The following is a 121,896-nucleotide window of genomic DNA, read 5'->3' as shown; positions in this document are numbered from 1 at the left end:
CACATGACGACAAGTCAGGAATGCCACGAAGTACACATTCTTGGCCGCTGATCACGAATGTGATGATTCGGGGCAGAGGCGTCAGGTGTCCTCAGGAACTGCTGCAACCTGTTACCACATGTTCCCATTAATGGCACGTGCTGCTGGAGAATTATCAGGAACCATTACACACGGTCAAGAATAGTGTTCCGCGTTGTTGCGCATTATTGCGCGTAACAGCGTATCGTTAAGTTCTGTCACGTTGTAAACGAGGTGAATTGTCTCCACACACACACCCATATTCATCCAACCGAATTCAGATCGCTCCAGTTTTTCAGAAGAACTTTGTGACTGCATGCGTAGTTGGGCTCTGTGCCATGGAGTGGCGCAGAGAGGAGGAGGAGGACAGAGCCAGATGTGTGGCTTCATGTGGCTGTCGTCTTGCGCATTTTCCCAAACATCAGGCACATGCAGCAGGTGGAAATTTTAGCCGACTTGGTGTCAGCAATCAAACTGAATGCGGTGCAGCAGGGTTTAATTGTGTGCACGCTTCTTCCTCCACCGAATTGGAGGAGGTGCAGAGATGTCTGGCTGCACGTGAGTCTCCTCTCGCTCCTCTGGTTCCTCTGGCTCAGACTCATTCTCCCACTCATCGGTTACAACAGCAGGTGGAATACCTGCAGGAGCGTCCTGAGGAGCTTCAGCAGGAACCGTGGAACAACACTTGGAGCCGAGTTTAATTATGCGCATGTGACAGAAAACTGATCCGTCGTGGCGCGCAGTGAAATGTGACGCCGCATTACAAGTCGTGTCAAAACTTGACAGTTTCCGTGTCACTTTGTAATAACGCGTGACAGTTTGGGCTCCAAAAACCATCACAGGAACCACTACGAATGTTGTCACTTCTATTAAGGATCGTTATTCATCAAAATGGATCAACACGCTCAGTTGCGACCTCCACGACGTGAGACGAAATGAGGGTGGTGTGTGACATTTGTGGAAGATTTTTTGACAGGCAACAACATGCTCCACGAATATCAAGAATATCACGCACCAACACGCACTATTAAGAAACCTATTCAGATGAGTTAAGTCACATTAAGAATGTCAGGAATGTGTCACGAATGACAGAAAAATGACATTCGGAATGCGTCTTGGTTATATGTAAATGCACCTTAACCCTCTGGGGTCCGAGGGCATTTTTTGGACAGTTCATTCGCCTGGCATAAATGTCTTTTTTATTGCTGTTAACAGCTCTCCCTGCATCCCACAATCAAGTTTTATGTGTCTTTTTTCAGGACAACCTGTACTTTCAGAATATATATGCTATAGTTGTGTTTTATAAGTGTAATAAAGTTTTACAATCAAAAATAAGAAAGGAAAAGCTAAAGAGGAAATAATTTTCCACACACATTTATTCAAAACACACAGTAAACTATAATAACTGTTTTGACACTTTATAAAGGTCATTTGGGCTCTTGTGTGAAAGACTATACAACAAAAAGGTTCAAACAATAAACACAAATGCACATTTTGAACAATATATACAAAATGGTCCATGCGTTTTGTTTGTCTTCATCTCAAAGCAATTTCTGTCTGCTATTACACAAAGGTCACATCACAAACTACTACTTCTACTGTGTTTTGGAGTTTTCTGTCCTGCTCTGAAAGCAGCGTTGACACTTTGGCCCATTTACACTGTGAGGAGCGGCCCCTCCCCCTCGCTCCATTGATATGGTAAACAGTTCTTTACGCCGGAGCGAGAGAGCTCGCCATAGGCTTATTCAATAACATTCACAGGTAATGAGGAGTGGAGCATCTGTAAAACTCACACACTATGTGTTTGAGCAAGTGAAATTGTCATTAGAGGCTCTCCGTCTGCTCTGTCTGCTCACTTTTACTGATCACTGTGCATAATGGCGCAGGGCGCATTGGAGCCAGCAGCCAGGGGGCTATTCAAACGGACCAACTAGGAACACATCAGTGCTAAAAACGATCTTTGGTTTATCACGTGAGGTAAATCTGCCCTACGATTGGATTTTGGAAAACCATGTGACAGTGAACCAATTCCGATTGGACACTCACATTGCGCACGTCATCACACAGCTTCTATGAGGAGTACAAAGATGGCCAACAGCTGGCTTGAAAGTCCGCAGAGGTAACTTTTCAGCAAAAAAAAAGTAAGTTTCTATCTCATATCATTAAAAAGTTATTTATAATTTAGTAAAGCTTGGTCTCAGCAGTCGTATACAACGGCGTCGGCCCCAGAGGGTTAATGCGCTAATGTACTACCTTGATCTTGGCCTTGATCAGTCTCTCTCAGTTCCTTCCTGTATTTTGGGTGCAGTGTCCATCAGTCCAGTCATTCCATCTTTTCCTACAAAACGTTGCAAATTGCTGACATAACACCTGTATTGTGTAATTTCACAGTATTCTGCTACATTATAACGCATGTGTAACAGCATTAAAAAGTGCTGTGAAGCCCTTGTGAATTGCCTATTCATTGTCCCTTTGTTTTTGTATTTTCGTTGTTACGTGGTCGATGGGCACAGTTCCACTAATCTGCTAAACACTAATTATCGAAGTTAATGTTTTCATGTGCGGATTAGCTTTTCAGATAACTGAAAACCATCAGCTTCCAATAAATTTAGGTCTGATAATTTTTAGACCACGAACATATTTTTAGGGGCATCGTGAATAAAGTTTTAACAGTTAAAAGCATTGTGAAGTCTAAAATTAAAGATTTTAGTGCAAGCCTGTTACATCTTTTGCAGCAGAGAGACAGTTATGAGAGGTACAGCTCCACCCCCTACAGGCAGAGGAGCGCTGACCACTGGAGAGAAAGGCGGGGGGATTTCTCTTCACACCATTCAGACTTGCCGGCATATCACCCAAGTCATGCACAGGCGTACAGTTTTGACGTATGGTTAAAATGTTAAGCAAACAAATTCCGGACAAGATATTTAAATTAATGTCATGTCTGCCATTTTATAAAGTGAAAATATCAGCTATATGTTTTAGTTTTAAATGAATGCACTCATTTTTTAAGTTTTAGTATTTAGACACATGCCGGGTAAATTAGTTTCCTGACATGAGATGGTTTGCTGCACACAACTTACTGAAACATGTGGTGGATTTTACAAATAAATCTCTATTTGTAGACCCTTTTTTAAATTTGTAAAGAAAAAGGCAATTTGAAAGCTGAAAATTCTGTTTAAGTGGATTCAGCACTTTTAGCAATTGTGTGGCAGTTGGTATTCATACTGCTATGAGTAGATGGAAGTGCTGAAGGCATCTATGCTGAGGACATTGACCGTTCATGTGAATTATTTGTCTCTATTATCTCCAAGTCGTATGATAAACATTGCCCACCATATCAAATATTCCACACAAGCGTAATACTGAATTGGCGCCTGTCTTGTTACGAGTCTACAATGAATCATTCAATTTGGGCAAACTTCCACCAATATTTTATCAGGCAATGATTTTTTGATACACAAAAAAGAAAAAGATCCCAAAGGTTTATCGCCATATAGACCCATTAGTCTTCTCAATGTAGATATAAACGTTTTAGCAAAAATAATGGCTAGAAGAGTGGAAAAAGTAATGTCAACAGTCATACAGGAGACTCAAAATAGTTTCATAAAAATAGACTGTTATCTCATAATTTAAGACATCTTTTTAATGTAATTTATGCATGTGACTCTGGGCCACATTCAGAGGTAATTATTTCCCTGGACGAGGAGAAGGCCTTTGACAGGGTGGAGTGGACTTAGCTCTTCTCCACCCTGTCAAAGTTTGGCTTTGGCAGTGAATTTATTTCTAGGCTCAAGTTACTCTATGCTTCACCAGTTGCCTCCATACAAAATAACAGCTGTAGGTCAGCATTCTTTCCCCTTTCTAGATCAACTTGACAGGGTTGCCCACTGTCCCATTGTGTTTGCAATAGCAATGGAACTAGGCCTGAAACAATTAGTCGGGTAACTTGAATAATTCGATTACAAAAAATATTTGAGGCAAATTCTGTGCCTCGAAGCTTCATTTTATATTGTAGCACATATGCCAGGCCTGTGTGTGGTGCTGTAACATCCCCTGAAAATAAACAGAAGAAGACTAGAGCATGCATAAGCCATGTAAGCGCTAATCAAATTAGCACAATTCCTACAGCTTTCCAACGCGATACGCAGACTGATATAAAGCCTTTTAGGAGAAAAACGGTCCACGCTGATCATCATTTAAAGTGAAGCAGAGTGTTTGTTTTTTAAAAAACACCATTTCGTCCGCTGCCTGCTCTCCGCTCTACATGGGGATGGCTATTCGCCCAGCGGCCGGCTGCTGCCTATCTCTGCCCGGTGTGAGCGACTCAGCACTCCCCTCACAGCTCTGTCACCGGCCACACTGACAGTCTCTGAAAGAAGTCCACTCTTACTTCCGTGTTTTGCTCAGACTCACACTGAGTGTTTTGCTTTTTAATTCTCGCTTTTTTGGGCAACACACAACATTTCACAAACACAGTAACTCAAATAATAATAATAATTAAAAAAAAACTGACTGCGAAGCTTGCATGTTCAACCTCCAGCTGAAATGCATTAGCTGAATCACAGAGAAAGCGGGATAAAATATCACGCAGGGACCCAGTTCACCAACCTTAAAAAAAAAAATGGTTAAATTTTACAAGTTGGGGAAAACAAAAACAGAAAGCCACATCCCATCCCCCACTGACTCCAGCAGGTGATTTCACTGATGAACTGAAATCACCTGCTGGAGTCAATGGTTGCAAAGAAAACCTGCACCCTCTCGGCCCTTTCTGGAATAGTTTGGACACCACTGGGTTAGGACAAACAACAGAGAGGTGACATCAGATCAGAAGGTGATTAATGACACATTGTCATTTTACTCCAAACTATCCACATCAGAATCTACAGTAAATTTAAAGGGTTTGCACGATTTCTTTGACTCTATTACTATACCTTTGCTATCCCTGGAACTTAGACAAACTCTTGAAGCTCCCATCACAAAAGAGGAAATTCAGTTGGCAATATCATCTATGCAATCAGGAAAATCTCCTGGCCCTGACGGGTTTTCTGCTGAATTTTTTCAAAAAATGTTCGGATGACCTTGTCCCTTTTCTTTGCCAAGTTTTCAAATAGGCTCTTGACTCCGGTGCACTTCTCCCATCGTGTTACCAGGCCTGTATCTCCGTGTTGCTTAAAAAAGATAAGGATCCAGCTGATTGTGCTTCTTACAGGCCTATATCATGATCATATCCGAAGAAGGCACTGACGGCGGAGGAGGGCGATGACATCAAGAAGTCTCTGGACTTTTTGTCTGAGGAGATTTCTGTTGTAAAAATGCAGCAGAAATCCATTATGGACCTGGTGGAGGAGGTAAAGGCTCTCCGGATCCAGAACGCCGAGAAGGACCGGCGTCTGGTGCACCTGGAGAACCGTGCCATGGAGTTACAACAATACACCAGGATGAATGATGTCATTATCACCGGGCTCCCTATCAAACCCCGGTCATATGCACGGGCGGTGACTGACAACAGTGGGGGGGAGCCCAGTGAGCAGGATGTCAGCTCTGTGGTAAGGGCTATCCGGTCCCTGTACGACCGCAGCAGAAGCTTGGTTCGCATTGCCGGTAGTAAGTCAAACCTGTTTCCAGTGCATGTTGGCCTCCGCCAGGGCTGCCCTTTGTCGCCGGTTCTGTTCATTACCTTTATGGACAGAATTTCTAGGCGCAGCCATGGTATAGAGGGGGTCTGGTTTGGGAACCACAGAATCTCATCTCTGCTGTTTGTGGATGATGTGGTCCTGTTGGCTTCGTCAAACCAGAACCTTCAGTGTGCACTGGGGCGGTTTGCAGCTGAGTGTGAAGTGTCCGGGATGAAGATCAGCACCTCCAAATCCGAGGCCATGGTTCTTGACCGGAAAAAGGTGCCTTGCTCTCTTCAGGTCAGTGGGGTGTCCTTGCCTCAGGTGGAGGAGTTTAAGTATCTCAGGTCTTGTTCACGAGTGAGGGACGGATGGAGCGTGAGATCGATAGACGGATCGGTGCAGCATCAGCAGTGATGCGGTCTCTGTATCGGACCGTCGTGGTGAAGAGATAGCTGAGCAGGGGGGCAAAGCTCTTGATTTACCGATCGATCTACGTTCTGACCCTCATCTATGGTCATGAGATTTGGCTCATGACCGAAAGAACAAGATCGCGGGTACAAGTGGCCGAGATGAGTTTCCTCCGCAGGGTGGCTGGGCGCTCCCTTAGAGATAGGGTGACGAGCTCTGTCACTTGGGAAGAGCTTGGAGTCGAGCCGCTGCTCCTCCACGTCGAAAGGAGCCAGCTGAGGTGGCTCTGGCATCTTTTCCGGATGCCCCCTGGACACCTCACTGGAGAGGTGTTCTGGGCACGTCCCATTGGGAGGAGGCCCTGGGGAAGACCCAGATCACGCTGGAGGGACTATGTCTCTCAGCTGGCTTGGGAATGCCTCGGGGTTCCCCCGGAGGAGCTGGGGGAGGTGTGTGTGGATCGGGAGGTCTGGGCGGCTTTGCTTGAGCTGCTGCCCCCGTGACCCGACCTAGGATAAGCGGAAGAAAATGGATGGATAGATGTGCCACCTTAATCAATAGTATATTCACCAATGATATTGAAAACAATACAGTGAGTGGATTATTAATCAGTGACATCAGTGACCACTTACCAGTTTTCATTGTTTATAATACAAACCACTGGAGGAATCAGCCAAAGGAAAAACTAAAATACAGGCGAGAGCAGACAGAGGAAAAGATGAATACACTGAAGTATGATTTACGGGTGCAAAACTGGGAAGAGGTAATGTTGATAGAGCATATGGAGCTTTTTAAAAAATATTTACATCACTATATGAAAAAAATTGCCCAATAAAACAATAAGGTAGAAAACAAAAATTCAAAGATCGACCATGGTTGACGAAAGGATTACAAAATGCATGTAAAAAGAAAAATACACTTAAAGAAATACACATAAAATACACATAAAGAATTCATAAAACTAAGGACTAAGGAGGCAGAAAATAGATAAAAGAAATTGAAGAAACCAAGGAACCGCTGAACGTCTTTGCGGCATTTAGGAACTGGCCACTCACGAACTGTGGCCACCTTAGTCAGATCCATCTGAATTTGTCCTTCAGAAATCACAAAACCTAAAAAAGATACCGTGGAGCTGTGGAATTCACATTTTTCTGCTTTAACATATACATTATTGCGTAATAGGGTTTGGAGGACGGAACGTACTTGTTGAATGTGGGTCTTCAGATCAGGGGAGTAGATCGGTGTATCATGAAGGTAAACAAAAGTGCATTTGTTAAGGAATTCACGCAACACATCATTTACTAGATTTTGGAAAACAGCTGGAGCATTAGTCAGACCAAACGGCATTACCAGATATTCGTAATGACTGGTGGGAGTATTGAAAGCAGTTTTCCATTCATCACCAGCGCGAATGTGAACCAGATGATAGGCGTTCCATAAATCCAATTTGGTAAAAATCTTTGCTCCCTCCAACAGTTCAAAAGCGGATGAAATAAGGGGCAAAGATACCATTTCTTTATCGTGACATCGTTAAGGCCTCGATAATCTATGCAGGGACGGAGTGATTTATCTTTCTTCTCTACGCAGAAAAACCCCGCCCCGGCAGACGAGGAAGGAAGGGCGAATTAGACCGGCCGCGAGTGATTCTTGGATATATGTGTTCATGGCCTCGCGCTCAGGCGCAGATAGAGAAAACAACTTCCCCCTTGGAGGGGTGGCCCCTGGAAGCAGATCTATGGCACAATCATACTCGCGGTGTGGTGAGAGTGACTTGGCTTTAACTTTACAGAACACGTCGGCAAGATCATGGTTACATGCAGGAACTCCTTCTAGATCTGAACTATCTACACCAGAGGTGCTGACAGGCTGAGTTAGGCAGGCATTATTACAAGCTAGACCCCAGGACTCTATCTTCCTGTGAGACCAGTCTAAACGGGGTTTGTGGCATTGTAACCACGGGTCCCCCAGGATTACCGGGTGAGTCATTTTGTCAAAAATGTGGAAACTGATGTTTTCAGAATGGTTATTGGGAATGGTCATACCAACTGATTGCGTTTGGAACCTGATTTGACCTAATGGACTACCATCCACTGCATGCACAACCAGAGGACATGGCAGCTGATACAATTTAAGATGGAGGGACCTGGCAAGATATGATAACATTAAATTAAAATCAGCACCAGAATCAACTGGGCAGACTTGAGTGGATGAATCAGATTTTACCTCAGCGTTTATCACATTCTGTGAAGAGGGAATAATAGAACTTTGACTCACCCACACTACCATTTTTGGCCGCACCGGGGCACCCCTGACCGGACAATGAAGAAGAATATGACCAGGTTGTCCACAATAGATACGGGGTCCCTCCACACAGCGGCGCTCCTTCTCTTGGTTGGTGAGGTGGGCCCGCCCCACCTGCATGGGCTCCTCGGCAGAAGTGGAGGGGAGGGCGCCCGGATGACCGGAAGTAGGCGGCCGGTCGAAGGAAGGAATGTGATGAGGACGTCTTGGAGTGCCGCGGGATTCCAATCGCTCTTCGAGGCCAGAATGCGGAAGTCAATTGCGTAGTCGGCCGCGTGGCGATTGCCTTGCCTCAGCCTCATCAGCTCGCGTGCCGCTTCACGCCCCGGAGAAGAGTGCTGAAAGACCTGCTGGAGAGATTTGGTGAATGCTGCCAGGGAGGAGCAAGAAGGCAAATCTCGGCTCCATTCAGCCATGGCCCATGCTGCCGCCCGACCGGTCAGGTGAGTGATGACGAATGCTATCTTCGACTGCTCGTTTGGAAACATTGGCGCCATCAGTTCAAAATGTAGTTCACATTGGGTTATGAATGGTTTGACGTCTCCAGACTCACCAGAAAATCGTTCAGGTCGCGAGAGTTGGTTGAAGACCTCAGGAACAGATATGGGAACCAGTGGGGCAGCTAATGACCCCGGAATTGGTGTGACGGTGGGAGTCATACTGGTTTTAGCCTGATGTTTAACAGCAATTAGGAGTTGCTCCATCTGAGCGCTCACAGAGTCCATAAATGTGTCTTGCCGCTTTGCCAGCTCTCTGAGTCCGGTGTTCAGAGCGGCCAGCTGGTCCTCTTGTTGTGCTAATTGCTGACTATGGTGGCGTACCACCCACTGGAAGGGATCAGCATCCGCTGCATCCATGGTTGGCCAGATCGTTCTATCAGGCTAGATAGGCAGGATGGGCTGGACGCAAATGCACAATGCTGGAACACAGCTTAGTGGAGATGAAACGTTTACTGGGTTAACAAGCTGGGGTCGGTACACAGAAAGGCAATCCAAACAGAGCAACAGGATCAGAAACATCAAGCAAAAAAGCGTGGTCACAGTACACAGGCAGGAAGTCAAAAACTGATGAGGCAACAAAACAAGGCTAGAGAACAGGAACAGGGCTGGAAGCGAAGGCACAAGGTGCAACAATCTGGCGAAGGACAGAGACAAACTGTGAGGCTTATAAAGCACCCAGGTGATTAACAGCAAACTCAGAACAGGTGTGTGGAGAAAATCCCAGAACCGGGGTGTGGCCAGACAGAGAGAGACACCCACCAAAGAACCAGGAGAGAAAGGCAAGAAACAACAAAACAGAGAAAACCCAAGCAGAAAGATAGAGCAGAGACAGAACAAGAGATAGATGGAGCAACAACAACCACCCATAAAACCAAGAACCTGACACAATTGGTACAGAATGCTGCTGCCAGACCTTTGACACAAAGTAGAAGGTTTGACCTACATTACACCCATTCTGGCTACCTTCATTGGTTACCAGTTTCTGCCAGATCGGATTTTAAAGTCTTATTGTTGATTTATAAAATTGTTCATGGACTGGCACCTTCCTACCTGGCGGACTTGGTTAAGCCCTACATACCTGCACGGCCCTTGCGTTCGCAGGGAGCAGGGCTTCTGTGTGTTCCGAGGGTGCACAAGAAGTCTGTGGTGTATAGAGCCTTCTCCTACCGTGGTCCGACTCTTTGGAACGATCTACCTGCAGTTATTAGGCAGTCTGACACAGTGGAGACTTTTAAATCGAGACTGAAGACCCACTTTTTTAGACTGTCTTATCATTAATGTAATTTGTTTTTATGTTTGCTTTGTAATTTCTTTTTATTCTACTGTGTTTTATCTTTTTATTGTGCTTTTCTTGATTTTAATTTTGATTTTAAATTACTTTGTGTTGTTATGAATTGTTTGAAGCGCCTTGGGGCGACTTTGTCGTGAGTTGGCGCTATATAAATTAATACATTGAAATTGATTAAATTGAAGGACATCTCAGCCACGGAGCAATGGGATAAACAAGGTGTTTAGCCCAGTGTCCCACATCTGATGCTAGTTAGCTGTTTATCAGTGAAGTATCCCTTTAATTGTTTAACATATTGAAACTAACAAATTATTTCATGAAATCATCACAGTGACATCAGAGGAAAGAGATGTGGATATTTGTGGTTTATAATGTTGGAATCTGGGTTTTTGTTAAGAGCAACACCAACCATTGTACTTTGATTTCAATGACCAGACAAAGGTGTTCCACAGCATGTCATGCCCAATTCTGTGGAAGATCCTGAGCAGAACAGGCTGTCTGCAGAAATTCATCAAAATCCTGAGGTTATTCCACAGTGACATCTCTGCCACAGCTCTGGTAAATGGCACAAAAACTGAAGCCTTCAGTGTTCAATCAGGGGTAAAGTGGGGCTGCAGCATATCACCCCTACGCTCTCAGTGCCATTGGCACTGTGCATAGATTGGAGGGAAAGCTCTTCAAACAGAATGGATGGAAAGCTCTTCAACCTAAGACAGCTGCGAGCCAAGAAGAAAATCATCACCATTTTGCTCTTTGTTCCTGGACTGCCTGCCCACTGCAGCAGTGTGGCATCTTTTATGGAAGAAGGTCTCCAGAAAATCATTGGTCTTCACATCAACCTGAAAAAAAAAAAACAAAGATCCAGTATGAGCATCAACCCAACATGGCAAATTCAAAGTGTCCTGCTGTGAAATTGCACAAGACAGCTCCTGGAAAACATGACTCACTTTCCACTGTTATGATGGAGACAATAGCTGTGACCAACTGTGTGGACTTCCGCAGATGGCTTTCAGAACGTTTTGGAACTGAAACCTGACACTTTTCAGATGTGCGCCGGTGTATAATTCTGCCACCATTCTGCATGATTCCGGTTATGTGGGACGGGGCTATTAGGTTCGATTTTTGTTATTGCTTCCGGGCTTGTGTGCTGTGTATCATTGTTTGTCTAGTTGTGTTTTGTAAATTTGAGTTCATTGATTAATTTTGAACGCTTTTTTGGTTTTTGTCATCATGGATATGTGTATATGTAGGTATGTATGCATGTATGTGTCTGTATGTATTTATGAAATTGTGTTTATTATGTGTGCATGCATGTATATAGGTGTGTATACATTTCCTATTTTTATCGTATAAGGGCTGGGTATTTATAGGATTTGCTTCTGCCCTCACCTTTTCAGTCACACGGGTGTGTTGTTAAGTTTTTTATGAGTTTTTGTTATTGTTGATTTGTGTGCTGAATAAATTCATTCATAACCAAAATGATCTTAAAAAGAATTCAGAAATGGAAAAAGTAAAAAAAAAAACCTGATAACACCACACAAAAAACTTTGATTCAAGTGCATGAACATAGTCCTGACATTTCAGCACATATTGTTGAGCTTATGACAAGTAACATCTCACAGGACTTGACCTTGAAAATTTTTCCAAGGTAAAAATTTGTGGAATCGGAAACTCATGTTGGCGGAGGTTTGCACAGACATGACACAAAACTAAAGTCATTTCAAATGGCAACTTTCTGGCTTTAAGAAACACTATAAGAAATCTGGAAAAAAAAAATTGTGGCAGTCAGTAACGGTTACTTTTTTAGACCAAGCAGAGGGGAAAAAAATATGGACTCACTCAATTCTGAAAAATTATGGAATCATGAAAAACAAAAGAACGCTCCAACACATCACTAGTATTTTGTTGCACCACCTCTGGCTTTTATAACAGCTTGCAGTCTCTGAGGCAGGGGTAGGCAACCTGTTCCAGAAAGAGCCATGAGGGTGCAGGTTTTCTTTGCAGCCACTGACTCCACCAGGTGATTTTACTGATTAATATCACTTTGAGCAGATGGAATCAGTTAATCAGTGAAATCACCTGGTGGAGTCAGTGGCTGCAAAGAAAACCTGCACCCTCATGGCTCTTTCTGGAACAGGTTGCCTACCCCTGCTCTGAGGCATGGACTTAATGAGTGACAAACAGTACTCTTCATCAATCTGGCTCCAACTTTCTCTGATTGCTGTTGCCAGATCAGCTTTGCAGGTTGGAGCCTTGTCATGGACCATTTTCTTCAACTTCCACCAAAGATTTTCAATTGGATTAAGATCCGGACTATTTGCAGGCCATGACATTGACCCTATGTGTCTTTTTGCAAGGAATGTTTTCACAGTTTTTGCTCTATGGCAAGATGCATTGTCATCTTGAAAAATGATTTCATCATCCCCAAACATCCTTTCAATTGATGGGGTAAGAAAAGTGTCCAAAATATCAATGTAAACTTGTGCATTTATTGATGTAATGACAGCCATCTCCCCAGTGCCTTTACCTGACATGCAGCCCCATATCATCAATGACTGTGGAAATTTACATGTTCTCTTCAGGCAGTCATTTTCATAAATCTCATTGGAACGGCACCAAACAAAAGTTCCAGCATCATCACCTTGCCCAATGCAGATTCAAGATTCATCATTGAATATGACTTTCATCCAGTCATCCACAGTCCATGGTTGCTTTTCCTTAGCCCATTGTAACCTTGTTTTTTTCTGTTTAGTTGTTAATGATGGCTTTTGTTTAGCTTTTCTGTATGTAAATCCCATTTCCTTTAGGCGGTTTCTTACAGTTCGGTCACAGACGACTCCAGTTTCCTCCCATTCGTTCCTCATTTGTTTTGTTGTGCATTTTCGATTTTTGAGACATATTGCTTTAAGTTTTCTTTCTTGACACTTTGATGTCTTCCTTGGTGTACCAGTATGTTTGCCTTTAACAACCTTCCCACGTTGTTTGTATTTGGTCCAGAGTTTAGACACAGCTGACTGTGAACAACCAACATCTTTTGCAACATTGCGTGATGATTTACCCTCTTTTAAGAGTTTGATAATCCTCTCCTTTTGTTTCAATTGACATCTCTCGTGTTGGAGCCATGATTCATGTCAGTCCACTTGGTGCAACAGCTCTCCAAGGTGTGATCACTCCTTTTTAGATGCAGACTAACGAGCAGATCTGATTTGATGCAGATGTTAGTTTTGGGGATGAAAATTTACAGGGTGATTCCATAATTAATTCCTCAGAATTGAGTGAGTCCATATTTTTTTCCCTCTGCTTGGTCTAAAAAGTAACCATTACTGACTGCCCCAATTTTTTTTTCCTGATTTCTTATAGTGTTTCTTAAAGCCAGAAATTTGCCATTTGAAATGACTTTAGTTTTGTGTCATGTCTGTGATCTGCTTTTTTTCTACAAAATTAAACAACTGAATGAACATCCTCCGAGGCCGGTGATTCCATAATTTTTGCCAGGGGTTGTATAATAAGACAAAAGTTAGAGGAGTCATGTGGGTCTCCTAGTTAAAAACAAACTTTTGCCTCAACATGTCCAGGATCTGTTTAAAATGAGGGAATCCAGCTATAATTTGAGAGGAACATTAGTATTTGATACATTAGACATGAACTACTGTAAAAAGTCATTGTGGTTCCACTAAAAAAGGTGTAAATATTTGGAATAACTGTTGTAATAGCATTAAATTATCTGGTACTTTAGTTGGCTTAAAAGACTTTAGAAAAACAATACAATTACTTGTTACTAATTGGAGGGGTGGAACTACCGAAATGGCGAAGTTAGGTTAACTGAGTTTTACTGTTTTTTTTGTGCATTGTGCACTATTGTTTGTTCTGTTGTGTTGAGGTATTTTAGTTCACTGATTAATCTATATTGTCCGTGCTTGTTCGTTCTTTTTTGGTATTTGTTGTTATGAGTGTATATATATTCATATATGTATTGTAGTAAATGGTAAAAGGGGTGGGTGTTTATAAGCTTTTGCCTCTGCCTACACCCTTTTGGCCGCAGACAACTGGGAAATTGTTTACGAGTTTTTTGTTTTACGAGAGTGTTTATTAAGTGTGTGTGTGCAGAATAAATTCATTCATTCAACCGTGAGTTTGAACAACCCCAAATGAACAAAGCAGAGACCAGTGGTGGGCACAGCTAACCAAAACGTTAGCTTCGATAACAGCTAATCAGCTAACTGGATTGTTATCTTTTATAAAGCTAAACTGATAAATCACCCAAAAATTTATCGGAAGCTACAGCTAACCGATAACTTTAAGTAAACTACTAACAAGTTGATTTTGAGTCTTAATACCATGATCGCTTCAATGAGTCAGCACTTCAGTCTTTGTGTGACTTGGCCACTGCTGGAAGCTCCTGTTTACTACATATTTTGCAGCAGTGAAGCAGTTGAGAGGAGCTAAGTTCAACCGCATGCACGCCATCATTCCTTCGCAGTAAGGCAGATGTCTTGGAAAATAAAGCATTTTTGTCTTGTGTTTTGATTTAAAATGATCAAATTAATCCGGATGGAATAACTCCATTAATGTCAATTCTGTCATTTGTACAAAGTTAATAAAATATAACACATATCTTGTAATTTTATAAGGGAGAGAAAGAGAGAGTTGAAGCGTCCTGATCACCCCAAGCTTGTGTTCAAGGGGGCTGCTCTTTTGGCTCAAACCACCCCCTTGAACACAAGCTCAGGGTGATCAGGACGCTTCAACACAGAGCCCTACAGGTGCCCACAACTGCAGAGGGAAGGGCTAAAGTACAACAACTTTTCCGGAAAGCCCTCACAGTATGTGGGTACCCACGATGGTCCCTGGACAAAGTGCAGAAGTCCCAGAGAACAAAGAGACCAGATAGACAGGAGACAGAGACAAGAAGAAGAGGAGTGTCTCTCCCTTATTTAGCAGGAGTAGGGGAAAAACTACAGAGGATCTTCAGACAGCACAAAATCCCAGTTTACTTTAAACCTGTTAACACGTGGAGACAGAAATTAGTTCACCCTAAGGACAGGATCCCTAGTTACAAACAGAGCAATGTAGTGTATTCTATCAGATGTCAGGAAAACTGTAACGAACACTACATAGGTGAGACTAAGCAACCTTTACGCAAAAGGCTATACCAGCACCGCAGAGAGGGCGCCAGTAGACCTCAGTCTGCAGTTCAACTCCACCTTAAAGACACTAACCACACGTTTGAGGACAAGGAAGTTAAAATATTAGCCAGAGAGAGGAAATGGTTTGAGAGAGGGGTCAAGGAGGCATTCTTTGTGAAATGTTTGAAACCCAGCCTTAACCAGGGAGGGGGTCTGAGACACGCTTTATCCCCTGTTTACAATGGGGTACTCAGGTCAAAGCAGTTTCAGTCTTTTGTTCATGGTAATGAGTCATTCACGTCATCAGCAGAGTCGTCAAGGGAGCCATCAGGAGAGGGACAGCTGCCCTGTCATTAAGAGGGTGCTAACTAGAGCACAATAGGTGCTAATTAGAGCTATTGTTTAGTCACCAGCCTATAGCAGTCTGCCTCTCGGTAGGAGGGGTCTGGTTAGGTTTTAAACTCCAGCTTTTGTGACTTCTTGATTATTCTTCTCTACAAGAGTCAAGACAGAAGTCAGACCACCAGAGCAAGAATTTTAGCTGAGGAAGCTTCTGCGATTTGAAGCGAAATGTCCTCGCGTCAAGCAACCCAGTCCAGTCGAAGATTCAAGCTTCTTTACCATGCCATAGGTATTAAAGGCACTGCGCCGCGGTGGTTTGAATCATATTTATCTAATAGATTACAATTTGTTCATGTAAATGGGGAATCTTCTTCACAGACTAAGGTTAATTATGGAGTTCCACAAGGTTCTGTGCTATGACCAATTTTATTCACTGTATACATGCTTCCCTTAGGCAGTATTATTAGACAGCATTGCTTAAATTTTCATTGTTACGCAGATGATACCCAGCTTTATCTATCCATGAAGCCAGAGGACACACACCAATTAGCTAAACTGCAGGATTGTCTTACAGACATAAGACATGGATAACCTCTAATTTCCTGCTTTTAAACTCAGATAAAACTGAAGTTATTGTACTTGGCCCCACAAATCTTAGAAACATGGTGTCTAACCAGATCCTTACTCTGGATGGCATTACCCTGACCTCTAGTAATACTGTGAGAAATTTTGGAGTCATTTTTGATCAGGATATGTCATTCAATGCGCATATTAAACAAATATGTAGGACTGCTTTTTTGCATTTGCGCAATATCTCTAAAATTAGAAAGGTCTTGTCTCAGAGTGATGCTGAAAAACAAATTCATGCATTTATTTCCTCTAGGCTGGACTGTTGTAATTCATTATAATCAGGTTGTCCTAAAAGTTCCCTGAAAAGCCTTCAGTTAATTCAAAATGCTGCAGCTAGAGTACTGACAGGGACTAGAAGGAGAGAGCATTTCTCAGCCATATTGGCCTCTCTTCATTGGCTTCCTGTTAATTCTAGAATAGAATTTAAAATTCTTCTTCTTACTTATAAGGTTTTGAATAATCAGGTCCCATCTTATCTTAGGGACCTCATAGTACCATATCACCCCAATAGAGCGCTTCGCTCTCAGACTGCAGGCTTACTTGTAGTTCCTAGGGTTTGTAAGAGTAGAATGGGAGGTAGAGCCTTCAGCTTTCAGGCTCCTCTCCTCTGGAACCAGCTCCCAATTCAGATCAGGGAGACAGACACCCTCTCTACTTTTAAGATTAGGCTTAAAACTTTCCTTTTTGCTAAAGCTTATAGTTAGAGTTGGATCAGGTGACCCTGAACCATCCCTTAGTTATGCTGCTATAGACTTACACTGCTGGGGGGTTCCCATGATGCACTGAGTGTTTCTTTCTCTTTTTGCTCTGTATGCACCACTCTGCATTCAATCATTAGTGATTGATCTCTGCTCTCTTCCACAGCATGTCTTTTTCCTGGTTCTCTCCCTCAGCCCCAACCAGTCCCAGCAGAAGACTGCCCCTCACTGAGCCTGGTTCTGCTGGAGGTTTCTTCCTGTTAAAAGGGAGTTTTTCTTTCCCACTGTCGCCAAGTGGTTGCTCACAGGGGGTCGTTTTGACCGTTGGGGTTTTTCCGTAATTATTGTATGGCTTTGCCTTACAATATAAAGCGCCTTGGGGCAACTGTTTGTTGTGATTTGGCGCTATATAAATAAAATTGATTTGATTTGACCAGTCTGACGTGAGCTCGGCTGGACTCAGGTAATCATTTGTTTTCATTATTTGGACTTAGGTATTTTCTGTTTGAGGATAGGGTCGTTTTGTTTTGTTGTTTTTTATTTCCCTGCTTCCCTAACCCCAACCTCACATTGCTCTGAGACCGTTTTGTCTTTTGGGTTGTGGGGTGGTGCAGGTTGGTCACGCTGAGCGTTTCTCAGAAGACCTCTGCACCTAGGGGGGGTTGTCAGGGGTGTTTTTTTGGGTTTGGTTTGGGCCCGGTTCCTCTCCAGCCCCGGTGGGCCTTTGACCGTTCGTCATTGGTGTTACCGGGGTGTTGTGCAGCGGGAACATACCTCAGTCGGAGTGGTGGGCCGATCTGTTGCCGTTCGCCATTTCGGTAGTTCCACCCCTCCAATTAGGCTGGTGGTATGGTCGGGTTGGGGCACCGGATGTCTTTCCAGTTTTCCGCTGCGCTTCGGGGATGGGACCGGGTTAGTTTTTCCTGTTTCCTTCCCCAGCTTAGTAGTTTTGTGCCGTTCGCCAAAATAGGGCTAACGATAGGCTCTGGGAGTGATCTGTGGTCTTTCGGGGTGCTGGGGGGGGGGGGGTAACAGGGTTTGCCAGTTGTTTTATTTTGCCCCCGGGGTGTTTTAATGAAGTCCGCCGGGGGTTGGATTTTTGTGTTATGTTTCCTTCCAGGTTCCACCTCCAGGGTCGATGGGACAGTCCTCTGGGGGGGGAATTGATTGTGGGGCCGATCAACCAAGTGTGGCCGGGTCTGGGGTTCCTGGGTTGTGGGGAGGGTACCTCCTGGGGTTGATGGTACGGTCCTCTGGGGGGCGCTGTTCCTCCGTGTAAACCTGGGGACCTCTGTAGGATTCCGGTTTTGGTTGGTTGTTCTCTCCTGGAACTGGCGGTAAAGGTCTTCTGGGGGGGGGGGGGGGGGGGGGGGCTCTGCATATCGTTCTGGGGGGGGGTTGTTTTTTATTTTTCTTTGTGAATTTATGTTTGTATTGTGTTGTTGGGGCTGTGTTGGGTTATTGCATTTGGGAGTTTTTCTTTTCTTCCCGGGGTTGGATGGGACGGTCCCCTGGGGAGGGTTTGGGTGGGTTTTGTGTTTTTCTTCTATGTTGGGTTGTATATGGGACTTGTTTGGGGTTTTTGTTGATGCCAGCCGGCCTTCCTGCCGCGGTGCCCTGTCCTGCCGTCTGCTTTCTGTCATGGACACCAGAGGGAGGTGTTGTTCTCGGGCCTGGTCTGTTCGGTTGCCGGGGGGCTTCCCGTTGATGGGGGGGTACTGTTGTGTGTTGGGGGGTTTGGCTGGATGTTTTTGTGTTGTTTTCTTTTCTTTGCTCTCCAGGTGGTATGCAAACTGGTTTTTGTCTGTGGAGAAGGTGCTGGCAGAAGAGTCCTTCACCCTCATCAGCATTATTAGCTGCACCTGTGGATGATGCTCACGCGTAAACTTAAAGACTTTCAGCTGAAGCAGATAATGAGATGGCGTTCTGCATTTAAGCCATGAGTGGTTCAAGCAGAATTGCCGGGAACTCGACCTTGTGACGTTCGTTTGTGAGACGCTGAGGACCGCGCCAGGGTTTGACACATCGTGCCTGTGAAGGAGGACGGGTCCACCAGACAAACTAAATATTTATGTTGTACACTAACTATTGCACTAGAGGGGGAAATAAAATCGTTTTGTTTGTGGAACCGCTTTCTGGTTATTTAGCGCTGGGTTTGGTCAGATGTTGGTCCGCTCCTCAACCTGCGTCTGCACATAACACCTGTGACAGTTTCATGCACGCGGGATCTTTTAATTTTAAAATAATGCACTAATTCTGAAGTTTTAAACATTAACACACACAGATTACGGGTAACTCACTCACTCCTCTTCAACTGCTCATCTGAGATCGGGTTGTGGGGGAACAGCTCTAGCAGGGGACCCTGAACTTCCCTTTCCTGGGCCACATTAACCACTTCTGACTGGGGGATTCCGAGGTGTTCCCAGGCCAGTGTGAAGATATTTTCTCTCCACCTAGTCCTGGTTCTTCCCCAGGGTCTCCTCCCAGCTGGACGTGCCTGGACCACCTCCCTAGGGAGATGCTCCGGGGGCATCCTTACCATGCCTGGAACAACTCAGCTTGCTCCTTTCAACATGAAGGAGTAGCAGCTCTACTTGGAGCTTCTCACAGATGATTGAGCTTCTCACCTTATCTCCAAGGGAGACACCAGCCACCCTCCTGAGAAAGCCATATCAGCTGCTTGTACCCACGATTTAGTTCTTTTGGTCATGACCCAACCCTCATGACCACAGGGTGAGAAGAGGAATGAAAGTTGACAAGTAGATCAAGAGTTTTGCCTTTTGGATCAGCTCCCTTTTCGTCACAACAGTACTGTAGACTGAATGCAATACCGTCCCTGCTGCACCAGTTCTCCTGACAATCTCATGCTCCATTGTCCCCTCACTTGTGCACAAAACCCTGATGTACTTGAAGTCCTTCACTCATGGACAATTTGGATGATTTTTGTTCACGTTTGTCCTGGAGGTTGGTGCATTTTTTTTTTTTTGCAAATTTGGTGTTTGTGACCAACGTGCAATAAGACGAGTCTGTATCGGAGCAGGAAAGTGAGTTGGAGTGTTAACCTGTTGGTCCGTGTTTGTTTCAGCCCTCAAAGCTCTTTGAAAAAATTTACTGAATAAATGGGATGCAGTCATCTCACTCGATATTTCATGTTTGGTTTTCCATTTGAGTTTCCAGTTTCTTGGCCTCCAGTTAAAAATCTGCAAAGCTCTTCTAAGATGTGGGGCGTTGTGAGAGTTCTCTTTATCAGCCATGATGTGACTACATCCCTGACCTTCAGTATATTTGTGTATTCGTGCCTCTGAATGTGTCCATGATTAAGGCTCCTGACTGTAGATGTGTGGCTACTTTTCAGCTGCCGCTGACAGAAAGCATGCCTCATCTACAGTTTAAGGACGTGTGCAGTGTCCCAACTCCACCAGTTTGGGTCATGTGATGATAATAAGCGTGCAGATCTGGGTGCGCCCACAAAGTATTGCATTATTGAAGATGAAACAGCAAAAATGGAAATACACATTTCTCTGCATTGAGCTCACAGGATGTGACTCGTGACATGTTCCTTTATTGTCCCCAACTGCTGTCTCTCCATCCATCTGTCCATGTGTCCAGGCCAAGAGTGGTTGAAGTAACTTTCCACAGGTTGAGTGTTTGCACCCCTTATAAATTACATGGAGGTCTTGTTCTTGGAGGTGACAACCCTGACAGCAGACAACTGTTCTGTTACACTTTGTGATGAGCAGCATCTCAGGCAGGGTATCACAAAGCCAGATCACCATTGTGGCAACATCCATGACCTTATCATCAGTGCACTGCTCCCCTCACCAGCTATCATCTGCCAAGACCCTTTTCCTGCACCTTACAGAGACCACTTCTTCCACATGGATCAATACCTAAAGGTATGGGTAAGGTACAGTGTGTATTGCTCATTATCATGATGACCTGTGGTGGGCAGCACGGTGGTTTAGTGGTTAGCACTATTGCCTCACAGCAAGAAGGTCATGGGATCAATTTCCATCTGTGGCTTTTCTGTTTGGAGTTTGCATGTTCTCTCCATGTTTTTGTGGAGATGCTCTGGTTTCCTCCCACATTTAAAAACATGCAGGTTGGGTGAATTGGAAAGTTTATAACTGTCCAGGTCTCCCTTACAAAAGAGATCTCAATCTCAATGAGACTAACCTGGTTAAATTAAATTAAAAGTCGCTTGAGCTCAATTCAGTCATACATGTTGGTCCAGATTATGTCTTGTGAGTGTGAAAATACCTGGATCATGTTGGTCACCAGAAAAACTTTTTACCATCTAACATCAATTAAGTGACCCCCCCCCATCCCGCACCACAAACTTAGATGAATAGCAGTGACCCTGCACTGCTGGAAGGGGCCTGCTTCATGGTCCAAATTCTGAATAAGTGAAGCAAAAGGCGGCTTCGTGTGTGCACGCTTTTCTGTCCCCATTTAATGTAGCACTGAAGTCAGACAGATCCACCAGTACATGTTCTCCACAAACATTTTCCACACTGGGGGAGCTGGGTGCAGGAACTGCAGTGCCAGCTGTGGAACAACCAGGAGGAATCAGTCTCCTGGATTATCAGGCCAGATGAGTTTGACTTTGACCTTTGTGACCTCACTGTGTCATCACAGTTTGATTCCAATCTGATTCATTGTGGTTAAAATGCTGAACAGTTCTGAATGAGGTTTGCAGTCCAGCACTGATACAAATGCAGTTTGTTGCAAACAGATTTAGGTCATTGGTTTTTGTTTGTTTGACAGCAGAATTAGTCTTTGGTTTTATGAAACATACATGGATGTTAAAATAACAAAAGAATTTGTGATAATGCAGTTCAATGCAATTCAGTTAAAAGACACTCACTGGTTTTATGGAAGCAGTTTCATGCTGGAACAGCTGTACCCAAATTTTGCTATTTACAGAGCTGATGTTGACATTTTGTTCAACTGTGAGCAGGACTGAAGTCGTTTCACAGGAAATCAAAAAACTGATATGAATTTGAGCTGCAGGTATGAAGTAATTTCCTCACTTCCTCTGCTAGTTTCATCGTTCATACATCAGAGATCTTCAACTTTATCCTCCTCAGAGTTGTAAAGATTTTAGTGGGTAGTTTTTCAAAGTTATTGTAACTTTCTTTTCTTAGTAAAAATGAAGATTTGGTCTCCTAAACATTCTGCTTGGACAGTTATTACTCTTCTTTGTGTCTCTTCACACAGTAAGTTTGCCTTCTTGTTGTTAAAATGCATATTTTGTTCTTGACATATACTCGTAAATCCTCATTAAACTTAGGTTTTAGCATCCATCTGGTTATATACAGGCCTATTTTCTTATAAAGTGTAAGACCACTGAAAACAATTTAAGCATTTTATCACCAAAAAAAAATTTCTGAAGCTCTGGGGTGGTGGCCAAGTGGTTAATGCGCTTGGTTTCAGTTCAGAAGGTTCTAGGTTCAAATCCCACCCCTGCCACATTTCTCCATGTAATGTGGAGTTGCGTCAGGAAGGGCATCCGGCGTAAAACTTGTGCCAATTCAACATGCAGATCCACCTTGGATTTGCTGTGGCGACCCCGAGTGCAAACAAGGGAGCAGCCGAAGGGACTTACTTATATCCTACCTTTTTCCATATATTTGTAAAACATACTGTTTTTCAGTGTCATCCATACATAATAGCCAAGTGGCATCTGTGTGCGTAGATGTGTGCGTGCGTGCATGCATGCGTATGGCTTTGAGCATGAAGAAACTGGGGAGAGCTGACATTTGCCATTTGGTATGCTTATGTATTTTGGGTCAAAGATGAATGCCACGAAAACGGTAAGATGATAGGACTAATATTTTTGTAGAAACTACGGATATTAGCTCACAACACTGAACAATAGCAATTGATAATTACATTCTAGACACACACAGCATTCCAGCAGGGGGCAGTATATCATTTATGTATTAAAAACGAAATGGTGCCTGTGTACTTGTATGCATGCATGATTTTATTTAGTAAGTTCAATGTAAGTACATAATATAATTGTAAATACATTAAAAAATACATGGATGACACAAGAAAGTAAAAACGCTTATTTCCATTGTGGTCCATTTAAAAATCAAATGAAAAAAATATAAGTAACACTAAAATAAATAAAATAATAATACCGAGCAGCGTGCGAGGATGATGACAGAGGAGCGCGAGTGAGTTCGTAGTCCATCCAACTCAGTTTCCACCATGACCGCAAACCGGAAGTACACTTTCATCACTGCAAACAGGAAGTTCAAACAGGAAGTACACAGGAAGGATGAGGGCAGAGACCGAGGTGAATGATGGGAGAACTTTTCCCGCAAATGTGTAGAAACGTGTGAACTTCAATGAAAGGAATACACTGAACGAGCCGTATGACCGCCGTAACTGTATAGCTTCAATCAACAAAGTAGTTCGGAAAATTAATATATTCCATTCGTGTACTAATTAAAAAGGCAGGAAAGGCATAGAAACAGAGTTAGCTGATTACCGCTTTCGCTGCATTTGTTTTGCGCTCGTCAAGCCGGACACCAGTGAAAGGCTGGCATAGGAATACACTGAGTGAGCCACATTATCGCCGTAACTGTATAACTTCAATCAAGAAAGTAAAGCGTTGCTCTCCACTGTGAGTTGAAAGGAAAAAATAATCTCCCATCAAAATCTTTCATTAAATAATCCAGTTACTTCTGTGTACTGTAGATGCTCATACATTTAGAAATGTATGGTTTATTTTACAGTTTAAAGGCTTCCTGTTTCCAAAATGACCCCTGATCACGTAAATTACCAGGCACTAAAATGGTCATAGTTGTTGTTTGGTGATATTGTCATTATCTCTATCTCTACATGTTATACGTTGTTAGTGCCACATAAGGCAGGAGAATAAATAGCTTTTGTTGTGCAAACATTATTTTTTAATGAAATCATCAACCCCTGTAGAAAATTAGTAAAATATAATAATAATAATAATAATAATATCAATTTTTACAGGATTTCAATCAAACAACTTCACTATTTTTCAATAGAGAAAAAGGCTGCTCTGTCAAAGGCTTTGCCTTCATTATAATATTAATAATAATAATAATACGAGTGTTGCACCGTGCAGCGGCACAAAGCTCACTCATAGTACACTGAGTCCCAAACAGAAAGTGCCAAATTTTTACTCCACAGTGAAGTGAATGTCAAATGTTGAACACTTTCTGGATGGACACTTCCTGGATTGACTATAGACGATAATGGACTCTTGTGGGAATTCAGTGGCAAGTTCACACTGAAACAGGAAGTGCCAAATTTTGAACACTTAATGAATTGACAACACAGGAGATCTTGTGGGAGTTCAGTGGCAAGTTGAGACTGAAACAGGAAGTGCCAAATTTTGATCACACAGTGAAACAGGAAATATCAAATGTTGAACACTTCCTCAATTGACAATACAGCAGATCTCGTGGTGTCTCACAAGAATTCAGTGGCAAGTTGAGACTGAAACAGGAAGTGTCAAATTTTGATTCCACCGTGAAACAGGAAATTTCAAATGTGTTTAACTTTTCAAAGTTTTTTTTTAAATAATTCCCTCCATAGTTTTGATTTTTTTTTTTTTTATTAACCTGTTCTTTGGTGTGTTGTTTTTGCTGCTGTATTTAACCCTCTGTAAGGTTTCTGTGTAATTTTTTCTTTGTCTCATTAAATAATAAAAAAGTCAAATGTTGAACACTTCCTGGATCAACACTTCCTGGTTTAACAATAGATGAGATCTTGTTGGATGTCACAGGAATTCAATGGCAAGTTGAGACTGAAACAGTGCTAAATTTTGAGTCCACAGTGAAACAGGAAATGTCAAATGTTGAACACTTCCTGGCATGGGTGTGGCTGATTGGACACCCCAGGTGCCACCGTAGATGACTGACATGTCACAGCACTGCACATCTGGTTGAAAGAGCCATTTTGAAGCCGGTGACACATATTGACTACTAGGTCCCTACTGTACAGTAGATGACACTGTGTTCCACCAAAAGTCTAATCCACTTAAATAGAAGAAGAAAAATCTTTGAGCCAGATTTGACCCTGAGCACATCGTCTGAACCACGAACTCCTAATGACACCAAAGTTATATTGGTGAGTAAACGGTCGTGTTTTATGTCAGAAATGATGTCCAGGTTGTTAAAAGTGGCATTTCTCCTTCAATTCAGGTTGTCTTATATATTTGTGTTCTCCGGTGATTTTAGATTAATAAAACAAGCAGGCAGCAACTGATTCATGCTCTCTTTGCTTATTTGAGATTTAAGATGCTGCCCAAGTGTTTATCAATTGGCCTATAAAGTAATGGAACACTTGGTATTTCACACATTTTAATTTGTTGATGCCATTTCAAAAACAACAACAACAACAATAACAAAAAAATTCTAAAATTCTATTCTAAAAATTATCCACTGGAATGTCATCTGGACCAAACGGCTTTTCCAGTCTTTCATCCCCTTCATATCATAACTTCAGCCTTACATCCTTCAACCTTGCACTTCATGCTTTGCACTCTGGTCAGGTGATGGTTAAGTGGTTAAAACTGTGGTCTTGCAACCAGAGAGTCCTTGGTTCAAATCCCCATCACACTCAAAAAATGACTTCGGATCCTTGGGCGAGATTCTTCATGTAAAGCGGAGTGAGCGCCTTACATGATAGCACCCTGACATTGTCTTGTGTAAGGGTGATTCTTAGACTACGGGCACTTATTATGTCCTTTGATCATATTGTATGAAAAACAGAAAAAAGGGGAAATTTCACACTTTTATAGTTATCTTTACAATGAAAGTGTGTTAAGAAATTTGTTCTAGTAGTCTATGATGACTTTTTCACCTTTTTTCAGCATCATTATATGCAAATATTGCCGTTTTGTGCTTGTCCCACACCCAGACTTTTGATCTTCAATGATAAAAATGAATGGTAAAGAAACGTTTTTTCTAATGTTTTAAAATATCTCTGAATAAAATATCAGTAAAATAATCAAAACATAATTGGGGTATTCAATGTCATACAACTGTTGTGATTTTTTTTAAACAAAATGTAGTGGTCCCACACTATTGCCGTAATTTCCACCACAACACTGTAATGTCCCTAAACAGTTTGTATGAAAGATTGTTTGGGTAGTTTCTATGGAGATAAACAGTGACATCAGAGCACATGTATATAGCGCCAAATCACACAAACAGTTGCCCTAAGGCGCTTAATATTGTAAGGCAATGGTGTGATGGAAATTACATTTACAAGGCCAATAGTGCCTGTAGTTAAAGAATCACTCGTAAATGAAAGGCATCACTGTGAAGCCCTTTTATTGTAGAAGCACTATATGAATGCATTTCATTTACATCATCAGGTGATTTCATTTTCTTCATGTTTATCAGCTCCTCAAAATATTCCCTCCACCTTCTCAACACTCTTAGCAAGTTATAGCAAGTTGTCTTTCCGTCATGCCTTTCCGTCATTTTTGGCATGTCTTTTTACTTTACACCACATCTCCTTTTACTCGTGTAAATGAATCGTGTATTTTGTAGCACTGCATGTAGCGAGTCACTGGTCAGCAAGTTCCAACTTCCAACCTACATTTTCTAAAAAGAGAGCACCAGTCAGCGACTTTAGTGTTCTGTGAGGCCACAGCGCTGTGTAACAGCAGCTCAGAGAGGTTTGAGCACAGCTGAAAACAGCGTCTCTCCCTCCATCTGAGTGAAAGATGAAAAATTTCATCAAAATTCTTCAGTAAATAATCCAGAGTTCCTCCTGTGTCCGTAGCTGCTGTTATATTCAGAAATGAATGGTTTATTTGAGAGTTTACAGGGTTCATGTTTCCAAGAAGCTCCAAGGTTGCCGGAAGGAGAAGAAAACCGCATAGATGGTATGAGCATGGGCAGGGAGAAAGAGAGAGGGAGAAGGGAGTGAGAAATAGAGAAAGAGAGTCGATGAGAGAAAAGGAGGGAGGGTTCACTGATTTAAACATGAAAACAAAAGTAAACAGTTTTCATTGCAATGCTTTACAAATTGTTTACTGTTTACACAGTTGATCACATGATCATTTGTGTCAATAGCGGACACAAAGCAGCAAATTAGCAATCTTAAATGATCAATCTTCAGCTCACAGTCTCACTTATTGAAACACAAAAGAGACAGAAAAATTTTCATCCAGGCTTTATCCTTTACAATGAAATCAGTCCAGGTTCAGCTCTCATTCAATTAAGACAATTATTAAAGGGGTTATATTGTAAAAAAAAAAAAAAAAATCATGTAAGCCTTTCTGTGTGGAGTGCATATTCTCCCCATGTCTGCATGGGTTCTCTCCGGGTGCTCCGGTTTCCTCCCACATCTAAAGACATGCAGGACAGGTGTACTGGAAACTGTAAATTGTCCCTAGGTATACGTGTGGGTGTGAAAGTGTTTGTTTGTCTATATGTGGACTGTGACAGACTGGCGTCCTGTCCAGTGTGTACCCAGCCCCCCGTGACCCTTAATCTTTTTTTAATCTTGTACTTTTTTACTGCTGTTTTTTTTCTTATGGTTGTTTTTATTGTGTTTTAAATTTTTAACTGTTTTTATGTTGTGAAGCGCCTTGAGACGATTTAGTCGTGAATTGGCGCTATATAAATTAATAAATTTTGAAATTTGAATTGGAGTAAGTGGTTAAAGATGAGTAAGAGAGTGAGTAATCCAATCCCACTTGAAATGTTGAAAGGAAAAAAAAAAACTGTCAAGATGACAGAAAAACTGCCTGACGACCCACTGGATTAAAGATACTGTTTGGAAGTTTACATTTACTCTTGGTCTCACTGTCTTAACTTGTCTGAAGCAGCTCTGTGTCTCACTGGATTAAAGCTACGATGTGACATTTTTGAAGAAAGCAAATGCTATGGCCACCAAATATGAATATGTTTTTAACCTTTTAAACATTATGACCAATGCATAACATAAAATGACATGAAAGAACAGAAATATGAAATATGTGTCATATTTAAGTTAAATTGCCTGTTGTGTAAGTGTAGGAACACGGACCCACAACAGGGGGCGCAAATGAACGGACAATGGAGAAAGTCAAATAACAAAGCTTTACTGTTGTGAATATGCACAACAAACACAACAGATTACAATTGTGGTTATAACCAATTCCAATGGTGTCGTGTGGGCAGGCTCGACGATAGGAGACGTCTGTCCGAGTCGAACCGGAACCACCCGATTTCCTCTGCCACCGAACCCCGGGAATACTGGAGCCGCCAAGTCCCGAACTCCCAGGTGGCCACTGCCTCCGCTCGTCGGATCCGGTACTGCTGGCGAGGAACAGAAACAGTCAGATGTGGGTGCGGCTGCACCCAGCAACACGTAGGGTGGAAACACCACCTCCACCTCTAATCAACAACAACACTGTAGTGCAGGAATGCGAGTACTTATCCCAAAATACAGTCTCCTGCTGTTCTTCTCTCTTTCTGTGCAAAGGCAAAAGTATTCAATAGTCAGAAGACAATTCGTTGGGCTGGATACGTTACCTCCTTGGTAGAGCGATATCTCGGCAATGAGGTGGAGATGCCGTCCAGCTGATATACCCCTCTGCTGATGGATGTCAGCTGTCTCGGTTGATAGGTGACAGCTGTCACCTTGGCTGCTCCTGTGAGGCGGCAGCGCCCTCTGGTGCCTGGAGCCCGCACTCCAGGCAGGGCACCCTCTGGTGGTGGTGGGCCAGCAGTACCTCCTCTTCAGCGGCCCACACAACATTGCCTCAAGTTAGGTCGTTAAGGGTAGATTGCAAAACATTACAAATCTTGAATTACATGAATTTTTGTTCTGCCCACTGATGTGTGAAAAAAGCCCATCGTATGGAGCCAATAGCCCCTGACTTCAGGCACGGATTGGCTGTTAACCCATCCCACTCTTTTAAAATATGAATTACTGCTTTCTGGTTTCTAACAAATGGTAAATGCACTGCATTTATATAGTGCTTTTTCATCTGCGTTAGAAGCTCAAAGTGCTTCACAATTACACCTTGTATTCACCCATTTACAGTGTTGTCAGGGTGCTGCCATGCAAGGGACCAACTCAGGGATGAAGACCTTGCCCATGGGCCCTTAACAATTTCCTGGGCTGGCTGAGTTTTTAATCAAGGTTCCTTTAGTCTGAAACCCAATGCTTAACCATGAGACCATCCCCTTCCCCCAAAGTCCCTCCCACAATTTGTTAGACATCACAAGTTCATCCTGTCACTGCTGAAGGCTGTTGTCCCACAGACTGGCATAGAAGAAGATAGCTGTGTGCAGGCTGGATCTGTATTGGCTGCATTTTTTTGTTTGTTCATTTGTTCAACGTCATAGTAAGTCCCTTTGCTGCCTGGCTTTCACATAGCGTTGCCACAGCAGATCTAAGGTGGGTCTTCATGTTGATTTGGCACAACTTTTATGCCGGTTGCCTTCCTGACACAAAACCTTCTGCACTACAACCAAGTGCATGAATCACTTGGCCACCACCACTGCATTATGAAGTTGAACTTCATAATCATGTTATTTATAGCTCATTGCACTTTTTTTTACAGTCATGTTGAAAGTTGCTGTGAATTAAACATATGCTCCACGGCATTTTAAAGAAAGGTTTGTGTTAAGAGTGTATTATAGTAAATTTGACACCTTTTTGACACTTATTACTGCTGCCAAACATTCGCTTCAAATGTTGGTATCAGCCTCCAAACCTTGTCAGTAATCTGTACTTGCCTTTAAAATTCAATTTCAGTCCACCCTGTGTGTGGATGGTAGGATAAATTTTGCTGATGTCATTTTAAAGGAAGAGTATGTTGAGTGGGTTGGAGGTGAAGAAAGTGGAGAGTGAACCCAAGCATGAAAGAGTGGTGATTAGGGATGGGTATCGAGAACCGGTTCCTTTCGGGTATCGTTGGCCTCTACTGGTGGTTGGCTCTCACTGCGGTATTGTATCACTTCCTGTTCCGGAACACAGCGGTGTTTTTCTGTATCTGTTAGCTGTTTAATCTGCGCAGTTAGATTGATCTAGTTATCTAGATTACGATTTGTTTCCCAGTGTAATCTTCACGTGCCTTAACTAAAGCACTCCCTCTGCTGAATCACCTCTAAATTATTTACACATTATTCACTTTGCGTGTTTTTAGGAATCCGCTAGCTTAGCGCAGCTACTAGCTCTTAGCCGGTTTAGCATGGCGGCTTCTCCTGTCTCTCCCGCACTTTTCTGTTCTGGGTGTGAAATGTTTAGTTATTCCTCGGCCTCCTTTAGCAGTAACGGTACTTGTAATAAGTGTAGCTTATTCATAGCTTTGGAGGCCAGGCTGGGCGAATTGGAGACTCGGCTCCGCACCGTGGAAAATTCTACAGCTAGCCAGGCCCCTGTAGTCGGTGCGGACCAAGGTAGCTTAGCCGCCGTTAGTTTCCCTCTGGCAGATCCCGAGCAGCCGGGAAAGCAGGCCGACTGGGTGACTGTGAGGAGGAAGCGTAGTTCTAAACAGAAGCCCTGTGTACACCGCCAACCCGTTCACATCTCTAACCGTTTTTCCCCACTCGGCGACACACCCACCAAGGATCAAACTCTGGTTATTGGCGACTCTGTTTTGAGAAATGTGAAGTTAGCGACACCAGCAACCATAGTCAATTGTCTTCCGGGGGCCAGAGCAGGCGACATTGAAGGAAATTTGAAACTGCTGGCTAAGGCTAAGCGTAAATTTGGTAAGATTGTAATTCACGTCGGCAGTAATGACACCCGGTTACGCCAATCGGAGGTCACTAAAATTAACATTAAATCGGTGTGTAACTTTGCAAAAACAATGTCGGACTCTGTAGTTTTCTCTGGGCCCCTCCCCAATCGGACCGGGAGTGACATGTTTAGCCGCATGTTCTCCTTGAATTGCTGGCTGTCTGAGTGGTGTCCAAAAAATGAGGTGGGCTTCATAGATAATTGGCAAAGCTTCTGGGGAAAACCTGGTCTTGTTAGGAGAGACGGCATCCATCCCACTTTGGATGGAGCAGCTCTCATTTCTAGAAATCTGGCCAATTCTCTTAAATCCTCCAAACCGTGACTATCCAGGGTTGGGACCAGGAAGCAGAGTTGTAGTCTTACACACCTCTCTGCAGCTTCTCTCCCCCTGCCATCCCCTCATTACCCCATCCCCGTAGAGACGGTGTCTGCTCCCAGACCACCAATAACCAGCAAAAATCTATTTAAGCATAAAAATTCAAAAAGAAAAAATAATATAGCACCTTCAACTGCACCACAGACTAAAACAGTTAAATGTGGTCTATTAAACATTAGGTCTCTCTCTTCTAAGTCCCTGTTAGTAAATGATATAATAATTGATCAACATATTGATTTATTCTGCCTTACAGAAACCTGGTTACAGCAGGATTAATATGTTAGTTTAAATGAGTCAACACCCCCGAGTCACATTAACTGTCAGAATGCTCGTAGCACGGGCCGAGGCGGAGGATTAGCAGCAATCTTCCATTCCAGCTTATCAATTAATCAAAAACCCAGACAGAGCTTTAATTCATTTGAAAGCTTGACTCTTAGTCTTGTCCATCCAAATTGGAAGTCCCAAAAACCAGTTTTATTTGTTATTATCTATCGTCCACCTGGTCGTTACTGTGAGTTTCTCTGTGAATTTTCAGACCTTTTGTCTGACTTAGTGCTTAGCTCAGATAAGATAATTATAGTGGGCGATTTTAACATCCACACAGATGCTGAGAATGACAGCCTCAACACTGCATTTAATCTATTATTAGACTATTGGCTTTGCTCAAAATGTAAATGAGTCCACCCACCACTTTAATCATATCTTAGATCTTGTTCTGACTTATGGTATGGAAATAGAAGACTTAACAGTATTCCCTGAAAACTCCCTTCTGTCTGATCATTTCTTAATAACATTTACATTTACTCTGATGGACTACCCAACAGTGGGGAATAAGTTTCATTACACTAGAAGTCTTTCAGAAAGCGCTGTAACTTGGTTTAAGGATATGATTCCTTCTTTATGTTCTCTAATGTCATATACCAACACAGTGCAAAGTAGCTACCTAAACTCTGTAAGTGAGATAGAGTATCTCGTCAATAGTTTTACATCCTCATTGAAGACAACTTTGGATGCTGTAGCTCCTCTGAAAAAGAGAGCTTTAAATCAGAAGTGCCTGACTCCGTGGTATAACTCACAAACTCGTAGCTTAAAGCAGATAACCCGTAAGTTGGAGAGGAAATGGCGTCTCACTAATTTAGAAGATCTTTACTTAGCCTGGAAAAAGAGTCTGTTGCTCTATAAAAAAGCCCTCCGTAAAGCTAGGACATCTTTCTACTCATCACTAATTGAAGAAAATAAGAACAACCCCAGGTTTCTTTTCAGCACTGTAGCCAGGCTGACAAAGAGTCAGAGCTCTATTGAGCTGAGTATTCCATTAACTTTAACTAGTAATGACTTCATGACTTTCTTTGTTAACAAAATTTTAACTATTAGAAAAAAAAAAATTACTCATAACCATCCCAAAGACGTATCGTTATCTTTGGCTGCTTTCAGTGATGCCGGTATTTGGTTAGACTCTTTCTCTCCGATTGTTCTGTCTGAGTTATTTTCATTAGTTACTTCATCCAAACCATCAACATGTTTATTAGACCCCATTCCTACCAGGCTGCTCAAGGAAGCCCTACCATTATTTAATGCTTCGATCTTAAATATGATCAATCTATCTTTGTTAGTTGGCTATGTACCACAGGCTTTTAAGGTGGCAGTAATTAAACCATTACTTAAAAAGCCATCACTTGACCCAGCTATCTTAGCTAATTATAGGCCAATCTCCAACCTTCCTTTTCTCTCAAAAATTCTTGAAAGGGTAGTTGTAAAACAGCTAACTGATCATCTGCAGAGGAATGGTCTATTTGAAGAGTTTCAGTCAGGTTTTAGAATTCATCATATACTCAACAAAAATATAAATGCAACACTTTTGGTTTTGCTCCCATTTTGTATGAGATGAACTCAAAGATCTAAAACTTTTTCCACATACACAATATCACCATTTCCCTCAAATATTGTTCACAAACCAGTCTAAATCTGTAATAGTGAGCACTTCTCCTTTGCTGAGATAATCCATCCCACCTCACAGGTGTGCCATATCAAGATGCTGATTAGACACCATGATTAGTGCACAGGTGTGCCTTAGACTGTCCACAATAAAAGGCCACTCTGAAAGGTGCAGTTTTGTTTTATTGGGGGGGGGATACCAGTCAGTATCTGGTGTGACCACCATTTGCCTCATGCAGTGCAACACATCTCCTTCGCATAGAGTTGATCAGGTTGTCAATTGTGGCCTGTGGAATGTTGGTCGACTCCTCTTCAATGGCTGTGCGAAGTTGCTGGATATTGGCAGGAACTGGTACACGCTGTCGTATACGCCGGTCCAGAGCATCCCAAACATGCTCAATGGGTGACATGTCCGGTGAGTATGCCGGCCATGCAAGAAGTGGGACATTTTCAGCTTCCAAGAATTGTGTACAGATCCTTGCAACATGGGGCCGTGCATTATCCTGCTGTAACATGAGGTGATGTTCTTGGATGTTGGCACAACAATGGGCCTCAGGATCTCGTCACGGTATCTCTGTGCATTCAAAATGCCATCAATAAAATGCACCTGTGTTCTTCGTCCATAACAGATGCCTGCCCATACCATAACCCCACCGCCACCATGGGCCACTCGATCCACAACACTGACATCAGAAAACCGCTCACCCACACGACGCCACACACGCTGTCTGCCATCTGCCCTGGACAGTGTGAACCGGGATTCATCCGTGAAGAGAACACCTCTCCAACGTGCCAAACGCCAGCGAATGTGAGCATTTGCCCACTCAAGTCGGTTACGACGACGAACTGGAGTCAGGTCGAGACCCCGATGAGGACGACGAGCATGCAGATGAACTTCCCTGAGACGGTTTCTGACAGTTTGTGCAGAAATTCTTTGGTTATGCAAACCGATTGTTTCAGCAGCTGTCCGAGTGGCTGGTCTCAGACGATCTTAGAGGTGAACATGCTGGATGTGGAGGTCCTGGGCTGGTGTGGTTACACGTGGTCTGCGGTTGTGAGGCTGGTTGGATGTACTGCCAATTTCTCTGAAACGCCTTTGGAGACGGCTTATGGTAGAGAAATGAACATTCAATACACGAGCAACAGCTCTGGTTGACATTCCTGCTGTCAGCATGCCAATTGCACGCTCCCTCAAATCTTGCGACATCTGTGGCATTGTGCTGTGTGATAAAACTGCACCTTTCAGAGTGGCCTTTTATTGTGGACAGTCTAAGGCACACCTGTGCACTAATCATGGTGTCTAATCAGCATCTTGATATGGCACACCTGTGAGGTGGGATGGATTATCTCAGCAAAGGAGAAGTGCTCACTATCACAGATTTAGACTGGTTTGTGAACAATATTTGAGGGAAATGGTGATATTGTGTATGTGGAAAAAGTTTTAGATCTTTGAGTTCATCTCATACAAAATGGGAGCAAAACCAAAAGTGTTGCCTTTATATTTTTGTTGAGTGTAGTACAGAAACAGCATTAGTGAAGGTTACAAATGATCTTCGTATGGCCTCGGACAGTGGACTCATCTCTGTGCTTGTTCTGTTAGACCTCAGTGCTGCTTTTGATACTGTTGACCATAAAATTTTATTACAGAGATTAGAGCATGCCATAGGTATTAAAGGCACTGCGCTGCGGTGGTTTGAATCATATTTGTCTAATAGATTACAATTTGTTCATGTAAATGGGGAATCTTCTTCACAGACTAAAGTTAATTATGGAGTTCCACAAGGTTCTGTGCTAGGACCAATTTTATTCACTTTATACATGCTTCCCTTAGGCAGTATTATTAGACGGTATTGCTTAAATTTTCATTGTTACGCAGATGATACCCAGCTTTATCTATCCATGAAGCAGGGGGTCGTTTTGACCGTTGGGGTTTTACATAATTATTGTATGGCCTTGCCTTACAATATAAAGCGCCTTGGGGCAACTGTTTGTTGTGATTTGGCGCTATATATAAAAAAAAATTGATTATTGATTGATTGATCATTAAGAAATGATTCGATCCACCGACATCAATAAGCTTTTTGCTTAACGATTCTGTTATCGGTCCTTCAGAGTGGCCGTTGTTTTGGCGGGTGTATGTCAGGAAAATGATCATTTCTCTATATTGATTACAGACCCTGCAGCGGATCCTTAACTTTTCTGCAGCGCGGCTTTGCTTTGAACCTTGAACCAATCGAAGCGTGGTTCGCAGATTGAAGCAATGCTTCGGTCTATTGCTTCGTTTTTTTCTTTCTTTCGCTTAATTTTCCCCCGCTAAAACCCTAAAGAGCATACGGCTGTGAGTATTATTTACCTTTTCTATGTTAAATCGACCTGTTATGGTCTTCTGAAACAGTTGATAGATGTATTTTATAACTCAAAAACGGGAGCGATGCTAACGTGTTAGCATGTCTATGGCATTTTCAATGTTAAAAGTTAGCATTTAGCAATTGCAGCCGTCATCACGTTCGGGTGCATTTGTTTTCAAATTGTAATGTTCCTTAAATTTATTTTTGCTTATATATTAATAATCTAATGATTATTATATACAATTTTAGAGAAAGAGACAAAAAGAACCTGAATAGAAACACAACAGAAAATATATAATAGCAACTAACATAAATAAATAAATACATACAGAAATAAATGTTTCCTGTGAACACCTAGTGACTCTCACACCTCCATTTCATCCCTGTCTTACTTAAGTTTAATGACAGTTTGTTTCGGTCAAACCATATTTTCAATGTGTTAATTTCTTCATTGATTTCCTCCAGAACTTTCTGCCAAACTAGAAAACTGCTGCATCCTAGAAAGAGCAGAATACTACTGGAATGAATCCAAATAAGGAAAGTTGTAGTTTTTTTCCTCACCTAAATGGATGCTGCACTCACTCCAGTTTATTGTCTGGAATAGTCCCAGATTGCATTTCAGAGCTTCTAAAATTCAAACATTTTCGTGCAGGTGGTGTTGGGGAGTAATTTTAGGTTTCAGCTTTTTTTGTTTTTCACCACTTTCATCCCTGAATATGAGTCGTGATTCACTTTTGTGCGGATTAAAGTTACTAACTGGGACTCCTATCTTGTTGCGAGAAAGAAACGAGAATCGTCCTCCGCTCTGTTCACACAGCTCCAAATGTTGCGTGGCTCTCTGACGAGTCAAGATAGAACGCTAGAATTCAGTCTGAATAACTTCAAAGCGAAACACATTGTTTATTTTTATTTATGTCCAGAGATCAAGGATACAGTGACTAATTTCATATTTATTTACTTTAAGACTCAAGGAAATACATAGAAAACCTGTAAAGCCTACTTTTAGTACAAAATTCACGAGGTATCGATAAGGGAATTTATAAGGAATCGGATCGATAGGCAGAATCGATAATGGCATCGATATCGATAAAACCTTATCAATACCCATCCCTAGTGATGATAGTAACAGACTTCAATGGGCATGTTGATGAAGGGAACAGAAGGGATGAGGAAGTCATGGGTTAGATATGGTATCAAGGAAATTAATGTTGCCTCTCAGGGTGCTGACGCTGCAGAAGGGTAGACAGACAAAAGAACATGACACGACATACAGCCACAGTTATTCCCATTGGTGCCAATGATGTCAGAATGAAGCACTCTGAGGTCACAAAAATGGACATAGAGATTACTTGTGACCTTGCCAGAAAGATGTGTTGGCATCAATTAATAGTCTCTGGTCCCCTCCCCTTTCGGGGTAATGATGAGGTGTTTAGCAGGCTGACATCATTAAATAGGTGGCTGTAGTTATATTGATAAATGGCCTTTGTTTTGGGGCTGCCATGGCTTGCTGATGTCAGACAGCCTTCACCCTAATGGAGAAGGCAGCGCCATGTTGTTTGCAAACATAGATATAGCTCTACAGGGAGGGTAACTTTAGGACTTTACAGCAGGCCACTGAGCAGGTGATTAAAGACCCTGCAAGGCTTATGACAAATATGGTTGTGGAATCTATTAGCTTAATGGGGAAATTAGTGCAGAAAATCCACCATGGTGACAGTGCAGTTTATGTGGCAGGGAGGTGTTAGACCCTGGGTTCTTTGGGTCTGTCCTGGATCAACTAGACTCTGTTATTACAAAAAGGGCAGTTTATTGAATTTCATGTGAAGTTAATCATACCAGATCTGGGGTTCTCACTGTCCCGAGGTCACGCAAGAACTCGTTGAGAGACCCCGAACACAGTTTACTTTAAGGTTTTTATAGACATCCATTAACATCATTGATAAAGAAGTGCCCCCCCATCTGTGTGCTTAAGTGATCAAAAAATGCCATGTCATGTTTTGGCCATGTGGCTAACTAGGTCAAACTATAAAGACATGAAAGCAGGGCCTGGTGTTAGTGTTACATCTTTTCATATGATAACAAGATAATGAAAGCTAACTTTTACAAGATATACCTTTGGTGCAGACAAATATTTTAACAAGAACACAGTGAATTACAGTGCAGATACCAGGAACATATTGACCCAGTGCGAACATGCTGACCGTCATCTCACATAATCTCCAGCAGTAATGCAACAATGTATTAACATGGGTTTAAAGAATTTGAAATCAATAATATTATATGACATATGTATTTCTAAGGTATTTATTAACACCCACCAGCATACACATTTAGTCAAGTCTCTCGTGATGCGAAGCAAGGCGGGGGTGTTGCTCTTATTTATTAATCTTTGTTTAGTTTATTAGCTGTTTGTGGTCACAAATGTAATTTGTTTAAACATCTGATTCTCCGCTCTGCCCACAATACTACCTACTGCCAAGGTCACAAGAATAAAAATCAGCTGTATTACTTTGTCACTGTATATTGGCCCCCTGGCCCATACTCTGAATTCTTTGATGAATTTGGTGAGCTTATTCCTAACTTGTCAGCTAGTGCAGATAACATTCTGATTACTGGTGATTCTGATTATAGTTCAAAATTAGAAGTATTCCACGTCATGTGGTGTGATGCTATCTTAGACTAAAAGGACCTATTACTCTGATATGATCAACAAAAACAAGCGAAACTCACAGTTCTTGTTCGACATGGTGGCAACACTTACACATGGACAACCACCTGTAAGTCACTCTCCTTTTACAGCACAAGTGTTCCTGGATTACTTTGAGAAGAAAATAGACAACATTAAGTTAAACATATCCCAGCATGCCTTAACCCAGCCACTACACCCTGCTATTGAAGTGGGTGCCATCACTGAGGTATTACCTAGATTTACAGAATTTGATAGTATCTCACTGGGTGTGCTGATGAAACTTGTAATAGCTACAAAAAGCACAACCTGCTTATTTGATCCTACACCAACAAAACTATGTAAGGACATTTGGCCCACTCTTGGGCCAACTGTGCTGATGAATGATCTCTGCTTGCAATGGATTCGGACACCACTACGGTTCTGGTGTTGTTAGATCTTAGTGCAGCGTTTGATTCCGTGCATCACCATATTCTACTCGATAGGCTGGAGAATTATTTTTGGATTACTGGGAATGCCCTTGCACGGTTGACATCATGCATAACCAGTCATTCTCACTGTGTTTTGTACAATAACACTACCTCTAATCCTAGTGACATGAAATTTGGGGTGCCACAGAAATCCGTCTTAGGCCTCCTGGTTTTTGGTCTATGCTTCCTAAATATCAGCTTGGGACTCCGACGAGGGCGGTCGCATCTCCTCCTCTCTCTTCTATTTCTGCTCCAACCTTCAAAGTCCCTACTGCACCAGGCTGTGAATTCTTCAAACTACATTGGATTAATCATGGAATTGATCAGCTGGTCTCTGAACGCTATTGACACCATTTTTTTCACAAGAAGATCAGGGCCGGGGGACCCTGCGTGCCCAGATGGAACTTACCCTGCGGGCTATGTTCTCGACGCCTGGGATACTTGGCGGGTCGCATGCTTTCCGCCTTTCTCTGTGGAGGACGTCGAGGATTTATTCATATTTGGATTCACAGTAGGAGAGCTGGTACTTATTGGCTTATGTGCTGCCCTGATCTACTGGAAGATTGGCAAGAAGGCTGACGCCAAAACCACGACCCCTCACTTGTCTGTCATGAATTAATGAATGGGGCAAGGCGATGCATTCTCAGCCTGCGTTAACCCTTGAACTCAGACGCAAATTGGACAACATCTCGGAGCAAATGCGTGCGTTGCAGGAGAAGATTTCAGAGGCCGGGGAATTTTTCATAATTGGGTTTTGGTTTGTTCATGTGAAGCTAGAAAAGTGTTTTCACTGCTCAACCACAAACACGGCAGTCATATCAGCCTGTCAAGGATAAGATGCCCATTGTTTATCCTCCAGAAGAACTTCTATGGCCTTGGGAAGAATGGCTGCCTCCTTATCTTTCTTACTCCAGTACACAAGGACAGACAGACTCACACATGGACAAAGACTGACGCATGCTCCATTTTTCCCTTTTACCTCACCTCCTGTCCCCCATCATACATCCGATCCCGGCCACTGCTCACACCACGCCTTTCCCCTCTGGGGGCTATGCGGTTTTAGCTGCGGCATGTTCCCGTTCCCCCAAGCTGGAGGCGGCGCGACTCCAGTTGCAGCGGCTACCACACACTCACATCGCCTGAATTTGGATAACGGACTGTTTCAAGTTTAGTGCACATAAACAATGTCAAATGTATATGTGTTGTCTTAATTCTGATGTGTACCATTATTACGGTAAACAAGTAATAATTGTGGATAAATTGCTGTTTGTCTGTGGAAATGTAGTGTGGACGTAATCTCGTTGTTGTTGCACTTGTAATGACAATGTCAATAAATCTCATCCATCCATCTTCCATCCATATTCCATCCTTGTTTATCTGAGCTTGGGACCAGCATGCAGACTGCTCTAACTGTACACCCCATGTGGCTGAGTTATACATTAGAAAGCCAAATTCAGCTATTCTAGATTTGAACCTATGATTGTACTATTTCTAATTTAAATTATGTTGTTAATAACATATAACAGATGTAAATATCCATGAGAAACAGTTTCATGTTTTTTTTTTTTCCCAGTGGTGACTGTGAAGGATTCTGAACTGAAGTTGTGTGCAGACGAGCGAATGTGTGTCACCAACCGGATGGACTGTGGCCCTTCGCCATCAACAGCTATAACAAGTACAACAAAAACACAACACAGAATCTGAGGCACACATGAATCACACATCCTGAATTTAAAACAAGCTTTAGCTCATATCAATGTTGGTGAAGCTTTTATGGATAGAACAGAGAAATTATATGACCAACTTCTGCAAGCAGGCTTTTTAGCCTTGCCCAAACCAAGCTAGTTAGTCACGTTAGCATATAACTAAATCAATAATGCATTTTGAGCTTATTTGTGATTAGATACTACACATAAGGTTTGGCTGCTACAGTTAATTAACACCTTTTGTAGTTGCACAGGTAAAAGCATTATATGGTAATACTTTTATTCACTGAAGTCGGGGTTTCTCACCTGTGCGTAGGATCAAGACAAAGTGACAAAAATGCCAAATAATGTATTTTAATGTTTTAAGGCTCAACTACTGCATTACAGTATTTATGAGAGTGTGATAAAAAATCAGATCACTCTTCATGTTGTTTTCCCTACAGAAAGTCTGAACATGTCGTGTTTCTACCAGCTGTTAAAGAGTTCTGTGTCATGTGAATGGAGTCAGGAGTCCAACAGTCCCAGTGAGACTGATGTCTCCCTGATCTTCAGCAGGTACACTGTTAGGCCCTTCGTATAAGTACTGTTGATACATATACACTGCTGGTCTTATGAGTTACTTTCTTATAACCAGTTAGTTAAAACAGCCTATGTGACAACAGAGTGCACCATAGTGCAGACTGCGACACTGACCACTCCTTGGTTGCTTCCAAGATCAAGGTCAGGTCAAAGAAATTGCACCTCCTCAAGAAGAAGTGCCAGACAAGAATTGATGCCAGCAAGGCTTCATGCGCCCTGACAGGAACCAGGTCTTCATGGAGTGACTCAAAGAGTCCCTCCTCAACAAGCAAGCTCAGTGCACCAGGGACAGATGGAGCACTGTCCGTAGCATTATCTACAGAGCTGCTGTCCCGGCACACAGCAATAAGAAGCGCAAGAACACAGACTTGTTTAACACCAACATTGGTGAATTGGAACCAGTCACTGACACCAAGCAAACTGCACTGATCAAGTATAAGCGTGGCCCAAGCCAGCAGAACTTGCAGGCATTAAGAGCAGCCTGCAGCCAGGCCCAACAAACAGCCCGTCATTGTGCAAACAACCAAAACAACCACTGGCTGCAACTGTTGGATAGTATTCAGTGGGCCTCAGACACGTTAGGGGCATGTACAGGGGGATCAAGCAAGCAATGGGCAAATCAGTGAGGAAGACGGCACTAGTGAGATCAAAGTTGCAAGAGATGATTACTGACACGAATGAGCAATGGGCCGCTGGGTCGAGCACTACCTGGACCTTTACTCCAGAGAGAGCTCTGCCACCCAGGAAGCACTGAATGCCATAGAAGACCTTCCTGTCCTGGATGAGCAGGAGGAGGCTGAACCCTCAGTAGAAGAGCTGAGCAAAGCCACTGATGCATTGTCTTGCAAGAAAACTGCTGGAGAGGATGGCATATCACGAGAGATTGTCAAAAGTGGGAAGCAGGCCCTGCTAGAGCCACTTTATGAGCTCCTTTGTGTCTGTTGGAGATAGAGAAAAACACCATAAGACATGTGCAATGCCAAGATCATCACTCTGTACAAGAACAATGGCAAGCACAGTGACTGTAACAACTACAAGGGAATATCACTGCTGAGCATGATAGGCAAGGTCTACAAGAACAATGGCAAGCACAGTGACTGTAACAACTACAAGGGAATATCACTGCTGAGCATGGTAGGCAAGGTCTTCGCCCGGGTGATACTTCCTGGCCTTCATGTTCTCGCTGACTGCATTTATCCAGAATCTCATTGGGACTTTAAGGCTGAGAGATCCACAGCCTACATGATCTTCTTCGTACGTCAGCTCCAGGAGAAATGCAGAGAACAGCAAATGGTATTATACATCGCCTTCATTGACTTGACCCCCTCAGATACTCAGCATCACTGCCTCCTTCCACAACAACATGCAAGATGTGGTCAGCTACAACGGCGGCACCTTGGAGCCCTTCAACATCAAAAGTGGAGTGAAGCAAGGTTGTCTTTGTGCCTACCCTCTTCGAAATCTTCTCTTCAATGCCACTTAAGTTTGCTTTCAAGGACTCCACAGAGGGCATCCACCTCCACACCAGAAATGATGGGAAACATTTCAACCTGGTGTGCCTGAGAGCAAAGACAAATGTCCACACAGTCCTCATCAGAGAAATGTGATTTGCTGATGATGCAGCCCTGACCTCACAGAAGAAGACCTCCAAAAGGTGATGAATCGCGTCACCCATGCTTGCAAGGAGTTCAGGATGACCATCAGCATCAAGAAGACCAATGTCATGGGTTAAGATTTTCCTGCACATCCTACCATCACCATTGACAATAACCTGCTTGAAGTGACTGAGCACTTCACCTACTTTGGCTCCACCATCAGCAGTAACCTGTCTTTGGACAGTGAGATCGACAAGAGGATCACCAAAACCGCCAGTGTGATGGCCAGACTGAGCTAGAGGGTGTGGTCGTAATATACAGGGAACTAGCCACAGAACACCATACAGCAGGCCAACTGCGCTTTAAGGATGACTGCAAGCGTGACTTTAAACCAACTAGCATTGACCCAACAAACTGAGAACATCTTGCAGCCCACCACTGCTGCTGTTGACAGTCTGTCTGCAATGGCGTCAAGGAGGGTGAAGAGTGCTGCAACCAACAGCTGGAAAACAGACGACAATGTAGGAAAGAGAAACAGCAGGTGCAGGCCATCACTCCACCAACAGACTTTGTCTGTGTCAACTGTGGCCATGACTGCCAAGCCAGAATCTGACTGTTATATCACTCAAGATGCTGCTCACAACGAGATGAGCAATGATCAACCAAGGCAGTACCATCAACTTACGAGATGAACGGACGATGATTTTAAGAGTTACTTTCTTACAGTTCTTACAAAAGTTTGGGCACCCCTGATGATTTTCATGATTTTCCTTTATAAATTGTTGGTTGTCTGGATTAGAAAGTTCAGTTAAATATATTATATAGCAGACAAACACACTGATATTTGAGAAGTGAAATGAAGTTTCTAGTATTTACAGAAAGTGTGCAATAATTCTTTAAACAAAATTAGGCAGGTGCATAAATCCGGGCACCCCAACAGAAAAAATACATCAATATTTAGTAGCTCCTCCTCTATCATGATGGAACCACCTCCAAATTTTACTGTAGGTAGCAAGCGTTTTTCTTGGAATGCTGTGTTCTTTTTTAGGCATGCATACCGCTCCTTGTTATATCCAAATAACTCAGTTTTATTTTCATCAGTCCACAGCACCTTATTCAAAAATGAAGCTGGCTTGTCCAAATGTGGTTTAGCATGCCTCAAGCTACTCTGTTTGTGGCGTGTACGCAGAAAAGGCTTTCTCTGCATTACAGCATCTTCTTGTACAAAATGTGCTGTATAGTTGAACGATGCACAGAGACACTATCTGCTGCAAGATCATGTTGTAGGTCTTTGGAGCAGGTCTGTGGGTTGACTATGACTGTTCTTACCATCATTCACTTCAGCTTCTCTGAAATTTTTCTTGACCTGCCACTTCAGGCCTTAACTAGTACTGTGCCTGTGGTCTTCCATTTCCTCACTATGTTCCTCACAGTGGAAACTGACAGCTGAAATTCCTGAGATAGCTTTTTGTATCCTTCCCTTAAACCATGATGTTGAGCAATCTTTGTTTTCAGTTCATTTGAGAGTTGTTTAGAGGCTTCCATGTTGCCACTCACTAGAGGAGATGCAAAGAGGAGAAACATTTGCAAATGGCCACCTTAAATATCCTTTCTCATGTTTGGATTCACCTGTGTAAGGAGGTCAAGGGTCAATGAGCTTACCAAACCAATTTGGTAAGCAGAAAAACTGATCTGATGTCTTAAAGCAATAAAACATGTTAAAAAAATACAGTTTTTAAAAATAGGTACTGTATATGTTTCAGCATCACTGAAATGTTTTCATCAGGTAATATAAGTAGCTGTGGAATAAATTAAAATTGTTATAATTGTTAAAATTGTTAAAAATATAGTTGTTAAAATTGTTAAAATGTTATACTAACTGAGATTTTGGAGCTGATAACGCATTTACCTTTCTGATGAGCTCAGTCTGTTGTTGAACTGAACACACCTGAATGAGCTCTTTATGTGAATTGACCAGGTACGTGTATGACAACTGATGTCCAGGAGCAGGAACACGAGCACAGTTCCAGAACAATGCATTGATTGTTTTCTTTCTTTCTTTAGTGAGGATCAGATCTTCTCCTGTCAGGGACTCTTCAGCCCAGCTGCCAGCCTCACTGTCACACTATGCATAAAAAACTCCATGACAAGAAGACAAACAAGGTCCAAACCTCATAGAATGTTTCTTTGTGATGCAAGTGAGCAGAACTACAAAGAAAAAAAAAAATCTTCACCCTTGCCTCCCATTTGTTTCTTATCTCCTCCTCATCTCGTGCTCTTCTCTTTTCCATGTCTCAGTTCCTCCCTCCTTATCTCATTTATTCATCTTGCCCACTTATTTCCTCAACTTCTTGTCTGAATCCATTTGTTCTTTCCTGTTGTTTCATCTCCAAACTCTTAAAAAAAAATTCTCCTCCTTTTCCTGTTTTTTCATGCCTTTTCTCTTAATCGCTGTGTCCTCATCTCACTCCTTGTCTCCTCAGTGAAACCTCACCCACCTGTTCTAACCCTGCGTGACTCCTCTGCTGACTCCCTTGTTGTGTCATGGAGGAGCAGCGGTGATGAACGTTGTCGGCTTCGGTACAGAGTCCACAGCACTCAGACCTGGACTCAGGTTAGAACTGATCCCTTGTTCTTTTCGGTGACTTTCATATCAGCTTCAGCATGTTTTGATTCTTGAATTCTGATTTAGTTGTTTTTTTTTTCATTTTTGGATTTCAGATTTTCTTTCCAGCATTAATTTATATTTTTTGTTTGGAGGGTGTTCAGTGTTTTAATCAGGTCACTTTTGTTGAGTTCAATGTAGAATTCGTAGTTTTGATGTTGTGTGGGTGAAACACGCTCTGGACAATGTCCATGATATTGTTGACATCACTTGAACTCGTCCGGCATTTGACTTCCAGGTTTCGGATTCTGTTCCGGCACATCCACAACAGATGCTATTTTTCACAATCGAAGACCTCCAGCCATTCACTGTCTACACGGCGTCTGTGTCCTGCAGGGACATGTGTGGCATCTGGAGTGACTGGAGCTCTGACATCACAGGGAGGACACGAGACAGAGGTCATTTTTTTCATTGACATTCAACGATGATGTTATGGGACATAAAGCTGTATTATGCCCTGCTTACACTGGACTGAGACCTACATAACACCTACAAGATCATGACATTTTGTCAACTCTTACAAGTCTTGGCTGGTCTCCGTTGTGATCTGTTTGCGTTTACACCAAGCTTGCACTGCAACTGAATTTTGCGAGTGAAAAATTTGTTAATATCTGCGATCATTGATGCAATCCCATGCAGAGTCAATTGAGAGTTTATTATGACACGCAGGATCACGTTGAGAGTGAGATCATATGTGTGTGAAAGTTTATCAAGACCGATTAACTATGTAACACAATTTTTGTTCCTGGCTTCTAAGTGTTATATTTCAACTGCTTTTGTCTAAAGTCTATGGAAAAATGACTACATTCAGCACAAACTTTGATTTTATTTTTTTTTTTTACGTTCTAGAAAGTTCTAAAAGTTTCTTGAAATTTCTAGATAATTCTGGAAACTTCTAGAAAATTCTGGACAGTTCTAGCAGTTAAAGAATATTCTAGAAGACTACTCAGTAGTAGTGAAGGCGAATCGAGAATATTCTTGAAAACAGACAAATTTCAAAATATCATTGTCCTGATCACAGAAGCAAAGTTTCTGTGGAATAACAGCTATTTTCTATTTATTTAAGGCCTAACAGGTTAGGAAAACACACTGTGTATCCAGGAACAAAACAAAAATAAAAATTTGTTACATAGTGTTATGAGACCCATGCATCTGTTAACTAGTTGTGCAAATTTTTTAAACAGTTCAATACACTCGCACACCTGTTGAAGACTGAGGGTGAGTGATGGAGAGTAATGATGACCAAGAAGGATCTTTTTTCCAACCATGGAGACCCCATTGTGACCAGCCTGTAACCCCAGTGGGAGTCAGTGATACATTTTTGATCGCAACTCGGTCGTGGACTTGGTGTAAATGAGGCATTAGTTGGACATCATGAGGTCAATCATGTTGGAAAAATGTCTTGGACTTAATTTCCATCAATGCTGAACAAATATAAATAGTGTTTGTCTGCTGCATCACCAGTCACAGCTTCACAGTGGATTTAAATTCAGGCATCTCACTAGGATTTTTTGACAGTATAATGTCGAGGATACTATACATCAGGCCAGGTGGTTTGCCAAGTGTAGGGGGCCATGGGAGGACACAAAGCTCCCCGAAAAGTACTCAAGTTTTAAGCTATTTAGAAGGCTACAAGGGGCAGTTAAGAACTTTTAAGCCTCAAAATTTCACACATTCTTGAAAAATGTTGGTTTCTCAGAAGGCAAATCCCTACTTGTTCTGGGTCTGGTTCAAAACTTATCCATCACCCCGTGTAATTTGGCAACCTGGAGGTGTATATTTATTGGTAGATTTTTATGGCAATTAGCAAGGCCTTGACATAATAATATACAAATAATGAATGTTTATGAGTTCAGTGGTACAAATATGTCACTGAATTAAATATTCGTTCCATTGAAATAATTTAAAAACATTCATTATTTGTTTTATATAACGACTAAAATAGATCCTTGTTATTCTCAACAAAAATATAAACGCAACACTTTTGGTTTTGCTCCCATTTTGTATGAGATGAACTCAAAGATCTAAAACTTTTTCCACATACACAATATCACCATTTCCCTCAAATATTGTTCACAAACCAGTCTAAATCTGTGATAGTGAGCACTTCTCCGTTGCTGAGATAATCCATCCCACCTCACAGGTGTGCCATACCAAGATGCTGATTAGACACCATGATTAGTGCACAGGTGTGCCTTAGACTGCCCACAATAAAAGGCCACTCTGAAAGGTGCAGTTTTATCACACAGCACAATGCCACAGATGTCGCAAGATTTGAGGGAGCGTGGGATTTGTTTTGTGTGTGTGTGTGTGTGTGTGCACGCGTGCACTGTGTGCACACGCTTGTGCGTGTGTATGTGGGCACGCGCGCGTGTAGGTGTGTGTGTGTGTGTGTGTGTGTGTGTGTGTGCAGAGTGCAATGGTACCAAACATATGGAACCAAATTTGCAGTCTAAATGGAACCAAATTGCACTCAAAATGCAATGCAACACAAATGGGACAAATAATTCATGTCACGTGACATACAAAGTACCAATCAAATGACAAGGATCCACTCAGCTGTTATAGAACATGTTATGAGACAACACATGATCATATGGAAATAATTTATTCAGAAATTACAAAGGAAAACATTTTTATATTCTATGGCAGAGGCTGTGAGCAGGGGGTTCGATGATAATGGGCTGAATCACAGCACCAGCTTCACGTGACGTCTGAGCAACACTGATGGTTTGAGGAAAAATACTATGAGTAACAGATAGCAAATGTTGATGTCCATTTTCCTCCCGTTCCAACAAAGTTTTGTGTGTGTCAAAACTTTGAGTGGACATCAGATGGAGTGCTTCCCTTGTGGTTGTTTGCTTATCGTTTTGTTTTAGCTTACCAGTGGATATCCATTATCTGGTTGTCTAATGTCCGTGTCCAGAAGAGCTGCTTACCCACACTTGGTGGTTGTCTACTCATTCCATCAGAGCCCCAGATGCACCAGAGATGGACAGATTAGACAATTTTTGCCATCAGACAAATTATTTCCATTTGCACCGAATCAGTTCACTCAGTCTTCCACTGTGTGGCGCCACATTGACAGTCTTACAGCCAGTTAAGCTGAAATGTACTGCCGAAATCGCTGACTTGTATTTATTGTATGAAAATCCTTCTCTGTTACTCGGTGAAGCTGTGCCTGGTGATATCAGGAGACAAAGTTGCACAATGCACAGTTCCTCCAGTCAGACTGAGTTACTTGGCTGTGTTTTGTGTACTTGCTCATGGGCTGGACGTAACTTAAGTGTTATTAAACTGTACTATCACTGCAGCATGAGGTGAGATGATTTTGTTCTCTTTCCTTCATCAGCACCTTCTAGTCCTCCAGAAGTTTGTTACCGACTGGAGAATAGAAATTCAGACTCTTTCCTCCTTCACCTCATGTGGAAGGTATGTCTTGTTAAAAATGCAGAAAACCTCAAATTTTGCTTTTTGAGTAAAAAGCAGGCAAAAACATCGGAAGGAGGCCCCGGGGAAGACCCAGGACACGCTAGAGGGACTACATCTCTCGGCTGGCTTGGGAATGCCTCGGGGTTCCCAAGCCAGCCCGGAGGAGCTGGGGGAGGTGTGTGTGGATCGGGAGGTCTGGGCGGCTTTGTTTGAGCTGCTGCCCCCGCGACCCGACTCCGAATAAAGCGGAAGAAAATGGATGGATGGATGGATGATGTTTCTGTTTATGAATTTTTAGCTGATATCTTCTGTCTATCCACAGGCCCTCAGACCTCATGAAGCTGGAGGACGAGTCCTAGGATACCAGGTGAGCCACACGCCAGTGAAGGAGGAGGACCAAGGATCGATACATAACGTCACTGACCTGATGGCACTCCTAGTGGTGGAGGCAGGGAACAGCAACGTCACAGTCAGTGCTTTTAACACAGCTGGCTACGGTCCCACCGCGCATCTTGGCATTAGCACATGTGACTTAAAAAAATGTGAGTAGCTTCGTTCACATTACTGCTTGTTTCCTTTCATTGGTTTGGTTTAATTCTGCGATAGAGCAGCGAGCTGCCCAGGGTTTACCTCGCCTCTCACCCAGTGACCTCTGGGATAGGCTCCACCCCCCTGTGACCCTTGATTTATAATAAGTATCATGTTTGGTGAACAGAGATGGCTGGACACAAATGCAGGACTCGAATAAGTAGCTCTGTGTATAAAATAGTTTACCGAAACATCAAACGGGGTCCGGTATACAAGAAGGCAGTGCAACAAGAGCAGAAACACAAAAAACATCAGGCACGAGCAGGTGATCAAAACACAAGAGCCAAACAGGTTGAGGAAATACACAAAACAGAGCTGGAGAGCAGGCACACAGCGCATCAATCTGGAGAGGGATCAGAGCAAACAGTGAACCTTAAATACACCCAGGTGATGAGCTGCAAATTAGGAGCAGGTGTGCATGGAAAGCACCAGAATGAGGGTATGGCCAGAGAGAGAGAAATGCCCACCACCAAGAATGAAGAAGACATACAAGAGAGAAAGGGACAGACAGACCCAAGCAGGAAAAACCCAGAAAGAGAATAAACATGCAAGAAAGCAACTGAACAGAGAAAAAATAACAAAGCAAATTAAAGAGTAAAATAAAGAACATGGCAAAACTCACATCTGACAGTACCCCCCCCCCCCCACCCCCACCCCCAAAAAAAGGGTTGACTCCAGAGAGGGGTGCAGGATGAAGCGGGAGGGAATCCATGACCACTCCTCGGGGCCGCATCCCTCCCAGACGACCAAATACTGGAACCCACTGCGCCTCTGAGAAGCCAGAAACCGCCGCACAGAAAAAACAGCCCATCCCACACACCGGGTGGAGGCAGGGGAACGGCCAGAGGGCACAAAGAGCTAGACCCGAATGGTTTGATGTGACTGACATGGAGTGTGGGATGTATACACATTGACCTAGGCACACGGAGACAGACAGAGACAGGGTTAATCTTTGATCCTAAATTTTTTTTTATGTGTTTTTTTCGCCTGAAAACGGGGTGGATGTGTGAGAGCGGCCTTCCGATCATACCTTTAAAGTTTTATCGCGTTTGCATGATGTAAACCCCCGTTTTTAAATGTAGAAAGAAGCTTTGACCTTTGACCTTTGATTTTTTTTTATGTGTTTTTTTGTGAAAAATGTTCCGAATGTGTAGAAAATGCACCCCCGATCATACCTTTAATGTTTTTGCATCGTTGTTATTAAGTAGAGAAGTGTTGAAAGTTGTTTTTTAAACCGTATACCGAATAAAAGTGATGAAGGCCGGAGATGAGTTTCAGTCGGTGTTTTATTAGTAACAATATACAAAAACGTGACTGACTGCGATGTATTTTAAAGAATCTTGATCATAATATCCAGTCAGTTTTTAATTCGATACCCTCCTTTTATGGTGAGAAACCTTCCCAGCGTTGGAAGTCTTTTTTTTTCTTAAGTTTCTTCCTGGCCGGCGAATCGGTTAAAAGAAGGGATTCATCCGGCGAGCTGCTCCGGCCTTTTTTAAGCTTCTGAAGCTGCTCGCGGGCTTGCGGGTTTGATACGCACGCCACCGGGATGTTCCGCTCCTGTAAAATATTGAGGAACTTCACCCAGCCTGTAGGGGGGCTCGATTTCTTGAACGAGGATCCGAGATGTTTCATAAGATCTATGGCGTGAGACCCCCTCACGACTTTCCCCTTGTAAATAAATTCCCCCGACGGACTCCAGCGCGTATCACCCTTCGATAATTTCCTCATAATATATTCAGCGTTTCTACGCTCTCTGGAGGGGATATTCTTCAGGACCTCTGTGACAGTCTCATCCTCCTCCTCCTCCTCCTCCTCCACCCCCTCCTCCTCAGGTTGCTTAGCGACGCGAGTCTCTTGCGGGGGTGAAACGCGTGATTCGAGTTCCCCCTGCTTGATCAGGGTTAAATAGCGCTGCAGCAGAGCCTCATACTTTTTAATTTTTTCATAAGGAGAGTGAGTACGTTCTTCCAGTATACCTCGCATTCGCGAGTCTAAATCATTTTCCGCCGTTTGTCTGATGTTATTTCCGCTCGGCGGAACGGAATGACCGAGTTGAAGCATCTGCTGTGGAGTGAGTAAAAACATCTTTTGCGCCGCTTTGAACGCCATTATCCTCTGGGTACTATTAGACTCGTTATAACGGGCAGGGCCGCGGCGAGCAGAGGCAGGAGAAAGCCGCCTGTCTGAATCAGCGCTCCCCGCTTTTTATAACTGGTTTTTCTGTCGGCCAGAAGACGTAAAACTCTTTTTCGTTTTTTCAAGGCCCGGAATTGAGAGTCGCTCAAGGCGATATTCCCCTTTAATATATTCAAAGCGATCTCGGATAAAGTTTTCAGAAGCTCCGGCCTGCAGGTCTTCAGGCTGTGGTGACGCTCCCTCGCCCCGGCTCTGATTAGCGCTTTAAGAGCGGGGGCATTCCTTTTTAAAAGAGAGCTCATATCCGTTTATCTTTCTGTAAATAAACTGTGGGCCACTCGTGCGGGAGTAATCCCGATCTCAGTCTGAACTGATCTGGACACTCCTGCGTGCAATCCAGTAATAAATACCCGTAAGGTACGCTCGTAGCATTATCAAGTGCCTCCAAAAAAAATTGTTTTCTGCCGGGAAACATTTGCTGAGCCAGAATGTTCATCTGTAACTTGTCTCTGGGATTTTTAAACAGCACCATATAATTACAATTCAAACTGATGGTTCGACTGTATTTCCCTTTATGAAACACGTTCTGTGTGATCATGATGACGCTCATATTCCGGTGATGTCTGTACTGGGTGAAAATTCTTACAACTTCAGGATGATCCGCTGCTTGAAAGATGAGATCGTCCAAAATAACCAGATGGCTCTGACCTTCAGGGAAAAGGCTGTCGTCCAGAAATGAGTCAGGGAGTCCTCTTACAAATTTAATATTTTTATTCTTCAGTTCAGAATACAGAGGTTGTTCAGACGTATACAGCCATACAATGTTGTCAGGCACATATCTCATAGCGTGGCTACAATTTTCCAGCAATGTTTTCACAAACACAGTCTTTCCCGAACCACTCGGTCCAACGATGAGACAGGAGAATGGGAGCTGAAGTCTGGGGTCAATCTCCACCGTATTTCCAGAGTGAGACATGTTTCAAAATCCGAACGGTTCGGTTTCCCCGTCCTTTAAAAGATGCCGCTTGTCATACACCACCCTGAAGGATTTTTGAAATGACACGTTTGTCAAACTGAAACTGCTTTTATGACGTTTAATTCCCTGCTGCGGTGTTATGATAGATGCAGCGAGGGCGGGATCTTTTATATAACCCTCGACCAGATCTTTGACGCTGTCAAAGTTTATTTTCTGACAGCTTTCGTGGGTTTGAGTGATCCCCTTCACACGCATGACCGTTTTACCTCGTGCGGTTTTATATGCGTAACTTTTAGGTCCCGCCGCTGCAAACTCTGTGATGACGTCGCCGTTCAACTCGTCGGTGAGCTGCCCCAGATAATTACCGGTAGGCAGCGGGGTTTCACCCCGCCTACAAACGTAAATCAGGCTATCGGTATCATAATACAGAATCCTGTCAGGATTTGCCACAGCCTCCATAAAACCGTACAAGGTCAAACGCGCGTACGCCGTTGTAAACGCCGCGATGAAAATATTGACGGTTTTACCCGGTCGGCTGACGTGCCGCGGGCCGTACCTCCATTGAACCATAGCCGCCTGACTGCTGAGGAATGTTAGATATGTGACCTCGTACTCTTCAGAAAACAGATACCTGAACAGATCGTCAGCATTTTTAACGAGCGCGGTCTGCGTCAGATTCGCCCTCTGGGCGAATTTCCCCCAGAAGGAGTTGAGGCAGATCTTAGCCATCTGTCGTTTTGCCGGATTGTGACTGATTTTTTCTGGGTCTAAACGAATCTTCTGATTCAGCCAGTAGTCCGTGATGTATTTTTCTCTGCTCTCGGAGTCTTTATCAAATTCGGGAGGGAAACCAGAGGCTTCCTGCTTGTGTTTTAAGAAGGTGTTTATGTACCCCTCAAAGATTTTATCACTTTTTTCCTCAAAATGCCAGACTTCAAAAATCTTAGCTACAGCATAGCCTGTATCCAGAGCTTTGTGGAATTCCGGGGTCGTCCAAGTCCCAGACAGAGCTCTCTGCTGCTGACTGTGTGTGCACGCTGCAGCTTGATTATTTTCATCAGCGCAGGTGCGACACAGAGTAAACACCAGTTTACCGTGAGGAGTTCTGTGTGGGAGGACGGGAAATTTTAGCCCCTGGGGCAGGTACACGATGGCTTTGATGAGCCCGAAATAAGTCCTGGGGTCTCGGAAATTTCTCTCGATAATTTCCGGATGCCCCGTGGGATATGTGAAATTTACGTTAACGTAAGGATACAGCGAGGTCACGTCGACGTAATAGACCGTCTCATCTTGCTCAGCCGTGTACCTCAGACGGGCCGCGCAAGTCCGACCGCCGTATAAAGCGTCGCGAGGTTCGAGGGGGGCCGGTAACCCCCTGCGGGCGAGGAAACACCGAACGCTCTCATCCCTCAGCCTCATTTCAAGCCATTGATGCTCCCAAATTATGCTGAGGGTGATGCCCGGCATAGCCCGCAGAAAGGCTATTTTTTTCTGACACGCTGCGTGGAGCTCTCCAAATGAGGTGTTTGTGAGAGGGTTTATTTCGTGCTGTGTAAAACACCTTGCACACGCGCGGTAAAAACATCCGAGAAACTCCCACACTTTTATCCGGCCGTCAATCTGAGCATACCCATCAACATAATAACCTCCTATTTTTTTCTCGCCCCTGTTTAGAGCATGATCGATGATAATGTTTTGCGTCTCAGCAACCCATTCTAACCATTGCACGGCCACGTCCGAATATTTTTTATGCCTCGTTCTATAATTGTCGGCGGAGGGGATCGCCAGCGTTTTTGGAGCAAGAAAGTTAGTTTGGAAGACTTTCATACACGCCGAGGCGATTGTAACGCAGGTAAAAGGATCCACGAGTGTTTCAGCGATGAATTCAGACATAAATTTGGAGCAGGCTGCAGCCAGGATTTTTGTATCGTTATCACAATACATAACGGCCTCGGCTTTAAAATCGAAAATTGCGTTTTTTTTCCGCACGTACCACGCGTTAAATTCCTCTCTTTCTCCCTCTGACATATTTGCAACCCCGTAAGCCGCTGAGTCCGGGTACGGACCGACATAGTTCAGATTTTTTTCTTAACTGAACAGGTGCGGAAAGTAACCTTTGCGGATGATTTCATCTTTCAGCCGGATCCCCAGGGCTTTAGGCATCTGAGATAAGCGCATTGTAAGGAAAGATAACGAATCTATATATTTCTGTTTAAAGGCGGCGTCTGTCATGAGTAATAGTTTACTCCTGGTCATAATCACAGCGGGGGTTACGCCCTGCTGGACTAAATACTTTAGAAGCAAATAGCCGTCAAAACCTTTTGAGTTGTGAGCGATGAACACGTATTCTTTGAATTTTCTCGTTCTAAAATGTTTAAAGAAGCGGGCTACGCAGTCTGTCCCCCATGCGCTCCAAAAATCACCCGTCTTTGTTACAGCGCTGACGTAAAACGGTACGTGTTCCCCGTTATTATCGACATACGTTTCAAAATCATAAAAAACATATTTCTCTGAATGCGTCTCTTCAGCTTTGACCGGCGTCATATAGCAGAGGTGACCCTCGCTCGGCTCCTGGAGAGCCTCGCCGCATATATGACACCTCTTCTGCTTACACACGTGCGGAGCGCTGTTTTTAGAAAACGCTATGTAATACTCACGTTTACATCGAGGGCATTTTTTTCTGTTATCACACACATTAACGAACTTACCGGCGGAAGGACGATACTTCGGCTGTTTATGCAGGCTGTAACAGGTGGGAGAGCGACACTCCTTGTTACATTCGCTGCAGAATACAGGGTTATTTTTCTCATAACACTGCGTGGATTCACAAATTTTACAATATGACGGACAATTATGGGAGGCGTGGTTATTGTACCCCTCAAAGCAAAACTTACATACATATTTCACTCCCAAAAATCTCTTTAAATCGATGATTCCGTAAAAATGATTATTAAACAGAAAAACGAAAAGAGTTTTCTGCTGCGCCGGTATTCCTGTCTGGAATTTTGTCAGCTTTCTCTCCCCTTCGGCTCTGAAAAACACCACAATTTTACAACCCAGAGCGTTTTCAAATTTTCCCACCTGCTCTAAAGATACCGGCGTAGCTTCCGTTAATCCGACGCTATTTTGTAACGCCAGCCCGCGCTGCTCCGCCTCGTGCGTAGTCAGATGAGGATTCAATAACTGAACGAGGTTTATCGCGAAACATAAACTGTTGTCAGGATTATACACGATATTAAGGCATTTGGATTTTTTCCTCAGAACCTCGTGATGGAGGAGGTCATCTATTCTGCGCTTCCCCGCGCCGTTCTGGTTGCGGATGACTTGAACCACTAATTCCAGAGACTCGTCGGCTAAAACGTTGGAATTCGATTGTATCAATCGTTCTAACAGATTTTGGAAGCCCGTCACATCGCCAGCGTCGTTATATGAGCTGATCAAAGCGGCCTCGTTGTAGACTGAGTCCCCACGAATCTCCATTTGGATAAAGTCCCTGGCCCTGGCGTGTGTTAAAGCCTTTTCGACCGAGTTATGAAGAGCCCCTACGACGTTACGGTAAAATTCCGCGTAGTCGGGAATTTCGTCGGCGCGCTGGAAATTGAGAGGCAGCCTGATTTCGATATTGTTAAAAGCAGGTCTCCTGATGACGTTAGCAGCCCCACCGCCCGTCATGGGAGAGTGTCGGCTGGGTCCCGGTCGTGCATCATCCCCGTCTTCCATCAAAACAGAGATCGCCGCGTTTATCGGGGTTAAACGAGCTCTGTTTAAAATCTCTTCTCCGCGCGCATTGCGCGGGGAGGGACTTCTTAAAGGTGAAAAAGCGCGAGCGTCGTTAGGCGTTTGATTTAATTCATCCACCGCGGATTGGACGTGAGGATTAACTTCACACGCGAGGAGGTTTACGGCGTTATTTAACGGAGTCAGGCGTACCTGGTTCAACGCCGCGGGACCAGACTCGTCTGGAGGTGAGGTGTGCGGGGGGTCAGGGGGCTCTTCAGTATCAGACTGGACCGTCGAATTTATAGCGTTAATCGCAGAAATGATGTAGGGGTTAATTTCTTCCGATTCTCGTTCAGCCGCTAAATTGTTAAGAGCCTCATTTAACGGTGTTAAACGAACACGGCTTAAAAGTCTCTCTCCGGACTCGATGTTATTTCGAGGCGGCGAATTTAACGCCTCGGGTAATGGACCATCTGCTCCAGGAGCGCTCCCTGCTGAGTCGATTATTGAAGCGTTTAAATCCAATACACGTCCGAAGTTATTTTCCCGATGTGAATTCTCTCCTTCCATCTTTTAAAATCTGTAGCAGGAAGAATCTACCTCAAGAAATTCAGTTAATATACCTCTTCAAATGAATTCTCCCGTTCCATCGGAATAAGAGAAAAAATAAAAAAATAAAAACAGACTACACATTTTCAAGAAAGTTGCGTGATGAGGTTAATCCCAGCTCAGAATATCTTCGAGCCTTGCGTGTCGGTGGAAAATAGACGGTCTCCCTCCACCGCGTGCTGAAAAAACAGAAAATCGTTAGTTATTAACTATTTAAAATAAATAAATAAATACATAAACTCCGACTCCTTACCGTGTACATCCGCGGATCGTTTTACGGGTCTCTCCCGCTGACCCGCTTCTCCATGGGCTGTGACAGAAAAAATCGGGTTATTCCAGAGTTTTTAACCGTGATTTAATCTTGATCGCTGTACTTACATCTGCGTGGTGAAGTCGGGGCTTCCAGCCTTCGAACTTCTTCAGGGGGCTCTGACTTGATTTCTAGAATTAACATAAATAAATGAATACAAAGCATCACCCTCGCAAGCGGATATTCTGTGCTATTTCAAATATATTACCGAGGAACGGGTCCGAACGCACTCTGGACCGTCTGCGTGGTTTTGTCTAAAAAAAAAAAAAAAAAAAAAAAAAAAAAAAAAAAAAAAAAAAAAACAGTTTCAGACGGCGTGCATCATTTAAAAACACTCATTTCTATCAAAACAGATTACTTAAATCACTTACCCTGAAAGCTGATGCGGTTTTCGCACTCTGCTCGAAGACAAGAAAACTTAATTAAACAACATGGTTTTCCAGGATTTTTTCCGCAAATTTATTCTATTTTATACCCATAGCTGGGGGTCCAGGCATCTTCACTCTTCACCGGTCGTAGTGGAAATGCTCGCTGACTCGTTCCCAGGGACGTAAGTGATAAGGAGCATTGTTGATTGTTCGGGCTCGGGGCAGCATCTCCGCTCAGCGGGTGTCCCGCGCACCATGATCGATCGGCTAATATCTTAAAAGAAAACATCATCTGGCGTGAGTGATAAGGAGCATTGTTTATTGTTCTTCGGGTTCATCACCTCGGGGCAGCATCTCCGCTCAGCGGGTGTCCCGCCACACACACACACACACACACACACACGCACGCTCACACACACACACACACACACACGCACTCACACAGACACAGCGTCTGCAACAGGTTTTACAGCTGTGGGGTCATGTTTCCGCGAGCGGCTCTATGCGTGGGTATTTGACCGTCTTGCTGCAAAGACTTACAGCCGAGAGACGGCTATTTGTACCCCCTTCTTTAATTTACGAATTAAAAAACAGAAAAGGAAACGTAATAATTTAAGAATTAAAAATATTAAAGGGGCATTAAATAATAGACACTGATTTATGTTTAATTATTTCAGAATTAGTTAATTCTTTAATACATTAAAAAGATCTAGGTATTTTTAATCGTTCTTTAATTCATGAAATAAAATGACATTAAAATATTAGACCCTGGGTGGGAGGGGAGGTAAGGCTTGGAGGCGGTGCTTGGCCGGGGTTAGGGGAGGAGCTTGGGGGGTGGGGCTAGGGGAGGAGCCAGGGGCGGAACTAGGGGAGGAGCCGGGGGCGGGGCTTAGGGGCGGGACATACTGACGTCATCGACTCTGATTGGATGTGACGTCATAAGGGGCGGGGGCTAGGAGGTGGGACTAGGGGCGGGGCTTAGGGGCGGGGCATAGTGACGTCATCGATTATGATTGGTTGTGACGTCATAAGGGGCGGGGCTTGGAGGCGGGACTAGGGGAGGGGTTTAGGGGCGGGACATAGTGACGTCATCGATTCTGATTGGCTGTGACGTCATAGAGGGGGCGGGGCTTAGTGACATAATCGATTTTGATTGGCAGCTGTCACTTTTTTGACGAAAGGTGGGTCAGTTTTCTCTCTCAGGAGGAACTTGTACATTGTGTAGTGTCGCTTTAATCCAAGATTCCACTTCCCACGTAATAGCCGAAACAAAACAGGCGGGCGGAAGGATAATGCCGGGGTCGGGCGGGGCATCCAGACTGTTTACCATTCTTACAGACGGGTCGGTAAGAAATGACAAAATCAAAATTACTGAAAAAGATTGCCCATTGAGCCTGCTGTATGTTTAAACGCTTAGCCATGCGGAGATGAGATAGATTCTTATGATCAGTATATACAAGAAATGGCATCTGTGCCCCCTCGAGCCAGTGACGCCACTCCTCCAAGGCCACTTTACCTGCCAGCAGTTTGTAGTTGCCGATGCAGTAACTTCGTTCAGCGGCAGACAATTTACAGGACAGAAAGGCACACGGATGTAACCTGTTGTCAGTGGGGCTTATTTGAGACCAAATAGCTCCCACACCAATATCAGAGGCATCGACCTCGACCACAAACTGCAGAGCGGGGTCAGGAAGGTGTAGCACGGAGGCTGCCATAAAGCATTGCTTTAGGACCCTAAATGCCTCATCACATTCTGGTGTCCACTTTAACACCTGAAGGCAAGAGGTCATGTTATAAAGCGGAGCAGCGACAGTACTGAAATTTTGAATAAACTTGCGATAAAAATTAGCAAACCACAAAAATCGGAACTTCCTTTCGGTTACTGGGCACCGCCTACTCACGTACTGCCACCACTTTATCCAGGTCCATCTGGGGCTCATCAGAAATGACAAAAGATACGACTATCATCCAAATAAACAAAAATTAACTTATTCAAATATTCCCGCAAGACATCGTTCACCAAATTTTAGAAGACGGCAGGAGCATTGGTGAGCCCGAATGACATCACCAGATATTCATACTGCCCCGCCGGAGTATTAAATGCCATCTTCCATTCATCCCCGTTTGATTCTGACCAAATGATGAGCATTACGGAGATCCAACTTAGTAAAGACTTTGGCGCCCTATAACAGCTCAAAAACCGGCAAAATCAGAGGCAGGGGATATTGATTCTTAATGGTGATTTTATTTAAACCCCAGGAGTCAATACAAGGATGGAGTGATTTGTCCTTCTTTTCAATTAAGAAAAATTCCACCCCTGCAGGCAATGATGAGGGATGAATCAAGCCCGCATCAAGCAATTCCTGAATATATTCTTGCATGGTGGTGCGTTCAGGAGCAGACAGAAAAGTTCACTCTTAGTGGCCAGGATGCGGAAGTCAATAGAGTAGTCGGCCACACGATGAGTGCCCTGCTTCAGCCTCAGGAGTGAGGGTACCTGTGAGTGCTCCGCTTCGTGCCCTGGGGATGTGTGCTGAAACACCTGCTGGAGCGCTGTGGTAAACGCTTGGAGCAAGGAATAGGAAGGGGATTGACGGCTCCATTCAGCGGTTGCCCACACCGCAGCATGGCCAGACAGGTATCATATATGCTATCTTTGCCTTTTCAGACAGATACACAGATGACATAAGCTCATAATGCAACTAAAAACTGCGTGATGAATGACTTTACATCACCAGTTTCTCCACAGAATCATTCTGGGTGGGAAAGTTGATTGCAGACGACTGACTCAGGTACGGAAGCTAGTAAGGTGGTCGGCGAATCCATAGGTGGTAAACTGGTGTTGCTTTTAGTCGGGCCTGGGCTGGCCTGAGAGTCGAGCTTTGATAGAAGTTGTTTCATTTGGGTGCTCACCGATGACATGAAGGCGTCTTGATACTGAGCTAGCTCGCTAAAACCAGTGCTAAGAGCGGCTAACAAGTCCTCTTGTTGGGCGAGTTGCCTACTGTGATGGCATACTGCCAGCTGAAAAGGACTCGGGTCTGCTGCGTCCATCATTGGCCAGATTGATCTATTAGGCTTGCTGGTCAGAGATGGCTGGACACAAATGCAGGACTCGAACAAGTAGCTCTGTGTATAAAAATAGTTTACTATAACAGCAAACAGGGTAAACGTACCTCCAGTGAAACGCTGAATTAAGAGCTCCACATACCAAAACTGACTTCAGTTCTGAAGCAACTCCAGAAAAAAAATATTAAAAACATTAATAATAACCCCACACATAACAGTTCCATCAGGAAGCATCCACAAACAGTGCATCGGGAAAGTATTCACAAGGCTTCACTTTATCCACATTTTGTTATGTTACAGCCTTATTCCAAAATTAATTAATTCATTTTTCTTTACCTAAAATTCTACAACTAAAGAAGCAGTCCTTCCGGAATATGTTATCTCGGAGGACTCTGGAGGCAGCTGCAAGGTACTGACAAGCCAGAAGGGCAGCAACCTTTGCTGTGGAGGAGACAAAGCAATGGGTGTGGGAGGAATTCGGAGCAACCATGGAGAAGGACTTTCGGTCAGCACCAAGGTGCTTCTGGCGGACCATGAGGCACCTCAGCAGGGGAAAACGGGGAACCATCCAAGCTGTCTGCAGGATGGGACTCTGTTGACCTCAACTGAGCCGGTAATCAGACACTGGAAGGAACACTTGGAGGAACTCCTACATCAGACTGGAGCACCCTCCATAGTCAGGTCAGAGCTGGAAACTGATGGGGAATCAATATCAATTTCCCTCATGGATGTCACTGAGGTAGTCAAACAACTCTACAGTGGCAAAGCCCTGGGGGTTGATGAGATCCGTCCAGAAATGATGAAGACTCTGGGTGTGGATGGACTGTCTTGGATGAGACATCTCTTCAACATTGCGTTGAGCTCTGGGACAGTGCCTAAGGAGTGGCAAACTGGGGTGGTGGTTCCCATACTTAAAAAAAACAGGACCACAGAGTGTGTACCAATTACAGGGGCATCACACTACTCAGCCTCCATTTGGCTGGTGGCGATTAACCTGATCCACTGCTGTATCGTCGGTATCAGCCGTGGCCGTGGCTAGCTGTCCATGAACCTGCAGGCTAGCTGTTGAAGTGGTAGCCGTACTTGCTTCATCGCTTGCCTTGTGAATGCTAGCATGACCAGCGATGCTGCTGCCCCCATCGCCGGTTGCTTTAAGTCGTTTTGAGGCATCTCCCTCTTCCTTTTTCTTAAAAAAGGACATCAGACTCATCTGTCATTTAGACATGTTGTTTTTTTTGGAAATGAAACACCATTCGTTTGTTCCTCTCGATTCAGTTGCTCCTCATGTGCGAATTTTCGAGGTTTCTGTTTTGTTCCTGTTGGGGCGTGGTTTGTGTGACAAGCAACAAATCTCCGACTCTCAAATAACGTTGAGTTTTAATAAACAACATGAACTTATGAAGATTTGTTATTTAAATAAAATGTATCAATTTATTTCATACATTTTAAAACGTTTTTCATATATATTTTTTTTATTCACGAGATCAGCCCAAATAAGTCCCGGAACACAGGGGGGTCAAAATCAAGAGGTGCCGGATCCTGTTCCGACTCAAATTAACCCCTGGAGCCAGCTGAGGTGGTTCGGGCATCTGGTAAGGATACCCCCTGGATGCCTCGCTAGGGAGGTGATCCACGCGCGTCCATCTGGGAGGAGACCCCGGGGAAGGCCCAGGACTAGGTGGAGAGATTATACAGTGAGGCAAATAAGTATTTGATGTACTGTCAATTTTGGAGGTTTTCCCACCTGCAAAGAATGGGGAGGTCTGTAATTTTTATCGTAGGTACACTTCAACTGTGAGAGACAGAATCTAAAAAAAAAAAAAAAAAAAAAAAAATCACATTGTATGATTTTTAAATAATTAATTAGCATTTTACTGCATGAAATATGTATTTGATCACCTAACAATCAGCAAGAATTCTGGCTTTCACAGACCTGTTAGTTTTTCTTTAAGAAGCCCTCTTGTTCTGTACTCTTTACCTGTATTAATTGTACCTGTTTGAACTTGTTACCTGTATAAAAGACACCTATCCACATACTCAGTCATTCACACTCCAATGTATACACCATGGCCAAGACCAAAGAGCTGTCTAAGGACACCAGGGACAAAACTGTAGACCTGCACAAGGCTGGGATGGACTACAGGACAACAGGCAAGCAGCTTGGTGAGAAGACAACAACTTGGAGTAATTGGACTACAGGACAACAGGCAAGCAGCTTGGTGAGAATACAACAACTTGGAGTAATTATTAGAAAATGGAAGAAACACAAGATCACTGTCAATCTTCCTTGGTCTGGGGCTCCATGCAAGATCTCACCTTGTGGGGTAAGGATGATTCTGATAAAGCCCAGAACTACACAGGAGGACCTGGTCAATGACCTGAAGAGAGCTGGGACCACAGTCACAAAGATTACATTCTTAACACACAACACTGTCATGGTTTAAAATTTTGCAAGGCAGCAAGGTCTCTCTGGTCATGCCAGCACATGTCCAGGCCCTTTTGAAGTTCACCAGGAACTATGTGGATGATCCAGAGGAGGTATGGGAGAAGGTCATGTGGTCAGATGAGACCAAAATACAGCTTTTTGGTCTCAACTCCACTTGCCGTGTTTGGAGGATGAGAACAACCCCAAGAACACCGTCCCAACCGTGAAGCATGGGGGTGGAAACATCATTTTTGGGGGTGCTTTTCTGCAAAGGGGACAGGACAACTGCACCGTATTGAAGGGAGGAAGGATGGAATCATGTATCGTGAGATTTTGGCAAACAAGCTCCTTCCCTCAGTAAGAGCATTGAAGATAGGTCATGGCTGGGTCTTCCAGCATGACAATTACCCCAAACACACAGCCAGGGCAACTAAGGAGTGGCTCTGTAAGAAGCATTTCAAGGTCCTGGAATGGCTGAGCCAGTTTCCAGACCTGAGCTCAAAAGAAAATCTTTAGAGGGAGCTGAAACTCCAAACCTGAAGGATCTGGAGAAGATCTGTATGGAGGAGTGGACCAAAATCCCTGCTGCAGTGTGCAAACTTGGTCAAGATCTACAGGAAATATCTAACCTCTGTAACTGCAAACAAAGGTTTCTGTACCAAATATTAAGGCCTGCTTTTCTAGTGGATCAAATACTTATTTCATGCAATAAAATGCTAATTAATTACTTAAAAATCATACAATGTGATTTTCTGATTTTTTTTATGATTCTGTTGCTCACAGTTGAAGTGTGTGAAGACCTCTACATTCTCTGTAGGTGGGAAAACTGTGAAAATCCACAGTGGATCAAATACTTATTTTCCCCACTGTATTTCTTCTGTTTTTCTTGCTGCTTAATGCTGACAAATTATACTGTATTTGTTGTTTTTCTGATGCCTGTTTCTGTTTTTTTCTCTCTGAATGTGCAGCTCCATCCAGAGATGTCTTCTTCTGCAACCCTGCCATCCTGTGGATGCCCAAAATTTCCTGTATATTCATTTTGTAAATTGTTTTGGAAGCATGGCCCAAGCAGAGGGTCACCCCTTTGAGTCTGGTCTGCTTGATGTTTCTTCCTCACATCATCAGAGGGAGTTTTTCCTTATCACTGTTGCCTGCGTGCTTGCTCTGGGTGTTGGTAAGGTTAGACCTTACTTGTGTGAAGCGCCTTTAGTAAACTTTTTTGTGATTTGGCACTATATACATGGAAATAAACTGACACTGAAATAAATTACACTCAACAAAAATATAAACGCAACACTTTTGGTTTTGCTCCCATTTTGTATGAGATGAACCATAAGCCGTCACCAAAGGTGTTTCATAGAATTTGGCAGTACATCCAACCAGCCTCACAACCGCAGACCACGTGTAACTACACCAGCCCAGGACCTCCACATCCAGCATGTTCACCTCCAAGATCATCTGAGACCAGCCACTCGGACAGCTGCTGAAACAATCTGTTTGCATAAACAAAGAATTTCTGCAAAACTGTCAGAAACCGTCTCAGGGAAGCTCATCTGCATGCTCGTCATCCTCATCGGGGTCTCGACCTGACTCCAGTTCGTCGTCGTAACCGACTTGAGTGGGCAAATGCTCACATTCGCTGGCGTTTGGCACGTTGGAGAGGTGTTCTCTTCACGGATGAATCCCGGTTCACACTGTCCAGGGCAGATGGCAGACAGTGCGTGTGGCGTCGTGTGGGTGAGCGGTTTTCTGATGTCAATGTTGTGGATCGAGTGGCCCATGGTGGCGGTGGGGTTATGGTATGGGCAGGCGTGTGTTATGGACGAAGAACACAGGTGCATTTTATTGATGGCATTTTGAATGCACAGAGATACTGTGACGAGATCCTGAGGCCCATTGTTGTGCCATACATCCAAGAACATCACCTCATGTTGCAGCAGGATAATGCACGGCCCCATATTGCAAGGATCTGTACACAATTCTTGGAAGCTGAAAATGTCCCAGTTCTTGCATGGCCGGCATACTCACCGGACATGTCACCCATTGAGCATGTTTGGGATGCTCTGGACCGGCGTATACGACAGCGTGTACCAGTTCCTGCCAATATCCAGCAACTTCGCACAGCCATTGAAGAGGAGTGGACCAACATTCCACAGGCCACAATTGACAACCTGATCAACTCTATGCAAAGGAGATGTGTTGCACTGCATGAGGCAAATGATGGTCACACCAGATACTGACTGGTATCCCCCCCAATGAAACAAAACTGCACCTTTCAGAGTGGCCTTTTATTGTGGACAGTCTAAGGCACACCTGTGCACTAATCATGGTGTCTAATCAGCATCTTGGTATGGCACACCTGTGAGGTGGGATGGATTATCTCAGCAAAGGAGAAGTGCTCACTATCTCAGCCTGGATTTGGCTTGCCTCTACTGGTGGTTGGCTCTCACTGCGGTATTGTATCACTTCCTGTTCCGGAGCACAGCGGTGTTTTGCTGTATCTGTTAGCTGTTTAATCTGCGCAGTTAGATTGATCTAGTTAACTAGATAACAATTTGTTTCACAGTGTAATCTTCACATGCCTTAACTAAAGCACTCCCTCTGCTGAATCACCTCTAAATTATTTACACATTATTCACTTTGTGTGTTTTTAGGAATCCGCTAGCTTAGCGCAGCTACTAGCTCTTAGCCGATTTAGCATGGCAGCTTCTCCTGTCTCTCCTGCACTTTTCTGCTCTGGGTGTGAAATGTTTAGTTATTCCTCGGCCTCCTTTAACAGTAATGGTACTTGTAATAAGTGTAGCTTATTCGTCGCTTTGGAGGCCAGGCTGGGCGAATTGGAGACTCGGCTCCGCACCGTGGAAAATTCTACAGCTAGCCAGGCCCCCGTAGTTCTAAACAGAAGCCCCGTGTACACCGCCAACCCGTTCACATTTCTAACCGTTTTTCCCCACTCGACGACACACCCGCCGAGGATCAAACTCAGGTTATTGGCGACTCTGTTTTGAGAAATGTGAAGTTAGCGACACCAGCAACCATAGTCAATTGTCTTCTGGGGGCCAGAGCAGGCGACATTGAAGGAAATTTTAAACTGCTGGCTAAGGCTAAGCGTAAATTTGGTAAGATTGTAATTCACGTCGGCAGTAATGACACCCGGTTACGCCAATTGGAGGTCACTAAAATTAACAATGAATCGGTGTGTAACTTTGCAAAAACAATGTCGGACTCTGTAGTTTTCTCTGGGCCCCTCCCCAATCGGACCGGGAGTGACATGTTTAGCCGCATGTTCTCCTTGAATTGCTGGCTGTCTGAGTGATGTCCAAAAAATGAGGTGGGCTTCATAGATAATTGGCAAAGCTTCTGGGGAAAACCTGGTCTTGTTAGGAGAGACGGCATCCATCCCACTTTGGATGGAGCAGCTCTCATTTCTAGAAATCTGGCCAATTTTCTTAAATCCTCCAAACCGTGACTATCCAGGGTTGGGACCAGGAAGCAGAGTTGTAGTCTTACACACCTCTCTGCAGCTTCTCTCCCCCTGCCATCCCCTCATTACCCCATCCCCGTAGAGACGGTGCCTGCTCCCAGACAACCAATAACCAGCAAAAATCTATTTAAGCATAAAAATTCAAAAAGAAAAAATAATATAGCACCTTCAACTGCACCACAGACTAAAACAGTTAAATGTGGTCTATTAAACATTAGGTCTCTCTCTTCTAAGTCCCTGTTAGTAAATGACATAATAATTGATCAACATATTGATTTATTCTGCCTTACAGAAACCTGGTTACAGCAGGATGAATATGTTAGTTTAAATGAGTCAACACCCCCGAGTCACACTAACTGCCAGAATGCTCGTAGCACGGGCTGAGGCGGAGGATTAGCAGCAATCTTCCATTCCAGCTTATTAATTAATCAAAAACCCAGACAGAGCTTTAATTCATTTGAAAGCTTGACTCTTAGTCTTGTCCATCCAGATTGGAAGTCCCAAAAACCAGTTTTATTTGTTATTATCTATCGTCCACCTGGTCGTTACTGTGAATTTTCAGACCTTTTGTCTGACTTAGTGCTTAGCTCAGATAAGATAATTATAGTGGGTGATTTTAACATCTACACATATGCTGAGAATGACAGCCTCAACACTGCATTTAATCTATTATTAGACTCAATTGGCTTTGCTCAAACTGTAAATGAGTCCACCCCCCCACTATTATTAGACTCAATTGGCTTTGCTCAAACTGTAAATGAGTCCACCCCCCACTTTAATCATATCTTAGATCTTGTTCTGACTTATGGTATGGAAATTGAAGACTTAACAGTATTCCCTGAAAACTCCCTTCTGTCTGATCATTTCTTAATAACATTTACATTTACTCTGATGGACTACCCAGCAGTGGGGAATAAGTTTCATTACACTAGAAGTCTTTCAGAAAGCGCTGTAACTAGGTTTAAGGATATGATTCCTTCTTTATGTTCTCTAATGCCATATACCAACACAGTGCAGAGTAGCTACCTAAACTCTGTAAGTGAGATAGAGTATCTCGTCAATAGTTTTACATCCTCATTGAAGACATCTTTGGATGCTGTAATTCCTCTGAAAAAGAGAGCTTTAAATCAGAATCTTTTCAGCACTGTAGCCAGGCTGACAAAGAGTCAGAGCTCTATTGAGCCGAGTATTCCTTTAACTTTAACTAGTAATGACTTCATGACTTTCTTTGCTAATAAAATTTTAACTATTAGAGAAAAAATTACTCATAACCATCCCAAAGACGTATCATTATCTTTGGCTGCTTTCAGTGATGCCGGTATTTGGTTAGACTCTTTCTCTCCGATTGTTCTGTCTGAGTTATTTTCATTAGTTACTTCATCCAAACCATCAACATGTCTATTAGACCCCATTCCTACCAGGCTGCTCAAGGAAGCCCTACCATTATTTAATGCTTCGATCTTAAATATGATCAATCTATCTTTATTAGTTGGCTATGTACCACAGGCTTTTAAGGTGGCAGTAATTAAACCATTACTTAAAAAGCCATCACTTGACCCAGCTATCTTAGCTAATTATAGGCCAATCTCCAACCTTCCTTTTCTCTCAAAAATTCTTGAAAGGGTAGTTGTAAAACAGCTAACTGATCATCTGCAGAGGAATGGTCTATTTGAAGAGTTTCAGTCAGGTTTTAGAATTCATCATAGTACAGAAACAGCATTAGTGAAGGTTACAAATGATCTTCTTATGGCCTCAGACAGTGGACTCATCTTTGTGCTTGTTCTGTTAGATCTCAGTGCTGCTTTTGATACTGTTGACCATAAAATTTTATTGCAGAGATTAGAGCATGCCATAGATATTAAAGGCACTGCGCTGCGGTGGTTTGAATCATATTTATCTAATAGATTACAATTTGTTCATGTAAATGGGGAATCTTCTTCACAGACTAAGGTTAATTATGGAGTTCCACAAGGTTCTGTGCTAGGACCAATTTTATTCACTTTATACATGCTTCCCTTAGGCAGTATTATTAGACGGCATTGTTTAAATTTTCATTCTTACGCAGATGATACCCAGCTTTATCTATTCATGAAGCCAGAGGACACACACCAATTAGCTAAACTGCAGGATTGTCTTACAGACATAAAGACATGGATGACCTCTAATTTCCTGCTTTTAAACTCAGATAAAACTGAAGTTATTGTACATGTCCCCACAAATCTTAGAAACATGGTGTCTAACCAGATCCTTACTCTGGATGGCATTACCCTGACCTCTAGTAATACTGTGAGAAATCTTGGAGTCATTTTTTATCAGGATATGTCATTCAATGCGCATATTAAACAAATATGTAGGACTACTTTTTTGCATATACGCAATATCTCTAAAATTAGAAATGTCTTCGCTCTCAGACTGCAGGCTTACTTGTAGTTCCTAGGGTTTGTAAGAGTAGAATGGGAGGCAGAGCCTTCAGCTTTCAGGCTCCTCTCCTGTGGAACCCGCTCCCAATTCGGATCAGGGAGACAGACACCCTCTCTACTTTTAAGATTAGGCTTAAAACCTTCCTTTTCGCTAAAGCTTATAGTTAGGGCTGGATCAGGTGACCCTGAACCATCCCTTAGTTATGCTGCTATAGACTTAGACTGCTGGGGGGTTCCCATGATGCACTGAGTGTTTCTTTCTCCTTTTGCTCTGTATACACCACTCTGCATTTAATCATTAGTGATTGATCTCTGCTCCCCTCCACAGCATGTCTTTTTCCTGGTTCTCTCCCTCAGCCCCAACCAGTCCCACCAGAAGACTGCCCCTCCCTGAGCCTGGTTCTGCTGGAGGTTTCTTCCGGTTAAAAGGGAGTTTTTCCTTCCCACTGTCGCCAAGTGCTTGCTCACAGGGGGTCGTTTTTACCGTTGGAGTTTTTACGTAATTATTGTATGGCCTTGCCTTACAATATAAAGCGCCTTGGGGCAACTGTTTGTTGTGATTTTTCGCTATATAAATAAAATTGATTGATTGATTGACTATCACAGATCTAGACTGGTTTGTGAACAATATTTGAGGGAAATGGTGATAATGTGTATGTGGAAAAAGTTTTAGATCTTTGAGTTCATCTCATACAAAATGGGAGCAAAACCAAAAGTGTTGCATTTATTTTTGTTGAGTATAAAAATACATGGATGACAGGAGAAAGCATATCTCACCCATATTGGCCTCTCTTCATTGGCTTCCTGTTAATTCTAGAATAGAATTTAAAATTCTTCTTCTTACTTATAAGGTTTTGAATAATCAGGTCCCATCTTATCTTAGGGACCTCGTAGTACCATATCACCCCAATAGAGCGCTTCGCTCTCAGACTGCAGGCTTACTTGTAGTTCCTAGGGTTTGTAAGAGTAGATTGGGAGGCAGAGCCTTCAGCTTTCAGGCTCCTCTCCTGTGGAACCAGCTCCCAATTCAGATCAGGGAGACAGACACCCTCTCTACTTTTAAGATTAGGCTTAAAACTTTCCTTTTTGCTAAAGCTTATAGTTAGGGCTGGATCGGGTGACCCTGAACCATCCCTTAGTTATGCTGCTATAGACGTAGACTGCTGGGGGGTTCCCATGATGCACTGTTTCTTTCTCTTTTTGGCTCTGTATGCACCACTCTGCATTTAATCATTAGTGATCGATCTCTGCTCCCCTCCACAGCATGTGTTTTTCCTGGTTCTCTCCCTCAGCCCCAACCAGTCCCAGCAGAAGACTGCCCCTCCCTGAGCCTGGTTCTGCTGGAGGTTTCTTCCTGTTAAAAGGGAGTTTTTCCTTCCCACTGTAGCCAAGTGCTTGCTCACAGGGGGTCGTTTTGACCGTTGGGGTTTTACATAATTATTGTATGGCCTTGCCTTACAATACAAAGTGCCTTGGGGCAACTGTTTGTTGTGATTTGGCGCTATATAAAAAAAAATCGATTGATTGATTGATTGATTTCCATTGTGGTCCATTTAAAATCAAATAACAAAATAGAAGTAATAATAATTATAATACTGCTGATAATATGAGCGAAGCGACGCAAAGCTCACTCATGCTACACTGTGGCCCAAATAGGAAGTACCAAATTCTTAATCCACAGTGAAACAGGAAATGTCAAATGTCAAACACTTCCTGGATTGACAGATGAGAGCCGATGGAATATCGCGGGAACTCATTGGCAAGCTCACACTCAAACAGTAAGTGCCAAATTTTCAGTCACAGTAAAACAGGAAATGTCAAATGTTGAACACTTCCTGGCATGGGTGAAGCTAGAGTGGAGGCCGGGGTTTCACTGGACTCCCCTGAAATCTGATTGGACACAGTTGATTGACATGTCACGGCACCGCACATCTGGGTGAAAGAGCTGCATTTTGAAATTAGTGAGTCACATGGATTGCTAGGTTCCTCCTGTCCAGTAGATGGTGCTGTGTACCACAAAAAGTTCTAATCCACCTTAGTAGTAAAAGAACAATGTTTACCTCAGATTTGAACTGAACACGTTATTTGAACTATGGACTTCTAACCACACCAAACGTATATTGGTGAGTAAACGACCATATTTTATGCTAGAAATGAGGTCCAGGTTGTTAAAAGCAGCATTTCTCCTTTAATTCGGTGGTTTATTAGTGCAGCAGATAACTGAAACAATCCTTCAAATGGTGATACAAGCATCACATTTAGTTCAAATACAGTTTAGACACTACACTTTAAAAAAAAAATGGCCACTTGAGTTTTCAATAGGCAGCCAGGTAGGGATCATATTGGAACACTTGGTAACACTTGGTATTTCACACATTTTAATTTGTTTATTCTATTTCAAAGACAATTTTTTTTCTAAAATTATCTTCCTTAACTCAAACTGAAAGCAAATCTCTACAACTTCATATATATTAATAAAAAATATAAAATCCAGCTTCCTGATGAAGTGGTGTCGAGGAGGATTTTCTTAAAAAGAAGACCTGAAAGTTCAGCTACAATTTGACAGAAAGTACATTTGACATGAAAGCCTAGATTTGATGTTTTGGTTAAAGAAACTTTTGTATTTCTTCATAATTGATGTAAATAAAGTCCAAGACATATTCAGTGACTTGGAAATGTTCATGTTTCCATCCCTTGACTTGTATGAAGAAAACTGGCAATAAAACTGTCAGGGTCAAAACACATTACCCCTTACGGACACTTAAAAATGAATGGACGCGAGACCAGCAAATCTTTTGTCAGCTGCATGCAGCGGGAAGAGCAGTCTCAGAACAGTCACCACCTCTCTCTCGACTCTCGTCCAACTGTCTCCCTGTGTATTCAAACAGTCAAACAGATGGTGTTATCATAGTGTCATAGTGACATTGTCAGCCGCCTTGAGTGGAAGCAAACATCCTGTGCAGCTGGTGGTTACAAGGTTTAATACAAATCTTATCTGTGGGTTTGCTGTAATTACTAGCCCAAACTCCCTACATCAAACCTCAGACAACCTCGCTTCAAGGCTGCGATATCAACAGAGACGTGCAGGACTACACGGTGCAAAAGATATATGCATGCATGTGACATGTGATGCAGAACAAACAATGATATACGTTGTGACAATATTTATATATATATAAGTTGTGCTGGTGATAATATAATGATATTATGATTATATTGTGATGATATACAGTCAGGTGCATAATTTCTCGAACAAAAACTGATTATTATTTACAGGTATTATCAAGTTTTAGAGATTTGCTTTCAGGTTGAGTTTGAGGAAGATAATTTTAGAACATTTTATTCTTAATTTTTTTTGTATTTCTTGTATTTAAAATGGCATAAACAAATTAAAATGTGTGAAATTCCAAGTGTTACAGTACTTTTGGAGGGCACAGTATCCTAACCTTATGATGAGTGCAAAATGAGTGTGGATAATATTGCTGTTTTGTTTAAGAATGTTTTGAATGTAATTTTCACTGTTGCTACACTTTGTGTCAAATCATAGTCATATCATATACCATATTGATGTGACAATATTGAGATACGATAACTTGGCCATATTGTACAGCCCTACTGTCAACTAGCTGAAAACTTTGAATATTAATTTACATCTACGTAAAAAAAAATGTTTAAAGTGTCGGGGAGTTAAGAGGGCTGTAATTAGGGGGGTCAGCTGAAAGGCAAAAAAGAAAAATGCTTAAAAAGGTGGGGCTGTGGGGGGTGGAGCCCCCCTCCCAGAAGCTGAAAGGTTTTAGTTATGCTTATGCTCCCAAGAACCATTTTACTGAAAAAAGTCTGAAGGACCTAAAGAACATGGTTAGATGGTGAGGAGCTTCGCTCGTTCATGTCCGTGACAAATGCATATTAATATCAGCGAAGCGATGGCACCGAAGGAGCCGGCACAAGGTCAATCATGGTACAGGCAGGCCCAAACTGGAAGTGCTAAATTTTGGGTCCACTATGAAACAGGAAATGTCAAACGTTGAACACTTCCTGGATCGACACTTCCTGGATCAAGAACAGAGGAAATCTCGAGGGAAATCAGTGGAAAGTCGACACTGAAACTGGAAATGCCAAATTTTTAGTCCACAGTGAAACAGGAAATGTCAAATGTTGAACAATTCCTGGAGCAACAGTGTAGGAGATTAACCTGTTCTTCAGTATGTTGTTTTTGCTGTGGTATGTTTAATCCCTGTAAGATTTTTGTTTGTTTCAATTAAAAAATAAAAATAAAAAAGGACAGAGGAGATATCGTGGGAATAGAGCAGAGCTCGTGGGAATTCAGTGGTCGACACTGAAACCAGACTTGCAAAATTTGCAGTCGTCACTGAAACGGAAACATCAAATGTTGAACGCTTCCTGGTGCAACAGTACAGGAGAATAACCAGTTTTTTAGTATGTTTTCCTCTGTGAGGTTTTTCTGTAACTTTTTTGTTTGTCTCAATTAAAAAATAATAATAATGAAATAAAAAATGATGGCCCTGTGACAGACTGGCGTCCTGTCCAGGGTGTACCCCGCCTCACGCCCTATGACTGAGCACCCAGTGACCCTTAATTGGAGTAAGCGGTTGTAGATGACAGAGTGAGTAAAAAAAAGACAAAGAGGAGATCTTGCATGAATAGAGGAGCTCTCAAGGGAATTCAGTAAAAAGTTGACACTGAACCGGACATGCCAAATGTTGAGTCAACACTGAAACTGGAAATGTCAAATGTTGAACACTAACCTGTTTTTCAGTATGTTGTTTTTGCTGTGGTATGTTTAATCTCTGTAAGGTTTTTTTTGTGTAACTTTTTGTTTGCCTTAATTAAACAATTACTGAATCCACAGTTTGAATCACAGAGCTCCGTGTGGAGCTCCAGTCAGAAGATGATAAAGCGAGTTCTTTGAACCAGCTGATGTGATGCGTCCATGTGCCGCATCCTTTCTGTGAGGGCCATTTATTGATAAGTGTCACCATTAGTGTGAGGATAATCAGTGTTTTTGAAATCCTTTTTCTAATTTCACTAATTGTTTTTGTTGCTTTGTTTTATCAGCGGTCAGTTCGGTGAAACACCTTTGGGCTTCCAGCTATTTTCCAGACAACAAAAGTCTTCTAATCCAATGGAATATTGTCACAGATCCTGACCAGAATGGCAATTATTTAGTCCCTCCCACAAACTGTTCCTCAGCTTCACCTGTCAGTTATTACGCCATCCAGTGGCGCTCTGAGACAAACCCGCCCACCAGCCACTGGGGCACAGAGGATGGTTTCAAGACCTCGGCTGTCATTCAAGGTCAGAATTCCTTCTCCAAAGTTCACTCAGTTTTGTGTAATCCTAAGTAAAACAACAAACAAACAAACAAACAAACAAAAAAAACTCAGAACCCCCAAAGGTCTGCTTCACTGATCAGGGTGGGATGTGTTTTCTGTTTACAGACCACCTGGATCCAGATCAGTCCTACATGATCAGCATCTTTCCTGTCTGTGAGCAGCAATGTGGAGTTCCTCAGTCACTGCCCGCCAGTCTGCAGCACGGAGGTAAAGCAAAGGATTCTTCTTCTCGGAAGAAGATTCTTCTTCTTCTTGCCAGCGCTGCTCTTCTGATGACCTGCCTTGTCACACTGCTGGGTGAAAAAAACAAAAACCATTTGCTTTATAAAAAAACCAAGTTGTTTTTGCCTATAACACACTTGAACACTGCCACACACTGGACATGTCTGGAATTGTAACAGGAAATCATGTCATCATTTAGGTGACACAATTAGAAGCTGGTGTGACTGAATTTGCATGTATGATTTTTTTTAAATTTCCAAAGTCAACTTCTGACAGTCGCCAAGTCCACCTCCTGTGTCAAAACACTTTCATGGAATTGTTTCAATGCTTCACAAAACATAATACTGTTTTTGTTTTTTGTGTGTGTTTGGAAGCTCTGATGGAAGCGACCAATCTGTCAGTCGTGGGTGTGACCAAAGCCACTGTCACAGTAAAGTGGGTGTGGCAGAGGAAGACTGAACCAATCAGAGTCAACCGATACAGAGTGATGCTGAGAATAGACTCGGAGAGTCAAAGTAGGAAACAACAACTTTTTGTTTTGCTTCATAATTGTGAACTGTGTTTTAGTGTCAAACTTTCTGCCTTCAGCTTATGAGTGAAAATAGATTTTAATATGGGGAGAAATTCAATGTGGTAAAACAGTAAAAGTTTGCCTGTTGTAAACCCATCATGATTTGTGCTGTGTCACAGGAAAATATGAGCATAGTGCCATGCAGCGGCACGAAGCACGCTCATGGTACACTGACTCCCAAACAGGAAGTGCCAAATTTTGAGTCAACAGTGAAGCAGGAAATGTCAAATGTTTAACACTGCGTGGATTGACAATACAGGAAATGTTGTGGGATCTCACGGGAATTCAGTGGCAAGTTGAGACTGAAACAGGAAGTGCCAAATTTTGAGCCCACAGTGAAACAGGAAATGCCAAGTGTGTTTAACTTTGGAAAGGTTTGTTTGTTAATAATTCCTCCTAGTTTTCATCTGTTTTTTAATTAACCTGTTCTTTGGTATGTTGTTTTTGCTGTTTTATTTAACCCCTTAACGCCTGAATTTATATAGCTGTATATAAAAAAATGTTTTGTGTGTGTTTTTGCCTTTAAGTAGATGGTAAATAATGTTGAGATTATTAATTTCACTTTTGCACAAAACAATAAATAGATATTTGCTTTTTTGGTAATAATTTATGTTATAATGTTATAATAATAATAATGGTATGTTGCAAATTTGCGACAACAGGCATACTGGTCAGTTTGGTATGTTGCATATTTGAATCAAATACTGTAGCATATATGTGACAATAGGTGTTAAGGGGTTAATCCTCTGTAAGGTTTCTGTGTAACATTTTGTTTGTCTCATTAAATAATAATAATAATTAAAAAGTCAAATATTGAACACTTCCTGGATCGACACTTCCTGGTTTGACAATAAACGAGATCTCACGGGAATTCAGTGGCAAGTTGAGATTGAAACAGAAAGTGCAAAATTTTGAGTCCAAAGTGAAACAGCAAATGTCAAAGGTTGAACACTTTCTGGCATGGGTGTAGCTGGGTTGCACTGGACTCCCCTGAAATCTGATTGGACAACTCAGGTGCCACCCAGATGATTGACATGTCACGGCATCGCACGTCTGGTTGAAAAGAACCATTTTGAAATTAGTGACACATTTTGACTGCTGGGTCCCTCCTGTATAGTAGTTGGCACTGTGTTCCACAAAAAGATCTAATCCACCTTAGAAGAAGAAGAAAAATCTTTGAGCCAGATTTGAACCTGAACACATCATCTAAACCACAGACTGCTAATAACACCAAAGTTATATTGAGAATACGTATTTTATGCCAGAAATGAGGTCCAGGTTGTTAAAAGCTGCATTTCTCCTTTAATTCAGGTTGCCTTGTACGTGGGCTGTCCGTAAAGTATCGGTCCTTTTTATTTTTTTTTAAAACTATATGGATTTCATTCATATGTTTTTACGTCAGGCAAGTCTGAACCCTCGTGCGCATGTGTGAGTTTTTCCACGCCTGTCGGTGACGTCATTCGCCTGTGAGCATGCCTTGGGAAGGAGTGGTCCCGCCCCCTCGTCAGAATTTCATTGTCTGGAAATGGCGGAATGAAAAGGACTTTTTTTCCATCAGATTTTTTTCAGAAGCTGTTAGAAACTGGCACCTGGAAACCATTCGAAAAATTTATCTGGCTTTCGGTGAAAATTTTGCGGGCTTCACAGAGAATAAGGACTGTTAACTGTGGCTTTAAGGACGCTTGGCGTGCCCCCCCAGAAGCTGAAGATTTTTAGCTGTGCTAATGCTCCCCAGAAGTACACTCAACAAAAATATAAACGCAACACTTTTGGTTTTGCTCCCATTTTGTATGAGATGAACTCAAAGATCTAAAACTTTTTCCACACACACAATATCACCATTTCCCTCAAATATTGTTCACAAACCAGTCTAAATCTGTGATAGTGAGCACTTCTCCTTTGCTGAGATAATCCATCGAACCTCACAGGTGTGCCATACCAAGATGCTGATTAGATACCATGATTAGTGCACAGGTGTGCCTTAGACTGCCCACAATAAAAGGCCACTCTGAAAGGTGCAGTTTTGTTTTATTGGGGGGGGGGATACCAGTCAGTATCTGGTGTGACCACCATTTGCCTCATGCAGTGCAACACATCTCCTTCGCATAGAGTTGATCAGGTTGTCAATTGTGGCCTGTGGAATGTTGGTCCACTCCTCTTCAATGGCTGTGCGAAGTTGCTGGATATTGGCAGGAACTGGTACATGCTGTCGTATACGCCGGTCCAGAGCATCCCAAACATGCTCAATGGGTGACATGTCCGGTGAGTATGCCGGCCATGCAAGAACTGGGACATTTTCAGCTTCCAAGAATTGTGTACAGATCCTTGCAACATGGGGCCGTGCATTATCCTGCTGCAACATGAGGTGATGTTCTTGGATGTATGGCACAACAATGGGCCTCAGGATCTCGTCACGGTATCTCTGTGCATTCAAAATGCCATCAATAAAATGCACCTGTGTTCTTCGTCCATAACAGACGCCTGCCCATACCATAACCCCACCGCCACCATGGGCCACTCGATCCACAACACTGACATTAGAAAACCGCTCACCCACACGACGCCACACACGCTGTCTGCCATCTGCCCTGGACAGTGTGAACCGGGATTCATCTGTGAAGAGAACACCTCTCCAACGTGCCAAACGCCAGCGAATGTGAGCATTTGCCCGCTCAAGTCGGTTACGACGACGAACTGGAGTCAGGTCGAGACCCCGATGAGGACGACGAGCATGCAGATGAGCTTCCCTGAGACAGTTTCTGACAGTTTGTGCAGAAATTCTTTGTTTATGCAAACCGATTGTTTCAGCAGCTGTCCGAGTGGCTGGTCTCAGACGATCTTGGAGGTGAACATGCTGGATGTGGAGGTCCTGGGCTGGTGTAGTTACACGTGGTCTGCGGTTGTGAGGCTGGTTGGATGTACTGCCAAATTCTCTGAAATGCCTTTGGAGACAGCTTATGGTAGAGAAATGAACATTCAATACAAGAGCAACAGCTCTGGTTGACATTCCTGCTGTCAGCATGCCAATTGCACGCTCCCTCAAATCTTGTGACATCTGTGGCATTGTGCTGTGTGATAAAACTGCACCTTTCAGAGTGGCCTTTTATTGTGGACAGTCTAAGGCACACCTGTGCACTAATCATGGTGTCTAATCAGCATCTTGATATGGCACACCTGTGAGGTGGGATGGATTATCTCAGCAAAGGAGAAGTGCTCACTATCACAGATTTAGACTGGTTTGTGAACAATATTTGAGGGAAATGGTGATATTGTGTATGTGGAAAAAGTTTTAGATCTTTGAGTTCATCTCATACAAAATGGGAGCAAAACCAGAAGTGTTGCGTTTATATTTTTGTTGAGTGTATTTACTGAAGGACCTAAATTACATGGTGAGGACTTTTTCCAGGCATGTGAGATGAAAATAAACAAAATGCTTAAAATGGGTGAGGGGGGTAAGAGGGCTGTAGTTGGGGGTCTGGGGGGAGAAGCTGAAGATTTTTAGCCATGCTAATGCTCCCCAGAAGCATTTACTGAAAAAAAAGTCTGAAGGACCGAAATGACATGGTGAGATGCTGAAGAGCTTCGCTCGTTCATGTCTGTGACATATACATATTATGCATTTTTTTCCATAAAATGTCTGAAAACAGGGAGTGACCAGAAAACGTGGTGGCGTTTCACTAAGTTCTGATCTCACGTTCTTATTAAAGGTTGGTTCTCATTCCAGCCCTGTCGGTGTGGCCGGACCAACAGCAGTACACTTTCTACAACCTGAAACCTAACACTGAGTATTCTGTCGTGTTATTGGCTGATAACGTTTCCAGGGAATTCATCCCCATAGCAACAGGTTTTGGTGAGTTTCACTCGTTCATCTGAGGAGTTTTTTCTGGCACTTTGTTCTGATTTTACTTTTGTAACGGTTTCAGATGAGGCAGTAGTAGTGGCAACAGCAGCACCGTTGTTGCTGCTGGCGACTGTCGTGGTAACCATCTGCCTTTTATCCAGGACTGTGTGAGTTGACATGGAACACTGCATATGTACAAACAGCACCACAGGGACACAAAAACACAACCATTATAGTGAAGCTGAAAAATGGGTTTAAAATTCTGGAATGGGTTTGAGATCATCTTGCTGATCAAAAGATTGGTTGAGATCATCTTAGTAAAATACAGTGAAGTCGAGAGGGACAAATGAGTTTCTGAAAGTCCGGTGAGAAGATCTCAACCAATCAGCTGTTTAAACAAAGTAATTTATATGTGAATAAGCAGAAAAAGATTCAGTCCTGACCCAACTAGTGATTGAAATTTTTAAGCTTTGGAGAAACCTAAAGTTGTGGTTTGCTAGAAACACTTAAAATGAGGAACACGTTAAAATTCATCTTCTTTGGCAAGACAAATGGGATGATGTTCTACATCAGGAAGGGGATAATTCTACGAACAAACCTGTGGACAAGACTGGCATCCTGTCCAGGGTGGACTGCTGGGGCAGTCTTCACCCCCCCATGTCTTTTAATTGGAGTAAGCAGGTATAGAAAATGAATGAAAACCTATGGACAGAAGCACAAAGTTCACTATGATCCAAGAGACACTGAGTCAAATGTCCAATTATGGTTGAGTTCCAGACATTATTGAGAACTCACATCTTTCTCATCATATTCCTGTGCAGGTACAAGTCATATTTCTTCCCGCTCATCTCCAGCCCTCGGGAGAGTCAGACGGGGAAATGGCTGATGGACACAAACCACCAGGTAATAGGTCTGTGTTTTGGAGGTGGAACTCTGAGAGTTCCTATACTAGTCTGCGCTAATTGAAACCTGTTATTTACACTCTTCAACAGAAAACCAAACAAAGAGCAGTTCTGGATATTCAAGACTTAAGTGTGACAGATGTGCTCATAGTAAATAGTATCATGTTTGAACCCAAGTCCGAGCCCCACTCAGAGGAAGTCCAAGATGAAGACACCTCGCCGCTGCAGCTCAGTCACATAATCACACTCGCCTGTCTCAAAGTGGACATGGAATATGTTTCAAATGCTTTGCCTGCAGGTACTACACAGCACCAACTGGTTTCCCTGCAGGCCTACGATCCTGTTTACAAGCCAAACAATGTGATCCATGAGGCCGGCGCTCCTCTGTGGCACAGTGAGACGTGTGAGGTGAACACAGACTTAACACCTCCTCCAACAGAGAAACACAGCAGACAGAGCAACATTTCTGAGACATCACTCCAGGAAGAACCCGCTGACAGTTTTATGTTTCAGAAATTCACAGATGTCTTATTAGGTTAGGTTTGTGCTGAACATGAAAAATGATGTTGCAATGATGAAGGAACAGGAAAAGAGTTCATATCTGATCTGTCAGGCAGATGATAGTACAAGTAACTGCATGACCACAAACACTGGCTGAAAAAAGCAACAACATGTCAGTCTTCAGTGCAGGTGAAGAAGAAAAGCCTTCTGGATAAATATCCACAATTCAACATTGATTCTTGTGCACATTATCTTCATGTTTAGGGAATGAGAGAGTGAACTCTTTGCTGAGGTCATAAAAAACCTACGTGTTTGCACACAGCACAAACAGGTACACAGCTCCCGCTAATAAATACGATGCTAAAAACGTGATTGAGTCCACAGTCCATTTCTGCAAAGACAGCAGAGTTTACCATCCCTCAGTGAATATGCTCAACAAGATGACATACGACATTTTGGGTGAATTATTTATCGTTGCTATGACTTGTTACACTGATGGATTTGAGTTGCCAGGGGTACGGGTTGCATTATAAAGAGAAAAACAGCAGAGTGACACCTGGCTGTCATGGGGATGGCCTAATGGGTCCTTCGGGTCCTTAGGAAGATTCCCTCAGGGAAAGTGAAGTTACAGCAGTATTGTACAACAGCACACAGGGTAAGAAGCACACAGAGTATCAAAGCACACAGAGTATCAAAAGTGAAATAAAAAAACAATTTGCAAATATAAATACAAATACACAAATACGAGGTCTGTTAGAAAAGTATCGTACCTTTTTATTTTTTTCAAAACTATACGGATTTGAATCACGTGCAATTACATCAGCCAAGATTGAACCCTCGTGCGCATGCGTGAGTTTTTTCACACCTGTCGGTTGCGTCATTCGTCTGTGGGCAGGCTTTGAGTGAGCACTGGTCCACCCCCCCATCAGAATTCCTTTGTCTGAGAACTTGCTGAGAGACTGACGCTTTGCTTGATCAAAATTTTTTCAGAAACTGTGAGGCACATCCAAGTGGACACCATTCGAGAAATTCAGATGGTTTTTGGTGAAAATTTTAACGGCTGATGAGAGATTAAGGAGGGTCACTATCGCTTTAAGGACGGTGCGCCACGCCCGAGCCGCCGTCGTCTGCCTGTTTTGAGCTGAAAACTTCCAAATTTAAGGCTCTGTTGACCCAGGACGTCGTGAGAGAGCAGAGAAGTTTCAGAAGAGGTCGGGATCAGTAGTTTATCTGGACATTCCACTGTTAAAGGAGATTTTGTAATGAAAGACGTACGGACGGATTCGCGCGTCGGCACGCAGCCGCTCATTGCACGGCGGCACAGGAAAACGCCTCCGTGTTGATAACTATTCGTAAGATTCAGGTGGCTTTCGATGGCTTTCAGTCGAGTGAGTATCCAAGAAATTGTTTAACAGCTGGGCATGTTCCAACTTGTCCTGTAAGGCTTCCAACGGAGGTGGAAGCCCCCCCAAAGAAAAGTGCACACCGGAGGGTACCTGCCTCTGAGCGTGCGTAATGAATTGGGTACGCTCCTAGAAAGCTCGTGTATTTAGGCTACACCGTTGTAAGAGTAAAGAGTGATGACAGTATTTTTTAATTATTATTTGAACGTATAGACCCTCGGTCAAGTGATCTCCTGCATACCACAAAACCAAACCAACAACTGATCTGAGAAATGACACGAGACAGTAGATTAACCCCACATACAGCCCTCCATCACAAGCGCAAACACAGCGCAACTAGGCATGACAGTCACACAACGGGTCAAAGATAAACCTTTCATGTAGATGTACAGTGGTCCCTCGTTTATCGCAGGAGTTACGTTCTAAAAATAGCCCGCAATAGGCGAAATCCGTGAAGTAGTCAGCGTTATTTTTTACAATTATTATAGACATTTTAAGGCTGTAAAACCCCTCACTACACACTTTATACACTTTTCTCAAACAGGCATTAACATTTTCTCACTTTTCTCTCGTGTGTAAACACTCTCAAAGTTCAAACCTTAGTAGAAAAATAAGACCAACCTGTTTTCAGGCCCAAACATTTGTTTGAGAAATATAAATAGAACGTTTTCCTATAAATAATTATGATGGCTTTTAGAACTAACAAATTTAATTTTAACGATCAACCTATGAGGGTTAGGGACACATAAGAAATTATTAATAGTGACTGACCAGTATTTCACAGTTTCTCTGATCGCGCTTCTTTGTCCTGGCGCTGCGCCACTGTCGCGCCTTTTTCCACTCACACCTCGCTGCAAGTGTCTTTTTCCGAGTGAAGACCACAGTTATGGATAGTTGTTGGCGCTCTTTTTTCTTCTGGGCGAGAAGATTCTTATAAGCAGACACGCAGAACAAAATGCGCGTACTCTCCCTTCGCGGTACCACAACAGGTGTCCCGTCATCTCGACAGAACACCGGCCTGCTTTATGAGGACGCAGAGCACAATGCGCTGTTAAAACAAAAAAAAAAGCATGCAAAATTGGACTAAAAAAATCCGTGAAACTGCGAGGCACTATATTTTCCAGTATTTCTTTCTTTTTTATTTTTATTTTTGATAACTCTCATATCCGAGGGGGCGAGGTTGATGACGTGAGGGGGTGTTGCCCCCAAACGCCCCCTCGTGGCACCGGGTCCGGCAACAGGTGTCCCGTCATCTTGACAGAACCCCGGCCTGCTTGATGAGGACGCAGAGCACAATGCGCTATTAAAAAAAAAAAAGCATGCAAAATTGGACTAAAAAAATCCGCGAAACTGCGAGGCACTATATTTTCCAGTATTTCTGTTTCTTGCTTTTTTATTTTTATTTTTGATAACTCTCACATCCAAGGGGGTGAGGTTGATGACGTGAGGGGGCGTCGCCCCCAAACGCCCCCTCGTGGCGCCGGGTCCGTAACAGACTGCATCTCTTAATTCCACATGGTCCATGTCATCAGTCAGAAAACTGTTCTGTTTTTATAGTAACACACACTGGCCATTTAGAACATAGCAGCACAGTTAGTTCCTGGTCTGTGAGAAGGCACCAGTTCATTGGTTGAGAGTGGTCAGGTGGTCCACAGTCAACTTCCTGTTCAGTCACACTGTTCATAAACACTAGATAGCATTTTAATGCCTTTGCATTCTTGAACCATCTGCTTGTTTAACACCTCCTAGAACCATTGCTTGTAAGTAATGTAGTTAACCTAAGTTTAATGATTCAGTGTTTCCATGTATTGTGTTTTTGTGCAGTTTGTGGTGCAGTGTAACATAAGTTGCTCACCACATTATCTTTGGTGTGTTGTCAGCTTATCTATGTTGTAGCTATGCAGTGATTTAATTACCAGTCTCACTCAGGAAATTTGTACTTTATATTCTGACTTTATTTACATGATTTGCAGTGTCTCTATGAGAATTTCATTATTTGTACTGACAATGGAGGTAATTATACGAAAAGGAAATTTTATTTTGTAATTAGTTTCACGGATTCAGGAATTCAGAAGCTGTGTCCAAGACATTCCCGAGTAAAGGAGACTGAATTTTATTCCCCACATCTGGCTCATCATTCAACCTACAATTACTGACTGTTTAGCTATCTGTCAACTCCAGCACAGTAGGCATGCACGTTGGACGACAGAATAGTCCCCATTAATTAAATCCATTTTTGTATAGTACTGAACAAATTCAAATGCACAAGCGTGTGTGGGTGCGCACGTACTCGTATGGAACCAAATTTGCTCTTTGCGCCCAGCTGGTGTTTTATTGGAGAAATCGCCAAAACTTTCATTTCGGAAGCAAGTTGGAGCAGAGCAAGCTTATTGTTGCTCGCAGCTACGTCGGTAACCACTTAAAAGGCTCGCGGCTACGTGAGGCCGCCACCAGGCCTGCGGCATCGTCGGAGGCCGCTAACAGGCCGGCGGCTATCGATGTGCGGCATCGATAGCCACCGCCAGGCCTGCAACATTGTTGGAGGCCGCCACCAGGCCGCAGCATCATCTGATGCCCGCCACTAAGCCCGCACCATCGTTGGAGGCCACAACCAGGCCTGCAGCAACATATAGCTCTTACTAGCCCTGCAGCAACTGGCTAGCAGATGGAGCTAGCCACCGACAAAATGCCACCCATACAGAGAAACACAGAGGAGGATTATGTATCGTTGACTCAGGTAAATGAATTGCTGCATCAACAGAAGGACATGTTTACTGCTCTGTTACAGCAGCAGCAGCAAATTTTTAAAGAATTTGTTAAAGTTATCATGGACTCAACCAACACCAGAGTTGATGCTTTAAGAGCCACTGGAATGTTTATAGAAGGGGGTGATATATCATGTTTCAGTTGGCCACTGGAGTTTTTTAGGGGAAGATATATTGTCCAAATGGACAAAATGTTTTTTTTTTAATCCAAAGATCTCTTCGGGTGGAAAATTACAGCCCTTTTTAGGGTAGGGGTTAAAGCGGCCAAAACAGTGACATAGTCAAAATGTGAATTTTGACCTTTGAATATCTTTGTGTGTCCTCAGTAAGCCTCATTGATCTTATGGTATATGAATTTATGGATGGAGTTCTCCCAGTTAGCTAAGGCTAACTGAGGGCGCCGCCTATAGGTGACGCTTCCAGTCACAACTTTTGGCATTTTGGGCTACATTTGGGACCTTCCCAGGGCCTGTGCCCTGAATAAGCGTTGCTCATTTGTGCATATTTGGATACACTGGGACAAGTTTCTTTCCAAATTTGCATAAATGGCGGTGGCTTAGTTAGGGCGCTTTTGCATAGGTGGCGCTCTTTATGTTAAGAACACAATATTTGGTGATTTTCATAATAATAATAATAATAATAATTTATTAATTTATATAGCACCAAATCACGAGTAATCGCCTCAAGACGCTTCACAAACATTTAAAAGCAGAATAAAATGAAATAAGATTCAAACACAATAAAAAATGTAACCATAAAAAGGTAAAAGAAATAAATAAAACGAATAAAAAAAGACACACAATGATTTTCATTTGGCCACATCTCGGTGCACCCCCTATGGATTTCAGTGAAACATGTTTTATTATGTTCCTCTGTATCTCTGCTATTCATGATAAAGATATCAAGAAGGCTTTTTGCCTCATTCACCCACAAGGACGGTTAATGAGGAAAAATGCCTTCTTCCCTCTGCTTGGGCCATGCTACAGACAAATTACAAAATTCACAAAACGAATATACAGGAAATGTTGCCGGTGCACAGGACAGGAGGGTTACAGAAACAGACACCGCACCCATCTCTGGATGGAGCCGCACCTCAAACAGAGAAGAGAAAAAAAGCAGGCTCAAGCATCAGAAAGACAACAAATACAGTGTAATTTGTCAGCATTAAGCTACAAGAAAAACAGAAGAAATACTAAGGTGATCGTCGGCCACTAGCCCTAAGCTTCACTAAAAGACCCAGAATCTAGATAAAATTGAGGCCACAGCCCACCCCGTTTCCTAATAAAATTAATTAAAAGAGTAAAAGGCATAGTAACATACTATGATAGCCATACGAAAGGGAAAATAAGTGTGCCTTAAGTCTGGGCTTGAAAGTCTCTATAGAATCTGACTGTTTTATTGATGCTGGGAGATCAACAGAACAGGGACATGATAAGAGAAAGATGAGTTTAAATACTTGTGGTCAACTATCCAAAGTAATGTAGAGAATTAAACCTTATGTACCGGCCCGGGCGTTGCGTTCTCAGGGTGCAGGACTACTTTGTGTCCCTAGGGTGAATAAGAAGTCTGCGGTCACAGAGCTTTCTCTTATCGTGCCCCTGTTCTGTGGAATGATCGCCCTGCATCAATAAAACAGTCAGATTCTGTGGAGACTTTCAAGTCCAGACTTACAGTTTTCTTCGACTGCTAAAACACGTTTCTCAAAAGTGTACGTTTTCTTCAAAATTGCACACACAAAACTCCAAACATCACACACAAATTGCTAAACCCTGGCATCCCCTTGCAAAACAACTCTTTGCCATCAAATCTCTTAACATGTTCACAAAATGTAACTCGTGTTTTCATTTGGTAAACACAGCCATATTTTCACATGACACACACATACCATTCATTGAATAAACACAATTAAGCTTTTGGCTGAACAGTACCAAGCATGTACAGAACACTGAAGAGCAAAACTGAAAACACAATTATACACTCAACAAAAATATAAACGCAACATTTTTGGTTTTGCTCCCATTTTGTATGAGATGCACTCAAAGATCTAAAACTTTTTCCACATACACAGTATCACCATTTCCCTCAAATATTGTTCACAAACCAGTCTAAATCTGTGATAGTGAGCACTTCTCCTTTGCTGAGACAATCCATCCCACCTCACAGGTGTGCCATATCAAGATGCTGATTAGTCACCATGATTAGTGCACAGGTGTGCCTTAGACTGCCCACAATAAAAGGCCACTCTGAAAGGTGCAGTTTTATCACACAGCACAATGCCACAGATGTCGCAAGATTTGAGGGAGCGTGCAATTGGCATGCTGACAGCAGGAATGTCAACCAGAGCTGTTGCTCGTGTATTGAACGTTCATTTCTCTACCATAAGCCGTCTCCAAAGGTGTTTCAGAGAATTTGGCAGTACATCCAACCAGCCTCACAACCGCAGACCACGTGTAACCACACCAGCCCAGGACCTCCACATCCAGCATGTTCACCTCCAAGATCGTCTGAGACCAGCCACTCGGACAGCTGCTGAAACAATCGTTTTTCATAACCAAAGAATTTCTGCACAAACTGTCAGAAACCGTCTCAGGAAAGCAAGCTCATCTGCATGCTCGTCGTCCTCATCGGGGTCTCGACCTGACTCCAGTTCGTCGTCGTAACCGACTTGAGTGGGCAAATGCTCACATTCGCTGGCGTTTGGCACGTTGGAGAGGTGTTCTCTTCATGGATGAATCCCGGTTCACACTGTTCAGGGCAGATGGCAGACAGCATGTGTGGCGTCGTGTGGGTGAGCGGTTTTCTGATGTCAATGTTGTGGATCGAGTGGCCCATGGTGGCGGTGGGGTTATGGTATGGGCAGGCGTCTGTTATGGATGAAGAACACAGGTGCATTTTATTGATGGCATTTTGAATGCACAGAGATACCGTGACAAGATCCTGAGGCCCATTGTTGTGCCATACATCCAAGAACATCACCTCATGTTGCAGCAGGATAATGCACGGCCCCATGTTGCAAGGATCTGTACACAATTCTTGGAAGCTGAAAATGTCCCAGTTCTTGCATGGCCGGCATACTCACCGGACATGTCACCCATTGAGCATGTTTGGGATGCTCTGGACCGGCGTATACGACAGCGTGTACCAGTTCCTGCCAATATTCAGCAACTTCGCACAGCCATTGAAGAGGAGTGGACCAACATTCCACAGGCCACAATTGACAACCTGATCAACTCTATGCGAAGATGTTTTGCACTGCATGAGGCAGATGGTGGTCACACCAGATACTGACTGGTATCCCCCCCCAATAAAACAAAACTGCACCTTTCAGAGTGGCCTTTTATTGTGGGCAGTCTAAGGCACACCTGTGCACTAATCATGGTGTCTAATCAGCATCTTGGTATGTCACACCTGTGAGGTGTGATGGATTATCTCAGCAAAGGAGAAGTGCTCACTATCACAGATTTAGACTGGTTTGTGAACAATATTTGAGGGAAATGGTGATATTGTGTATGTGGAAAAAGTTTTAGATCTTTGAGTTCATCTCATACAAAATGGGAGCAAAACCAAAAGTGTTGCATTTATATTTTTGTTGAGTGTAGAAATGGAACACACCGAATCAATGACAATGCCCACTTCTCTTATAGACAAACATAAAACATCACACATATTTTCAGGCAAAACATTTTAAACGTCCCCCCCCCGGGCCTCATCAACATCACAGGCGATGTCCTGTTGGTATAAACAGCACTGGAATAACCACCTAGAGTGCTGCATGAGGCCCTGACAGGCCTCAAAGCCCGCATCTCCACAAGCCTCCTCCATGGCTTGAAGCAGTGGAACCTGGCTCTGTGGGTTCCTTTCATACACCTTCCACCTCCAGGCTGAGAAGAACTCCTCAATGGGATTGAGGAAGGGGAAATAAGGTGGAAGGTATAGAACAGAAAACCGTGGGTGGTACTGAAACCACTCATGCACCTGGGCAGCCTTGTGGAAGCTTACATTGTCCCAAATTATCACATAGTTGACCCGCTGTGGGTTATCTATGTCATGATCAAGTCGAACAACGGGGGTGGAGTTAGCCTACTTTTAGGGGTGCTCAAGCACCCTTAAATATATTTTAAGCACCCCTAAAAATATATATATATATATCAGGGTTCTAGCTAGTGCAAACTTGCATTACGACCCGTTATGCTATAATTTTGGAGCGTTATGATTTTCAATACAGCGTCTGTAATCAACCGTTTCTGCAGCAACTCCAATTTGAAGCGTGAATCAAAGCAGTGCTTCGATTCAATGGCTCGTGGCTCTTTGATTCGCTGCTGCTCCCCCCCCCATTCAAGCAGAAGCATCATACCTCCAGATTCTGTCTGGCAAGAGGGCCTCATCAACATCACAGGCGATGTCCTGTTGGTACAAACAGCACTGGAAGAACCACCTAGAGTGCTGCATGAGGCCCTGACAGGCCTCAAAGCCCGCATCTCCATAAGCCTCCTCCATGGCTTGAAGCAGTGGGACCTGGCTCTGTGGGTTCCTTTCATACACCTTCCACCTCCAGGCTGAGAAGAACTCCTCAATGGGATTGAGGATGGGGGAATAAGGTGGAAGGTATAGAACAGAAAACCGTGGGTGTTACTGAAACCACTCATGCACCTGGGCAGCCTTGTTGAAGCTTACATTGTCCCAAATTATCACATAGTTGACTGTGGGTCATCTATGTCATGATCAAGTCGAACAATGGGGGCGGAGTTAGCCTACTTTTAGGGGTGCTCAAGCAACCATTGCTCACCAAACAAAACAGAGGGTCAAGCCTCCTTTTATGCTGCAGTCCTTGATTGCAAATTGCTTGCAGACCCCTAAAGTTTAGAGATTTGAATATTTGTGTGTTGTGGATTGATCCTTTGAGATTTTATGTGAGAAGTGTGTGCAAACCTGAAAAAATGTGTTGTGTTTTGACAACAACGTGATGTGAAATTGACGTCAGAGTGTAAAGAAGGAAAGTCAGAGTTCTAGTATGATAAGGAAAGCTAAAGTAGTAACAAATTGAGTCAAGCGATTGGGGACAGAAGTAAAGGTTGTGAAAATTGTGCCTAATTTTTGCTTTTTGTGTTTTAGCAATAAAAAAACTGTAAGACACACTTATTTTCCCTTTCGTATGGCTAGCATACTAGTATAGTTTTGTTTAATGCTTTTTACTCTTTTAATTCATTTTATTAGGAAACAGAGCGTGCCACTGCCTCAACTTTACCTAAATTCTGGGTCTTTTAGTGAAGTTTAGGGATAGTGGTCAGCGATCACCTTAGTATTTCTTCTGTTTTTTGTTTGTTGATTAATGCTGGCAAATTATACAGTGTTTCTTGTCTTTCTGATGCCTGGTTCTGTTTTTTCTCTCTATTTAAGATGCAGCTCCATCCAGAGATGAGAGTTGTATTTGTGCTGACAACCCTCCTGTCCTGTGCACCAACAGCATTTCCTGTATATTCGTTTTGTGAATTGTTCTGTGAATTGTTCTGTAATTTATGTCTGTAGCATGGCCCAAGCAGAGGGTCACCCCTTTGAGTCTGGTCTGCTTGAGGTTTCTTCCTCAGAGGGAGTTTTTCCTTACCACTGTTGCTCTGGGGGTTAGTAAAGTTAGACCTTACTTGTGTGAAGCGCCTTGAGGCAGCTCTGTTGTGATTTGGTGTGATATAAATGAAAATACTGTAAATTGAAATTGAAAATTGAGAGTGTGGTAGAGAGGTGACGAAGAGAGTGCAGGCAGGGTGAAGTGGGCGGAGAAAGATGACAGAAGTGATTTGTGATATAAGAATATCTTCAAGAGTGAAGCAGAAAATGTGGCTGCTGCTCTGTTCTTTGCTGCGGTGTATTGGGACAATAGCATTTCAGCCAAAAATTTAAAACAAGCATAGCTTGGGACTCCGGCAAGGACGGTCACATTCCTCCCCTCTCCTCTCCTCCTTTTTCTGTTCTCTATCGCTGCTCCGACCTTCAAAGTCCCAGCTTCACCAGACTGTGAATTCTTCAAACTAAGATTTGGATTAACTATGGAATTGATCAGCTGGTCTCTCAACGCTATTGACACCATTTTTTTTTGACAAGGAAATCAGGGTTGGGGGACTCTGCGTGCCCTGATGGAACCTACCCAGCGGGCTATGCTTTCAATGCCTGAAAGAGATGGAGTGTGACATGCTTGGCTCCACTCTATGTGGAAGATGTTGAGGATTTATTTTTATTTGCTTTATGGTGGGAGGTTTGGTACTGATTGGTTTGTGCGTTGACCTGACCCACAGGAATATTAGCAAGACGGCTGCTTCCAGAATCTCGTCCCCTCATAAGTCCGTCATGATTAATGAGTTGGGCAATGCTGTGTAAACGCAAAATGGAGACCATCTTGGAGCAAATATGCTGTATTGCAAAGGAATGTGCTGCTGAGGACCAAAGAATATTCTTCATAAATTTGGACTCTAGACAGTCAGAGGTGCAGTAAATGGAATTCTGTATCTCACCGCCTAACATCAACATGGCAGCCTTATCCGCTCTTGAAGGTCAAATACCCTGCTCTTCCCCCAGAAGGATCTACAGCCTTGGTGAAGGAATTCAGCTCCCCCTTCTCATCTATATACTCCCCCCCCCCAAGCCAGCTGTTGCCTAGCAACGTCAAACTTTACACACACACGGACAGAAAGTGACAGAAACTTAAAGGGTCCCTGCCACGCCATGACATTTTTACATATTCTTGAAGAATAAAAAAAGCTTTTTCCACATGTTGTCTTTGTTTTTTTTGTTTTTTTACCATAAAGTTACACTGCCTCTGAGTTGACCTACTTTTCACTGCGACGGATGTGACGTCATGTGAGTAAATGTGTTGAAGCGCGGCTCTGTTTACCAATACGGCAGACACAGACAGCGAAGGCATAGTGAGCGATTATAGCGAAGATTTAAGTGACATATCGATTGTTTTTGAAGAAGATTTCAGGCTCCTCTCCTGTGGAACCTGCTCCCAAATTGGATTAGGGAGACAGACACTCTATCTAATTTTAAGATTAAGCTTAAAACTTTCCTTTTTGCTAAAGCATATACTTAGGTGACCCTGAACCATCCCTTAGTTATGCTGCTATAGACTTAGACTGCTGGGGGGTTCCCATGATGCACTGAGTGTTTCTTTCTCGTTTTGCTCTGTATGCACCACTCTGCATTTAATCATTAGTGATTGATCTCTGCTCTCTTCCACAGCATGTCTTTTTCCTGATTCTCTCCCCTCAGCCCCAACCAGTCCCAGCAGAAGACTGCCCCTCACTGAGCCTGGTTCTGCTGGAGGTTTCTTCCTGTTAAAAGGGAGTTTTTCCTTCCCACTGTCGCCAAGTGCTTGCTCATAGGGGGTCGTTTTGACCGTTGGGGTTTTTCTGTAATTATTGTATGGCTTTTGCCTTACAATATAAAGCGCCTTGGGGCAACTGTTTGTTGTGATTTGGCGCTATATAAATAAAATTGATTTGATTTGAAGATGAGGAAGTTTCTGATGAACGAAGCGACGGTGAAAATAATGAGGGGCTCCAACTGTATATTTTCGAGCCGTACGCGACAGAAGACGAGGATGAAGTGCAGCTGTCAGGGAATGACAACAACAACGCTGTGGAGGAGGATATAAGCAAAACACAGAATGATTTGTTCACTCACCACCTTTTCTTATAAATGATCATTTATTCCTGGGTAATAGACAGTTCCACCTGCATTTTGATCAATTTGGACCTGGACTGTGGTGTGTTTGTGTGTGAAAAAATTATTTCAGCAGCACAGCGTGCTTAAATTCAAGAGTTTGTTCTAAAATCACTGAAAATAAAGTTTCTGTACATTACGTTTAATCTTTTATAAGTCAGTTTCTTGTGATTGCTAAATCTTCACATTTTAGTCAAAGCAAATGATTGCAAATCTTTATCTGAAAAGCTGTAGACCCACATGGGATGGGGAAAAAAGATTTCTAAATAAAAGAAAATTTTACTTCCGATGCCACTCGTGATCAAGTCTTGCTGTTGCAGGGAAATTTCTGCAGTCTCTGGTCGGAGATACAATGTGGTGGCGAAAATCCTCAATGTGTCACACAGCTGGCTAGTTTCTTGATTGTATGTTTGGATGCAAATGTTAGAGTGGCACACTATGCCTACATGATGCTCCACAGTACGAGTAAGCACTTGAAATAGAAAGTTTCATTTACATGTTTTATAGAAAGAAGTAAAACATATTCAAACACAAAAAGAATGAACTGTTGTTTTGAACATAAATCCATGCTATTTTTTGTTGCAGAAAGTATCATCATATCGCATATCGGCAATTTGTGCGGTTGTGCTGGTGACACTTGGGAAGGCACAGAAGGGTGCCACTACCAGCTTGTGTTGTATTCAAAATAAAGAGTACTTTTCCATCACCATCATCCGACTACACTGGCTTCCAGTTTCAGTTTGGGCTCATCGGTGGTACCTGGTCCGCTTGGCAGCATCAGCCTCAGCTTTGGCCGTTCACGTTGGCTGCTCAGTGGAGGAGGATCATTGGTGTGCATTTCTGGTTGGTTTGGTGTTTTGCAGATCTGAAGAACGTCTTTTGCTATGTCGCTCACATAGACATAGCTGAGGCCTCTACTGGTGGTTGGCTCTCACTGCGGTATTGTATCACTTCCTGTTCCGGAGCACAGCGGTGTTTTTCTGTATCTGTTAGCTGTTTAATCTGCGCAGTTAGATTGATCTAGTTATCTAGATTACGATTTGTTTCCCAGTGTAATCTTTACGTGCCTTAACTAAAGCACTCCTTCTGCTGAATCACCTCTAAATTATTTACACATTATTCACTTTGCGTGTTTTTAGGAATCCGCTAGCGTAGCTACTAGCTCTTAGCCGATTTAGCATGGCGGCTTCTCCTGTCTCTCCCGCACTTTTCTGCTCTGGGTGTGAAATGTTTAGTTATTCCTCGGCCTCCTTTAGCAGTAACAGTACTTGTAATAAGTGTAGCTTATTCATAGCTTTGGAGGCCAGGCTGGGTGAATTGGAGACTCGGCTCCGCACCGTGGAAAATTCTACAGCTAGCCAGGCCCCTGTAGTCGGTGCGGACCAAGGTAGCTTAGCCGCCGTTAGTTACCCCCTGGAAGATCCCGAGCAGCCGGGAAAGCAGGCCGACTGGGTGACTGTGAGGAGGAAGCGTAGTTCTAAACAGAAGCCCCGTGTACACCGCCAACCCGTTCACATTTATAACCGTTTTTCCCCACTCGACGACACACCCGCCAAGGATCAAACTCTGGTTATTGGCGACTCTGTTTTGAGAAATGTGAAGTTAGCGACACCAGCAACCATAGTCAATTGTCTTCCGGGGGCCAGAGCAGGTGACATTGAAGGAAATTTGAAACTGCTGGCTAAGGCTAAGCGTAAATTTGGTAAGATTATAATTCACGTCGGCAGTAATGACACCCGGTTACGCCAATCGGAGGTCACTAAAATTAACATTAAATCGGTGTGTAACTTTGCAAAAACAATGTCGGACTCTGTAGTTTTCTCTGGGCCCCTCCCCAATCGGACCGGGAGTGACATGTTTAGCCGCATGTTCTCCTTGAATTGCTGGCTGTCTGAGTGGTGTTCAAAAAATGAGGTGGGCTTCATAGATAATTGGCAAAGCTTCTGGGGAAAACCTGGTGTTGGGAAAGTGTGACACGGACCCACAACAGGGGGCGTAAATGAACGGACAATGGAAGGAGACAAATTATAACACTTTACTGTTGTGAATGTCACAACCAAACACAGCAGATTCAGAATGTGCAACAGTCAATTAATAAAGGTGTCGTGTGGGCAGGCTAGACAATAGGAGACGCCCGTCTGGAAACGAACCGGAACCACACGATTTCCACCGCCACCTGAACCCAAGGAATACTGGAGCCGCCAAGTCCCGGAGTCCCCAGGTGGCCACCTTCCCGGCGTGTCGGATCTGATACTGCTGGCAGAAAGCAAAAGACAGTCAAAGGGTGGGTGTGTGAACACCCAGTAACAATGGTGGGAATGCCACCTCCACCTCTCACTCAACACGTTGCAGCGGCCTCAGATGAAAAGGAGCGCCGTCTTGCACAGCCTCCGCAAAAACGACCGGTTCTCCTGCAAACACTCACAATAACAGATTTATAAATCTCACAAAAAGGCTGAGAGTATTACCTCCAGATGAAGATGATATCTCAGCAGTTTGGTGGAGGTGTCTTCCTGCTTTTATACCAGATGTGATGATTAGTGACAGCTGTCACGGATGATGGGTGACAGCTGTCACCACGGCTTGTTCCTGAGGCGGCAGCGCCCTCTCGTGCCTGAAGCCCGCACTTCAGGCAGGGCACCTTCTGGTGGTGGGCCAGCAGTACCTCCTCTTCAGCGGCCCACACAACAGGACCCCCCCCTCAACGGGCGCCTCCTGGCACCCGACCAGGCTTGTCCGGGTGGCGACGATAGAAATCGGCCAGGAGGGCCGGGTCCAGGATGAAGCTCCTCTTCACCCAGGAGCGTTCTTCGGGTCCATACCCCTCCCAGTCCACCAAATACTGGAAACCCCGGCCCATTCGACGGACGTCCAAGAGCCGGCGAACTGTCCAAGCCGGCTCCCCGTCGATAATACGGGCAGGAGGCGGCGCTGGACCGGGTGCACAGAGGGGCGAGGTGTGATGCGGTTTTATCCTGGAGACATGAAAGACCGGATGGATCCGCAGTGAGGCCGGGAGTTGGAGCCTCACTGCGGTAGGACTGAGGACCTTGAGGATGGGGAAGGGTCTAATGAATCGGTCTTTCAACTAGGGGGACTCGACCTGGAGTGGAATGTCCTTGGTGGAAAGCCACACCTCCTGCCCGGGCTAGTAAGTGGGGGCCGGGGACCGTCGACGGTCTGCATGGGCTTTAGCCCTCGTCCGGGCCCTCAACAAGGCCGAACGGGCGGTGCGCCACACCCGACGGCATCTCCGCAGGTGGGCCTGGACCGAGGGCACACCGACCTCTCCCTCCACCAAAGGAAACAAAGGGGGCTGGTACCCCAGACACACCTCGAACGGGGAGAGGCCGGTGGCAGAGGACACCTGGCTGTTATGAGCGTACTCGATCCAGGCCAGATGTTCACTCCAAGCCGTCGGGTGTGCGGAGGTCGTGCACCTGAGGGCCTGCTCCAACTCCTGGTTGGCCCGTTCGACTTGTCCGTTAGTCTGCGGGTGATACCCAGACGAGAGGCTTACAGTGGCCCCCAGTTCCCGGCAGAAACTTCTCCACACCTGCGAGGAGAACTGGGGACCGCGATCCGAAACGATGTCTGTTGGTATCCCATGCAGCCGGACAACATGGTGGACGAAGAGATCCGCCGTCTCCTGGGCCGACGGGAGCTTCGGGAGGGCCACGAAGTGGGCCGCCTTGGAGAAACGGTCCACTATCGTGAGTATGGTGGTGTCCCCCCGGGACGGCGGGAGGCCTGTGACAAAATACAGACCGATGTGGGACCAGGGGCGGTGAGGCACAGGAAGTGGCTGTAGACGTCCCTGTGCCTTCTGGTGGTCAGCCTTGCCCCTGGATGTAAGCCCGGACATCAGTCTCCAGGGACACCCACCAGAAGCGCTGCCGGACTACTGCCACGGTCCTACGCACCCCTGGGTGGCAGGAGAGCTTGGACCCGTGACAGAAGTCCAGAACAGCAGCTCTGGCTTCTGGTGGGACGTATAGTCTGTTCTTCGGCCCTGTTCCGGGATCCGGGCTCCGTGCCAGGGCCTCCCGGACGGTCTTCTCCACGTCCCAGGTCAGAGCAGCCACGATAGTGGACTCCGGGAGAATGGGTTCCGGTGGATCCGACAGCTCGGTCTTGACTTCCTGTTCATGCACCCGGGACAGGGCATCCGATCTTTGGTTTTTGGTCCCGGGGCGGTAGGTGATCCGGAAGTCAAAACATCCGAAAAACAGTGACCAGTGGGCTTGCCTGGGGTTCAGTCGCTTGGCGGTCCTGATATACTCCAGGTTCCGGTGGTCAGTGAAAACCGTGAAAGGCAGTGACGCTCCCTCCAGCAGGTGTCTCCACTCCTCAAGGGCCTCTTTCCCCGCAAGGAGCTCTCGATTGCCCACGTCATAGTTCCGCTCTGCTGGGGTCAACCTGCGGGAAAAATAGGCACACGGGTGAAGAACCTTATCGGTTTCTCCGCTCTGGGATAGCACGGCTCCTATCCCTGAGTCAGAGGCGTCCACTTCAACCACAAACTGGCGACCAGGATCGGGCTGCACCAAGACCGGTGCAGTCGAGAACCGGCGTTTCAACTCCCTAAACGCGGCTTCGCACCGATCCGACCAGGTGAAGGGAACTTTTGGTGAGGTCAGGGCCGTCAGGGGGCTAACTACCTGACTATACCCCTTAATGAACCTCCTGTAGAAATTTGCGAAGCCGAGGAACTGTTGCAGCTTCCTACGGCTTGTAGGTTGGGGCCAGTCTCTCACCGCTGCGACCTTGGCCGGATCCGGGGCGACGGAGTTGGAGGAGATGATAAACCCCAGGAAGGACAAAGAAGTGCGGTGAAACTCACACTTCTCGCCCTTCACAAACAACCGGTTCTCCAACAACCGCTGCAGGACCTGACGTACATGCCGTACATGGGTCTCAGGGTCCGGAGAAAAGATGAGTATATCATCCAGATATACGAAGACGAATCAGTGCAGGAAGTCCCGCAAGATGTCATTAACCAAAGCTTGGAACGTCGCGGGGGCGTTAGTGAGGCCGAACGGCATGACCAGGTACTCAAAATGACCTAACGGGGTGTTAAATGCCGTCTTCCATTCGTCTCCCTTCCGGATCCGAACTAGGTGGTATGCGTTCCTAAGATCCAACTTTGTGAAGATTTTGGCTCCATGCAGGGGGGTGAACACTGAATCCAACAAAGGCAACGGGTATCGGTTGCGAACCGTGATCTCGTTCAGCCCCCGATAATCAATGCATGGATGAAGACCGCCATCTTTTTTTCCCACAAAAAAGAAACCTGCTCCCATCGGAGAGGTGGAGTTACGGATCAGCCCGGCAGCTAAGGAGTCCCGGATGTAGGTCTCCATCGATTCACGCTCAGGTCGGGAGAGGTTGTACAGCCTGCTGGACTGGAACTCCACGCCTGGCAACAAATCGATGGCACAATCATATGGACGGTGCGGGGGAAGAGTGAGTGCCCGATCCTTGCTAAAAACGTCAGCAAGATCGTGGTACTCAACCGGCAATGCCGACAGATTGGGGGGAACTTGGACGTGCTCCTTAGCCTGGGAACCGGGAGGAACCGAGGATCCCAAACACATCCGATGGCAGGTTTCGCTCCACTGTACCACCACCCCGGACGGCCAATCAATCCGGGGATTGTGTTTTATCATCCAGGGGAACCCCAGAATCACACGGGAGGTAGAAGGAGTCACAAAAAACTCAATCTCCTCCCTATGATTCCCTGACACTACCAGAGTTACTGGTGGTGTCTTGTGTGTGATTAAAGGGAGTAGGGTGCCATCTAGTGCTCGCACCTGCAATGGTGTAGGTAGCGCCACCAGAGGGAGCCCTACCTCCCTGGCCCATCTGCTGTCTAACAGATTCCCTTCTGACCCTGTGTCTACCAGTGCTGGGGCCTGAAGGGTTAAATCCCCACTAAGGATTGTAACTGGGAGTCGTGCGGCAATATGTGTGTGTCCCACGTGAATTTTTTGGCCCACCCTAAGCCCAGTCTCTAGGGGCGGGCGTTGGTGTTTAACCGTTCGGGGCAATCGCTCAATTGATGCTCCATTGAGCCACAAACAAAACACGCCCCGCGTGGAAACCTCTGTGTATTAGGTGGTCTAAATGTGGCCCTGCTCGTGTCCATAGCTTCGTCAGCAGGGGGAGCTGTCGCCCCACGGGACGTAGAGGCCAGGGAGCGTGGGAAGGGCGGACCTTTCTCGGACCCGGAAGGAAGAGGGACGGCGCGCGCCCGGCCACGTCCTTCGTCTCGTTCCCGACGGCGTTCCTCCAACCGATTGTCTAACCGTATAACGAGATCAATAAGCCCATCTAATTCCCGCGGTTCATCCTTGGCCACTAGGTGCTCCTTTAGGACTGACGACAGTCCGTTTACAAAGGCGGCGTGGAGCGCAGCGTTATTCCAGCCGGACCTCGCAGCCGCGATGCGGAAGTCGACTGCATAAGCGGCTGCGCTCCGGCGTCCCTGTCTCATCGACAGCAGCACGGTTGAAGCGGTCTCTCCCCTGTTAGGGTGATCAAACACAGTTCTGAACTCCCTCACAAACCCAGTGTATGTGTGAAGGAGCCATGAATTTTGCTCCCAAAGCGCCGTAGCGCAAGCGTGTGCCTCTCCCCGAAGCAGAGTGATCACATAAGCTATTTTGCTTGCGTCTGACGCGTACATGACGGGACGTTGTGCGAAGACGAGCGAACACTGCATAAGAAAGTCCGCGCACGTCTCCACACAACCTCCGTACGTCTCAGGAGTGCTTATGTATGCTTCAGGGGATGGTGGGAGGGGTTGTTGAACCACCACTGGAACATTAATATCTAGCACAGGATCGACAGGAGGAGGAGCTGCAGCAGCGCCCTGAGCGCTCGCCGCCACTTGCACGGAGAGAGCCTCCACCCTGCGGTTCAGGAGGATGTTTTGCTCGGCTATTTGATCCATTCGAGCCGTAAAGGCGGTGAGAATATGCTGTAGCTCACCAATCACGCCTCCTGCAGATGCCTGCACTCCCTGCTCTCCCATTGGTTGTTCAACAGCCTGGTGATGCCCCTCGGAGTCCATGACACTGGCCGAGATATCCTGTTGGGAAAGTGTAGTGACACGGACCCACAACAGGGGGCGTAAATGAACGGACAATGGAAGGAGACAAATTATAACACTTTACTGTTGTGAATGTCACAACCAAACACAGCAGATTCAGAATGTGCAACAGTCAATTAATAAAGGTGTCGTGTGGGCAGGCTCGACGATAGGAGACGCCTGTCTGGAAACAAACCGGAACCACACGATTTCCACCGCCACCTGAACCCGAGGAATACTGGAGCCGCCAAGTCCCGGAGTCCCCAGGTGGCCACCTTCCCGGCGTGTCGGATCTGGTACTGCTGGCAGAAAGCAAAAGACAGTCAAAGGGTGGGTGTGTGAACACCCAGTAACAATGGTGGGAATGCCACCTCCACCTCTCACTCAACACGTTGCAGCGGTCTCAGATGAAAAGGAGCACCGTCTTGCACAGCCTCCGCAAAAATGACCGGTTCTCCTGCAAACACTCACAATAACAGATTTATAAATCTCACAAAAAGGCTGAGAGTATTACCTCCAGATGAAGATGATATCTCGGCAGTTTGGTGGAGGTGTCTTCCTGCTTTTATACCAGATGTGATGATTAGTGACAGCTGTCACGGATGATGGGTGACAGCTGTCACCACGGCTTGTTCCTGAGGCGGCAGCGCCCTCTCGTGCCTGAAGCCCGCACTTCAGGCAGGGCGCCTTCTGGTGGTGGGCCAGCAGTACCTCCTCTTCAGCGGCCCACACAACACCTGGTCTTGTTAGGAGAGACGGCATCCATCCCACTTTGGATGGAGCAGCTCTCATTTCTAGAAATCTGGCCAATTTTCTTAAATCCTCCAAACCGTGACTATCCAGGGTTGGGACCAGGAAGCAGAGTTGTAGTCTTACACACCTCTCTGCAGCTTCTCTCCCCCTGCCATCCCCTCATTACCCCATCCCCGTAGAGATGGTGCCTGCTCCCAGACTACCAATAACCAGCAAAAATCTATTTAAGCATAAAAATTCAAAAAGAAAAAATAATATAGCACCTTCAACTGCACCACAGACTAAAACAGTTAAATGTGGTCTATTAAACATTAGGTCTCTCTCTTCTAAGTCCCTGTTGGTAAATGATATAATAATTGATCAACATATTGATTTATTCTGCCTTACAGAAACCTGGTTACAGCAGGATGAATATGTTAGTTTAAATGAGTCAACACCCCCGAGTCACACTAACTGTCAGAATGCTCGTAGCACGGGCCGGGGCAGAGGATTAGCAGCAATCTTCCATTCCAGCTTATTAATTAATCAAAAACCCAGACAGAGCTTTAATTCATTTGAAAGCTTGACTCTTAGTCTTGTCCATCCAAATTGGAAGTCCCAAAAACCAGTTTTATTTGTTATTATCTATCGTCCACCTGGTCGTTACTGTGAGTTTCTCTGTGAATTTTCAGACCTTTTGTCTGACTTAGTGCTTAGCTCAGATAAGATAATTATAGTGGGCGATTTTAACATCCACACAGATGCTGAGAATGACAGCCTCAACACTGCATTTAATCTATTATTAGACTCTATTGGCTTTGCTCAAAAAGTAAATGAGTCCACCCACCACTTTAATCATATCTTAGATCTTGTTCTGACTTATGGTATGGAAATAGAAGACTTAACAGTATTCCCTGAAAACTCCCTTCTGTCTGATCATTTCTTAATAACATATTTACTCTGATGGACTACCCAGCAGTGGGGAATAAGTTTCATTACACTAGAAGTCTTTCAGAAAGCGCTGTAACTAGGTTTAAGGATATGATTCCTTCTTTATGTTCTCTAATGCCATATACTAACACAGTGCAGAGTAGCTACCTAAACTCTGTAAGTGAGATAGAGTATCTCGTCAATAGTTTTACATCCTCATTGAAGACAACTTTGGATGCTGTAGCTCCTCTGAAAAAGAGAGCTTTAAATCAGAAGTGCCTGACTCCGTGGTATAACTCACAAACTCGTAGCTTAAAGCAGATAACCCGTAAGTTGGAGAGGAAATGGCGTCTCACTAATTTAGAAGATCTTCACTTAGTCAGAGCTCTATTGAGCTGAGTATTCCATTAACTTTAACTAGTAATGACTTCATGACTTTCTTTGCTAACAAAATTTTAACTATTAGAGAAAAAATTACTCATAACCATCCCAAAGACGTATCGTTATCTTTAGCTGCTTTCAGTGATGCCGGTATTTGGTTAGACTCTTTCTCTCCGATTGTTCTGAGTTATTTTCATTAGTTACTTCATCCAAACCATCAACATGTTTATTAGACCCCATTCCTACCAGGCTGCTCAAGGAAGCCCTACCATTATTTAATGCTTCGATCTTAAATATGATCAATCTATCTTTGTTAGTTGGCTATGTACCACAGGCTTTTAAAGTGGCAGTAATTAAACCATTACTTAAAAAGCCATCACTTGACCCAGCTATCTTAGCTAATTATAGGCCAATCTCCAACCTTCCTTTTCTCTCAAAAATTCTTGAAAGGGTAGTTGTAAAACAGCTAACTGATCATCTGCAGAGGAATGGTCTATTTGAAGAGTTTCAGTCAGGTTTTAGAATTCATCATAGTACAGAAACAGCATTAGTGAAGGTTACAAATGATCTTCTTATGGCCTCGGACAGTGGACTCATCTCTGTGCTTGTTCTGTTAGACCTCAGTGCTGCTTTTGATACTGTTGACCATAAAATTTTATTACAGAGATTAGAGCATGCCATAGGTATTAAAGGCACTGCGCTGCGGTGGTTTGAATCATATTTGTCTAATAGATTACAATTTGTTCATGTAAATGGGGAATCTTCTTCACAGACTAAAGTTAATTATGGAGTTCCACAAGGTTCTGTGCTAGGACCAATTTTATTCACTTTATACATGCTTCCCTTAGGTAGTATTATTAGACGGTATTGCTTAAATTTTCATTGTTACGCAGATGATACCCAGCTTTATCTATCCATGAAGCCAGAGGACACACACCAATTAGCTAAACTGCAGGATTGTCTTACAGACATAAAGACATGGATGACCTCTAATTTCCTGCTTTTAAACTCAGATAAAACTGAAGTTATTGTACTTGGCCCCACAAATCTTAGAAACATGGTGTCTAACCAGATCCTTACTCTGGATGGCATTACCCTGACCTCTAGTAATACTGTGAGAAATCTTGGAGTCATTTTTGATCAGGATATGTCATTCAAAGCGCATATTAAACAAATATGTAGGACTGCTTTTTTGCATTTACGCAATATCTCTAAAATCAGAAAGGTCTTGTCTCAGAGTGATGCTGAAAAACTAATTCATGCATTTATTTCCTCTAGGCTGGACTATTGTAATTCATTATTATCAGGTTGTCCTAAAAGTTCCCTAAAAAACCTTCAGTTAATTCAAAATGCTGCAGCTAGAGTACTGACGGGGACTAGAAGGAGAGAGCATATCTCACCCATATTGGCCTCTCTTCATTGGCTTCCTGTTAATTCTAGAATAGAATTTAAAATTCTTCTTCTTACTTATAAGGTTTTGAATAATCAGGTCCCATCTTATCTTAGGGACCTCGTAGTACCATATCACCCCAATAGAGCGCTTCGCTCTCAGACTGCAGGCTTACTTGTAGTTCCTAGGGTTTGTAAGAGTAGAATGGGAGGCAGAGCCTTCAGCTTTCAGGCTCCTCTCCTGTGGAACCAGCTCCCAATTCAGATCAGGGAGACAGACACCCTCTCTACTTTTAAGATTAGGCTTAAAACTTTCCTTTTTGCTAAAGCTTATAGTTAGGGCTGGATCAGGTGACCCTGAACCATCCCTTCGTTATGCTGCTATAGACGTAGACTGCTGGGGGGTTCCCATGATGCACTGTTTCTTTCTCTTTTTGCTCTGTATGCACCACTCTGCATTTAATCATTAGTGATTGATCTCTGCTCCCCTCCACAGCATGTCTTTTTCCTGGTTCTCTCCCTCAGCCCCAACCAGTCCCAGCAGAAGACTGCCCCTCCCTGAGCCTGGTTCTGCTGGAGGTTTCTTCCTGTTAAAAGGGAGTTTTTCCTTCCCACTGTAGCCAAGTGCTTGCTCACAGGGGGTCGTTTTGACCGTTGGGGTTTTACATAATTATTGTATGGCCTTGCCTTACAATATAAAGCGCCTTGGGGCAACTGTTTGTTGTGATTTGGCGCTATATAAAAAAATTGATTGATTGACTGAATAAAATGTTTTTTAACAAATTGTAAAACACTTATGTGAAATTAATTGTATATTTATTCATTTTATCATGCTATGTAAAAATATACAAATAACAATATGTGTTTTTTTTTTCATTTTCCACATACCACATGTTGGATATGTAGCTAACTTTCTCACTGTGAATCTTCCTCTTTTCCACTAAGGAAAGTATATTCTGAACCTTGGTCTCTCTTGCTTTGCCTGCTTTTGTTGTCTCCTTGCATTTTCATTAAAATGAAGGGTTGCCACCAAAGTCCTAAAACAGAAGTTAAAACAAAATAAAAAATATCTTATATACATAAAACAAATGCTGTTTGAAAGTTAGGGTGTTAATGAGATACATAGACAACTTACCTGCAAAGCTGACCCTGATATGAGAAGGAGACTCAATCACGAGTGGCATCAGCTGACGGTGTTCACATGAGCACCTGCAAAAAAAAAAAAAACAGAACATTGACATTTTTGTGTTTTCCATATACATGGGTGATTCTTAGACTATGGGCACTTATTATGTCCTTTGATGATATTGTATGAAAAACAGAAAAAAGGGGAAATTTCACACTTTTATAGTTATCTTTACAATGAAAGTGTGTTAAGAAATTTGTTCTAGTAGTCTATGATGACTTTCACCTTTTTTCAGCATCATTATATGCAAATATTGCCGTTTTGTGCTTGTCCCACACCCAGACTTTTGATCTTCAATGATAAAAATGAATGCTAAAGAAACGTTTTTTCTAATGTTTTAAAATATCTCTGAATAAAATATCAGTAAAATAATCAAAACATAATTGGGGTATTCAATGTCATACAACTGTTGTGATTTTTTTAAACAAAATGTAGTCCCACACTATTGCCGTAATTTCCACCACAACACTGTAATGTCCCTTTAAACAGTTTGTATGAAAGATTGTTTGGGTAGTTTCTATGTAGATAAACAGTGACATCAGAGCACATGTATATAGCGCCAAATCACAACAAACAGTTGCCCCAAGGCGCTTTATATTGTAAAGCAATGGTGTGGTGGAAATTACATTTACAAGGCCAATAGTGCCCCTAGTTAAAGAATCACCCACATATGCATGTCAACTGAACAGCCTGTTTTTTGTTCAGACTTATGTTCATTCAAAGTAGATTAGATGTGATACAATTTATGATTACAGATGTTCTGTATGTGTATTTTAGACAGGAAAGTCTCCATTTAGCATAAACATTTTTCTACAATATTATGCCTGATAAAATTTGACAACAGATATAGAAGTAAAATTTTCATTGATTTAGAAATCTTTTTCCCCCATCTCATGTGGGTCTACAGCTTTTCAGATAAAGATTTGCAATCATTTGCTTTGAATAAAATGTGAAGAATTAGCAATCACAAGAAACTGACCTATAAATGATTAAATATATACAGTATGTACAGAAACTTTATTTTCCTTGATTTTAGAACAAACTGAATTTAAGCACTCTGTGCTGCTGAAATAATTTTTTCATACACAAACACAACGTGCTCGGAATAAATGATAATTTATAAGAAAAGGTGGTGAGTGAACAAACCATTCTGTGTTTTGTAAGCAGCTTATATCCTCCTCCACAGCGTTGTTGTTGTCATCCTGACAGCTGCAGCCTTCAATCCCCCAAGCTGGGCAGCACGGGCCCCGCGGATGATGGACTGCTTCAAGTTTAGTGCACATATACAATGTCAAATGTATATGTGTTGTCTTTAATTCTGATGTGTTCATCAGAGACACAGCCATTGACTGTGTGGCTGTGCCATCTTGACTGTTTGTGGTGCCTCTACTGGTGGTTGGCTCTCACTGCAGTATTGTATCACTTCCTGTTCCGGAGCACAGCGGTGTTTTGCTGTATCTGTTAACTGTTTAATCTGCATAGTTAGATTGATCTAGATAACTAGATAACGATTTATTTCACAGTGTAATCTTCACGTGCCTTAATTAAAGCACTCTCTCTGCTGAATCACCACTAAATTATTCACACATTATTCACTTTGTGTGTTTTTAGGCATCCGCTAGCTTAGCGAAGCTACTAGCTATTAGCCGGTTTAGCATGGCGGCTTCTCTCCCCCACTTTTCTGCTCTGGGTGTGAAATGTTTAGTTATTCCTCGGCCTCCTTTAGCAGTAACGGTACTTGTAATAAGTGTAGCTTGTTCGTAGCTTTGGAAGCCAGGCTGGACAAATTGGAGACTCGGCTCCGCACCTTGGAAAATCCTACAGCTAGCCAGGCCCCTGTAGTTAGTGCAGACCAAGGTAGCTTAGCCACCATTAGCTGTCCCCCAGCAGATCCCGAGAAGCCAGGAAAGCAGGCCAGCTGGGTGACTGTGAGGAAGAAGCATAGTTCTAAACAGAAGCCCTCTGTACACCACCAACCCGTTCACATCTCTAACCGTTTTTCCCCACTCTGCGACACACCCGCCGAGGATCAAACTCTGGTTATTGGTGACTCTGTTTTGAGAAATGTGAAGTTAGTGACACCAGCAACCATAGTCAAATGTCTTCCAGGGGCCAGAGCAGGCGACACTGAAGGAAATTTGAAACGCTGGCTAAGGCTAAGCGTAAATTTGGTAAGATTGTAATTCACGTCGGCAGTAATGACACCCGGTTACGCCAGTCGGAGGTCACTAAAATTAATATTGAATCGGTGTGTAACTTTGCAAAAACAATGTTGGACTCTGTAGTTTTCTCTGGGCCCCTCCCTAATTGGACCGGGAGTGACATGTTTAGCCGCATGTGTTATGTGTCGGACGCAGCTCGGAGAACCGACCAGCGTTTGAAGGACCCAGTATGAAATAAGCAGAGCACGGTACAAAGGCTAACTGAATTTAATACATAACAGTGATACAAAAACAACAAAAGAAAGTGCGGTCTGGCGTGGTGCGCTCCCAGCAGCGCTAACGGTCCGGAGCCAGAAGCTGTTCGGACCCAAGGACCCCGCCGACACGCCCCAGGTGGCCGCAACAAACCGAGTCTGTGAAAGAAGGAACCATTATGTGAGTCCACACTCTACACACAGAGAGAACACTTAAAGGTGTACAAACAGCAAACACTTCCTGGCTTGATTACTAATCAGCTTCCCAACCTGCAGGCATGGAACATCCAGTTCACAAAACTCCACTGCAGTGGAAGCCGATACATGACTAACATACAGCTCAATATAAAAAGGTGTGAGGGACACCACATTTACTGACTGTATAAATGTTAGTCACAAAATCTAACGTACCTCAGGAAGTGTGCTGACGAGCGTGAGACCTCACCCCCTCCTCTTTCACAGACTGTGCATCAAACCCTGGACGTTCTCTGCATCCACTGATGATGAGATGGCTCCCGAGACGACGATCTCACCCGTCTGGTCACAAGGTCGAGTCTCTGGCAAATACACACTGTATACTCCAGTCTTAAATGCCACCATGTTCCAATCCATATAGATGCACCTCAGCTGTGAGTCCTGACGAGCCGCAGGTGATCAGGGTGAGGTCCTGATAACCTCAGCAACACAGCCACTCAGTCCCAAATGCAAGCCACCTGGAAGGAAAAACAAAAGACAGAAACAAAAAGGCAGCCAGGCTCCCCAGCCATACAACAGCATGTTCTCCTTGAATTGCTGGCTGTCTGAGTTGTGTCCAAAAAATGAGGTGGGCTTCATAGATAATTGGCAAAGCTTCTGGGGAAAACCTGGTCTTGTTAGGAGAGACGGCATCCATCCCACTTTGGATGGAGAAACTCTCATCTCTAGAAATCTGGCCAATTTTATTAAACCCTCCAAATCGTGACTATCCACGGTTGGGACCAGGAAGCAGAGTTACATACCTCAGGCTCCTCTCCTGTGGAACCAGCTCCCAATTCAGATCAGGGAGACAGACACCCTCTCTACTTTTAAGATTAAGTTTAAAACTTTCCCTTTTGAAAAAGCTTATAGTTAGGACTGGATCGGGTGACCCTGAACCATCCCTTAGTTATGCTACTATAGACTTAGATTGCTGTGGGGTTTCCCATGATGCACCCAGTGCTTCTTTTTATTCACCTCTTTTTGCTCTGTATGCACCACTCTGCACCACTCTCTGAATAAATAATCCACATAAAGTGTTCTTTTTTTAAAGCCTGCAAATCGAATGCAAAAGTGATGAAAGAGGAACAAAATGAAACCAAAGCTAACGTTGATCTCGGCGCTTTAAACAAAACGTGCCTGGAGCCACTGCTGGAGCAGTTTGTGTCTGCATCTCTGCATTCCAGGACTTGACGCTGGAATGGGGCTCTAACTGCAAACAGAAGCGCGTGATCTGACCCATTGTGGAGATCTGTGCGCATGTCAATAGATCCACCTGGTCTGGTTCCTCGTCAAGAACAAAAGAGGGATCATTTCCTTCATCATCAAAATCCTCACTGTCTGTCTCTCCGTCTTTCTGCAGTTTAAAAAAAAAACCTGAAGCGCTTGCACAACATTCATAAGATGCCTCATTTTTACCAAAAAAAAAAACACCACCACCACACTAACCACACAAGCTAAATACTCCACCAAAATAATACACACTGCAAACACGCCAAATATTTCTCAAATCTCTCAAATACCAAAACTTGAATAGCTGTCTGTGCACCTGAAATGTGTGCGTACGAGAGAGAGAGAGAGAGAGGTCTGTCACTCTGCCTTCGTTAAGTAAAAAGGTTATTGATGTCGGTGGATCGAATCATTTCTTAACGATACCCGAAAGGAACCGGTTCTCAATACCCATCCCTAATCGTGAGTCACTTTTGTGTGGATTAAAGTTACTAACTGGGACTCCTGTCTTGTTGCTAGAAAGAAACGAGAATCGTCCTCGGTTCTGTTCACATAGCTCCAAACGCTGCGCGGCTCTCTGACGAGTCAAGTTAGAATGATAGAGTCCAGTCGGAATTAATAACTTCAAAGAGAAACACCATTTTGTTTATTTTTATTTATGTCCAGAGATCAAGGATACATATTTACTTTAAGACTCAATGAAATACATAGAAAACCCATAAAGCCTACTTTTAGTACAAAATTCACAAGAGGTATCGATAAGGGAATCGATAAAGAATCAGATTGATAAGCAGAATCGATAATGGCATTGATATCGATAAAATCTTATCAATACCCATCCCTACACAAGAATATGTGGCTTTTTTACTATAAGTTATGTTATTGATATTTTATCACGATTTTCAAAATATTCTCCAAGCTTTAACTGGGGTTTTTGAAATGCTGTAAGTGTTTTCAGTTTTCATGAATTTCATGTAGTTTAATTGTTCTGAGTTAATGGTTGGTTTATGATTAAAAGCAAAATCATGAACAGTAATAGTATAATCGAGATGATACATGGTTATGAGAGTCTGGAATTACAACCTTTTCAGTATACTGAGCATCATATACAGGATCTGGAATATGGGAGATCTGGACAATCACTTCTATTCCTTCATAAATAGTAACTGTCAGTATTATACAGAGGAACAATACAGTAACTCCATTACAAGTGATGGGAAATTATCAATAGCCCACTTTAACAGTAGGAGTCTGTACAAAAATTTTGGGAGTATCAAAGACTATTTACAACAGTTTTGTCAACCCTTCAGTATAATTGCCATAACGGAAACTTGGCTTGCAGAGGGTGATGAAATAAACTATGAGTTGGAGGGTTATGAATTCAATCATCTGAATAGACAAAATAGAGGAGGAGGAGTGGCTTTGTGTGTTTGCAAAAGGCTTAACTACAAAATTAAAGATCAAATGACAATGGCTGTGGAAAATCTTTTGGAATCCATCACAATCGCAATAGGTATGGAAAAAGGTAAAAAATATAATTATTAGCTGCATATATAGAGCTCCGGGCTCTAAAATTGAAGAGTTCCAAAACTGGACAGAGAAGTTTTTTCACAGATGTGTAATAAGTGAGTATTTGTCTGTGGAGATATAAACATTGGTCTCTTAAACCCGTATCAGCATAAAGTAACTGAGGTTTTCATTAGTACTATGTACAGTCTAAATCTATATCCAAAAATTACTAGGCCTTCAAGAATCACTTCACATTCAGCTACTCTCATTGATAATATACTTACAAATGATATTGATACCAAAACATTAAGTGGCTTATTAATTAATTAATGATATTAGTGACCATTTACCAATTTTTATAGTAACTGATCTAAATTTCAATAAAAAAATGTACTGAGAAAATGAAATATTGCAAGCACCTGCAATGTGAAGAAGCGATCACTACCTCAATAAATGATTTACTTTTACAGGACTGGAATCCCATTCATGAGAAGCAAGGTGTGAATTTAGCATATTCCGAATTTGAAAACATATTTCTCAATATATACAACAAAAATTGTCAAATTATACAGTATAATAAAAATAATAAATATAAAGCTAACCCATGGATAACAAAAGGTCTTCAAAAGGCTTGTAAGAAGAAAAATATGCTATACAGAGAATTCATTAAAAGTAAATCAAGAGAGGCAGAGATTAAATATAAGGACTATAAAAATAAACTAACAACTATTATGAGGAACTGTAAAAAAAAAAAAATCATACTTTGAAAAAATACTAAGCAATAATAAAAACAACATAAAGGAAACATGGAAAATACTGAATTGTATTATAGCAAATAAACCCAAATAACTACCCAACATACTTATAACAACAAAGATGAATATAACATGAGCCAAGTAGTGAATAGTTTCAGTAAATGTTTTGCTTATGTTGGGCTAGAGTTGGCAGCTGAAATTCCACACAGCCCATGGGAAAATCAACAATTAATCGCCAGAAATCCACACACAATGTGTCTTTGCCCAGTAGATGAAAGGGAAATTATTAATGTAGTTAGTACATGTATGTAAAAGTAAAAAGTCAACGGATCATAATGAAAGTGGCAAAAGTGATACCTTTATTTAAATCTGGTAGCAAGCATCTTTTTACTAACTACAGGCCTGTGTCTCTATTGTCACAATTTTCTAAGATATTGGAAAAAAATTTACAACAGCAGACTGGATAAATTTATAGAACGACACAATGTGCTTAATGAAAATCATTATGGTTTTAGAGCAAAAAGGTCCACTGCACTGGCATTGCTCAGCTGAATAGAAGAGATCAATAAACATGTGGACCAAAGGGAAATAGCATTAGGTTTATTTATTGACCTAAGAAAGGCTTTTGACACAACTGATCACAATATATTATTTCAAAAGATGGAACTGTATGGGATCAGAGGGGTGGCTCTGAGTTGGATTAAAAGTTACTTAAAAAACTGGAAGCAGTTTGTTATCCTCAGGGACTACTGTTCTTCATGTGTGGACATCATTTGCGGGCTTCCACAGGGTTCTGTGTTGGGACCAAAATAATTTATTTTATACATCAATGAGTTATGTAAAGTTTCAGATCTGTTTAAAGCAGTTCTCTTTGCAGATGACACAAACCTATTTTGCTCAGGAGAAAATCTGCAACAACTGTTATCTGATTTAGGAACTGAAATGATAAAGTTAAAGACATGGTTTAGTATTAACAAATTATCATTAAATTTGTCAAAAAACTAAATTAATATTATTTGGAAATTATAAACAAGTCATACAAATACAGATAAAAACACAAGGGGTAAACATAGAACGTGTCAAAGAAAATAAGTTTTTAAGTGTCATTATTGATGAAAAAATTAATTGGAAAGCTTATATTTAACATATTCAAAAGAAAGTGTCAACGAATATTGCAGTATTAAATAAAGCAAAGCATGTTCTTGATTGCAAAGCACTACATACTCTGTATTGTTCATTGGTTGCACCCTACCTGACGTACTGTGCTGAAGCTTGGGGCAACAATTGTAAAACTGCATTGCAACCACTATTCATTCTTCAAAAAAGACCATTAAGAACAATTCATAATACAGGTTATCGTGGCCACACCAACCCATTGTTCATTAAATCTCAAATATTAAAACTTCACGATATGATTTTGTTCAAGACTGTTCAATGTACAAAGTGAAAAATAAACAAGTGCCATTTAGAATTCAAAAAGTTTTTTTTATTGAGAGAGAGGGAAAATATAATTTACGAGGCTTGTATCATTTTAGAATTGCTGGCGCTCGGACAACCAGGAAAGGTTTCTGTGTCTCCATGTGTTGCCCTAGTATATGGGATTACCTGACGGAGGAACTCAAACGATGTCCAAATATCAAAAAAATCAATATAAAGACATGATGTTTTCAAGATATGTATCTGCTGAAGAAAGGATGAGTTTTGTGTGTTGCCAATTGTAAATGTAACTTTGTAAATGTAAATTTGTTTGGTAGCATTCGGATTGTGTCCTTTAAGGTGAAGAGATTGAAGAGTTAAAAATAGGAGTGGGAATAGATGGGTTGTTTACTTCCCCCCACTCCTTTTGGACTAGATAATTTTATTTTTGGTTAAAGGGTTAGGTGTTAATAAGCTTTGCTTCTGCCTATACCATTTCAGGCACACAGATGCATTGTTAATTCAATTTCTTTCTTCATTGTAAGTTTTTTGTTGTTGTTTTGGACTGTCTGTGCTGAATAAATTCATTCATTCAATGTTCTTCCTGGTTTATCTATTTTCATTGAATTCAGTTTTTAAGTGCATCTTTTGTTTGGTTCTTTCTAACCAAAAATGGATTAAGTGGATGTTTTTTGCAGACTGTTTTTCCCCTCTTTATCAGTGGATTATCACTATCACTCCTTTGTGGATTTTTTTTCTATTCTTCATCTCTCTGTTTAACTTGGTCCTCTGATTCCTTGCAGTCTTCAGTCGGTTGTATCTCACCTCCTCATGTCCTGTCCTCTGGTGCTGTGGCTCCATGGTGTCTCCTTCTGGTTTCTGTTTGACCATCATCCCTCATGCACAATGAACTGATCCACTGTACATTCATCCCCTTCACTATTAAAATGAAGTCGTTACTTGCTTTAATCCGTCACAGCTCTCTGTGTTTGGCTCCTACCAGTCAGTTCCGTGGTTAACCACAACAGGGTGTGACGTGAAGAACAAGGCAGGGACTTTCTTTCCACCTGCTGCCTGTTGTTTTTTCTTTTTTTTCCTAGACAAATTTGTCCCTCAGTGACCTCCATTTTATACAATCATTGATCTCCAAACCAACATTACATGCAATTTCCCTCCATGAATAGCTGGTCATTTGAGCATTTTTGTAGTTTTTCGATGCCGTGTTGTAAAGGTGGTCATATTTGCAGACTACTTCTGCCAAATGGTCCTCTATTTCATTCATGATTAAAATGTAATCTGCGTTCACTGCAAAAAACTTTTAAATATGAAGGAGTGAAACCGGAAAAGTGACCAATCACAGCCCATGAGGTCTTTGTCATTTTGATCTGTAGCTTAAATTTTTGGGAGGTGCACATCAGGCTACAGAGAGTGACGTAGAGAGCTCTGCATGGAGCTGCAGAGGAGGAGTAACATGAACCAGTCTTACCTTATATCACATATGTGCAGGTGGTTATGTATGTTTTATAATGTAGCAGAATACTGTGAAAATTACACAAGACAGATGATAATGTCAACAATTTGCAAACGTTTTGTAGGAAACAACGGAACGACTGGACTGATGATGGACACTGCACCCAAAATACCTGAATGAACTGAGAGAGACTGATCAAGGTCAAGGGTGGTACATCAGTCCATTCAGAATATTTTGTGAACATATTATGGATTTGGGTATTTTTTTTTGAAAGGAGAATAAGAGATGTGATCTGGAAAACTAATGGAATGTTCTGTGTCTTCATTCCTGCTGCACCATACCTAGAATTTGAAGGTGTTTCATTTTGTTGGTATGGTGACACTCCTGGGATCCATAACACACACACAGTAAAAATAATGCTTGTGTTGCAGCTGATCCCATTTCTTCAGCATCCCGTTGATCCAGCACAGATCCACACTGGGATTTGTGAGGATTTGAGTCAACTTTTTAGTCAGCTGCACATTTTACAATGTTCTTATCTTTTTAAAACCTCGAGCCTCAAAACTGACATTTATTTCTACTTAATATCAAGAAGCAACACAAAAAAGACAGTTGTAATATGCTGAATGACATTTTTTTTATTTAATATATCAAGTAAACATTTTGACATGTGACTGGGTTTTTTTCTTTCATACTGAAACAGGATCAGCACTTCACATGTAGACATCCTACAAAGGTGAAACAGCTGAACATTAGCACGGCATGGCACCAGCTATCTTTTGGCAGCGATGCGCCACTCCCTGGATTTCTCCCACCTGGACCTTCTTGTAGATTCCTTTGACCGATGAAGAGGTGACCTTCCCATTGTGGTACTTGCGGGTCAGGCGTGCTGTGAACGGGATGTCTGCCTTGAACTTACGACCCTCCATAGTGACAACACAGTAGCTGTTTGGAGGAACGGTGGCAGAGATAGAAAGAGAGTGACTGGTTGATTCCTTCGTACTGGTTCCATGGGAGATTTCCACTGAGGTCTCAACGCTTACTGCCACACTCACATCGACAATGTTGGGGATCCCAGCACTGACTTTAGTTGAGACACCAAGTGTGATAGAACTGCTGATTTCCCAACTTTGTGACGTCTCAGTTGATTTCTTGAGGGAAACCTCTTTGGTAACTGTGGTACACTGATAGTTTTTAACGGTGGTCTTGCGGAGGGTCTCTGGTTTATCTTTATAAACATGAACCCCTTTCATGTTGTATATGACATTCGTGATTTTCTGCTCGACTACATCCATGTTGACATTCAGGACACTGTACTTGTTGTACTTATACTCTATTCCTTGCCATGGAAGATAGAAAACATGATGGCTTTGGTGTAGTTTTCCTAGACCGTACTTGTTCTTTGCCACATATATGTCTCTGCAGGCCAAGACTGCATTTGTTGGCACTTGACCACCCGTCTCCCACTTCCACTCCAGAATCTCAAAGTTATCTCTGTTCACCAGTATGTGGAACACTTTACTCTGTAGTTCTTTAAATCCATAAGGGTAGTAGCAGTAAGGGCCCTTTGTGGGAGTGTAGTAGCCAGCTTCACAGCCGACTCTGCAGACATAGTCTTCACGACCTACATATGTATTTGAAATTTTAACTGCGTTACTTGGAATGTGTCCACTCCACTGAACCCATTGTAAGTTGGATTTAGAACTAATCTCATAAGCTCTAGCCACCCTTATTGTTGGAGTTTCCTGTCCGAGTTGTGACGTCTCATTATCTGTGCGTTGGGGAGCTGGTTTTCCAAGTTCTGACTTGTGGTTGTTTTCTGCATAGAAATACAAAAAAAAAAAAAAAAGAGGGGAAAAAACCAAAACCTGATCAAACGTATTCATGCTGCTGCTGGAGATAGATGCAAACTAATATTCACACCTCAAGTCTGACCTTCAACCTGAAATGGGCATTCACTAATGTTGAAGGTGACTTCTATTGTTACAAGATGGCGGCGTGCATGGGCGCAGTAGCTTTTAGCTCTCCAATTTGATGCTTGTTTTTCTTACTTTTTGCGTGTATATTCTTCAAGTTTTGTAAAGCGACCAACAGCTTCAGCCACCACAACCCTATCAACCTCGGTCTGAGGTACAAACTGTTACGAGCGAATTCCACCAGTACCACAACATCCCGGAGGACACAGCGAGAACACCATGCTCTCCGTAGATTACCAGCCTGCCCAGCAGCTGGGGAAGGCGGCGTAGAGACAGGAAGCACAAACGAGGATGCTGGTCCGGCCCCGATGTTAGGCTATGTAAACAACCTCACAGGCTAGCATTACCGAGCCTCTTCCTCTCAAACTCCAGATCCATCACCCACAAAAAGGGACAAATTGGAGCTACGAATGGCCACAAACAGCTTTGTGCAGAACTGCAGCATTATTTTCATCATGGAGACGTGGCTTCATCTGCTGATCCCCGATGCTGCAGTCGAGCTAGCAGGCCGCATGCTACACCGGCAGGACAAAACCAGTGATTCAGTAAGTGCAAAGGTGGGGAGCTCTGTGTTTATATGAACCGTGAGTAGTGCTGTAGCAGCAGGGTCATTGACTCTCACTGTTCTCCTGATTTAGAGGTGCTGGCAGTCTCGTGCATACCTTTTTATCTCCCAAGGGAGTTCACAGTAGTCGTGTTTGCTGTTTACATCCCACCTGATGCTAACGTTAGCACGGCCCTTAGCCTCTTGCTTGCCTGTGTAAATAAACAGCAGCTGGCCCACCCAGATGGCGTTTGTATTGTTGCTGGTGACTTCAACCAAGCATGTTTAAAGACTGTGCTCCCAGTTTGTCCAGTACATGAAGTGTGCCACCAGAGGGGAAAATACTTTGGACCATGTCTACTCAAACAACTCCCCCATCTCGCTGGATCTGACCATCTCTGCCTGTCCCTCACCCCCACCTACACCCCCCTGCTGAGGCGAACAAAGCCACAATGAAAGACAATCCAAACTTGGCCTGAGGGAGCACTCTCCCAGCTACAGGACTGCTTCTCACGAACTGTATGGGATTTATTTTCCAGCCACAACCTGCAGTACACTGACACTGTACTCTCTTACATTAAGAACTGTGTTGACACTGTCGATGTCAACAAAATGGTCAGGGTTTTTGCAAACCAGAAGCCCTGGATGAACAGTGCAGTCCAGTCCCTATTAAAAAGCTGCAATACTGCCTTTAAATCAGGGGACAGGGCCCTGTACAGCGCAGACAGGTCAGATCTGAAAAGAGGCATCAGAGAGGCCAAGGCTGCCTACAAGGAAAAGATAGAGGACCACTTCGCTGCAGATGACCCCAGAAGGATGTGGCAGGGAATAAATCATAATCAACTACAGAAGCAGTAACCCAGGAAATGCTAGGTCTGACGCCTCGCTGGGAGAGTAGCTGAACCGCTTCTTTGCCCGCTTCGAAGCAGACAGACCAGCAGCAACTCCACACCCACCACCCTCCGGCATAAGCACGCTAACACTTCAGGAACACGAAGTGAGATGTGTCCTGAAGGCGGTGAACCCCAGGAAGGCGGCCGGCCCCGATGGTGTACCTGGAAAGGTACTCAAAGCGTGTGCTGACCAACTGGCTGGAGTTTTCACCTGCATCTTCAACCTGTCCCTGTTGCAGGCCATCATTCCACCCTGCCTCAAATCCTCCACCATCATTCCAGTCCCAAAGAAGTCAGCAGTGGAGAACATAAATGACTACAGGCCTGTTGCACTTACGCCTGTGGTCATGAAGTGCTTTGAAAGACTGGTCTCTCAGCACATCAGAGCCTGTCTGCCTCCCACTCTGGACCCCCACCAGTTTTCCTACAGGGCAAACCGCTCCACAGAGGACGCTATCACCACAGCTCTCCACACTGCACTGAGCCACCTGGAGCACCAGGGGAGCTATTTGAGGATGCTCTTCCTGGACTTCAGCTCAGCCTTCAACCACATCATCCTGGAGATCGTGGTCCAGAAACTGACACATCTGGGCATCTCCACCCCCATCTGCCAGTGGATCAAGGACTTCCTCACAAACCGCCCACAATCCGTGAAACTTGGCCTCCACCTTTCCTCCACCATCACACTCAGCACTGGTTCCCCTCAAGAGTGTGTACTGAGCCCCCTCCTGTTCACCCTTTACACGCACGACTGCTCTCCGACCCATCCCACAAACACCATCATAAAGTCTGCGGATGATACACCGTGACTGGGCTCATCTCAGGGGGGGATGAGACTGACTACAGAGATGAGGTCAATCGACTGACAGCGTGGTGTTCAGCTAACAACCTGCCGCTGAACACCACAAAAACAAAAGAAATAATCCTGGACTTCAGCAAGAACAGGGCTGACCCAGCCCCGCTCTACATCCAAGGGGACTATGTGGAAAGGGTCAGCTCAATCAGGTTCCTGGGAGTGCAGCTCTCTGACAACCTCTTCTGGACTGCCAACACCACAGTGGTGGTGAAAAAGCTCAGCAGCGACTCCACTTCCTGAGGGTGCTCAGGAGAAACAATCTGGAGGAGAAGCTGCTGGTGTTGTTCGACAGAGCCACCACCGAGAGCATCCTGAAGTACCGCATCACAGCGTGGTACGGGGAGTGCTCAGCAGCAGACAGGAGAGTGCTGCAGAGGGTGATCAAAATGGCCCAGGGGATCACTGGTTTCTCTCTGCCCAGCCTGGAAGACATTGCCAGCTCTCACTACCTCAGCAGAGCTGCCAGCATCAGCAAAGACACATCCCACCCCAGCATCCACCTGTTTGACCTACTACCCTCCGGCCGACGGTATAGGTCAATCAAAACTAGGACAAACAGACTCAGGGATAGCTTTCTCCCCACAGCGATCACTGCACTGAACAATAACAAATCACTCTAATCCGCACCTTTCAAGTTTCTTGTGCAATATCTGTAAACCATGTGCAATTTTCCCGTGCAATATGAATCCACAGTTGTATATAATTCTCGTTTTACATTCTACATGGTCCACATTTTATTTTATTTTATTTTATTTTACCTTCTGTTTATATTAGTTGTACATACACTCTGAATAATTTACCATTAAATTTCACTATCTTTATTTGGCTAAAAATTACTTGCACCACAAAAAGCACCTTTTTAGAGTTGCACTCAAATCTTGTTGTAATGCAAATTACAATGGCAATAAAGGCAATTTTGATCTGATTCTATGACATATAGTGGGAAAGTTTCATATTGCAGCCCATCCAATCTGTAACTACATGTTATTTCAACTTCTTTGCTCTGGGTTGCCACAAAACAGATTACTAAAGAAGATTACATGGTAACAAAATATATAAAGTAACTGACATCAATACTAATATAAAAATCACAGACACATAAAATATTAAAGTAAACAACTTGAAATAAACATAAAGAAGAAGGTGAGAAACTTCGTTTCTCACCTTCCCTCGGTGATGACAGGACAAGACATTTAGGTCAATAAGGACAGAAAAGTGCACAAGTATTTACTGTGTAGCGTCTGAGGTCAGTGGTGGGCACACTTCCGATAATCCGATAACAGATAATTATCAAAGATCATGTTTTTATTATCGGATTATCTCTTTAGATAACTTTAAAACCATTATCGGACCAATTATCTTCCGATTAATTTCTGTCCGATAACTTTTAGACCAATAAACAAAGTAAACAAAGCTGAACAGCAATATGCATTTTTAAAATATAAAAAAAGTTCAGCAGCTACCTGTTAAAAGTTTTATAACAGATGAACAGTTATACCCTCTGCTAACAGAAGAGAGATGCTTCTATGAAAAGCATATCTATTCTCTGTAGACAAAGAAGAAATAGCCCAAAAAAATATATATATATTTTCTTTAACACCATACTAATATGCTGGCAATATCATCTAAGTCATCCAGAGGCATACATTTTTAACTTATGGTTCAAATTTTAACCAAGCTAATTTTGGACAAGTTATTTAAAATTACTGTCATGTCTGAAGTTTTATAAAGTGAAAATATCAGATATATGTTTTAGTTTTAAAGTAATGTGCTAATTTTTAAGGTTTTGTGAGCACATGCTGTGCCCAGTGCATTATGGGTAGGATGATGTAATCTCAGTACATTCACGACAGGACAAATGCATTTCAGACACTCTGTTCAGGCTCCACGGACAACAGCATTAAACTCTAGTGCCTAAAACTCTTGTGAATATATTCTCTGGGTTTACAGACTGTTATTATATTTGCATTTGTTAAATTCCACACATTTTAAATGTAGCAGACAGGGATTATCTGGAATTTTGTTTTCATGGCCTCTACTGCCATCTACTGGCCAGTAGTGTTCATGGCAGTATTCGCCCAAAGTACTAAGTGTCCGGTTAAATCAAATGATTGTCAAATCAACTTTTTGGCTTTGCAAATGGCTTTTTTTTTTTATTTACAAATGAAGTTTAAAAACAAAACAAAACAAAAGCAAAAATAAAAATAAAATAACATTACAAGACAGCTCTGCAGTGTTTGTACATGCACAGTGCGAGCGGTTTGATGCTTGTAGCTTTTCAGCAGCAGGATACCCTCACAATGGCCAACCAGAATAATATCAAACAGGTTTGATTTTCATTGGACCATACGATCGGCGATCAGGAGGTGGTCCTGAGATGTTAAGCACAGCTTGTTACTCCATGTACACTACACGATACAGGACGCACGATTAACCTGAAACTCGGTCCAAAAAATTCCTGCATGAAAAATCATCTCGCATGGTGTAAAGCACGTTTTACAACATCATAAAACGTGCGCACATTCTCTCCACATGCAAAACATTTTGTGATGACACTTCCAGGGCTCCGTAAAAATGCCTGTTTTTACAAATAAAAAATGGAATATTTTACAAAAGGACATTTATCTGTAAACACCAACACACGACAGACGTCACATTAACATGTTGGTTTACATAATGAATGACTGAATCAGTGTTTAGCAGAGGCACTTTTACCCAGAATCCTTTGCCTGTATTTGTTACAAAACCTCAGAGTTAGTGCATTATTCAACATTAAAATATATATGCTATATTTTAACTTTGTACAAATGACAGAATTGACATTAATGGAGTTATTCTATCGGTATTAATGTTATTTATAAATCAAAACCATAAGTCAGTATGACTTTATTTTTCAAGGTTCTTGAAATGGAATATCTCCACCTGGTGGACATTTACCATTAATGAAGGCCCAATAGAAATTCACCAAGAGCTCTAGTTTATTATGAACTTCAAAAGAAAAAAAAAAAGAGTGTTTTAAGACTGGCTTTAACAGACTCAGCAGAGTTTGACCTTCTCACCTCCAGTGGCAAATTATTCCACAAAATTCAAGCATAAGAGAGTTTACAGAATAAATGAATGTTTGTTTAACACCGTGTGTAACGGTTGCTCAGTTATAGGAAGCTTTTCTGCAGATAAGAGCACGATGTGGGTGAGTCTCTGACTCCCTCTACATGCAGAATAGTTTCTCAGCCAAAGCTGGTTCTCATTTACAGCTGGATGTACTGACAGTGCAGAGGATGTTTCTTCTCTCAGGACACAGGAGAATAATGTAACTGGGACTCGATCATATTTAGAGCCCAACTCCTTATTCCACAATTAGAAATACAGTACCAGTGTATCAGTATCAGCTTGGATCCACTTTCCCGTTTCCCATTCTGTAACTGTATACACACACACACACACACAAATGAAAACTGTCCACCCATCAGGCACTTGGTTGTAATTTTACATACATCCATCATGGGCATGAATGTCATGGTAATTTTGATGTTTTAAGGGCATCCGGCATAAAACTTGTGTCAAATCAACATACAGATCCACCTTAGATCTGCAAGGGAGCAGCAGAAGGGACTTACGAATGATATCTTTGAATTGTCCTTTTGCCAGGGTGGAATGATTCTACACAAACACCCTTAATGACTTGAAAAAACAAAACAAAAAACCCAATATGAAAATACCCTCGGCCGTATGAGCATGTGATCACTGAAAGAGTGTGTAGGAAGAATGTGACCTTTTGACCCCTCAGAATAGGTCAAGGTTAGCCATCTTTGAACTTGTCCAAGGTCTGCATCCCAAGAAAGCTCCCTGTGAATTTGAAGACCCTGGAAGTAATAGGACTGGACTGATGCTGAGCACAGACAGACAGACAGAAGGATAAAAAGTCTTTGCAATACCCCATGGCAATATTTTGGTCTCAGGTAACAAGAATTGGGGGCACAACTTTGAATTCATTTTAGTTTGTCTCTCTCATCCACCCCAGTGAGCACTAGACATTATTTCAATGTTGAGTTTTGGTTGAAAACTGCGTGATATCTGTCTGAATGTCTTTTCACCCACTTTTAAACCAGTCCAATGTCAAAAAGACATTTAAAAATGGTTCACGAGTGAAGGTTTGTTCAATGTCTATTTGCAGACATTTAATCAACGTTTAGGTTTAGACCATTTAACTTAAGTGGGATTTTTAATACGGGTATTTTTCAACCTGTACTATGGGCACATTTTTGCAAATCAGAATTTTGAAGCCTAACTAGTAAAACACATCCTTATTTATCATTTAAAAGCTGGCAATGAGAAGCGTGTCAAAGTGCAGAGCAGAACATGTGTGTGACTGAGAAGGAGCCTGGTGAAACAGAGCCATTACAAAGAATAGAGGTGGTGAAAATAGACAAGGGCCGATCCAGATTGGGGACAGAGGGAGCGCCCACACCCCACCTTCGCAGAACAAATAAATTAAAATCCCTGTTACATGCTGTTTCTGATCCCTTCATTCAGCAACAAGTGACTCAGCGACATACATTTACACCAGACCATGATTCAGTGAGGTGGAGCAAAGTAGTTCACGTTTTTAGACATTTCAGATGTTCTCTGTTATTTGTCATCATGATGTCACAATCAAGATTGTACAAGAAAAGTAAAAAAAAAAAAGGCTACAAGTTTTTTTTTTTTCTCTGTGGTGTATTTTGTGATACCCCAGTCTTTCGGTTCAAACCCCAGTCTGGCCGGACAGTCACTACACACCCTTAATCCTTCATCCCCAAGTTGCTCCCGGTGTGTAGCGTGCGCCTTGAATAGCAGCAATCTGACGTCGGTGTGTGAGTGTGTCTGTGTGAATACAGTAGTGTTCAGAATAATAGTAGTGCTATGTGACTAAAAAGATTAATCCAGGTTTTGAGTATATTTCTTATTGTTACATGTCAAACAAGGTGCCAGAAGATTCAGTAGATTCTCACAAATCCAACAAGACCAAGCATTCATGATATGCACACTCTTAAGGCTATGA

The 121,896-nt window shown here is 43.2% G+C and overlaps 2 protein-coding genes across 2 annotated transcripts in view; one reads left to right on the top strand and one right to left on the bottom strand.

Annotated features, from left to right (window-relative positions):
- Positions 1 to 22,011: 22,011 nt before the first annotated feature.
- Positions 22,012 to 80,127, top strand: LOC117511180 (interleukin-6 receptor subunit beta). Its single transcript, XM_034171166.1, has 15 exons — positions 22,012 to 22,148; positions 40,061 to 40,162; positions 40,637 to 40,748; positions 44,432 to 44,565; positions 44,851 to 44,981; positions 45,271 to 45,430; positions 48,385 to 48,464; positions 48,787 to 49,006; positions 73,649 to 73,888; positions 74,032 to 74,133; positions 74,523 to 74,663; positions 78,444 to 78,569; positions 78,643 to 78,727; positions 79,382 to 79,463; positions 79,553 to 80,127. The coding sequence occupies exons 1-15, from the start codon at positions 22,082 to 22,084 to the stop codon at positions 80,000 to 80,002; spliced, it is 2,232 nt and encodes a 743-aa protein (XP_034027057.1). The 5' UTR covers positions 22,012 to 22,081; the 3' UTR covers positions 80,003 to 80,127.
- A 33,146-nt stretch (positions 80,128 to 113,273) lies between these two features.
- Positions 113,274 to 121,896, bottom strand: part of LOC117511179 (natterin-4-like) — a 17,574-nt gene continuing 8,951 nt past the window's right edge. Inside the window, exon 3 of the mRNA XM_034171165.1 lies at positions 113,274 to 114,405. Within this exon, the coding sequence (XP_034027056.1) occupies positions 113,339 to 114,405 (1,067 nt within the window). The 3' untranslated portion in view covers positions 113,274 to 113,338. The remainder of the gene's footprint in view (positions 114,406 to 121,896) is intronic.

The sequence above is a fragment of the Thalassophryne amazonica genome, chromosome 5, assembly GCF_902500255.1.
Source record: "Thalassophryne amazonica chromosome 5, fThaAma1.1, whole genome shotgun sequence".
NCBI classification, from domain to species: domain Eukaryota; kingdom Metazoa; phylum Chordata; class Actinopteri; order Batrachoidiformes; family Batrachoididae; genus Thalassophryne; species Thalassophryne amazonica.
The sequence above is the reverse complement of the archived record's forward strand: the minus strand, read 5'-3'. Positions and strand labels throughout refer to the sequence as shown.

Coding starts and splice junctions, on each gene's coding strand:
- LOC117511180 (XM_034171166.1), top strand. CDS start 22,082: ATGAAGATTTGGTCTCCTAAACATTCTGCTTGGACAGTTATTACTCTT. Junction 49,007..73,648: donor CACATGTGACTTAAAAAAAT/GTGAGTAGCTTC, acceptor TTGTTTTATCAG/CGGTCAGTTCGGTGAAACAC. Junction 78,570..78,642: donor CCCCATAGCAACAGGTTTTG/GTGAGTTTCACT, acceptor TAACGGTTTCAG/ATGAGGCAGTAGTAGTGGCA.